This window comes from Juglans microcarpa x Juglans regia, chromosome 6D (assembly GCF_004785595.1).
Source record: "Juglans microcarpa x Juglans regia isolate MS1-56 chromosome 6D, Jm3101_v1.0, whole genome shotgun sequence".
Taxonomy (NCBI): Eukaryota; Viridiplantae; Streptophyta; class Magnoliopsida; order Fagales; family Juglandaceae; genus Juglans; species Juglans microcarpa x Juglans regia.
The window spans coordinates 27,250,126-27,394,304 of NC_054604.1; the positions used below are offsets into that span (position 1 = coordinate 27,250,126).

The 144,179-nt window shown below is 35.6% G+C and overlaps 9 protein-coding genes and 1 pseudogene across 18 annotated transcripts; 6 read left to right on the forward strand and 4 right to left on the reverse strand.

The window, feature by feature from the left end:
- Positions 1-8,747: 8,747 nt before the first annotated feature.
- LOC121234833 (transmembrane protein 120 homolog) lies at positions 8,748-18,892 on the reverse strand. Of its 2 annotated transcripts, none has more exons than XM_041130949.1 (10): positions 18,329-18,892; positions 18,097-18,175; positions 17,874-17,968; positions 17,395-17,499; positions 17,241-17,320; positions 10,808-10,898; positions 10,628-10,735; positions 10,361-10,447; positions 9,402-9,485; positions 8,748-9,339 (listed from the first exon to the last, which is right to left on the reverse strand). In XM_041130949.1, the coding sequence occupies exons 1-10, from the start codon at positions 18,569-18,571 to the stop codon at positions 9,193-9,195; spliced, it is 1,119 nt and encodes a 372-aa protein (XP_040986883.1). In that variant the 5' UTR covers positions 18,572-18,892; the 3' UTR covers positions 8,748-9,192. The 2 variants fall into 2 exon arrangements, with proteins under 2 accessions (XP_040986883.1, XP_040986884.1); XM_041130950.1 differs by having other exon boundaries at positions 8,748-9,281; positions 9,417-9,485; positions 18,329-18,891.
- A 3,159-nt stretch (positions 18,893-22,051) lies between these two features.
- LOC121234914 (probable methyltransferase PMT18) lies at positions 22,052-26,219 on the reverse strand. 2 transcript variants are annotated; one of them, XM_041131056.1, is made up of 7 exons: positions 25,781-26,219; positions 24,097-24,788; positions 23,669-23,879; positions 23,191-23,488; positions 22,619-23,083; positions 22,281-22,513; positions 22,052-22,240 (listed from the first exon to the last, which is right to left on the reverse strand). In XM_041131056.1, exons 2-6 carry the CDS (start codon positions 24,778-24,780, stop codon positions 22,285-22,287), a joined length of 1,887 nt encoding a protein of 628 aa, XP_040986990.1. In that variant the 5' UTR covers positions 24,781-24,788; positions 25,781-26,219; the 3' UTR covers positions 22,052-22,240; positions 22,281-22,284. The 2 variants fall into 2 exon arrangements, with proteins under 2 accessions (XP_040986990.1, XP_040986991.1); XM_041131057.1 differs by lacking the exon at positions 25,781-26,219 and adding an exon at positions 24,922-25,069.
- Positions 26,220-30,546: 4,327 nt separating this feature from the next.
- LOC121234472 (HEAT repeat-containing protein 6) lies at positions 30,547-53,606 on the reverse strand. 3 transcript variants are annotated; one of them, XM_041130411.1, is made up of 28 exons: positions 53,283-53,606; positions 53,042-53,137; positions 52,765-52,946; positions 52,195-52,468; positions 52,056-52,123; positions 51,889-51,958; positions 51,424-51,786; positions 50,645-50,724; positions 50,491-50,542; positions 43,800-43,953; positions 43,574-43,661; positions 42,889-42,991; positions 42,704-42,791; positions 40,570-40,667; positions 40,269-40,451; positions 39,171-39,416; positions 37,981-38,076; positions 37,775-37,869; positions 37,602-37,665; positions 37,435-37,522; positions 37,262-37,335; positions 36,314-36,580; positions 36,122-36,195; positions 33,742-33,848; positions 33,407-33,525; positions 32,172-32,249; positions 30,985-31,190; positions 30,547-30,852 (listed from the first exon to the last, which is right to left on the reverse strand). In XM_041130411.1, exons 1-28 carry the CDS (start codon positions 53,481-53,483, stop codon positions 30,771-30,773), a joined length of 3,696 nt encoding a protein of 1,231 aa, XP_040986345.1. In that variant the 5' UTR covers positions 53,484-53,606; the 3' UTR covers positions 30,547-30,770. The 3 variants fall into 3 exon arrangements, 2 of the variants coding, with proteins under 2 accessions (XP_040986345.1, XP_040986347.1); XM_041130413.1 differs by having other exon boundaries at positions 52,765-52,843; positions 53,283-53,328; XR_005934405.1 differs by lacking the exon at positions 30,547-30,852 and adding an exon at positions 32,381-32,427 and having other exon boundaries at positions 31,090-31,190.
- An 8,426-nt stretch (positions 53,607-62,032) lies between these two features.
- LOC121235688 (short-chain dehydrogenase TIC 32, chloroplastic-like) lies at positions 62,033-65,985 on the forward strand. Of its 2 annotated transcripts, none has more exons than XM_041132055.1 (9): positions 62,033-62,408; positions 62,494-62,560; positions 62,983-63,039; positions 63,128-63,336; positions 63,857-63,975; positions 64,461-64,556; positions 64,637-64,712; positions 65,248-65,401; positions 65,641-65,985. In XM_041132055.1, exons 2-9 carry the CDS (start codon positions 62,525-62,527, stop codon positions 65,791-65,793), a joined length of 900 nt encoding a protein of 299 aa, XP_040987989.1. In that variant the 5' UTR covers positions 62,033-62,408; positions 62,494-62,524; the 3' UTR covers positions 65,794-65,985. The 2 variants fall into 2 exon arrangements, with proteins under 2 accessions (XP_040987989.1, XP_040987988.1); XM_041132054.1 differs by having other exon boundaries at positions 63,011-63,039.
- Positions 65,986-70,347: 4,362 nt separating this feature from the next.
- Positions 70,348-72,236, forward strand: LOC121235961. The gene is made up of 2 exons (XM_041132424.1): positions 70,348-70,713; positions 71,695-72,236. Exons 1-2 carry the CDS (start codon positions 70,495-70,497, stop codon positions 71,920-71,922), a joined length of 447 nt encoding a protein of 148 aa, XP_040988358.1. The 5' UTR covers positions 70,348-70,494; the 3' UTR covers positions 71,923-72,236.
- A 3,772-nt stretch (positions 72,237-76,008) lies between these two features.
- Positions 76,009-79,410, forward strand: LOC121234341 (probable cinnamyl alcohol dehydrogenase 1). The gene is made up of 6 exons (XM_041130251.1): positions 76,009-76,146; positions 76,993-77,106; positions 77,191-77,421; positions 77,857-78,142; positions 78,258-78,408; positions 78,998-79,410. The coding sequence occupies exons 1-6, from the start codon at positions 76,019-76,021 to the stop codon at positions 79,192-79,194; spliced, it is 1,107 nt and encodes a 368-aa protein (XP_040986185.1). The 5' UTR covers positions 76,009-76,018; the 3' UTR covers positions 79,195-79,410.
- A 17,666-nt stretch (positions 79,411-97,076) lies between these two features.
- Positions 97,077-131,114, forward strand: LOC121234342 (probable cinnamyl alcohol dehydrogenase 1). 4 transcript variants are annotated; one of them, XM_041130254.1, is made up of 7 exons: positions 97,077-97,187; positions 127,280-127,380; positions 128,407-128,520; positions 128,594-128,824; positions 129,425-129,713; positions 129,811-129,961; positions 130,649-131,114. In XM_041130254.1, exons 2-7 carry the CDS (start codon positions 127,292-127,294, stop codon positions 130,843-130,845), a joined length of 1,071 nt encoding a protein of 356 aa, XP_040986188.1. In that variant the 5' UTR covers positions 97,077-97,187; positions 127,280-127,291; the 3' UTR covers positions 130,846-131,114. The 4 variants fall into 4 exon arrangements, with proteins under 4 accessions (XP_040986188.1, XP_040986189.1, XP_040986186.1 ...); XM_041130255.1 differs by having other exon boundaries at positions 97,144-97,187; positions 127,286-127,380; XM_041130252.1 differs by lacking the exon at positions 97,077-97,187 and adding an exon at positions 126,768-126,897.
- Positions 97,464-99,801, forward strand: LOC121234343 (annotated as a pseudogene).
- A 3,365-nt stretch (positions 131,115-134,479) lies between the features above and the next one.
- Positions 134,480-137,200, forward strand: LOC121234344 (probable cinnamyl alcohol dehydrogenase 1). Its single transcript, XM_041130256.1, has 6 exons — positions 134,480-134,632; positions 135,161-135,274; positions 135,360-135,586; positions 136,075-136,364; positions 136,509-136,659; positions 136,763-137,200. The coding sequence occupies exons 1-6, from the start codon at positions 134,541-134,543 to the stop codon at positions 136,957-136,959; spliced, it is 1,071 nt and encodes a 356-aa protein (XP_040986190.1). The 5' UTR covers positions 134,480-134,540; the 3' UTR covers positions 136,960-137,200.
- A 380-nt stretch (positions 137,201-137,580) lies between these two features.
- Positions 137,581-140,430, reverse strand: LOC121234340 (WAT1-related protein At1g43650-like). 2 transcript variants are annotated; one of them, XM_041130248.1, is made up of 7 exons: positions 140,208-140,424; positions 139,297-139,502; positions 138,978-139,157; positions 138,630-138,888; positions 138,364-138,522; positions 138,095-138,246; positions 137,581-137,883 (listed from the first exon to the last, which is right to left on the reverse strand). In XM_041130248.1, the coding sequence occupies exons 2-7, from the start codon at positions 139,500-139,502 to the stop codon at positions 137,709-137,711; spliced, it is 1,131 nt and encodes a 376-aa protein (XP_040986182.1). In that variant the 5' UTR covers positions 140,208-140,424; the 3' UTR covers positions 137,581-137,708. The 2 variants fall into 2 exon arrangements, with proteins under 2 accessions (XP_040986182.1, XP_040986183.1); XM_041130249.1 differs by lacking the exon at positions 139,297-139,502 and having other exon boundaries at positions 140,208-140,430.
- Positions 140,431-144,179: the final 3,749 nt, after the last annotated feature.

The window sequence follows — 144,179 nt, forward strand, 5'->3', positions numbered from 1 at the left end:
GTGACCGTATGAACAGTATACCAGAAGAACAGTAGAGGAAGACGTCGAAACTTGATTTTAAACTTGGAAAGTAAGAATAAAAAAATGTGTCATACAGATAATATAATCCCAAACTATCCAACACTGGACAATTCAGGAATTAGTGGACACATAAATGTACACTAATTTCCAAACGGGTCTAAGGTTATTTATGCAATGTCACACGTATCTATCAAAAAACACTACAAACAATATCTTCATGTTATGTATCTAGATTGTCATACAAATAGTATTGCATGTTATATTGTTAAACTAGAGAAAGATGAAAGAATATATTCACAAGTTTCGTATCATGAGTAGATACGAGGGAGAATGATCGTGAAGAAATGTCTATATTTTAGTCTAATTCCTTAATTGTCATAGACTCTCCAGTCTTAACAATTGTTATTATAATTGTTATATATAATTTTAAAGGTTATTATATAATTTTAATTATTATCATTCCTAAATTATCATTTTAATTGTTATACTTAATTGTTGTGAGTTATTTATTTATATAGAAAATAAGTATATAATTTTTATATAAGCATTTATTTGATCTTTATTTACTTACTCTCTAGTTTATTTTAAATAAATTTATTTATTTATTCCAACTCTACTTATTTGGTAAGTTCAAGACTTCTTTATTGAAGAGTATTTGACTTTCTTTCTTTTTATATATATATATATATATATATATATATATATATTTAATAATATAATGGTTTAGAACCTCATAATGGTAAGGATATTTAATGGACGGTTTATTAATAATAGTTATTATATGTATATTATACTTTATATATAGTTAAGTTATATACTTTTTTATATACTTTTTTAATTGTTATTTTTTTTAACTTAAGTTTTGTACTCATCTTATTCCTAAAGTATCATTAATTTTAATTGTTATAGTTAATAAATATAATTAATAATTACTAATTATTATTATTATTATTATTATTATTATTATTATTATTCCTAAAGTTGTATCATTAATTGTTATACTTAATTGAGTGAGTTATTTATATTTAATAAGTAATTATTAATTATAGTTATTGTATGTATATATTATACTTTATATATAGTTAAGTTATAGTAATTTTTTTTTATTTTTTAAAATTAAGTTTTATACTATAGTTATAACTTGAATAATAATGATTATTCTAACTAATCATATTCTAACTAAATGGTAAGAATATTAACATATTCCTAAACTTGAGTAAGCAATAAACATGTATTAACAAAACCTAAAGACAATATATTTCTAACCATATAAACATATTCAAACAAAATTCACAAACAATAATTACAATATTTCAAATCCATATCACAACATATTCACAATATTCTCACAAAAATATTTATACACATATTAATTCATCAATGAATACCATGCATAAACTCACAAACTATTCACAAACTATACAAACAATAATCACAATATTTATGCAATGTCACACCATATCTATCAAATTCACACTACAAACAATATGACCATGTTGTTTGAATTAACAATGTCACTTTCTAGTAGTGTTATATTGTTAAACTAGAGAGAGATGAAAGATTATGTGAAACAGTTTCCTATCAGTACACAACGAGAGAGAATGATCTTGGCCTCCTAGGTCAACCTTTATATAGGAGGCCAATGCAATAGAATAGTCATACTTAAGCAATGTGAGACTTATTATTAAGTTTTACATTGCTTAAGTATGACTATTGTATTGCATTGGCCTCCTATATAAAGGTTGACTTAAGTGGCCAATGTAATCCAAAATACAACTCTAATAAGTTTATATTCTTTTTTAATGTATAAATTTAAATTTATAATTTAAATTTTATTATAATTTGGATCTAAAAGAAAATTTAGATCCAATGGGTCATTGGGTTGAGCGAGAGGCGAGGTGGGGTATAGTTTCAATCCCACCCCCCAATACCAAGGCGGGGTTGGAAACCCTCCCCCTGCATGGTGAGGGGCAAGGTGCGGGGGTAGGTCCACCCCGCCCCGCACCATGTGTGTAGCACCCTTAGTATAAATGTTGATTCTTTACTGATTATTGGAAACAAATTTAATTTTATTGAGATTGATAAATATTGTAATGGGGAAGGACCCTTGAAAAAAGGAAGAAAGCATGTTATTGAAAGGGAAAATTCGATCACAATGTCAGTGGTGGTGGCTGCTAGTCAACCCTGCTAATCATCATGAAAACCTTAAACTGGAACTATCAGGAGGCTTAGAAACCCCAGGACAATTCAAGACCTTTGCCTTTTGGTAAAGGATAAGAAACCCAACTTAATTTTTCTTATTTAGACAAAATTAAAAGCTAGCAAATTTGATGGTTTAAAGAAGAGGATGGGCTTTGATGGATGTTTTGTAGTTGAACCAATGGGTAGAAGGGGTGGATTAGAGATGCTTTGGAGTATGGAAGTTGGAGTTTATATTTTGTATTATTCTTAACACCATATTCATGCTAGATTTATAGATGAAGAGAAAAGTGCTCAGTGGTTTCTCATGGGTAATTTCTCAATCTGACAAGGGATGAGGCAGGCAAAGATTAGAAAGCCAAATGGAAGAATTTAGACAAGCCTTGGAGATTAACAGTCTTTATGGTTTGGTATGGGAAGATGATAAATTCACATGGAGCAATAAGCATGAAGATGAGTCTTTTACAAATGATTGGCTTGATAAGGCTATTACTAATCCTCAGTGATTAGAGTTATATAGAAATGGTGGGGTAGAAGTGCTGATTGCATGAAGATTAGATCATAAGCCTATCCTGCTAGAGTTGAATGAGGACAAACCAGGACTAAGAAAAAGGAACAAGATTTTCATATTTGAAGCCAAATGGGCTATGGAGGAAGTAGGTGAGATGGTTGTCAAAGAGGCTTGGACAAGAGCTACTACAGACCAAGATCCTTTGAGAAGGGAGCAAGAAAAATTAAAGTCTTGTAATGGGGCTTTGATTAGATGGAGCTATAAGAAAGATTGAGATGCTGAGAAGGAAATTGTGCTAAAGACTGATAGACTAAAACAAGAGCAGGAGGATGGAGGCCCCCACAATGCTGCTACAATCAAAGATAATAGAGTTGCGACTGCTACTTGAGCAATAAAACATCAAATGGAAACAACGAGCTAAGAGGAACTGGTATAAGTTTGGGGACAAGAATACAAAATATTTTCATACTTGAGCTAGTTAGAGAAGAAAAAAGAATTGGATAAAACAAATCAAGGACTCCCAAGGAAGACTATTGACTGAACAAATTGAGATAAAATGGGCTTTTCAGTAGCACTTCCAAAATACTTTAACTTCCTCAAACCCATCTTTAGAGGTAATAGAGAATTGCTTAAAATCTGTAGAGCCAAAAGTCACCAATGTAACGAATGATGATCTTCAAAAGGACTTCACAATAGCTTTCATCATTAAAGTTTCCAGGCCCTGATGGCTATAGGGCATGCTTTTTTTAGTCATACTGGAGTACAGTGGGAGATGATGTATGTAATGCTACTTTAAGCTTTCTAAATGGGAAGGGGTTTGATTATTGTATTAATTATACCAATAGTGCCTTAATCCCAAAAGTAAAAAATCTTTATGTTGTTAGTGGGTTCTGAACCATCAGTTTATGTAATGTTTTGTATAAACTTGTTTTCAAAGTGTTAGCTAGCAGCTTAAAGAATGTGCACCCAACTATCATTTCCAGCAACCAAAGTGCTTTTTTTCCTGGTAGGTTCATCATTGACAATGTCATTGTGGCATATAAAGCATTACATACTATGAAGACCATACAAAAAGGAAAAATAGAAAGTATGACACTCAAGCTAGACATATCAAAAACCTATGATAGAATTGAATGGGTTTACTTGGAAGCAATGATGAGAAAGTTTGGCTTTGGAGATATATGGGTTTCTCTGATTATGGAGTGTGTTACCTCAGTAATATACTCAATGCATGTCAATGGCCAATCTGGAAATAAATTTAAGCCTATTAGAGGAATAAGGTAGGAAACCCTATCTCACTCTTCCTGTTCATTTTGTGTGTTCAAGGACTGAGTTCCTTGCTAGATTCATCAGATTGATGTGGTGATACAAGGGGGGTAGAAGTGTCAAGGGAAGGTACAAGGGTAAATCACCTACTTTTTGCATATGATTGTGTCCTATTTTGTAGGGAAAAAAACCACGGAATGGTCAAAGCTTCAAGGGCTCTTGGATGAGTATTAGAAAGCGTTGGGTCAATACTCCAACAAGTAGAAAACCTCAATTTTCTCAGCTCTAATACTGACTTATAAGATAGGACAGAGTTCGCAAGTAGCTGGAGTTTCAACTTGTGACAACTATGAAAGGTACTTGAGATTGGCATCTTTGGTGGGTAAATCAGAGTACAATACATTTAGAATTTTAAATGAGAAAATATGGGCTAAAACTAACAGCTGGAAGAACAACTTTTTGTATTAGGCAGGGAAGGAAATACTGATAAAGGCTGTTATACAAGCAATAACAACATTCTATATGACTGTATTCAAGTTGCCAAGAAGGTTGTGCAAAGGGATTATTACCTCAGTGATGCCAGATTTTGGTGGAGTCACAAGCGTAATAATAAGAGAATTTAATGGAGAAGTTGATCGAAGATGAGGGAATCAAATAAGAGAGGAGGCTTGGGCTTTAGAGATATTGAATACTTCAACAAAGCCATGTTAGCAAAGAAGTGTTGGAGGATTTTAAACAATCCTTTATCCTTGGTTACGAAAATTATGAAGGAAAAATATTTTAAGCATGAAAACTAGCTAGAAACAAAACTGGGCTTTGGCCCCTCATTGATATGGAGAAGTCTATGTTCCTCTTTAGACCTAATTAAAGAATGGATGATTTGGAGGGTAGGAAATAGTAACAAGATTCAAATTTGGAAGGACAAATGGATTCCAAGATCTACTTCATATGGAGTGCAATCCTCTATTAAAAACTTAGACATAATCAAAAGTGCAAGAGATAATTGATGCATATAAAGGTATATGGAAGGACAGATTTATAAATGGTACTTTTAGTAAAGAGGCTAAAGTTATTTGCAGTATTCCCCTTAGCAGATTAGGAGCTGAAGACAAGTTGATCTGGGGTCACACAAAAAAGGGACCTCTGTCAAAAGTGCCTATCATCTGGAGCATATAAGAATGAGACTTTTGAGTGGGGAGTCTTCAAAGTTATCTGAAGAAGAGGCAGGATGGAATCTGATTTGTGACCTAAAAGTCCAAGCTGGGATGGTGAAGCCTCTTTTATATGGAAGGCTGAAAATGATTTACTTCCAATTAGGCAAAACCTCTTCAAGAAACATATCACAGATACCCCCTGGTGTCCAATTTGTGAAAGAGAAGTGGAATCAACTGTCAATGCTCTTTGGAGTTGTCCTATAGCAAATGATGTATGGGTTGAAACTAATAGTTCGGTTCAAAAGTGGCCGAATTCAGAGGTAGACTGCTTGGAACTATGTAAGAAATTGAACTTAAAGTTGAAGTCTAAGGATGTAGAGTTGGTAGTATATATAACGAGAAGGATTTGGATTAGAAGAAATGCTCTAATTTTTTTAAAATAAGTTTAAATGATTCAAAAATGGTGGTTCAAGCAGCTAGTAAAGGACTAAAGGAATTTATTTCAGCTCTGAGTCAGCAAAAAGATCACCAACATTTAGGAAGGACCGAGAGACTTGATCAGATGAAAAAAAAATCAAAAAATATATGGAAGTGAAAGCAAATTGAGATGTAGCGGTTGATATTCAGTCAAGGAAAGTGAGAATTGGAATAATCACTAGAGATGCTGGAGAGGATATTTTGGCCTCTCTATGCACAACCATTAGTCACCTTATGAAACCTATCATAGCTGAAGCTCTTGCATTGAGAAGGGTAATGAAACTATGTTTTAGAGTTGGGTTTTTCAAATGTTGTGTTTGAAGGAGATTCTCAGATGGTGATCAAAGCAACCCACGGTCGAGAAGAACTTTGGACAGATTATGGACATTTGATTGATGATACTAGAAGATTGCTCGTTGGAAGACCAAATCGGGGTGTGTCATATTCAACTACAAAGAAGCCAATATGGTAGCTCACCAGTTGGCTAAGTTAGCTCTTTTCTTTTTTTAAAAGAGAAGGTGTGGATGGAAGAAGGTCCAATGCAAATTTTAAATTCTGTTTTGAAAGAAAAGTTTTGCAACGATTGATTTTGATAATTAATAATATTTATCTTGTGTAAAAAAATAACAAATAATTAATTGTCATGATCTGGCCATCCGTTGGATGTCTATTTTATTCCCATGATGCATATAACTCAATATGCATATATTCCTCACATTTTCTTGTAATTATTGTATAAAAGGGGGGAGAGAGAGAGAGAGAGAGAGAGAAGGCTCTATTGGCTGGCAGTTGGGGTTGTTTTACATGTTCTGCTCTTAAGAATAATTTAACACAGGTCAATCCATTTTTCCCAATATAATAGAGTCCAATAAAAAGGTGGCATGTACGCCAAATATGGATTGGCCTGTGGTATGCTTTTCAGAAGATTTTTCTTCTTCTTAGTCTGTGCCCCTTCTCTCTCTGTCTCATTTTCTTCCCCCCCCCCCCCCCCCAAAAAAAAAAAAGAATGCCACCTCCTGCATCCCCCCTCGAGCTTCATATCCATGGCATTTACAATAAACTAACCGATGAAAGGCTCCAAACTCGACATTTGCAATAAACTCCACAACTGGATGCCGAATGGCCTCAACCATGAAGAGGGAGAGCAATTGGAAGTATCATTTAGTTAAGGAGATTAATAAGAACAAATTTCCGAGTAGAATTAGGAGCCTATTAAGAACACATCAGGAGCATCCCGAATCCAGATAAGCCCAGAAAATAAAATCATTAAAAACAACAAATTTAGGAAGTTGAGAAAAATAGTTTGAAATTTGGGGTAGAAAATTTACAAGGGGCGATGTCAATGGATTATCCTGAAATATCCATAGAGGAGGTGAAAACTGCAAAAGATGGATCAATTGATCCCATTCTAGGACAAAGGTTTTTGGGAAGATGGAAAGAAGGAAATGAGAGAGAGAGAGAGAGAGGGGGGGGGGAGACCAGAAGCGTTTTTGTGTTTCTGAAATGGGTGCGAAGCATCGAAGGGAGAGGGAGGGTTGGGTGCAAGCAGGTGTAGAATTCATTTTTCTGAAATGTTGAAGTGGCAGTTTCTTATTGGTGTCTGTTAAACTTCATCTATAGGATGGACCTGCCCAAAGAGGAATTGTTTACTCTTCAGTACGATTGTTTGGAACCGAAACTTCATAATAGGGTTCGTTCAGCATGCATGGGTTGATGTTCCAGCGTTGTTCGGCGCGTGGCTTTCACGCACTACCGAGGAACCCTCTGCCAATACCACGTGCGGCGTTTCTGGAGTCTGTAAGTCCGGGATCTTCAAGATCGACTGTCGTTTCTCTTCCAAGAGTGGCGCGTGTACTGCACGCGCCACAACAGCCTTTGTGCACTACTTTTTCGTTTTTATGCAGTGTTTTATATTTGTAATTTCTTTTGTGTAATGTTGTTTCTAGGAAAATAAAAATCCAAAAAAAAAAAATAGTACTTTTGGACTTTGGTCCTAATGGAGTAGTGGTCCCCCCCTCTGCATTGACGGGTTTGGTGAACCCTACCCTGCTTAGTCGGGGTATGAGGCTTTGTAACCTCTATCGTAGACAGAAGTGGTATTTATATAAGACTTAGGTCTTTAGAGATTTACTATCTGGACTAAACCTTCTCAATCACGAAAGTATACTGGAAAGCTACTAACGTTTGTAATTAACTTATTTTTCAAGTCAACTTTATAAGTCCTCCCTTAATGAAGGGTTATGAACCGTTTTATCAAAAAAATAAAAAAAAAATCAAATGCTAAGAATATAACATAAACAATCGATAATCAATGACTTTTTAGTCATATATTAATTTGAATTCCGACGAAGTAATGTTCTCTTTTGTTAGGAATTGTATTATTTTTTATTATATCGGTTGATGCGTCAATATTTTATACGACGCATCAACCCCTATTACGTAAAATTTAAGATAAAGAATAACATTTTTTTTATTTGTAAATTCAGAACTGATGCAGGCAACAATGCCCATTTTTTTTCTTTTTTTTTTTTTCAGTCCTGGAAAAATGGAGAGCCCAAGTTGCATGCATCCGTGAGAGGTGTAAATCTCAACGTAACAATCTCATTCAAATGAAAAATATTTGAAATTCTCCCAAGCAAATATATCAATTAAGACGTTGACCAACATAATTTGCCGCAGCTGCAATTTCACACCGTAAGATTATGGATCATATTAGGGAAGTCAAGGCATCTCTACGTTTGATTATTTTCTCCATGTCTCAAAATTCTTAAAAGAACAAAAGCATGGACAAGTTATACAGATAGTGATGTTAGGCTGCCGCCCAGCAGTGATCGCTGGGCATGATGCCGCTTAAGTAAAATTTATCTTTTTTTATTTTTTTTTATATTTTTTAACATCTTTAAATATTTTTAAAAAATAAAAAAATATCAATACACTAATTATCACTTTCTTAATCAGTTAGTTAAAAACAAATAAATATCTGAGCAGGGGCATACTAGCATTATCCTTACGCAAAAGTTTCTTCTTCCCGACCAACAGCAACAGGTACACGACTGATAGATAATGCGTATACAGGAAATGAAAGAGACCCAAAAAAAAAAAAAAGTCTTCCAATGGTGTTTCATAAAACGTGCCAGCAACACTATATTAACGAGTGATCAAGTACAATCTGATTTCACATAAAAAGGATCTTGAACTTTGGCTCCCAACTTTATGCAAAGAGAAGAAGATATAATTACAGAGTGGGGCAGATCGTGTGGGCCGAATTTTATGTACTACATGAAAATCATTAAAAATTGCAACAAACTTTACACGCTTCTGTCAAACGCATTCATTCTCAACACTCTTTTGAGAGAGGTTCTCAATCCTACATCATACAAGTCAAAATGATGATTTATGGAGCAACTTCTAATGCCTTAGCTTCGAGAAAACACGTTTGAGACCCAGGAAAAAGGATCCAAAATCGAGTTTTGGTAAGAAAAGCTTTAGGAAAAAGAATAATCCTGCTAGTTAAGGATGATCTACCGCAGGTCCTGCTTGCTCTTGCTTCTTTTCATCTTTGCCTTAAACCTTGACTTGACAATGAGTGTCTGTACTGTATTTGCAAAGTTCACAACAGCCATTGTAACGAAAAGGATCCCACAAAAAAATACCTGCCAACAACAGATTTCCATCACTAAATACTACTTCGGCACATGCAACAGAGTAATTTTCTCAGTTTTTTTTTTTTTTTTTTTCAATTTAATTTGGCTATACTGTCGAGACGGGAAGATTTCGACACCAATTACCTGCCATTCAGAAACAACCCCATTCAATGCGGTCCTGAGCAACAGTAGCCCCACATACGCCTCAAATCCCTAAATAAAGTTAACACACACAAATGCGACAAATAAACACATGTTAGGATGCTAACTTATCAAATTTTGTACAACAAAGATGAAAATTTCTTCAGAATGTTATAATCACGCAGGAAACCATGTTCATTGTTCATCTTGACATCTTTTTTTAGCACAAATACGAATTGGTTCTTACCCCTCACCCCTCACCCCTACCAAAATCCCCAAAACACAGATGCAGACAAGCACATGGAAAGATGGAAAAAAAGGACTCAGTTGACCCAGCTTCAGCTGACAAGACTTTTAGGTCCCCAAAGGCCAAAACAAGCCTTCTCAGTGCAGCTGGGTACAATAGGTCATGCTCTATGTTTTTTTATATTTTTTGATAGGTGCGTATAGGTCATGCTGTATGTTAGATTTCCACTTAGCAAATATTACATAATGCCAAGAAAAAAAAAAAAAAAAAACATTTTTCATAAACACAAATGGTTGACTTGACTGTTCCAACAAACTATAGATTCCACTGATTGGTATGATTCAAAGTTCAACTAGCTCAATGGAAGACACCTGCAATCCACTTGAGATTTTAATCATCAATTCACAACAATGCATGTCATGCAAAACACATCAAGGTGTGAAAAATAAGTGGGTACATCAGGTTACGGGTTATATTCCTCTTCAAATGAATAATGCTAGAAACGTGCTTAGTTGCCTCAACACTTAATGGCACCTCATACTCTTGATCGATCTGGACTACCCTCTCTTAGGAAACGATCAATTGATTGTATTTCCTTTGCTTATTTCTTAATAATAGTTTGAACTTTTGTATAAGGTATTATTCTGCTGCAAGCGAGGGTAATTAAATAAAATTGGGCTTCAACCTTTGTGTAAATCACCTGTAAAATAAAAAGTATGGGACACAAGAGCAACAGCTGGCCATCCACGCCGGCCGTCTCTCCCCAGACAACATCCATCCTCTTAGCCTGAAAATAACATTAAAACAAAGATTGAAACCATATATGTTCACATATATATTGGATGCGAAGGCATTCCCAACATGCATAAATCACTCTTATCTTTGATCTGTAATTAAAATAAAGATAAAATGGAGAATGAGTAAGACAGGCATATGTTTTAGATGCAGAGACAATTTGGAATGGCACCTTTCCCAATGCAATACGAGTGTAAAGTCTTTGGCGTTGATATCTATTTTGTAAAAGCATCGCAACTCCTTGCATCATAGCCCATTGTAGGAAAAGTTGAACCCCTCTCTGAACAAAATTTTATTGATAATTATGTACAGAGCAAATGTTATAGTTAGCACTTAAGCAAACAAGAATAACCTGCTTTTGTGCACAATTTGGTTGTCCTTTAATCTCCCATGTGAGACTAACGAGGGCCATAACCATAGCACAGTAGTGATGGTATATCCACCTGTAAAATCAAACAGCAAGCTTATAAACATTCAGGGGCTTTGCAACACAGCCAAAACAAAAGGTGACGCATTAAGGATGACAATGCTGATAAGCTAGAACTCTATGCCATGCAATATAGAGTTGGTTTTTCTTTTCAGTTAAGGATAGCAAATATTATAAGAAGAAACAGGTGAAGCCCTAATCAGAGCAAGCACACAAGGAAACCCCCTAAATATGAAGAAACACCATGTGAGCACTAAAAGCTCCAGGTATTCACAACACCAAGAATAAAAGTCAGTGGAAATAAGCAAGACATCAAATTAAAAAAGATCTCAGGAAAAGAAACTTCAGGCTGTGCATGTTTAATTCTCTCAAAAAGTACAATGGAACAGCTTTCACGTCTGAACTCAACCAAGCTCAACCTCAAACAGAGTTCAACCATTATGTTTTGAGCCAAAAAAGGGGGCTTCAGACCAGTTAGTATCATTGACATCAGTACATAATAATACTTAACCTCAAACTTCTAATTCCTTGAAAGCCTTGAAATCATCTCATCCTCACTATATCTTCATGGCCATTCTCAAACACAGAAAAAATAAAAAAAGATACCCACCCTTTCCAACTCCCAATGTTTCACTGCTTTAGAAATCGTGGATTCCAACCAAAATATTTTGGCATAAGCCAAAACTTTGACATTATAAATTCGAACATTCTTTACAAAGAATAACTTGAGATAACCAACACATAACAAGGAAAACATGCATGTACCGAGTAATGTAGTAGGCCGATAGCCGCACACAAAGCTTCTTTATCCTAAACACTGAACATACACAAAACAAAGTGAAGTTTGTTTAGAAACCTCCTCAATTAACCCCTTTGATTGCTTATAAAAAAAAAATTAACCCCTTTGACTCAAGCCTTTGAGGTCCAGACTCAGTATGAGGGCCTCAAAACTTGTCAAATTTCTGAAAGTTGAATCAATTAATCCAAAATTAGAGCCATGCACGGGATGGCTAACTTTCTCAAAGGTACAATTTACCTTCTGCACCATTTACACCACAATGAACACAATTGAACAGAGAACAATTTACCTTCTGCACCATTCAAACATAGAGCTTAATCCATTAATCCTTGAGCCAAAAGTTCTGAGGAAGTATCTAAAACCCAAACATCATGCCAAAACCAAAATCAGACCATCCCAACATCGAATCTAACATACGGGGAAACACATCCAAACCTCTCCTCACCCCTTTTCGAATACTAAACCCCATGTGAACTTTCACTTTGTAAGATTTTTTTCACACCAAACCAGAGCGATGGCAATTGCTACTGGTGATCTTACTTCTAATGTCACCCCCGCCATCCTCCCTTCCAATGGAAGATCCACACACACATAATAGCATCCTGTATTGTAATTTGCGGTCACTTTATATCCATTTACATACTAGATGCAGCCTATCTACAGACATAGCACAGATTTTTCCTTCAACCTTGATCGTGGGGACCACACCTAGTTAAATCTCTTGGCATAAGCAAACATGCGAAAGATTTGAACAAGCTCCACAATGAATAGTTTGAAATAACCAAGACAGAAGAATATTTTTTTAATAAGTGAGTCAATTTTATTAAAAGCACAATTGAGCAACCATAGTACACGGTGTATACAAGAGAGGTGCTTGGCTAGGATATCAGATCCAGATGATTGGAAAAGGCCAGATATAAACCAACCCAACACCCAGACATAAAGACTTTTTAGCACCGTGAATCTAAGCTCATCCCCTGTCTTCTCACAATCTTCAAAGTTCCAAGCATTACACTCCTTCCACATGCAGCACATTACACAAAAAAGAATCATCCACCAATCTTCCAGCAATCATTGACCTACATTCTGACCTCTTCAGCAAGCTAATGACTCCTACTACCCTTTGGGGCATCACCCATTCACCAAAACAATGAAAAACCCAGAACCATACTATACTAGCCACCTCACAATGCAGCAAGAGATGATCAATTATTTCCCCGCTCCTCTTGTACATACAGCATCAATCCTTCATTAAGATTCTCCTCAAATTATTCGTAGTTAGAATTCTCCCTAATGCAGCTGGCCCAAGGAAAAAAGCCACCTGTGATGGGATTTTCTTCAGCCAAATACTTTTCCAAGCAAAATAGGTACCCACGGGTGACAGTGTAAGATCAAAAGTTTTACCTCAAAACTTCCATTTTTGGACGAAACCCAAGAGATCCTATCCTCATCAACACCTCTCATCCTAATAGATTACAAAAGGTTGATAAATTACTTGTCCTTTTGCTTCTGTAGATTGTAAGAGAATCCTTCACACCAGACAACTTACATTACTAAGCTAGATTCTAGATGCTTCATGGCTTGATGATTTTCTTGTGTGGATGTCTCCAAAGGCATTTGGATGCTGTTGAAAGTTTGCAAAATGGGTGTTACCCCTGATGATCAGGTCATGACCCATCATTCTTTTAGCTTATACTTTTTTTCTAGAATTATTATGAAATTTCGAGGCAATCTTTTTCTAAATAGATGCATTTTCCTAACAAATGACTGCTTTAGATCAGGCTTACTCACATCTATGACATTAGACTTTGATCCACAAATTTGTTTCTCAATGGTCTCTCTCTCTCTCTCTCTCTCTAATGGTCTTTTTAGTAATTCTCATGAAGTAAACACTAGCATTCTGTGTCGTTTCATGTTGCTGTTCATTGTTTAGGTGTTAGTGGTCTCAAATGGGTCTTCTCAACCAGGTCATGATTAGATGGAAGTTTTCTTGGCAGAGGGGAAACTCTCAGTAGCAAGCATCAATGAGAGGAGCAGGGGTGTTGTCCATTTAGTTTCTCGAGAAAAAACTAGCACGATTGGCTACTGTCATACATGGAAATCCTCTTTAAGGGGGAAGGAGTGGAATAGTTTTCAAAAGATACTTGGCTCTTGCAGATATGGAGGTGGTCAGAGGGGTTCCAATGGGGTGGCAATTCATGTTCGCGACTCGTGTTTGTATCATTTCAAGTCATGAGTATCATACTATATGAGTCAACCCGAACATAACCCGTTTAATTAAACGGGTCAGAACCTAAAATCCTAACACGACCCATATAAATAACTAGTGACAGGACATGATCCGCTTAACCAGTGTAATAATTAACTTTTATTGGGCTAACTAATGGGTTGAGCTGACCCATATATTTGTTTTTTAACCCAATTAATATAATTTCATATATGATACAAGGATTACAATATAAATTACTCACAATTAATTCACAAACCACATCTGGGCCCATATTCCAAAAGGACTAGTCAATAGTACAATTGGCCCCCATAAATTCATCATAAATCACACGAACTTGTCTTTCCCAAAAACATGGGATCTCATTCACCACCTATACTCACTACGGTGTAACACAATCTCCCCCTTAAATTCTCAATGTCCTCGTTGAGCCATTCTATCATAGGTGACACGACTCAAGTCCCACACTTCTGCTTGAAATTAACTCTAATGCCATTTGTAACAGCTAAATGAAGCCTCAAGCCACATCTAGGCCCATACTAAAGGACTAATCGATGGTACAATTGGAGCCCCATAGAATTATTATAAAGATTTAAGCACTTCTCCCTCCTATGCAACGTGGGATCTTGTTCACCACCTATACGGAGGATCACAGTCACGGTTGTGCAACAAACATCTGTGCCGAAAGGGTGTGACCTGTGTCCAAAACTCAAAAATCCGTGTAGTGGCAGAGTAGACAATCCCAATGCAAGCAGGTCTGAGGGATTAGGTGGAATACAAGATGAAGAAAAGAAGAGTATAGGATTTAAAAACACCATCTGATTATTTCACTAAAGTTGCTTCCAAGTATTATGCTGAGTGCATGCCATACCTAGAGACCTTGCAACATACAATGCTCTCTGCAAAGAATTAAGTGGAGAAGATAAGGGAGCAGGTTGAAAGTATTTTTAAAAATCTGGAAATGGGCCTGGTGCTACTCATGTCGAAATTGAAAGGCTAGTTGGCCTCATTGAGTAAATGAGTCATGTACCTGACCCCCACCAGCCCATCAATACAAAAGACCCGCTTGTTGGCTATGGTTAGCAATCCCAAGTGGGTTTTCTTTCGTTGGTGCCTGGTGGTGGGCTTAAGTAACTCAAAGGACAAATGGCTGCTGGTTTGCAAAGCCTGTCAGGCCATCATTTTAAAACGACCAGGCCCAACCTCAATTGGAGAATAAAGTCACACTATATATGCAATAGTAGGCCTGAAAACAGCATGTAAAACTTCAAACTCAAAACTAAAAATTCAAAAACCAAAGTGAGCAAATGAGGGACAATGATGGCTAGTTTGCTTCCAAACTATCTCATTCAACCACTTTGATTCATGCTTTGAGTTTCCGACTAAGCTTTTAAGCCTATATACTCGTCAGGTAGCTAAAAGCTAAGTATATCAATCAAAATCAACTTTGGGATTGGATGAACTCAAAACTGTCAGCCAGTTATGACAGTATCTAATAATTTAAGCCAAGCATCGACCATGAATCAATATGCACGAAACAAACAAAATCAGTGGCAACCCCTTCATAACACATTCAGGATGTAATGGAATGAAGAAAAAAATATTTGATGTCAGACTTGAGACAAGAGATCATAGTGGGACAAGAGGAGACAGAAAATTTGGAAAAGTGCATGAAGGAAGAGATTTGCTTGATACCCTCTAGTCCTCCAAACCACAAATACAAATAAGAAATAAAAACTTTTTAACAAGAGCAATTTTATTGTTAATGACAAGTGCATGGCTTTCAGTGGTGAATAAAGAAAAAATGAAAAAAAAAAAAAAAAAAAAAAAAGAGCAGCTTGTCAAGAGAATACAGCCTACTTCTGAAAAGTCTAGGTGGATCGATCAAGTATCTCAAGTATAACACATGCTGACAGCTCCCCCCAAGACATACAGACTGTCCAACAACCCTGAATCCTGACCCAAATGGAGGCCTTGCACTGAAAGAACAAAAGAAATTAGCAAATTGGGGGTCACCAAGACATAAATCAAAGACCTCACTACACAACAAGGCCCCTAATCATGTTTTGGTGGACCATTAGTCCCAAATGACCAACCATATATATCTATCATATCACATACTTACAACCCCCCCCCCCCCCCCTTCTCTTTACCAAAAAAAAAAATTGCAGACAACCAGCAAACCTGATTTAAATACAGGCCTCCACTTGCAAAAAGAAACTAATTATCCAAATGGTCCAAATGGGGTAAGAACCAAGACAAATCAAAGATCTCGCTCGTCAAGTAATAGTCTACATTCATGAAGTATGATTTCCAAAAGCTTAAATTTAAGGACCTGGGCTAACTACTTGTCAAGCCTACCACTTTTTGTATAGAGAAATGATAGTTGCAGTCGTGAGTGTGCAAGCGCCGTGCAATCACTTTAAAAAAAGTGAATAAATATGGGACCCATATGAAAAAAAATTAATTTTTTAATAGTGGATTCCACTCTTTTTCAAAGCGACTGCACGACACTTACACACTTCATGACTATATGTAGCATTACTCTTTTTTAAATTAAAAAAAAAAAAAAATTGGTAGGCTACTTAGCTAACAACTTAAGCTAAAACCAGAAATACATTCAATCACTTCAGTATAAATGTTCTTATCTCGATACATGATAACACATTGATTCTAACATATCTTTTCATAAGTCAACCCGAGTCAAGCATCATCAGTTCTACCAACAACATCACAAGATTGGCCTACAAAAACAAACATTTAGGCTGTGTTTGGGTTCAGATCACTCTACTATTATTCAATATTCTATCATTACTTTTCATCTATTTTTCACTACTTTTTACTACTATTCAATATATTATCACTACTTTTTCACTACTATTTACAGATCATCTGAGATCACCTCATTACCCAAACGTAGCCTTAGCTTGGTACCTACAACATTAGAGGTGTACCCAATCAATTTAATGGACTGCGTCTTAACAAAACAAACAGCACAGTTAAACCAGATTACATGTCTGTATCATAACTATAAATCTGTATAAAAACCCCTATGATGGGAAACTACCACAATAGGTTTGGCCCATCTGCCTTCCTTTGGTCACTAGAATTTGGATTCACAAGGTTCTACCATCACAACGTAGAATTCATAACACTTAGTTAATATTTAATTCCACTTAATGCATCACAAAAGTAACATGCATTATCTTTTGCTTACAGCTCAAAAGAACATAAAACACAAGAAACATGTTTCGAGAGCGGATGAATATGATAAAAGCAAGCCCATTTTTTAGGAAAATTTCAAGGGCAGGAAAATCTGTAGGCATATTTACCATGGACGAATATCACTTCCGTTCACTCTCAAAATGTTTTCTCGCAATGCCAAACCAGTGTAGAGGAACAAAAGCCAAGCCTGACAAAGTATGGTCCATGTTAAATCACAAACGAATATTCAAAACCAGAGGTGGACAATTTTTCAGGAGATACCTGGTACAGTTGAACAGGAAATGCTGGCAGGCACCCATCCCAAATCCAAGATCTTAGGATAAGTAGAATTGATGGGAAAAGGAGAAACAGAAGGGCGGTTCTATCCTGAACCAAAGAGAGAAAAAGAGAAATTTATGCGAGTTAAGCTTCTTCAAGAGACACACAAAAGTACAGTTACCATATGTTCAGGTTCGAGATACATCAAAAAGGCAGAACAAAGTTGATAGAAAAGTTTGATAGTACTCCAACAAGCAGTAGGAGAAGTTTTATCTGTATAAAGTTGAACTCAAGCTCTGCTGGAATAGATCAATCACATGATGATGGATGAAAAGAAAAGAAGATTGCATTCTTTTGAAATATCGTACTTTGAAAGAGGAGGAGGATATATCATGCAAACTTATTTTAAACATTAGAAAAACACATGATGCGTTTAAGGATTAAACAAGAAATGAGACTCGGGAGATAGATAGAAGCAATACTCTGTAACTGTTGTACTCCTCTTTAACCTTCAACTGAACGTCTTTACGAGAGGCACGCACATTAATTGGACCCAGAAACATCCTCAGAAACCCGCCTGCCCTCATACCATATCAGAACAAAGAATCAAATTGGGATAGAAATTAACAGACTTGAACCGAATTCATACTACTACTAACGAAAATATAATAAAGGGAGGGAAAGAGAACAAAATGGGTAAAGCACCCTGAGTTTGGCCAGAAAGGAAGGAAGCGGCGTCCCCGTCAACCAAGATACATCTCGCTCTCTCCAATTCTTCTTGGAGCTGTTCAGATAGGGTAATAAATAAATAAATAGTTTCAATTGAATCAAAGATTAAAAACCCAAACAATAAAATTTAAAACTAATCCAAGACGAATCCGATCCAATTGAACGGTGAGGACATGCAGAGGCGCAAGAAAAAGAGGAAAAGAATTGCCTTGTCGGCTAACTTAGGATCGATAAGGTTATGGGAGAGCAGAGAACGTAGCAACGAACGGAGGCGGCGGATGGAAGAGTCGAGGGAAAGTGCGCGGTGACGAAGAGATTGCTCATCGGAAGAGCTCTTGGAAATGAAAGACGCGGCCGAATCTTGGAGTTCCTTCGTCTGCTCCAACACTCTCTCGACTTCTTCCTCTACATTCTTCGCCGAATCCTCCAACGCAGCCTTCGAGTCCGCCATCTCTTTTTCTCTTCTCAGCCCAACCCAATTCTTTTTTTTCTCTTACGTATACGTATTCAACAATTCACAAAACCACACCACACGGCATCAAAAAAGGAAGGAAGCAAAGAAAATCCTCCTGGCTTTTTCAGCTTCTACGCACTTGCTTTTCTCCAGTTGTGCCTTCGTTTTCTTTTGAGGAACTGAAAGCTTGGACTGGAGGTGGAGAATCAGAATACAATACCCACCACCGCTTTGTTCAGTGTAATAGTAGATTTGTGTGTGTAGCCAAAGCCAAGCCAAACCAAACCAACCCCCCCTACGCCTTTCTTTTCTTTTAATTCTCCTCCTTAAATATGAACCATTTTTCATACTCCTTTTTTGAGGTAATATTACATTAAATTTTCATTCAAGTTTATATTATGAGTAATATCTATATTTCTCTAAATTTGGAAAGAGGATCGAAAATAGTTTCTATCCCATTGACGATATTTAATATTCTAATACATAACAGCAAAGAAAATAAATATATTAACACAGTTTTTTTAAGCAATGTAAAAAAAAAAAAAAAAAAATGTGATGGGACTCGACAAAAACACAATAGTGCAAGTAAAATAGAGAAAACTAGGAAGTGGTGCCAAAATGCGTTATTCCTTGGCTACTTCCATGCAAAGGAAAACACCATCATCACAAGAGCAGTTGATTCAGTTGATCGAACGAACATTTTTGGTTTGCTTGTTGCAATGAGGTACCGCGACATAAGAATTGTAGCTTTTTAGACTGTTGTTATCGAGAATTATTGCAAGATAGAAATGTAGATATAGAATAGCGCTTTAGCAACAGCCAAGTCTAGAGGGAAATTATGCTCATTACATTCATGAATAACTTTCATGGATAACATAGAGAACCCCTACTTCCTTTGCCGCTAGTAAAGGAGTAGCTCGACTCATGTCTCTAGGGAGGAATAAGATTAGATTGATATAAAGAACTAGACCAGTTAAAAATTATCTAACATATCGGACAAGAGAATTGTATCAATATGTACAATGGTGAGATATAATGATTCGAAAAAGGAGAAGGTGAGGAAATGAGAGGAAATCACCGTATTAACTCCTAAACTCATGTGTAGAGTTGTAATAAAATCGAGCTACAATTGAATATTTGGCTCAACTCAACTTGTTCATCATTTTTTATAAGAAATTATAAATTTTAAAAACCTAAAATAACAAATAAAAGAAAAATAAGATAATATTCTTATTCACAATATACAATTAGATAAAAATTTGTTCCTACAACAATAATCATTTATAACTATTCACAACTACAATTAAATGGTTACTTGGCTCTTATCTTACTATAATCAGTTTTTTTTTCTAAGCAAAAGGGGAGGCGGGGGCAACTCCCGTAGCAACCCTCCCTAGACGTGACTATAGGAGCTCATCCTCAATGTGGAATGTTTGGTTTGAGTCATAGCTGCTGCTTCAAAGGCAAGCCAGTCACCATAGCACCCCTAAAGTATACAATTGGTCCATAGCCCATCCACATGGCCCAAAGGTCAGGCTTTACTATCACAAGTAGTTTCAACTTATGCCCGAACTCCTGACTTTAAGCTATGAAATATCAATTCGTACTAACTGGGCTACCACCTTGGTAGTTTACTATAATGATTTATACTTGTATAAGATATTAGTATATTGATAATATTTATACAATTATACTTATAAATAGTGAACTATATGTATCATACATATATTACATGTGTATTCATCGTAATTGCTACATGTACCACATATATAGAGAGATAGTATATACATATTAATGAGATGTATTTTTCTAAAAGAATATATTTGTGTGTTAATATATGAGCGAACTAATAAGTCGGTATTTGGAAAGAAAGTTTAGAGAGAAAATTCGGTCCTAATGGCCTTATGCTACCCCCACTTTGCCCCGTGGAGGCTGGAGCTTAGAACTAACCATTACTCTCATATTAAATGTGTATTATATTAATTTTGAGTAATGTTAAATATATTCTTAAGATTTGTATTATATCAAAAGAAATGTGCGAACTTTTACACATTTTAAAAATACAAGTTTTGGGCAGAGTATGGAGCTTGTAAACTCTATCTTGGACAAAGTTATACTATCTTTCAAACAGTAGTTTGTAGAGATTTGCAATATAGACTAAATCATGTCAGTCACAGTTATGTACTGAGAAGCTATTAATGCTATAGTTAACTTGTTATGTATATTTTAGATTAAAATTGTAATATTCGTTATTAATAAATATAATATGTTTTATAAAAAAATTAAAAAAATACAAATACAAATATCATTTCTCATCAATCTTAATTCCCAAAATTCTTAATTAATGTTGCATCAATTTACTTTCATTCTTTATTAATATTGTATCAACCATGGTACACCTTACTTAAAAAATGGCGGCTATGGCTTTAAGTCCCTTATTAATATTCATGAGTATGGTAGGGAACCGAAACCGAATCATTTGATTCGTTCGCATATTCCCCTTTGAACAAGTCCAAAGACCATACCAACCTTCACGTCATTCTCTTTTTTGCCCAAAGGAAAGTCGATGATCATTAACTCCCAAAATCACAAGAACAAAAGAAAAACATAAACAAAAATTGTTACAGCGTCTTGACAGAAAGAGCCCTTGGAATCCAATGAAGAACTGCATAAAATGATTGAGATTTCCACTACCACTCACTTCTTGTGGATGAGATTCCTTTGTATGTCAAGTGGATCTTATGTTAATTAATAGATTTTTTTTTATAAAATATTTTTGAAGTAAAGCAGAAGCTATGATCGCTTGCTCAAATATGCTGTAAATAAAAATGAAAAAGTAACGAAAGAATATTGAATAGTAATAAATAATAATAAAAAATAAGTAAAAATAATAATAAAATAATAAATAATAATAAGATATTTTGAGAATATTTGTATTGAAAAAAAGGGAAAAGTATGCTAAATACATTTCCTTTCGAAAGTAATTGCTGATGTGATGTCTGTTTATTTACCTCGTTTCCAAGTCAGGCTTAACTATAGACTCTATTCAATTGCATTTTACCTCACACTACTAGTAACTCTAGACTCTACAATTCGGATAGAACTTTCTCAATCTATGGGGAGTAGTGGAGAATGGGAAATTGGGTGTTTCCGTGTGAGGTGAAATGGGAAATTTAATAGTAGTGTGAGGTGAAATGCAATTGAATTAATTATAAAACTAACCAAGCAAGACAAGCAGTGATTTGTGCAGGCTGAAGAGGAAGTGTGGGAACTCTAAAATGAGTCAAAGGTTCAATATCCTTTGCTCTAATATTGTAAGAGCAATACTATTTGTATTTGTAGTACAATTGCCGCCTCGTTCCTACCCGTTTCAACTTGTAATATACTGCTATCAGTTCCCAATATTGGAACCACAACGCCCATTCCACCATACTAAAGACCTGTGCATTCCCCACTAAGCCAGTAATAACATGGACCTGGAAGAAGATGACTACTATGATGACAATAATACAAAGGAAATACTTATCTCCAATTACATGATGGGTAAGCAAAACTAACCTTTCTCTTTTAATAGAACAGTATGCTCGCAAAATTCAAGTAAACCTAGTAATTCCCAAAGGAGAAAAGATGACACAGAAGAAAGAGAGAGAGGCAGGGGGGAGGGGAAGATGACACAGAAGAAAGAGAGAGAGGCAGGGGGAGGGGAGGGACTAGCTTTGTTTTTTAGTAGCTTCACCAGTCCAGTAGGTTTTGACAGCAACAAGAATTTTCTCTGGATTGAAGGGTCCGCTTTCGTGGTCCATTATCCGGCTCTTCCATCTCATCCCGTCAGTTATACTCTGAATCTTCACGAGAACCTCTACTGTATCCCGAAATATAACTGTCCCTTCCGGCCTCAGAATCCTATCCATTTCTATTAGAATGTCGGCAATGTTGCACCTTCCATACAGACATACAAATTCAACCACAATATTTTTAAATTACAAGACCGAAGACCATTGAGCATAGAGTGTGCAATTGTGCATCAGTATGTAAAAAATTTACCTGTCTTGATATATGCTGAACAAACCGCCTGCATGAATGAGATCGTATGTTCTTGGATACGTCGAAAATGCCTCACACCAATCCTGGTATGTCCCAATGAAACCACGCTCATATATCACACCTAGAGTATCCTGGTTCGAATTGGCAGGAATCACATTCATAACCCACACGGGGTACTTCATCAAGGCTGCAGCAAAACCACCAAGGTAGGCATTCATGTCCATTATGTTCCTGTATCGTCCCTTAGATAGGGGAATGATCCCATTGTAATGTGTCACCCTGTCTTTCCATAGTTCATTGTCCTCGCGAAATTTCTCAGTAGTAATGCCTGGTATTGAACCACTAATAATTCTAGGAGGGACGGCATATGCACGCTGCGGCCACTTCTCCACTGCTCCACCAGCAACTTCATCTGAGCTGCTTACCTCTGGTAGTGGGGTTATGCAAGTTTCCATGTTTCTGTACCTTTTCAGCACAAACAATGCAAATGGAAATGAAGTCAACCATTAACCACGATAGTTTTTGTGTTATCAAAGTAATGAATGATAGCATGAAAGATGCTGTGGGAGTACCAAGCGGTGTCTGGATTGTCTGACTGGCAAATATGTGGCGTTTTATAAACCTTCCTACTCTTAATGCATTCAATGTGGTTGATGGGCTTTTGCCAAATTGCAAGATCGTGATTTTCAATAACTTTCTTCCAGCACAGCCGCTTGGCCACATCCTCGATTGAATCTTGCTCTTGTTTCAAATCTTCTTGAGTTCTTTCCCATCCTCTCCAGTGTTTCTTCCAGTAGATAGGAGGGCCAGAAAGAATCCAGTAACCACCAGGCCTTAGAACTCTGTCCACCTCAATTAGATACATACCATCTGTAAAAATCGAAAGATCTCAGACAAATACGTATTATTCTTACCACAAGGGTAATGAGGATGTTTGATGAGTCATACTCCTTTTGCAATTTGTAATCGGTAGGCATGAAGGATAATTTGTTTTACTCATTGCCAGATTGTTTAAGTAGTAAATTGACAAGATGCATGAAGAACTCTTACCATATTTCTGCCAGGGAATCAAGCAACGGGAACAATGAGCCATATCAAATGCCCTCGCTGGGTAAGGAAGCCTCTGTGAAGCCATGATGCCAATCATAGCAGGAACTCCCCGCTCCAATGCAAACTGGACCTGAGCTTCGTGTGTGTCCCTTGGTGCAAAAGACATTGCCAGGATGTCCCTCGTCAGCAGGTAAGCACCCCAACTTGCTACCTTAATACCCACAGCCAAGACAAGGCACAGGGGAAAACATGTTAGCAAATTGCATGCCGTCTAATATACATTTGAAAGTCTCAATTTACAACAAAAGACAGGTAGCTTTATATATATGGCATAGTGTGGGAGTCGTTGGCCAATGTGGAGATGCCATCCTACATCATGGGCCGTCCCAAGAAGTAAAAATAGTTAAATTGAAATATCGAGTACTTACACCACAGCCAGTATCTATTGCAGTTCTGATACTTCCACTTCTGAGAGGAATGAGCTCGTTGATGTCATCAATATATGCATCAGCTCCACGGGGAAACATGGTACCTCCTCCGGGAAATCTGAAACGGTCACCGTCGACTTGAATCCAATTCTGAATAGCCTTCTCAATGCTGAGCTCTCTATGAGGTATATTGTCATACCAGGCATAGTCTCGGCTCTGAGGCCACTTGAAAGGAGTCTTATATCTTGGTGGAGCAGGTACAAGGCAACGGAGAAGTTCTTCCTTTTTGGGGCAATGCCGCTCTCTGTATTTCAACATGTTCCGATCGAATTTCCTTCCCCTCACTGGATCTTGGCAAGGAGTGTACTCACTAAAGGACATATCACAAGGTGGGAACTTCTGGGCTCCCACGGATTTGTTGATCTTAACTTGATGATGACTTTGAAAGTCCAATGCAGATGAAGACATCGATGACGGTAGGCTGTTGCCTGCTGGAGGCGACCCACCATCACAACTGCCTTTATCAAAGACCTCGGCTCGATTTGTTGGGGAAGAAGTATTCTGCCAAGCCCCAAAAATGTAGGACAAAATGCAGAGCGCACTAACCCCTAGGATCCAAGTGAGGCGCTTCCTCTTGGAATCCAGATGATGAAGCTTTGGGGATCCACTGTACTCCTTTGCCATTTTTACTTCTGCAAAAAAAAAAAAAAAAAAAAAAAAAGGAACAAAAATAGAACAAACAAAAAGAATCTCAAGAGAAATTCATTCACTTGTTCACTTTTCTTCAGAAAATAAGATTTGAAACAGAGGATGCTGCAATGCTACCATGAACTAAGGAAGTGTTGTAGGGTTAATAATTCTCTCGAAAATAGGCAACAGGCAGAATATTTCTTTCATAATAACACTCTCTTGTCACCTTGCAATTTTTCTTCTCTTTTGAAAAGCAAAACCAGAAATGAAGAAAGGAATCGATTAGTGAGTTAAATCACAAAAAGAACGAAAATCACAAGCTCATTTCACGTTCTACCACCTCCATAATAAAGGGAAAAAAGAGAAATCAAGAGAAAAGAAGAAGACGCTTCGCAGGAATATGAAGGTGACAAAGCAGAGGAAACGTCAACAGGTATAGTCAGTCAGGGAAGGACTAATAATGCAAGGCACTCCTAAAACCCACTAGCTAGATTTCACAGAGAAATGAAGTCGAAAACGCAAAAGCAGTGGGAAAAGAACGGTTCAAAACTTTAAAGACTAAAACTTTAAAGACAAAAATAACGTAAAATGTCAAGTAACATTAGATCCCACTACCAACTAAGCTGCTGAAGCGGGTAAGGAACTGAAAACATTACGAAGTATAAAAAAAAAAAAAAAAAAAAAAAAAAAAAAAAAAAAAAAAAAAAAAATCGACACTAATAACAAAGGAAAGCAAGAAAAAAAAAAAAAAAAACTCGAAATGTACCTCTTTCAAACGAAAGAAACCAAAACCCAAAAACCAGTTCTTCAAACTTTATAAAGCTCTAATCAGAAATGAACTTTGCAGAAACCCTTTTTCATTATTTTCCCATATTTTTCAATCGCTATAAACCCACAAAAAAACGCCTCCCTGGATTCGCAGGGAAAGCCACAGGAAAGATCCATCCAAGTTGTGGATCTTTAAAACATTAAGAAGATCAGAGAAGAAGCACACCTGATGCTGATTATCAGCTAAAGACTCCCAGATTCTGCAAGTGAAATGTTATTGTTACGATGCGAAGTACACATGTAACTCCTTGGTATTCGAGTTTTCTCCCTATTTTCCCTTTTGTTTTAAGAGTTATTAATTAGTAGCTACACATTATAAAACTTGAAGCGGAAAGGAAACATGAACGAAGCTTGGAAGGGGGGTACAAAAGGAGGCAGCCAGCTGCCAGATAGAGAGAAAGAGGGATAAAAGATCAGAGACTCAAGAGTAATGGGTAACACTAAAAGGAAGGTGGAAAGCCTCCGCCATTACAGGAAGTGTTGAGTGGCAAGCATGCATATTGCATACATACATACCTACATGTACTTAAAAGAAGTAAAAAACAGTAGGTCAGGGGCAATGTTTTCTATCTATCTACTCTTTTGTCTTTCGCTTAAAAAATAACGGGAGAGAGGAAATCATGGATTGTCTACGAGAAGATATGGCTAACGGCATTGTATTTGTAAGAGTATTTGAAGGAGACTGACCAGCCTCATTTCGCTCCCAACCCTCAATTTCTCTTTCTTCCATGCCATTTCCATCATTTTCTCAATCACACGTACTATTTCTCTCAGATGATTGTAGTCATATCTCTGATGTGCTTTATCTTATCTATTATTCCAAACACTTGATTCTGTTTATAACTTTTGCCGTATGATATCAGTAATAAGAAAAGAGAAAAAAACACGACTCCTCTTGAATGTCACCAGTACTACGCTGATATTACCTTCGAAATGTTAAAGAGTATAATTTTCTCAACCACTTAACAAAGAAAATTACAATTAGAATATGTTAGATCAATTAATATAATTAAAAATGAAAAAACAGACCATTTCTTATTTATCACTTGAAACACCTAGAAGAAATATTTTTCATTTGATATAAATGAAAAGTGAAAAGATATTTATAATTATGAATTATGCAATCGTTACGTAATTATTTTAAAAAAAGTGAATAAAATATAGAATTTATATAAAATTAATTAATTTTTTAATAGTAAACTTCACTATTTTTTAAAGCGATTACGCGATATTTACACAGTTCAGAATTGTACGTAGAATTACTCAAATAAAAATGACCTGAAATTTGTATTAAGAGTGGCTCTACAGTTACTGTTGGAAGCTCTCTTTAGAGGCTCCCACTAGTTCATTTTCTTTTAGATATATTTTTTTAACACTTTTAAATATTTTTAAAAAAAATTATAATATTATTAAAAAATACTTATTTAATCATTAAATAAAAATAAAAATTCAACGGTAAATCTAAGCAGAAGCTACCAGTGGGAAGAGTAGCTTTTTCCCTGCATTAAATTCTCCCAAATAGTTCGGTCAGTCCGCATTTGATATTGATAAAATCTGGGATCTTCAGTGTAAAAGCAGTGTCTAGTAATGCACATGAGGCGGCAATGACTACGGTGGACAACAGTCGCAACATGTCAGACAACTGAAATGAATATCTCAGATGAAGTTTGTGAGTTCCTGCACTCGGGTTGTAGAATTTCTTATGAAAATATATACTTCTGAGATTAATCGGCACTTTGTTTCGGATATCCAATTCCTATATAATATATATATATATATATATATATTCAATTTTTTAAATTTTCTGCTTCTGTACACAGCTTGGAGTTGAAGATTAGAATTCAGCTCCAGATTGAGTTACTTGTAAGTACTAACGTTTACTGTAATCATTAATAATATATATAGAGCAATGATATGCATTAGCCGCACTCTCCGCACACTTAATGTGATGTTTTTTTTTTTTCTTTCTCAACACAGTGTGCTGCAGCTACAGCGGCTGATGTAAATAATTTCTCATACATCTAATTTTAGATAAAAGTATAAGGATCTAGACTTGGTTTTAAATTTCCATTATCTCAAGTTCATGGGATAAGTAGTGAGTATATGGCAATATTGAATATTATATATAATCTTATCAATTCCATTCTAAATGAAAAATGCTAACTGTACTTAAGAAAATATAATAAAAATGTAATTCTCTATGTATTCGCTATTAATAAGCTGAAATTTATAAAATTTGAAACAACTCAAAATTTAAATTTAAAAAAAAAAATTGACAAAATGAGTTTTACATGTAAAATTATAAATAACTACTTCTTATAAATAGGTAAAATTCCTTATTATTTCAAATTTTTACTATTATTCACAAAATATTTTACTATTATTTACGAATTATTTTATTACTATTCACTTGTATGCTGAGATATTCTCCCAAACGAGTCCTGAGATTACATGAAACTTTGCTCTACAATATCACTGTTGTTGAAGTTGAGTTAGGGTCTAGATGCTAGATATTAGAGAAACCAAATTCGTATGAGCCTCGGTTGTTTTTCAACTTTCAAGAGAATTGGGCAAGACATTTTCCACCGAATGCTAAGCTTCCTCTTTCACAAAAGGTCGAAGCTTACCTCAAAGTCAATAACTAATCCAAATTTGCAGCAAACAGGAGGGAGATGTATGCCACTCAGAAATTTCATTGGATTAGTTATTGACTTTGAGGTAGATAGGGACGTATAAAAGGAGGAGGGGTGGTGTTTAAAGTCCCCAAAAGATATGAAAAACAAGGGTTTCTGTACCTTCCAACCTCCCAATATCTCTCTTTCAGCTCTCAAAAAATATATCCCCATATCCCATATTAGAAGTGTAATCCATTACTTAGTTTTAAACATATTTTAAAATCAAATCGGTATATATCAATTTTAAGATTTGAATAATAGATACCATATCAGTTATATCTTTAAACCGGTAATTTTGATTTTATTTATTCGATTTAATCATTTTTTGATATATTATATTACTATAGAATATATTATAATGATAATATATATTTATATTATAGTAGTTGGATCCAATTTTTTCCACCCCTACCCCTTTTTATGGGAAGAAGCCTGAAAGGAATCCTGCAGGATGACACACGTGACACTACTCCATTGACAGACTGATGATACAAGTAACAAGATTTCACGTGAAATATCTGAGTGGCATACATCTCCTCATGTTTGCTGCAAATTTGGACCCCGCGGCTGTCCTTTCAGTCCGAAAGGAGTGGGAACAAATAAATGCTAGGCCATGAACTTACCAAGAGATAATAAAAAAAAAGAGAGAAATAATTACCAAGAGAAAGATAGTATGCCCTAAGTCTAATTAATGAAGTAGTTCATCCTTACACTTTGTAAAACATTGCATTTTTATATCAATTTATTCGCTTAAAATAATGATTTAAAGAGCTCTCCCATCATCTGATATCCATAATGATAGAAAATCTTTTGCACTCAAAAGAGTATTTGAATCGACAGATTCTCTTTATCTTAAATTTGTCAGTTGCTATAACCCATATTTTTAAGCACATTTATATATTTATAGTTGGAGTAATGATGTAGACCACATATTATATAATATATTATATAATAATATTATAAAATAAGAATATTTTGATAAAATATTTTTCATTTAAAATATAATTATATAAAATATTATAAAAAATACTGTATATAAATATCTTTTATAATTAAGGATAAAAAAAATCAAAACTAACATGTAACATTCCTTTAAAATAGATTTAAATAATGAATTGAGATAAGAAGAATTAAGATAAAAATTAAAAATTTGAATAAAATATTATTAGAATATTATTTTTTTAATATTATTATTATTTTAAACTTTAAAAAAATTTAAATTATTTATTATATTTTAAATTAAAATTTAAAAAAAATTATAATAATTAAATAAGATAAAATATTTTTTTAATCAAAACTTGGCTTAAAAGGATGAGAGCGCCTTTTGAAGTGCATATATTTTTTTTAAGAAAAATAATTTATACAAACTACTCTAAATAGATAAACATCATATAAATTTTTAAAAAAAATAAATTATACTTATAAAAGAAAGTGTAAAAAAAAATTATTATTTATTAATAAAATCCAATTTTACTTTTTCAGATTGTGGATTTTGACAGTGAAGCAGCGTACCAAGCGGGGCACGGTGGGACAGTTACCCAGAAAGGACCATGCAAATTCGTCAAGAAAGACGGAAAAGCAAAGGGACATAGATTTGACGTTAATAATTTTAAGTGATGTGTTGGAAGTTGGTGGTCATGGGACTTTTCACATATTCAGCCAAAAGACGTTTTAATCGCATGTTTTGTCGTTTCTTGCCCCTCTCTCCATGAAATAGATATAATTTCAAAATTTTATATTATCTCTTCTTCTACTCAAACATAATTTAAATATAAATATTTTTAAATTAATCTTTCTAATTTTTTTAAACTTTTAAATAAAAAATAATTTAACCCTTTTAAGATTTTTAAATAAAAATAATATTATAAAAATTTATTCTAATAATATTTTAACTTTATAATAATTTTTATTCAACTTTTTTTCTTTCATTTTATAAAACTTAAAAAATACTAAATTTAAACTATCTTATTACTATTCATAAATTATCTTTTTACTATTTACAAAATTTTCAATCTCGTCTCCCTTCCCAAACGATTACAATATCTCGTAGGTACAGGAGACCAAGAGAGAGAATCCTATGACTCCCATCATCACACTTCCCACAAGTAGAATACATGTGCAGATATGGTTGTCTAGAGAGACGGTGACAGATTTTCATCTTGAAGTTGGAAGGCAGCTTACCCAGAACATTTCCCAGATGATTAACATTACTGAATGGTCATTAAGGAAATTATCAATTTTAATACTAATTATAGGATGATTTAAACGCAAGGAATTTACTTTGAATAATGACTACGAGTGAGGATGTGCTTTACAAATTGAAAATATAGGGAGGTTTTGTGTTTTATGGCCACACCATAAGAGGATCAAATTAGTTGTCTCGTGATAATTTAGAAACAGCAAGACCCCTACCATCTACTCAGATTCAATTCCCATCAAAATTAGTACCCGAGCTGCGTAAGCAAATCCGGCGCCAAAATTCTATCGACGTTGTCTTTGAGGCTGCTCGTGGCTGATAATACCTAACTGACGCCTGGACACAACCCCTCCTAACCCTTCAATGCTGCATTATCAGGATCTTCAATAAGAATCCGTGTTCTTCGTTTCATGCAGGGTTCTGTAAGGTACTAAAGCCATACGGCTGGGAACCGCAGACTGAAAGTAACCAATCAAGCAGGACAACCGAGAAATTTACCATATGCTTTTGTCCAATTCCTCTAGTTTCTGGACAGTTGAACGATGCTTCCTGTCTTTGTATACTTCAATAAGGGATCGTATTGCTTTAGATATCATCTCTTTCTTTTGGTCCCCAAGAGACTTGTCTTCAACGTCAGACTGGGTACTTGTCTCCCCTAATGATGAGCATAGTGTCTTCAACCACTCCTCAAGAAATGGAGCTTTCTACATGGAAAAAAGTTTAGAAGCCAAAAAGAGAGTTTTGTCACGCACAATGAGAAAAGACGGGTAAGTATAAATCAATGAAAAGCTAAGCGGCCAAGTTCTCCCAGTAAAGTTACAGACATACTGGTAAAGATTAGATTACTCAATGTCAGAGATACACCCCATAAGCAACCAAATGCAAGCGTGTGAACAAGGCAGATTTTGAAAAAAGCCAATGGATAGTGCAAGTTCAGAATTCCACAGGTATCATTTAGTGAACTCTTTAACAGGGCCTGAAGTTCTGATCATTTGATACAACTCTAACGAGATTCACGGTAGGCATTTCCATCTATTTGTATTGTTCAGTATAATTACATATCACTTCATTGAATCTTTACAAAGACACAAGTTCTTAAGGTTATCTTTGGTTGCATGAGTACAGAGGAAAGGAAACAACGAGGGGAAGAGAATGCTATCTTCCCTCTAGTTTTTTGTTTGTCTAGAGGGAATTGCAGAAAGGAGAGACTGTTTTGTGGCATACGTAGTCTCTCTCTTGTTCCTTAATTGCCTTTCAATTTGGGAGAAAACAAAATGGTGGGCCGGGAGGGAAAGGGAATCTCATTTCCCTTCCCTTCCCTCCCTTTTCACCCCACTATATGAATCAAACATCGGAAAACTGGCATCCCCCTCCCAATTCCCTCCACCCCTTTCCTTTCCCGCCCCTTTCCCCCACACTAGACAGTCAGAGAAAAACTTCCATTTACCACTCTATGCCTAAAATGAAAGAACAACCGTTCCCGAGCATAAGTTATATAAGTGTCCAAAATTATGATTGACGTTGAAATATTAAGGAATGACTCACGGGTGAGAAGCATAAACAAACGTCCAACAAGTAAAATAAAATAAAATAAAAGTCAGACGTAAAGAGAAGAATTAAGTGACATAATTCAATATAAATTTCAACAGCACATTGAGTACCATCCAATTATATGAAATACTTACTTTCACAAGAAAATCTTTCAGAGGTTCATGATCAGTGCTTGAAGCAAGGGTAAGAACATGCAACATGGTCGAGGTCAACTGTGCAAGGCAAACAAAAAAAAAAAAAAAATTAAATAATACACAGAGAGACAAATTGAAGGAAAAAGGCTTACCAAGAAACATAACAGTTTTCCACGATTCAATACATATCTTAGCCAAGCGTGGAATACCATATTTTGTACATGAAGGCTGACTCCATTTTTTTAATGTGCAATATCTGAAAGGAGCACAACGCTTGTAACTTTGAAGATTGTGAGAAAACGTTGCTAGAGTTATAAACCTCTATGCTTAAATTTTTGTATGAGTGGCCAACAACCCAACCGTACTCACTTTTCTTTAGATTTTCTGAATTCTTGTTCCTCTCCTCTTCCTTAACTAGGTGTGGGTAGCCTCAATATACTTAGGTTTTGCCCCTATCGCTATTTAATAAAATGCGGTATCTGTACTAATAAGAAATATTTCGATTCTTAGCTTTTTTTTATAGATAATATTTGGATTCCTAGTTTTTTATCAAACCTTTCAAAATGATTTTTTTTTTTTATCGGTAAATAAATTTTTATTGATCAAACCTTTCAAAATGAATGCAGGTGTTATTCATACTGTAGGACAGTATGACTCATCTTGTTTGCAGTTTATGATTGCAGATACCAATACAAATACTTGATGCAGCTTATCTGCAGATACATGCAGCACAATGTTTGACAGTAGATAACAGTCCTACTAATAGAGAAATTATAATTTCCCATGCAATTGAAATAATAAAATGTTCAAACTTCGAATAAAATAACTTCAGAATGTGTAGAAATACTAACTATTATATAATAAATTGTGGAACAATGTTTTTCTTATACCAACTAACAACACTTCAACCAATTTGAATTCTCAAATTGCTCAAATTTATATATGTATAATCTTATGAATGTATACCATGCACCATTTGTTATTTTGGAAACTTGTCTGAAACTTTTTACGCACTCTCAACTCAGCCGAGCTGCTATGGATTGGCTATATGAATTCATCTCAGCAATAGAGTGGTGATCAGCGGTTCAGCTCTATATGAGCCACATTGCCAGTTATCCAAATTATACGCTCTAAAATATGACTTCATTGTCAATCCACACTACAACCAAATAGGATGATCCATCATAATGTCAATATAAAAGATTTCTTGAATACAAAAGATTCAGGAGCTTGACCTGCTTCTCGAGCACAACCCTATATTTGAAACTTGATGGTGCTGAAATATGGTCTGAACCTAGATTCTCTATTATATGCTCCACACCTTGGATGACATCTGGGAAAGATTTCCCATAATCTGCATTAAACAAACAGGGAAAAGTTTAAGTAACCTTCCCATCCAAGTAGTTCAATTTAGAAGATGGTGGACAAGGTCAAATTGAACAAACAAGGTCTTTAAAAGCAGGAAGTAAAAGAATGCTATCAACCGTTGCAATTCTTGAGTTACTACTACTCAACCACAATCACATGTTTGACCACAAAAATGGAAACAGGGATCAAGCCTACTACTCACCATGTATCGATGCTGGCACAGCCAAAGCTGCAGCAGCTTGTATCCTGATCTTGAAGTTGGAAGAATCACGCAATAAGAGTAGAAGAATACTAAAAACAGATGGAGCCCTGCCAGTATGCAAAATTATATTATATTACAATTGTAATTCAATATTCAAAAGAAAATTAATGACAAGTTAAGTGGGTGAGCGAGATGTTAACTACAACTGATTTTACCATTAAAAACTTGCAACTTGCCACAGCATTCAGGAATAACAAAAACGTAATTGAATGTATCACTTCAAGGCAAAGGGGGGATGAGGGGGAGAACTATGAAAATAAGACATTATCAATCTGATTAAACTGTTGAATGGGAAGAGAAAAGGGAGGAGGGAATGCAGCAACAGAGACACGAAAATAGAGACAGGCAAACCATCTATCAAATTTTGGGACAACTAAAACCACAGATTAAGGGTCTGTTTGGCAACACAACTATTTTCAAGTATTTTCAGATATTCTTTGATATTTCCTTCCCAAACATCACTCAAACATAAAATACTTTCAATTTCAAATCTTCAACTTTTTCATCTAATCATATCACCTAATCATTACAACTTTTCCAAACTCCCAAAAAAAACACAAAAAAAATACTATTTCAAATTTCAAAACAAAGATAATATTAAAAAATACTATTCAAACAATATTTTAACTTTAAAATATTTTTATTCAACTTTTTCTCTCTGCTTTCCCAAAACCCAATAAAATATCTTAACTCAAACTATTTCACTACCATTCACAGGTAACTGAGATATTCTAAGTATCCAAACGGGCCCTAAGGCAGGTCTGCATCGCCACTTTTTTTCCCCAATTATTAGCGTCTATTGTCATTATAGCATACAACTATTGAGAGGAAAGATAATCAGGAGATATATATCAGTGACACTACCTCAAGAAATAACGTGCCAAACAAGTGAACATGATAAACTAATTTTCCGTAGCATGATTGGGACCCACAAGTTGCCACTTAAATGTACAAAAGGCTCATATGTTTCGTGTAATCTACTGCCGTTCACTTAGTGCACTAGCTTCTGCTCTCTTCATACAAACTAGTGTAGTCTACTTTGCATGGTGTTATCTATCCCACGTATTCTCAAGATAGAAAACCATTGAATACAACCATGACTTCAAGTGGCAAATGATGAAGAGATAAGATAATTTTGGTTACCAAAATATCTAAAATGACAATTATGGGAATGAAACCAATGGGACACTTGCACTACCTGGTCATGGATCCACCAACAAATATTTTCATACACAAATATAGCTAGCACTGAAACCATGCCCCAATTTGCACTTAAATTTACAGTCTCTCCATTGTTAAATCAGCAATCATCTCAAAAACTTAAACTTATGGGAAACAATGAACTTGATAATTTTCATCAAAACTCCCTTTACGTGTAAGCCCGGAGTCCCCTCAATAAGTGGGGCCCATCACTTGAGATATTTAACTCAAATGGGAGGAATAATATGAAGTTGGATTTCAAACTCAGGATTTCTACATTGATATCATGTTAAATAACTAATTTTCTCCAAAATCTCAATATAACGGGAAATAGTGACTTAAATCATTTAATTAACATCTCAACATATATACATACATAAACTGTGCAAGTTCCTATCCCCACATTCAACCATCATGTACAGGTGCATGTATCATAGTGGGATGTTCGGGTAGAGGATTAGTTTTATGGAAACAAGGGGCTGGGGTTGGGGAGGTGTGTTACATTCCAATTCGGGCTTGATGTATTTTGGGTAGGTTTCATGGGCTTTTTGGGTCATTGACTCATCAGGGACTCTCTTGTATGGGCTAGGTGTTTTCTTGTATACGTCCAGTGTACTTGGTTACTCCTATTGATATATATATATATATATATATATAATATTATTACTTATAAAAAAAATGTACAGGTGCATGTAAGTTTCTTACATGCTCAATCAAGAAGTTTTACAACTAGCATGAAACAGGAAATGAGAAACCATAATTCAGTTGCACACCTAGATGAGGTATTTATTTTTTTGACAGGTAATCAAGAACTTTTATTCATAATAATAGGCATAGCCAAATACACAAGACGTATACATGAGTAATACCTAACTAGGATTTGCAACCGAAAACACCTAGATGAAGTATATGACATCTGCCTGTATCAAGGTAAAGTTTCCAGTAGTAGACCGAGTCACCATCACTTTTTTCCTTTTTTTATAGGTAAATTCATCATCACAGTTTACTCAGCTTATAATTATTTTTAGCATCAGCATGTATGTATATTAGGTTAACATACAATATGGAGCATAGCTATGCAACAAACAGCATCTCAATCATGTAAGCATAATTAGCATACCAATCCATGTCTTGCAATCTTATTGTCTCATTTAGAAATAGGTTGCTCAATGCATGACAAACATTCCACTGAACCTGTAAGAGAAGCAGTCACTAAGATTTCCCAACGGAATTGATATTAAAAAAAAATGCATACTTCTCAAGTCCTACTAGAAAGGTGGTTCCGCAAACGTAACAACGAAGGATATGATACCTTAACATTCCCAGTTGTGACACAAGAGATAAAAGCTTGGACCATTCTATCAAGCCAGCATAAATCTCCCTTAGAACCTGGACGAAATGAATTTGATGCATTTCCATGGCTGCCTTTCATATCATTGCTTGATGTGGACTCCTCATTACTGTTAGTATTTATAGATAACCGCATATGGTCCATCGGCTTATCATGAGAACCAGATAAGCATGTATAGTTAACAAATCTTGAGAGATTCCCAAGAGCCCTCACAGCATTTGATTTTATCTGATGGGCAGGGAAAGGAAAGAGCTAATTAAGGAAATGAATGATTCTACAGATTATAGAACTATAAAAAATAAAAACAAAATAAAATAATCGATATAGTAGTTTTGGTAGCTACAATTAAATCCTTTTCAACTTAAAATTGTATCTGCTGAGGACAGAAAAGAATTAGGAAGAAAGAACAACAAACCTGAAAAGCAACCACCAGAGAACTCATATAATTTAAACATTGAAAGGCGAGACAAGCAGGTGGATGAGACAAATGTATAATGAAATCAAAGTGTTGACACTATATCCATCTTGTGGCATATGTAGCTTAGGACAGATGCTCTGCATCAATATGTTAGTACAAAGCAATTGTACTTGGCGACTTCCAAATCCCCCTCCCCTCCCAGGAAAAAAACTCATTTCTCTCCCCATATTGGCTTGAGTTACGCTATATACCATACCCTCATCTTACTTTCATCCCACTATGATGAAGTGACACCACCCATTAGCCCTTGAATCAACTCTTGTTTAAAAAAATAACTCAATGGCTACAACAGGCCAAGAAAGACCGAAAGGAATATAAATATTACTCATATCCATTCCCACAGAGAGAGAGAGAGAGAGAGAGAGAGAGATTAGATGCTACCTCAACGAGTACACATAATTGCAAAAGGTGTAAAAATCAACAACTTTTACCTTGTCTCCATCCTTTGTTAGACGCAAAGCACACTCAGTTAATGATGTAATTGATGGAGAGTCCACATTTGAGTCTATCATGATAATAACAATTAAAAAAAATAAGTGAATTGATACTCCCCAAAAAACCAAGAGCTTGACTCACAAAATCACTGTTGTAACCTCAAGCCCACCTTTAGACTGCTGTGATGGAAGATCATCAATAGATGAATGGATTGAATCACATATGTTGGCCAAAGCCCAAGAGGCTGTTATCCTTACCTGAAACAATTACTTTTTATCAGTAACAGATTTCAAATGTGTTTTCCAAAATATAAATTGAAAAGAAAAAAATATATACCGAGATTAAGGGATCACGAGTATTAATCTCAACAGCTCGGATAAACTTATCACGGATCTCTGCACTATATGGTTTAAACTTTTAGTAAAATAATTAGCCATGATTCTTGAACAAAAAAAGTTGGACAAAAAATCATAAGATTTTAATGCCATCTAACAATATTTCAGAATCACCTCTGGGAAACTTGAGGAAAACATGCGATGACACCAATGGCTCGACAGGCAGCAGACCTAACTGATGGCACCTCATCGCGTATAGAAGCATTAATCTACAAAGATTTTACAATTAAATCCATATCCTAATTAGAAAAGGCATTCTGTTCCATTCATTGTAAAACAAAAAGCAAATACAGTTAAGTACATGTCGCATCAAGACTTACTAACGAAGAGAGAATGAAATCTTGTTTTTCCTTCACAAGAGAGAAGAACACATGGGAAGTTATACCGGCAAAACATGTAACTGATGCACCTCTCACCTTCCAGAGAAAATAAACAGTTTAGTGATACATAACGGTAAATAGAAACACCCATATCAATAGCTGATGCCACCTTAGTACATTGTTAAAAAACTTCATTCTATGAAAATAACAAGCCCATTGTTTCATCGGGTCCAGAGACTTTTTCAGCAGTGTCAATTACACTGTCTCAACATTATAATAGTTGCGCCTTGCACAGGCTCTCATCCCTTGTTCAACATTAGTTGATGCCAGATCAAATTATCCATATGGATGTAGATTAGACAGAAGAAAACATAAATCCCATTTTTATAACATAAAATGAACGAGCATGTAAAAGAAGAGGCAGGTAGAATGATATTTGGAAGAGATCTTTGTCAAAAACATGCTCAATGGCCTTTGTCCATGCATCAAAACCATAAAAATAGTGTGGTGCCTGATCTTTCTCAGCATTATACTGCATCTCATAACCTTGCTGTCAATGTCCAACATGGATATAATGCATCAAACAAAACCAACTAGCCATGAAAAGCTAAAAAACGATGGAAGCAAAAGCATCAAGTTTCATCACTATTATATAATTTCTCCTCTGCAATGTTGAAGGATGCAAGAAATGCTCCAAATAGCTCATCATAAAAGGAAGATACGTTTCATTTGAGGTTTCACTTTGAAACATTAAAGTGAGAACATAACTACAAATCACATAGGGCACGCCCTTCAGGGCTTGAAAGAACTATCCTGTCTTGTGAAGAATAATCCTGTCTTATGTATTGTGGTGTCTTTGGAGTAGAAATGAATGTAGCTTCAAGGATTGTGAAAAGTCATTGACGAAACTTTTACCATCATTGTTAAAACGAGATTGCTTTTGAAAAAAGTTACAGCTGTATAAAAATTCACTGGTCTGTCTATGCGAAGCATAAATATCAACATCTAATCATAGAAATTTAAAGCAAGCAACCGTAACATTTAAACAATTTTTTTTTATCAGTAAATATGAGCTTTATTAAAAAATAGGCATAGCCAAATACAACATTCAAACAATTCATTAACCAAAAATATTAATGACACCAAATGTTGAAAAGATTAATGAGAGAACAAAAAAGAAACTAGTGTACCATTGCAGAAGTATGCCGCAAAATTAAAGGCATATGCTTCTCAATTGCCTCAGACCACTGCTCAATTCCCGAGTGACATGCTTTGGGTTCGTCGTTGTTAAGTTCTGTGCTATCTAGTTCGTAAGATGGGGCTGATGAAACCTTCTTCATCCTTATGCAGTCAGAAGTAAATGGGGTAAGTTTATCATCTGAGAGATCTTCAGTTCCTTTAAATCCAGATAATGCACGAAGACATTCATCCAAAAGCTGAAAATATCAACATAGAAAACCACGAAAATTAAAAACATATTTCAAGCACATCATCCAGAAGAGACGTTCCACCAAGAGGGAAAATATGACATCTGTATCTGTATCATATTTAAAATGAGAATCATTCGATGGAATTTGAGGTTCTACTCTATATGTCCAGATATCCTCGTAACTTCTAATACTGAGAAGTTTGCATTCAACCCAGCCAAAATTCATGCATTAAAGTCTCTTGGAAGGAGCTGTAATGGTGAAGACTTGATTACAAGCAGTGCAGAGAAGTGAGCTGTAAAAGAAAGCATATAGTAGGCAGTGTGCATACTTTTTTTTATAGGTAAAAATATTATTTTATTTTATTTTTGTAAGTAAGAAGATATTATATTGATATTGAAATAGGCATAGTCCAAGTATACATGAGATCACACCTAGTTGGGAACTACAAACGGATACAAGGAAAAATCATGAACGTTGAAGCGATTAAAGTCTATAACAATGGCCCACATATATAGTCTTCCAAAAAAAAACTCTTCCAAAGAGTGCTCTCGATCCTCAAAATTCCGGTCATTCCTAAAACTCTTCCTAGGTAAAAATATTATTAATACAAGAGAAGGCAAGCCAAAGTAGACTAGCATGCAGTGTACATATAATTGAAGGAGGACATGCTTGCTTTGAGCATTGGTAACAATACTGCACAATCTACCAATCATACGGGGGAAATATTGAAGCTGATTGAAACTGAATGATCCTTTCTGCCCTTTTTTCTTTACAAACACAGACTAAGGCTGTTCCTTCTATTTCCTTTGTGTGTGTGTTTGGGGTGGGCTGGGGGGAGACATGGCAAGTACATTCTACCTTGACAGCAGCTGTAATGACTTTTTCCCCAATAAACCCAATGGGGTCTCCAGTGTGTCCCCTCCATGGCCTTGAAGGAACTTCAGGAGCTGCTACTGTCAATATGCCATAAACAATGGTAGAAACTTCTTCCCAAAATGCAAACATAGTATTTGGGTAATTGTGTGATACAGCTTTAAGTGCCTGCAACCAGTAAGGAGAAAATGGCAAGAACAGAGGATGACTAGATGATAACTAGTAACCATAATTGTTAGAATTCAATCAACAGAAATTAAATATATTCGCTTTCTTAAGACATTACCTGGAGAGCTTCGAAGCATATATTTGGGCTGGTTAGTTGTTCTGAGTACTGTAATAATGTAAAAAGAATACTTGACTTCTTTTCAGTCTCAGGGAAACCTGAATAAAAGCATCAATTGAATTCGAAGGTAATTACAAAAAAAACATCAAAGGCCTGAATGAAATTCGTCAAATTCATAATGAAATCACAAAGCAAAAAAAAAAAAAAAAAAAAAAAAAAGAAACAGCCTATAGACAATAGGCAGTGGCCCTTCAGGAACAAGTATAAAGAAATTTTTTTATATAACTTTCTAATTTGTTAGACATAATTATTTAGATAATCTAATCTTTTCTTTTTTATTATTTTTTTTCTATTTCGCTTATATATATTTTATTTTTCTTATATATATTTAATTTATATATTAGATTTTTTATATTTTATATTCATTTTCTATTTCATATTAAGATAAAATAAGTTATAACTATAATATATAATTAACTATAAGTTTCTCTTATTCAAATCATTTAAAATACCTCGTAGAAATATAACAAACAAAATATATGGAAATAAATTGCGTCCAATAGGATTTGAACCTATACTAAAGGTTTAGATAAATGAGAGAGGTAATCTGTACTAGCCACATGTAATATTTCTTTCTTTTTGTTATTGACACCAGGTTTCCGGGAACTGCATCCCAACTAATCCCGGGGGTGCACAGGGCCTCGGCAAGGAGTTTTCCGCAAGTGTACCTCGGGTAATTCAAGGGGAAAATCCCCCAATCTGATGGCCCCTAGAGATTGTTTGCACTCAGTGGGATTCAAACCTTGAACCTTGGAAGGAGCATACCACCAAGATCAAGGCCTTTACCACTTGAGACAAGATCTCCCAGTTGAAAATAAATAGGTAAAAAAAGAAAAGAAAAGAATGAGACTGGCAAATTGGATTACATTCCGACAAAGCAGATGTTAGCATGCTTTAAGGTTCAATGCGTAGAAGGTTGAATAAAAAATCCAAGAGTGGGAAAATGCCTCGATAGGTTAGTTTTGGGAGCAAAACCATCTTATTTTTACAAGTAAACAAAACAAGATGGAAATTTTAATTGACATAAGTTTGCAAAGTTGTTTGAGAATCATGAAGGGCACAAAACAGGTGTTGAGCTATGCCTTTTACCATCGATAAAGTTTTACTTTTACTTGGGAAAAAAACGGGTGTTTTATAAAGGGCCACGGTCCTTTCCGACACGGACATGAGTTTTGTGTTTCTACATGGACATGACATGGTAACTCCCAAGTCTAGAAAGAGATACATGGTTATACATAGACAAATATATCTTTCATATGTGTTTAAGGAAATTATCACACCAAAAATATATAATTCCTTACATTTGAGCATTGGTTTGAATAACAAAATGATTAACATTCATATGAAAGCAAGAAGATGAGAATGCTTGAACTCAAGCTCGACAAATTGTTGATGAATAGTGATTCAAATTTCAAGGGAATGGTCCCCAAACCCAATGAAAACTATGGGGAGTGAAGAGGAAAGTGATGCCACTTGGAAGAATGTGATTTTTCTCAAACTTGGCTTAACAGTGAGTGATACTGTCAATCAGAATACAGTCACGAGAAAAGGCAGTGCACAATAATAGACAAAGCAAAAGCTCTGAAGGATGAAATGAGGAGAAATGAAAGGTGCACCGGGTTGATAGTTCTAACTAAATAAATAATTGATTGCTTGGCTAGCTGATTTAGAATTTTTAGGACTTGGTTGACATGGGCGAGGAGATGAATGCAGCAATCAGGATATCATAAAGCATATCAAAGCCAAGAAGGTAATTATATGGAAACAATGTTGGAGACACAGAATTCTCCTTGATAGCTACTCACGGAGATGGGTGGATTTTGGCTTTAAACGCAGTGTGCCAGGAATTTTGAGTTTTTCTTATTCATTGAAGCTCAGAAGTTCTGCTATAAAGTCTAAGTCTCTTAAAGATTTGCTTTGTTGAATGAGGAGAGACTGTGTTTAGGCAATTGTGTTACAGAGGTCCCCATCCCAAGGTTTTGGAGGCTCTTTTCGAAGAGTTTTGAAGGAGTCTACAATGTTGACCTTTCCATAAATTTTGATTTACCTACACAAAAATGGAAGTGAATCTAACCTGTGGATATCTCTTTTAAAAGCATTTCTCTGACATCTAAGGAAGGTGAAGTAGACAGAGCTGCTGTCAAGCAACTGATAGCAGCAGCCTGTTAAAGGATGCAGAAATTTGATTAGACATTACTGACAGAGAAAGGAGATGTGGGGTTCATCAAATACTTACACAACACACATGAGGAAACTAACCAGAAGACCAGTCTGATAATTTTTAAAAGAAAACCCTTCATTGATCCTTGCTTGTAGAGAAGTAATAACTGTTGGCAACAACTCTCCAGGCATTCTCGAATATCTGAAGAATAGTCACGAAGAAAAAAAAAATCATCTAAGTATGCACATTTTCTCAAAAGAAGAGACCAAGTACAATCACATTGGTAGTCTCAAACATGCGGCATCAGAGCCTGCAGGTGTCTGGAAATGCCGAATTCTATTCCTTACATGCTATCAACAAGAAATTTCAGCACCCACCAACACTAGTCCGCCACTCAAAAAAGAAAATTGATATCATATGCTTAATCTTGTCATTAGGCCCACTTATTGTACAAGGAACGAGCTAGGTAAAAGATCCTATTCCTTTTTGTAACTTATATTTCAAATGATGAATTGTAACAACAATCTAAATGCGAAGCAACATTTTCACTGGATTATTATAGGCAAATGAAACCCATGCTCCAAGAGGATATCCAAATCCAACAAGTAGGTGGCATTTTGAACCAGCCACATTTTGGTATGGATTAGCAATGACATGTTTTGCACGTATGAGGTTTTGCAAATAAGTTGAGCACCAAAATGGACCAGATGAGAAGCAGTGTATCGCGTGCAATAAAAGCAAATTTTAACAAATACGCGATCAAATGGAGGAGAAGAATCATACGGTGTGGATGCTACTAAAAGTGTGAGAATCTTGAATAAGGAGGCCAGCAATCTACTATGAGTTTCACGCTGGATTAAGTGCAGAATCCCTACACAGCATAGATTTGGAACATAAGTAATAATCAAGCATGCAAATAGAATAGAAACAACCATAAAACATTGAAATAAACACCAAAAAGAAGGTACAACTTTCACCAACTTAAATGAAGGGTGCAATATTTCAATACCTTTATGTAGTTGCATTAGTATCTGTCCAAGGGAACTTGAAAGTGCAGTAAAAGATCCAAACTTAGAAGATCCTTTGTATTCTGCTACCTGAAGAAAAATGGAAGATGGCCCATCCAAAATGACTGCCAGAGCTGAGGCAGAAGCAATCCGAGCCTAGCCAGCAAAACAGCATGCGTGAGCGTGTTAGCTAGGGGCACCACTTAAGTAGAATCATAATCTAATTCATATAAGACGTATTTTTGAGGTTAAGTCTTGTTTCAATGATCTCATCCCTTCAATTGGCTCTTCATTTCCAGCAAAACTATGCACCGTAGAAGGTTGCTTTTTTTGTTTGGTTGGCAGGCTTTGGAAATATCCCAATAATAATCTGAGAAAGAGGAACATTGTAGTTTTTGGCATACCATGTGTAAGAAAAATGGGAAAGCATCGATCATCTTTTGCTACATTGTGAGTTGGCTAGGGAGCTGGGGGTGGTGATCTTTAGCACTTTTGGGATTAAATGGGTTATGGCCCAAGTGGAGTTGTTGGCATGTTGGCAGAATCTCTATGGAGGCCATAGAATTCAGATGTTTGGAAGATGGTCTCCCCACACTTAATGTGGTGTATTTGGCAAGAATGCAATGCTCAAACTTTCAAAGGCCAAGAAAGGATGGTGTCAAAGTTAAAAGCCACAATCTTCAGCACCCTCTATGTTTGGATGGCTGTTCACCACAACTTTGTATCACTTAGTTTTCTAGACTTCAAAGAGTTTTGCTCTTTTTCATCGTGTTGTTAGTTGGGCGTTTCCTTTGTATACTGTGTACTTGGGTTGCCCCCTTTGCGATTTTAATAAGATGCATTAATTATAAAAAGAAATAATATAATTCCTAAAAGATCTACAAATCTGCAAATAATAGAAAAGGAAGCTTTACGCATCATATCACAATTTACAAAGAAATTCAGTCAATAATGGGGGCCTAGTTCTAATTAAATGACCAAAGAAAAAACAACGAGGTGTTTGCATATGAACAAAATAACAATACCTTTTTTTTTTGTAAGTAATCAAAGATGTATTAATAAAGATAGGCAAAGCCCAAGTACACAAGATGGTATACAAGAGATGAAACCTATCTAGGTCGAAGAAAGGGAAACTAGAAAATCATGAAAATTCAGGCCATTAAAATCTAAAGCAATGGCCCATAGAAATAAAGTACGAAAAAATAGCGTTCTAAGTTCCTCCGGGGACCGCTCTTTGTTTTCGAAGGTCCGATCGTTGCGCTCTTGCCATATACACCACATAATACAGATTGGGATCATATTCCACACCGCCTTGATTTGTTGCACTCCTCTCGGAAGTGTCCAGCTAGCCAATAGATCTACCACCGTTACAGGCATAACAAAGGCTAACTCTATCCGACTAAAGACTTCGACCCACAAGGCTCTAGTGGTCTCACAATGTAACAAAAGGTGTTCCACTGTCTCGCCAGATCTCTTGCACATGCAACACCAGTCTAGTATAACTAATCGGCACTTCCTCAGATTGTCGGTAGTCAAAATCTTCCCCAATGCTGCTATCCAAGTAAAGAAGATCGCTTTCGGAGGCGCCTTATTTCTCCAGATTCTCCTCCACGGGAACTGGGTAGTGGTAGTGGTAGTTTGGGAAAGGGACTTATAAAAGGATCGAACTGAGAAAATGCCCTTACCCACGGGAATCCACCACATCCTATCGACTTGCTGACTATTTGGCTTCACAGAATAAAGCAAGCTGAAAAAAGCCTCAAAGATGTCAATTTCCCAGTCTTGCGCCGCTCTACTAAATGTGATGTTCCACTGCACATGGTCCCCTGTTAGAAGCATAAGGTCCTCTATCGAAGCTTCCTGGTTGCATGCCAACTGAAAAATAGCTCGAAATGTATCCTTTAGGGCCTCATTCCCACACCATATGTCCCTCCAAAACTTAATGTGAGAACCCCTCGCCAACACCAATTTGGAATGGCTACTAAAGTCCCCCCACCCATTCCTAATGTGTTTCCAAACTCCCACACCTCTAGCCCCATACACCTCTTCAGTACACCAGCCCCCTCACATGCTTCCATATTTACAGTCAATCACCTGCTTCCATAACGCTTTTGTCTCGTTATTATACCTCCATAACCACTTCCCAAGCAGGGCCCGGTTGAAAGTTTTCAGATTTTTTATACCTAAGCCACCAGACGAGAGTGGTGTACACACCTTATCCCAGCTGACCAAGTGAAATTTGAATTCAACCCCTATCCCCCCCCCCCCAAAGGAAATCACGGTACAACTTGTCAATCCGAGCCGCTACCCTGGCAGGCAACTGAAACACAGATAAAAAGTAGGTAGGTAAGTTGGAAAGGGTACTCTTGATAAGAGTCAAGCGGCCACCTTTCGATAAATACAATCTTTTCCACCATGCCAATTTCCTTCCTATCTTCTCTATGACTGAATCCCATATGGATGAAGCCCTTGCTACTACCCCCAACGGCAATCCCAGATAAGTAATAGGAAGAGAGGCTACCTTGCACCCAAGAATACTAGCTAGCTGTCTAGTATTACTCACGTTCCCTACTGGCACTAGCTCTGACTTGTCAAAATTCACTTTCAAGCCTGACGCTGCTTCAAAGCATAGTAACAAAGCCTTCAAAGCTCTCAACTGGTTTTGATCTGCCTTACAAAATATGAGTGTATCATCTGCAAAAAGTAAATGAGACAAAGTAATAATGCCCCTATTGGGGTCGCCAATCGGAAATCCAGTCACAAACCCATGTGTAACTACCGCCGATGTCAACCTACTCAAAGCCTCCATAATGATAACAAAGAGAAGTGGGGATAAAGGATCTCCTTGCCGTAGACCTCAAGAGCTATTGAAGAAGCCGGTAGGACAACCATTAATCAACACTGAGAATCTGGCTGTAGAAATGCACCAACTAATCCAATTACGCCACCTAGGCCCAAAACCACATCTTCCCAACAGATACAATAGGAAATCCCAATTTATATGGTCGTATGCCTTCTCCATGTCTAACTTGCAAATAATACCTGTGGAGCCAGCCTTTAATCTGCTATCCAAACCCTTGTTCACTATAAGGACTGAATCCAAAATTTGGCGCCCCTTAACAAATGCATTTTGTGGTTTCGAAATGATCTTGCCCAAAACCGCCCCTAATCTGTTAGCAAGCACCTTGGATATAATTTTGTATACCCCATTCACAAGGCTAATGGATTGAAAATCCTTAACCTCCACCACACCAGTCTTCTTTGGGATCAACGCGATAAACGTAGCATTTAGGCTTTTCTCAAACTTTCCAACCAAGAATACTTCTTGAAACACCTTCATAATGTCCACTTTCACCACCTCCCAGCAAGATTGGAGGAAACCCATCGAGAAACCATCTGGGCCTGGAGCTTTATCTTTACTCATGCGTCTGACTACATCATACACTTCCTCCTCCTCAAAGGCCTCTCCAACCAAGAGGCTTCCTGAGTCGCAATAGTATCAAAAACAAGACCATCCACCTTTGGCCTCCATCCCGCACGTTCTGATGACAGTTGCTCATAGAAGTCTACCACATGGTCACGAATCAAATGGGCCTCCTTACATTCCATGCCATTAATGTTCATCATTTCAATGGTATTAGTTCTTCTATGAGAGTTAGCAACTCTATGGAAGAATTTAGTGCTCCGATCCCCTTCTTTTAGCCACAAAGCTCTCGACTTCTGACGCCATGAAATCTCTTCTAGGGATAGTATTCTTTCTAATTCTGCAACCTACTTTGACTTGAACAATAACTCATCCGGTAAAAGGGCTCTAGCCTCCAATATCAGTTCAAACTGTTATAACTCCTCCACCATGAATTTTTTTCGCTCCCCAATATCTCCAAAGGATTGTGAATTCCAAAACTTAATATCATTTTTCAAAGCTTTTAACTTACAAGCTAGGATGTATGAGGGGTTACCATGGAACTAATAAGAAGACCACCATTGCCTAACCTTATCTACAAAGTCTTCACTTTTCAACCACATGTTTTCAAACTTAAAGTATCGACGCCCGCTTCGAATGCCACCACAATCCAACATTATAGGAAAATGGTCCGAGCAAAGACGTGGCAGCCTCTTCTGGCACACTTCCAGATAGTGCACCTCCCACTCCGGTGAAATTAGAAATCTGTCTAGCCGTGATCATGTCTGATTGTTCGACCAAGTGAAAGAACCCCCTAGTAGAGAAATATCCAGCAGGTTTAGATCAAAGATACAATCTGAGAACTCTGACATTGCTGGGCGCAGCCTACTTTCTCTTGATCCTTCACTAGGAAATCTGATTACATTAAAATCTCCTCCTATACACAAAGGAAGCTCCCACCAGCTATGTAGCCCAGCAAGTTCCTCCCATAGGAAACGTCTATTGTTGTCTACATTTGGACCGTATAAACCTGCAAAAGGCCATTCAAAATTATCTGCCACGCTCTTAAAAGAGCAAGCCACTGTATACTCCCCCACAAACTCCTCCATTTTCTCAACAACTCTTTTATCCCACATCACTAGAATTCCACCTGAAGCCCCATTTGAAGCTAGATAAACCCAATCTGCGTAAGTGCAACTCCAAATGCTTCAAATTAATCTTCTAGAAACACTTTTCAGTTTAGTTTCTTGCAAACATACTATATCCACCCTCCATTCTCGCAACAAGTTTTTTTTGCGAAGCCGCTTATTCGCCTCATTTAACCCGCAGATGTTCCAGGACACAATTTTCGACTTCATAAAGAATAGGCGAGCCCCTTCCCTTTGGATTTTTTACGACTTGAGCTTCCTTCATACTTCAGTGACCAAGTTAGGCGGTTGAGCTCCTGCTTTCGACTCTGATTTCTTTGACTGTGTATGATCCGCTTCAATTGCAATAAGTAGAGCTAGAAACTGCTCTTCATAACCCCCACATTCCATTCCTATCCAGTGTTGCATTTCTTTCACCTTATGAAACAGCCAATCTGGAGCTTTCGATTCTCTTGGAAGCAAACAATTCAGTGGGATAGGGTCCCCATCATTAGAAGCCCATTGCAGATTTGGAATCGTCCCCCTTCCTTCCTCTTCGAAAAGATTCCTACCCTCCCATTCAACCACAACAGTACAAGTGGGAGATTGGGTCTCAGGGACCATCAACACCTCACAGCCAGATTGGGTCTCGGGAACCACCTCCTCCCCTGCCTCCTCAACCTCTAGTTGAGCTTCAGAGCTGAAGTTCCTCACCAAGATGGAGTCAAGATGGTCCTCGGGATGACACTGGACCTCCATCTGGGGAGAGGACCCTCCCATCATGGTTATCGGCAGTTTCTGGGTACCTGAAACAGCACCGGCGTCACACGGTGGCAGTAGCACCACCAACTCCACCTGACAACCATCCCGCGCCTTCTCTGTACACCCCCCCTTCTCAGGCATCTCCTCGTAAGAAGAAGCCTCAGCGCACCTCTCCACTACTGTCGGCAAAGGAGCCGCCATCGGTTCTGTGGTCGTCGAGCTACCGGCATCTATCGCACACACGGAAGGATCCCGATACAAATCACACACTCCATTTCTCGCCGGAGCAGATTCCGGCAACCTAGCCTCAGTCGGCGGCGTCGCCACCTTCGCCGGGGCCACCTGGCTCTTCACCGGCAACGGTGGCTGAGGCCCACCCGCCGATGGGCCTGGTGCAGACGCACCGCATCTCCTCCACATGGGCCTCGTTGGTTTCAGCTAACCATTTGACCACACGGGCCTAGGCCCATTCTGCTTGCCCATTGACCATTTGCCTAAGAGGCCTGCGTAAAACTCTTGTACCCATTCTGCTGGCCCATTGACCATGGCCCATTCTGAAAGCCTTTGCCCACACCCACTTCCACCCTTGCTACATCTTCAACGCATCGTTTCAATAAATTTAAATCAGCCTGCACGTCTTCTATTTTCCTCTGCATTTCCATCACAACCCGCAAAAGATTTTCCTTATTAACACTGACAAGTCCACTGCCAGCCCCTTCCCGCTTCTGCACCTCTACTGAAGAAGCGACGTCTCCAGCCTGCAACAGCACACCTCTCAGACTGACAGATTGATAGGGTGGGTAAACAGCCTTCGGTTTTTTTAGGGCCTCCAGATACGATGTCGAGGGCTGAGCTGACGTCGCCGCTACCACCAATGGAGGAGACGACTCCGCTACACAGCCACTGCCTGCCATCCTCAACACTTCCACCAGCTTACTCCACCCCCTCCCATCTGTCCCTTCAGGAATGAGAAGATTATTTCTCCGACTGCCCTATCTGAACTCCACCAACGCCATGAATGCCCCTTGGGAGTTAACACACCTCTAGGCTATGTAGCCCCTGTCCCCTTCTCTGTGAGCCGAATAAAACCCCCTTCCTCCCACCTTTAAGCAGTCCTCCAAAGCTTTTGTGAACCAACAAGCCGAGCTTAACTCCAAATGCAGACTTCTCACTAACTTCCAGCCCCTCTCTGTAATGTTCACCCATCGCCCAACTCTAACTACCTCAAATACCTTACGATCAATAGCAACAGCATTGAACATGCTCGTTTTCCTACTCATACTTGCAGTAAACAGTCACTCAACCTCCCATGAAGATCATCACCAACCAAACAAACAAAAAGTATACGGAGAGAAAATACAAACAAAAAGTGTACTGCAGTTATTATTCTCATAACAATACCTTTAAATAAGGATCATGTATTAAGCAAGTCATCAAAGTTGCTTCAAACTTCCTGTAAATAAGAAAGTAGCAATGAAGTGGAGGGTTGAGAACTTGAGGGTAGAAGAATAAAAGAAACAGGTCAACAAAGCAAGGAGTAGAACCAAGGCTTCACCTTGGTTGTAGTACATCGCTGGTTGGCAAAAGCAGTGTCCACTGGGTAGTAAATGATTTGGAATCAGCTTGACAGAGATCCTTCCCGTCAATGGTAAAAGTTTAAATTATTAATAGATTACAAAAATAGCTTTGACCAGAGGCAATGATAAAGAAACTATAAAAGAAGCTAAGCTAACCAGCACATCACAACTTTTCTGTTTTGTGATAGGTAGTAATAAAAATATATTTTTTTATTGAATAAGGAGAAAGAGAACCACTCCAGAAGGGTTGACATAAATACGTCCACATCTTAGCATTCTCATAAGAAGAGGATGCTCTAAGGAATTAATCCCGAATACGTGCATGGCAGCTAGAGACTCTTATCTTCACAACAGATAATTTCTTCATTTAAAATAGGTTTATAAGATACAGGAAAAACAAACCTATATTGAAACCACCACACGTGTCATTCCAGGTGCAATGAACACCTTAAGCAACCTTAACCAATTCCCATCATACTTACTCAATCTAAGAATTTAATAACACATTTAATACATCAACCAGTTTAGTGACACATATAGATATGGGATATTATACATTATTTTAAGCGTCACCTCTCCTCCAAAAGAGGTGTAGGGTTCAACCTAAAGGAGGGAGGGCTATTGATTTTGTAGGCTACTATTGCCATATGATCTTGAAAAAAAACCAATAACAAAAACGAAAAACAAGATGCCAAAGTGTATAGCACAAGCATCAGAAGAAGGATGGGAATAAGAAAAAATGATGTTGTGAGCTCACCTGAATGCAAACAATGGCAGCTACTCTGACCTTAGCTTTCCGAACAGTCTCAGTGTCTTGAACAAATCCGTCACTGTCACTGTAATCTGAATCCGATGACATGAAATCAACCAAAGAAGATTCACAATCTGATGAACTTTGAGCATTCCAAGATTTCTTCGGCTTCATATGTGAAATTTCCCTTTTGCGCAAGTGTGGAGGCCTATACGGACCAGGTTCTACTCTTTTAGGTTCTTCCAAACTTGTCTTATTCAATATATGGAGTTCCTTCTGCTGATGACCAACATCTGGATATGTAAGTTGTGTTCTACTATTAAGGCCATAGGTAAAGAACATTCTTAATGCTGCTACAAAACTTGCCACCTGGAAAAAAAAATCACAGAGCCAGAGTTTGTAAAACAGAATGGCAGCAGACATGTTCTTCACTTTGATCTAAAATCCCAAGACACAAAGATATTGACTTACATGGTCAGAAAGGGGACATTTAGGATCCATAAGAACCAAATGCAGACAATGCAGGAGAGATGCATAAAACCTGCAGAGCAAAAGTACCACCACTAAACACTTATGAATAACCTGAGGGATTTTTTTCTGTTTTTCCTTTCCTGGGACTAAATTATGGAGAGGAATACCTGGACATGACACTGTCTTCCACAAGCAAGCTCTTAGATGCCAAAAAATCCATCACTTTCCTAAGAATCTATCAATATAGATTACCCTTAGCATTTATACACGTATATATCACCAAATAGGCAAAGAAAGTATATCCACCTCAATCAATGATCTCCAGACATCAACTGGAATGGATGGCCCATATCTTGAGACAGTTTCACCAAGCATATCAAAAGCGAGAGTCTGGAGCTCCCATAAACTGCTGTATCTGGGTACTCTCCTTCCTATTTCAGCAGCAAATCTTTGGTTTGTGATTGAACGAGATGACTTAATGAACTCTGCATGAGAGCTCTCAATGACACGGAGAAGGAATTTCACCAGTTGGGTATCGTCAGATGGTGAACCTTTTTTATGATGAACAATGATAAGACGTCTGAGCCGGGAAAAAGGGAAGTTAGACCATCACTGTTACAGCACATTTTATGTGGTATGAATCGTATGATAGTGCAATTAGCAACCGTTGCAATCGCTACTTGCAACTGAGGTCATAAGTAAGTGAATCAGAGAAGGAAGTGAACAGGAGGTCATAGTAAAGAGAAGTTTGAAAAGAAAAGACGCCTGATTAACGGTGCAACTACCAATAGCAAATATCATTGCATAAAATCAATTGGGCTAAAAATGAGGAAGAACAACTCGCAGGACAACTTCAAAGACAAAGGGCAAACTAACCTTACGGTCTCCAAGCAGTCCATGATAGGTGTAATTGCAGCAGCATTAGCGGAAGAATCAGCGGTAGCTATAGGAGCAGCTTTGTCAAGAAGATAATCAAGCATCGTTGCAAAAGAGTCGAGCATGAGAGTCCAAGAAGATGAATTTATTTCAAAGTAAACACGATGACATAAATCACGAATCTGAAGCAAATGTAAAAGAACATATCGTGTAAAATAAGAATTAACAACCGAGAAGGAATAGAGAGTTCGAAAAGAAAAAAGTGCCGAGAAAATACCAATTGTGATGTATGAGACAACGTAGCGGTCATATCTTGCGGGCCGAGACAACTATTGGCAACCAATTCCAGCAGGAAAAAGACGTCGGATGCAACCTACACCAATCGTAGATCATATATTCATATTCATAGAGATAAAAATGGAAATCCTTGTTCAATGTGAATTTCCTTTGTTATTGCAATACGCAATCACGGAGATAAAATGAAATGGGGGAAATTGGAGTGGGGGAAAAAAGTGAACCTCGTGAGGAGGAAGTTCCGGGGCGGCAGAGACGAGAGAATGAGAATGGGAGAAGACAAGATGCTGAAGGAGTTGGGGAATGGAAGAGGAAGAGGTGGCGCCGGTGGCGGGACGAGGACTTGTTAGGGTTTCGTCCCTCAGTGTGAGAAACGCAGTCCTCCATGACCTGACCGCTGCCGACGACGAAGACGATGACGCCATTCATAACCGGAGCAAAGACAGAACTACTGATTAGTAAAGAACACCATTCGCGACCTCTACCTACGATCTCGGTTTCTTTGTTCCAATCCAAAAACCAGTTTTGAAACGCGTTACCAAACAAACGTGGCCTAAGCCTAAGGTTTAAAATAAAAAATAAAAAAGTTCATAACTCATAATAAAAAAAAATAATGCTATTATACCTTCTCAATTTGTTCCCTTATTTTTATAGCTCATATATTTATTTTTTTAAAATTTTTTTCTTAATAGTTAAAGAAGTGACGATTAATATATTTATACTTTATTTTTAAATATTTAAACATATTTAAAAAATTTGAAATAAAAAACAAAAAAAAAAAAGGTGCAATTTGCACTAGGAGCACACCAAACAGGCAAATTGAGGAGGCATAATAGCACTACTTTAATAAAAAATGCTTTAGCTAGATTTTACAAAAACTAACTTTTTTTGAAAAAAAAAAAAAAAACTTATATTATTCATCAAAACATCTTAGATCAATGACCGTATACATGAAAGATGATCCTCCCTATCCACAATTACATCTGAGATAAGTAAAGCATTTTGAGCTAAAGCATGAGCTGCTTTGTTAGTTGCTTGTCTCACATGATGGACTGACCACTTTGCATGGTTTTGCTTATTGATATCACTAACAATCATTCCTAATATAGCCCAGGATTCCTCTTTCTTTGTTATGTCTTTAACAATTTGTAGTGAGTCACCCTCCAGCATGATATGACTAAGGCCCAGATTTAAACCAAAATTGGTGGCTTCGAGAGCGCCAATAGCTTCTGCCAATAGAGGATCAAGAAATAACGATCGATTCATTCTCATAGATGCAGCTACTGATCCATGTTTATCTCGAACTAAGATTCTAATTCCAATTTTGCAATGAGTCTTATTGACAACTACATCTCAATTAATCTTGAAAGTGTTCATAGGAGGAAGGGCCCATCTTTGTTCCACAGATGTGGTAATGCTTGACTGACTAACTTTCATGGACTATAAGGCCTTCATCTCTTGCAAATCTTCTAGTGACTGCTTCACCACTACATTAGGATGCTTGAACTCTTTTTGAAAGACAAAAGTATTTCTTCTAGACACCACAACTAATTTCTCCATCACTTCTCTTTCTGAATTAGTCCACATGTCTTCTATCAATTCCATAAAAGTCTTCTTAGATAGAAAACTTGTTTGGATCTTTTTGGAACATTGACCCCAAATATCTTGTGCTACAAGATAACTCCATAAAGCATGAGCTACTGATTCCTGCCCTTATGAAAATGATAAGCACTTCTTACTGTGAATTTTTCATCTACTCCAAGTTAGTTTATCAGGGCTATTACTATAGCTTAGAGGATTTTTTTTATAATATCAGCTTCCTCTTTAAAAAAGATTTCATCAATTAAAGGTGATCTACATTACTTAGTATTAGGATCAATGAGTTCTTGCATTTTTGCATTTCCTTCCAACACCTTTACAGCACTATGGATTTCGAATGAGGATGGTTGTGGAAGCCACTTGTCTTTTCAGATATGAACATCTTTTCAATTCTCTATTTTCCAAAATTTACCTTGTTCTAGTAAGGGTCTAGCAGCAATGATACTTCTCCATATGAAATAGGGTTTGTTGCCAATTTTAGCTTGAAAAGTATATCATTTGGGAAATATTTCATCTTTAGAACTTGAGATGCTAGTGATTGAGGGTACTGTAATAAGCGTCAACCTTGCTTTGCAAGCATGGCCAGATTAAAGCTCTCTAGATCTCTAAATCCTAGACCTCCAGCTAATTTTGCTTTTCCCATTGTGCTTCATGAAATCTATTGAATTTTCCTCTCTTGATCTTGTTGACCCCACCAATAATTATGCATAATTCTATTAATGTTTCTGAGAAGGTTGCAAGGAAGTTTGAAGACTTCCATGTTATATGTAGGAAGAGTTTGCACTACTGACTTAAGAAGGATTTCTTTGACTGCCTGAGAGAGGGTCTTGACTTTGTTGCTACTAATCCTAAATCTAACTTTGTCTAGGATACTTTTGAAAGAATTGGCTCGAGATCTACCAACTAGAGTTGACAAACCAAGATATTTCTCATAAGGCACAGTTGATCTGACTCCTACTATGTTTAGAATGATTTCTTGAATTTCTCTTGGTGTATTTCTACTGAACTGGATGAAAGCTTTCTCCTTATTTAACCTTTGTCTAGATGCCTTTTCATACAAGCTTAACATATGAACCAATTTGCTCCATTCAAGAGAATTTGCTTTACAGAAAAAGCAAACTATCTGTAAAGAAAATGTGATCAATATGTACGTTGCCTTGAAAAATTGGAAAACCTATGATAGCTCCTATCCTTTTTGCATCATAAAACTCAGCACCTCAGCTCATAATATGAATAGATAAGGTGATAAGAGGTCACATTGCCTAATTCATCTTGAAGGTTTAAAGGCTTTTTGAGGGATACCATTGATCAGAATTGAGTATGAAACATACTCAATGCAATTCATTACCAGATCAACCCATCTCTGAGCAAAGTCCAACTTGATCATTACTGCTTTGAGAAACTTTCATTCAATCATATGCCATACTCATGTCCAGTTTTAAGGCCATATGTCTAGACTTACTTGCGAGCTTGCTATTCATAGTGTACATTGCCTCAAAAGCAACAATAACATTATCAGATATTAATATGCCAGGCACAAATGCAAATTCAGTATGGGAGATAATCTTTGGAAGAATTTTTTTCAGTCTATTGGCAAGAGTTTTTTAGGTGATTTTATAAAGGACATTACACAAACTTATAGGTCTAAAATCAGTCACTTTGGAAGGAAATTTTATCTTGGGAATTAAAACAATATGGGTTTCATTGATCTCAGCAACCAAACCATCTAAGTTCAACACATGCAGAGTGGCTTCACTAACCTCTTTGCCAATAGAGCTCCACTGATTTTGATAGAAGGCAGGTGTGAATCCATCTAGTCCAGGAGAGCTAAGAGAGTTCCTCTGAAATATAGCATCCTCGACTTCCTGAGTGGTGAATTTCTTTATAAGGTTGTTATTCATGTCAGAAATCACTCTAACATTCAAAGTCCCCAAGCAGTCAACAATGCCTTTTGGTTGAGATGTGAAAAATAGCTCCTGGAAATAGTTCTTGAATTGTTTAGAAATAGCCTATGGAGATACAACTTCTTTTCCTCTTTAATATTTTTTACAGTATTGGTCTTCCTTCTTTGGTTAGCACATTGATGAAAGAACTTTATATTTCTATCTCCTTCCCTTAACCACTTTTGCTTTGCCTTTTGTTTCCTGTTTATATCCTCCTCTTCAAGAAGCTTGTCAATCTCCTTTTGTAAAACATTGATGTTTCTCACCTGATCACCTTTGTTAGACTTCTGAAGATTTGAAACCTGGTAAAGACTTTCAGTAGTCATTAGGGGTGTAAATTTAAACCGAAAAATCAGACCGGACCGGTTGGTCCGGAACCGGTTCCTATATTATGAAAACCGGCCGAAACCGGTTTCTGAAACCGGACCGTTGAAAAAAAATATATATAAAAATTAATTTTATATATTATACAAAATGTGAGATCCCAGAATTTCATAAGTTTTAATTATTTAAATTATGTTATTTTATTTTAATTTATTTTGGTATATTTTTCCTTATATTTTTAAAATTTAGTGTATTATTTTAATTATGTTATTGTGTTATTTTAGTTTGAGCTTGTGAATTTTATTGTTTTTATTCTTGGGTTGTGTGTGTGTTTTGATTGGGTTGTGTGTGTGTGTTTTAATTAAACCCAGCCCGTGCAAAGAGTAAGCACAGCCCTTGTGTGGATCCAACCCGTTATGAGCCCGAACCCAGCCTTGTTATTGAAGCCCAGCCCGTGCGGCCCGTGAGAACCCAGCCCCCAATTATCAATACGGCGCCGTTTTGGGTCAAGGAAATTAGGGTTTTATTCTTTTCTCCTTAGGGTCGCGTTGCTTCTTCTTCTTCTTTCTTCCAGCGGGTTCCTCTTCCTCCACGCAGCAACTGTCGACGCCAACTGGACCGTAGTCACGCATTTCAGCCGTTTGTCGCCACCTTCATCTTGCCTCTTCCTCTCTGTGTCGTTCGATGGAGGCTCCGAAGCCTTGTTGTCAAGCCGTGGCTTCACACGGCCACCACCACCTTCCACCTCAAGCTTCCATGGTTTCTCCGTGTCCATCTTTCGTCTGCTGTCAACCCGCACTGCCACGCACGGCTTGAGCTGCCATTTTCTTTTCTCTACCCGTGTGACACGCAGTCCCTCCAACCGCCACACTTGGCCTATTTAAGGCCACGGATTTCTCAAGTTTTTGAAGGTTTTCTGAGTTCCTCAATTTATGTCTCTCTTAAACTTTTCATCCCTTTGTAATTGGAGTGTTTGGTCTGTGAATTTTTGGGTGAACCCGAGTGGTTGTGTGGTTTTGTCAAGTGTTTTTTATTCTGAAATTTGTGAGTTTTGGGTGTTAAATCCGAGAGCTTAAGATTTTGTTGTGCTTGGTTTTGTTCTAATTGAGGGAAAAATCGATCGGTGTTTGTTGTGGCTGTGTGATAAAACCCAATTTTTGGGCACTGTTCCGCTGAGTCGCCACCTTGAGCAAACGTTCGTTTGCTTGATCTTTCAGAAATACCCATATTCGTGTGTATGTAATTTTTCAGTTTTATTAATAAAGTTGCTATAATTGTATTTTGTAAACTATCATTTCTGATGTAACTGTTGATTGTAATGATTTGTTGGAATTGGGCCATAGGCCGGTTTGGAGGACGGGGTATGACGTGTATTGTGAAATGGTGAAATTGTAAATAAATGATTAATTTTATAAATGAATTATATATTCCTATCAAATGATTGAACTGTATATTTATAGTTTTATTAAAATGTGCTGTGATGTTACGTGTTATGTTGCATTGGTTACTGAATATGTAGGTGCGTGTGTATCACGACCCAAAGCCGAGATGAGGTATTATCTCGGTGGAGCTTCTCTGGTCACTCGGGAGCGTAACAGACTAACGTGACATCTCCTGAGTTGTCGCAGGGCGACGACGGGAACGGACGAGACGGTAACGCTCTGGTACCGATTCCTTGACCTTTTGGCTGGTGAGGTTAGGGGATGATTGGCCATGTACCCGCTGAACGCAGAACTGAGCATCGCTCGTTACGAAGTCTCATGCACGGACGTTACCCGTGATGTGACGAAGAGAGCTAGGGTGTGCAGACGGTCCATAGGGGAGACCGTGGTGCATGTGTAATTTCATAATAAATATGATTGAGACCAAAAATGAGATTTTTGGTGTAAGTATAAAAATGGTATTTTTGAAAAATTGAATGTGGGTTGTTATTCTGTCCGTATGGGGATGCGTGGTTATATAAATGTGTTTTAAATCTCTTGGATGTTGTTTTGGTTAATTACTTGCTGAGATGTCATAATCTCATTGTGGTGTTTTACCCTACGGTTCCGTTTTATGGTGCCGTAGAGTTTGACACAGAGCCCGAGTATGAATCTGAAGGACCGACTCCGTCAGAAGCTTAAGTTGCTGATATGTTGTTCAGCATTTTGGGATTTGTTTCCCTTATGTTATTTGTTTTCTTTAAATTATCTGTTGAAAAACTGTAAAATTCTTGTAAAGTTATTTTACTGTTTTTTGTACAATTTTGGTACTTAATAAAGAAAGACCTTTTATTTTCTCCGTTGCGAATATTATGTTGTACATTTATTGCATGTTTTACCCACTTTGAGCACTGGTCGTTGGGGTACGTGATCTGTGTGGTCATCATCCCGATGTTACGAACTCCACAAAAATAACACGTGGGGGTCGAGGGTGCCACACAAAACATTTATATATATATATAAGATTTATATATAATATATAATTATATATTAAATTTTTATATATAATATATAATTATATATCATATATGAAATAATTTCATATTATAATTTATAAATTATAGCATAAAATGTTAATTTTAAATATGAACATTTGTAATTTGTTTGATCATATGTTATTAATATATTTATATCTAAGATAATGTTATTATAATTTATAAAATAAAAGTTTAATCTTAAAGATGAAAATTTAATTGATCATATGCTTTAAACATAATATATATATTAAATTATTAATAATATTTTATCATAAAAAGTAACATTTTATTATATATTTTTTACATTTTAAAAAAAAAAGAAAAAAAATCCTAAACTATTAAAAAAGATTAAAAATTCTTACCAAGCAACAAATCGGTCCATTGGAGCGAGAGAGAGAAGAGGAGGAGAAGAAGAAGAAGAGACGCCGAGGAGTAGGAGAATAGGAGTATGACTCCATGGCAAGAGGAAGAGAGGCTCTGTTGCAGTGAGAGGGAAAGAGAGAGAGAGAGAGGGGGAAATGGGAAGGGAAAGCTAGGGAGGTTACGTTTAACTTAACCCCCCACCCAAAACGATGATGTTTCGTTGTCTTTTTTTTAAAAAAAAATTGAATTCCACCCAAAACAATGATGTTTTGTCGTCCGTGAGATGAGAAATCTGTGACTAGTAATGAGATAATTTGTGAATAGTAGTGAAATAGTTTGAGTTAAGATTTTTATGGAATTTTGGAAAATGAAAAAAAAAAGTTAAATAAAAAAATTATAAAGTTAAAATAGGGTTAGAATATAATTTTTATTTTGAAATTTGAAAAAGTTGAATTGTTTTTTGTGTTTTGTTTAAACGTTTAAGAAAATTGTAATGATTAGGTAATGATTAGATGAAAAAGTTGAAAAGTTAAAAATTTGAAATTAAAAAATGTTTGTTAATGAATAGTATTTGGATGTTGAGATGAGATGTAATGAAATAGTTTGAAAAGTTTGTGAAACCAAACTAGACCTTAGTATTCTTGGCAAGGATGGCAAGTTTCGTCCCTCTTTTTTCATTAAAGACAATAACACCAATCTACAAAGGTTGAAGCATTTGTAGGAACAATACTAGTAGGGGTGTCAAATAGTGTTAACGGATCGTGTTCATGTCGTGTTGTGTCAAGATATGTATATTATACTATATAGGTCAACACTAACCTGACCTTTTAAACTTATCGTGTCAAAATCTCAAACCCTAACACGACCCATTAACATAATGGGTCGTGTCATGTCAACCCGTTTTGACCCGTTTATGTAAATGGATTGAAACAAACCCAAAATTAACCCATTTAATCTAGTTAAGTTTAGCATAATTTTATATAAATGTTAAAATTACAATATCTATAAAAAATATAAAACTAACTACAAGTCCAAAATTATAATCCAAACAATAAAAATTTTGAAATTAAAATCCCAACAATTTTATTTTTTAGGTATAAGGGTATAATTGTAACTTTAACTTTTTTAACGGGTCATAACGGGGGGTCATAACGGGTTGACCCGTTATCAACCCGTTAAGCTATCGTGTTTTAACGGGTCAACCCATTTTGACCCGAACCCTTTAAGAGTAAACCCTAACCCACTTTTATCGTGTCGTGTTCGTGTTGGGTTAACGGGTCGTGTCACATATTACTACCCCTAAATACTAGTGGTCTTTGGGTACTAAAACTAGTCTTTTGTGTTATTGTTTTAATTTTTTTTCTGCCTTCTTTACTAGTGGTCAATTTGTTGATTTGGTTTTTGGATATGGTGGTCTGAATCTTACTTTCCACTAAAAATTCAAGAGAAAATGAGAGGGATAATGGAAGGGAAGCACCCAGAGCGAATGATAATGGAAGTGAATTGTTAAAGGCTCAGCCATTGATCTAAAAGGTCTAGGACTATTGGATACAGTTTAGTTAAACTTTTAACCCTCAGGATTATAACATTCCACCATACTTTCCAAATCTAACGTCCACGGCGACCCACTTTATCGACATTGACCCGGTGGTAGTCATTTCCCTTTTGGCTGCTTCACTCATCTATCACTATTCAATAACTTAACACTATGCTCATATATAGCACAAATGCATTTTAATTCAAGCCTATAGGTTGTCTCTTTCGTGACTTGAACCCGTGACGTAGTCCTTGTTCTGATACAAATCATTAAAGATCCAACTATTGATCCAAAAGTCTTAAAAATATTATATACTAATTTGATTAAATTTTTAACCCTCAGGATCATAGCAGGAAAGACCCTGATTCCAAATTCGAACAATATTCACCCTAATGATAACGGGATGATGAAAGGCTTCTTGACGTATTTGAAATTTTTTTTTAAGAAATGATATTTGTAGTCATAGAGTGCAAAAGTGCTGTGCATTTCTTTTGAAATAAGTAAATAAATACGAGACCCATATAAAAAAATAATTTTAATAGTAGACCTTATTTTTTTTTAAAATGATTGCACGGCGTACTCTACGACTATACGTAACATTACTCTTTTAATTTTAAACATTTATAGAAGTTTTAATCCTGTGGTTCTCGGTATACAAAGAAAACAACATAAGGCTGATGTGTCAGCCTTCCATCGTATGGTGTAAACATCCTATACGCACCACGTCCATTGTTAAGATTTTCTCTTATGATTGACTCTTCCTCTCGAGTCTTCATCGTCTCTGGCCAACAAACAGAACCATTCTGCGGAGACCACTGGAGAGACAGAGAAAGTGAGAGATAGACCCCGGGGCGGGGTTAAGCTCTGATTGAACTCTGAATCTGAAGTTGGTTTATCGAATATATGAGTAAGAGGGTTGATGATGGGTATAAGGATGGCGATTAAGGAATTGTGGAACGCTCTGCAATTCATTTGCTCCGTAGAATTCTGGAGAATGTCGGTGTTTTGGACGGTCTCTCTCCTCGTCTCCTATTGCCGCTTATTGCTTGCTCCCAAATCCAAGTCCTACCCACGTTGTCCCCCTCCAACTCCTATCAATAACAAGCCCGTCTGCATTATCACCGGCGTAATTCCATATTCGTATTTTTCTCCCGACCTGATGGATTTACTCGTTACTTTTTGTGTGATTGTTGTTTAGCTTTTTGCTGCAGGCTACATCTGGGCTGGGTAAGGCCGCTGCTTATGCTCTTTCAAAGGAAGGTTTCTGCGTTGTTCTGGGTACTTTGCCCTTCTCATTCTTTGACATTTTGGTTAGCTTAGCGTAGCTGCTCACACGAAGTATAATCGGATGACATGTTCAACCCAAAAAAACACGTGCCTATTTTGAGTTTCCTTATATTTAAACCATTCAAGCATGCTTCGTCTTTGATTTACAACCAAAGTTTTTACGAGAATTGCTCAATGCTTTCGTGTTCTGACACACAAGGTTTCGTTTTGTGTTGTAAACAAACTTGTTACGGGACACGACTTCTTGTCTGTTGATAGTTTGACACTGTGAGATCTCTGAACATATAATTTATTTTGATGTTTTGAGTAATGTAAATGGATATCCAAATCACAATTGTTTTCTTTGGATCATGAGAGAAACATTTTGCTCTATTTTTAAGCAAGGAGCGAGTTTTATTTGACAAGTTTAACAGCGTGTAGCTGAATTAATTCTGTCTGCAGTTGGACGGTCCTCTGATTTGTTATTGAAGGTATAACTTCTATATTAAGTTTATTGTTTAACATGCCTCCTCCATCTCAAGCCTTTTCTTACATTTTCTCTTACTGGTTGTGTGACAGACTGTTCTTGAGATAACAAGTTCGAATAAAGATGCCCAGCTCAAAGCTTTTCAGGTTGACATATCATCTTTCCAGTCAATATTGAACTTCAACCGCTCCCTTCAGCAGTGGCTTTCAGATACAAAAATGCATTCTTCAGTCCAATTATTGATTAACAATGCTGGGATACTAGCAACATCGTATAGACTTACAGCTGAAGGCTATGATCAGTAAATATCTACACCTGCTATTTATTTTTAATGGACTTTGGCTGCTCTCCTGAAACAAGAATTGTTTATGATAAGCCCATGCTAATTTGATTGGACTAGTGGACCATATGCTCCGCCAAGTTGGATGAGTTTCTTGCTGTTGATTTGTCTAATTTGATCTAATTTGCATAAGTTGCTTGGTGAGCTCGGCCCCCCTTTTTTATGAGATAAAAAAGCAACATTACCGTGCTCAATTAAACTTGACTTTCATGGAATTGAGATCCAAAAGATTTCGTGGAAGTCTTTTTTGTTCTTTATTTTGTATTTTAATCTTCAGTATCATATCCTTTTCTGTTTCAGAAAATGTGTGTTTTCTTTGTGCTATTTTTTCAGCATATTCTGGTTTTATATGCATCTTATCTCATCAGTAATTGTTGAAGAAAATATCTTATTCATTTTAGTGCCTGGTGCTACATCCCGGTTCTCAGTCTGGATGCAGAATCCTGGGTTGTTCAATGATAAGTTTACCTGTGATTTCCAGGATGATGGCTACAAACTACATTGGTGCATTCTGTCTGGCCAAACTTCTACTTCCACTCCTCATAAACAGTCCTGTTCCTTCCCGGATTGTGAATGTTACATCCTTTACGCATCGAAGTGGTAATATTGATTGCTGTTCGCGTATGCAAAACATTTTCCAGCGAACAATTAGTGGCAATTTTTAGTCTTTAACAGAACTATCTTTATTAGGAAAAAATCTTTGTAATTGCTGTCTGTTACTACTTGCTTAACTTTGTAGAAGAATGTTAGTGCCCAAAATTTTCTGACTTGTTGATGTGTCAAAGAGGCCACTAAGCTTAGGTTGTAAAGTTCCATCAATGTGGCAAACCAATGTTATGTGTTAATTCACTAACAAATGATTGTTTTCCTGCCCCTAAAGTAGAAAAAGAAGAGTGCATATTGATGGTCCATCAAGATAAGATACTCTGTGATGACAGTGCTTGAGTGCATAATGATCATCCATCAAAGTAGGATATGTTGTGATGAGAGTGCTTGCGGTATTATATTTTCCACACAATGCTTGATACATTTGGAATGCTAACAGATTATATGATAAAACATTTTGTTAATTTGTTCTTCTTCAGTTTTTAACATGCAGGTTGACAAGGAAACTGTCACTGGCAAGAGCTTCTTGAGACGAAAACAATACCCATGTGCTCGTATTTATGAGTACTCCAAATGTAAGTTATAAGGCCCCATCAGATATGCCGTATCACTTTTTATCTGAATCCTAACATGCTCACTTGATTGTCTGTTGTAGTATGCCTACTGCTGTTCTCTTATGAACTTCACCGACAACTTGGTTTGATGGAAAAACCTCATCAGGTCTCTGTCATGTATGTGATTACTAACTTCTTCTGTTATTTTTCATTTTTTTGGGGCTTTGTATATATTTGAAAACATAATATATTGAATTAATAGTTATGGGAAAATTTATCTGATTTTAATTTTTGGAATACATCTTTGATATTTTCTGGTCTTCATGCATTGAAACTAGCATTTTTTTCCTATCTACATCTGTCTTCTGACTATCTGCAGATAGAATTTTTTTTTCTTTTTTTTATTTTTTATTTTTTTTATATAAGAAGATATTTTATTGATATCGAAATAGGCATAACCCAAGTACACAGGAAGTATACAAGAGATTACACCTACTTAGGAACTAGAAACGGATACAAGGAACTGTAGATAGAACTTATTGTTTGTCATTCTCTTACAACTCACATTTTTTTCTTTTGTTATGCTAATGCAACCTATTCTCATCAGCCATATTTAAGAATTTCTAGCTTTATGCTGTCATCCATCATACTAATCAAGATCCTTTTATTAATGATAGTTTCCGCTTCATTTCTGTTTCTTATCTGTTTGAAGTGCTACGGATCCTGGAGCAGTGGAAACCAATATTATGCGTGAAGTTCCTTCATGTCTTTCCCATGTAGCTTTTATGGTCTTGAAACTTCTGGGCCTTTTGCAATCACCTGAAAAAGGCATCAGCTCTATCATTGATGCAGCCCTTGCCCCACCAGTGAGTTTTACACACACCAATTTTTGTTTCTTCTTTAAATGAATGTTGAGATTCTTCAATAGAAAAAATATGTTGTCATTAATTATTTATATCTTTATAAATTAATTAAACCTTAATGTGCGTATTTTCGCATGCATCAGTCCAATGCCGGTATTTGTGTAAGCTATATAATTGTGCTGCCGATAAAAAAAATTTAATTTGATTACTGGGCTAACTAGTTTACTTTTTTTTTTTTTCAGGACAAATCCGGAGTATACTTTTTTGGTGGAAAGGGTAGAACTCTCAACTCTTCGGTGCTGTCGCACAACGCAGAACTTGCACAAGAGCTTTGGACTACTTCATGTGATCTGTTTTTGCAGTCTCAGCTTGTTGTCGAGCCAATTTCCACTTGAGCATTGGATTGCAATAGGGAGCAATCTCTTCATCAACCAAAATAAAAGAGAATGGGTGTTCCATCAGTGTCAGTGAATTGGTACCAAGTGAAGTGGGTTGATGGCCTGTTCCTCGAGATGTGTTCTCAATTATTTTGCTTCATGGATGTTTTGTTAAATGCAATGCGAACTTGTTACCATGAAATCTTTGTCAAAGCCTTGAGAAATTTTCAGGAGTCATGTTCTCTAAAACCAAGGCTAAAGAGACATGAAAAAAGTCTGAACAGTCAGGGAAATGGTCATTGGTTTCTGCCCCAAAAGAGTATTGAGTGTCAAAACGAATTTATATTTTTTAGTAATTCATATTTACATGATGCCATCTCTGATGTGAATTCACATATTAGCAACTGAATGAAGTTCTGTTTTGTTTTTCCCCTTCTTGTTTTGATTTTGTAATTTCTTTCTATTTCCATACCAGTGGTTGTTTTGAATATATCATACTCTATTATAATAAGTGGCTATCTAATTGCGAATAATAACTTTTTGTTATTTTTTCGTTAACTTTTCTTATTTTTTCATTAAGTCCGTTAAATCCTATTTTACCAAAAAGCCCTTAAAATTCTTGACCATTTGATGTGTAACTCCTTTGTAGAATTTAATAAAGGATTTTGTTTTACCAAAATGCCCTTAATAGTCCTGCGACGCACATGAATTGACATATCTTTTTCATATCCTTTTTGTTCTAACAGTGTACTCATTTTCATTTCTTTTTGTTTCAATTTTTTAAATAAAAAATTAATAATATTTTATTATTATATAGAAAGTAAATAGATAATCTAATATGGATGTAGACCAATCAATGCTCATACTTTGCTGAAGTCTAGATTTTTTTTAATCTTGATTTTGTCTTTCTTTAATCTTGTATTTGTTTTTTCCAGAAAAATAAGCAATTGACTTTTTTACTTTTTTTATTTATTTAAATTATTATGTTAGGTGCACCTTGGGACTAACATACCCGTGGCCGTTCCCTAGTATGTATATATATACAAGGGGTTGGCCCAAGTGATGAAAGCTTTAGTTTTGAGGTATCACTTCCTTTAAAGTTCAAAATTCAATATCTCATTGGTACAAACAATCATTAGAGATCATACTCCTAGTTGAAAAGTCAGTAATTAAATCAGTTCCGTGTGGGAAAATTTTCAAAGGTACGGTGTACCAAACCGGGGTTTATTTTGTAGAGGTGGATCTGAAAGGCCCTACCTTAGAGAGATTCACTGACATAAAAAAAAAAAATGAATTATCGAACAGATTCCTTGACATAAAAAAAAAAAAAAAAAAAAAAAGAATTATAAAGCTAATTCATTTGCAAACGCTAACTTATGTGAGCGGATCAAGATTTTTAAGTCTTTATCCGAATGCTAAGGTCAGACTAGAATAGATATAGACACATACAAAGGTTTACGACACTTGGTGAGATTATTCATTGAGTAAAGATATTAGAAAGTCCACCATATAGATTTTACAAACAATTAAAGCTATATTTATTAGAAAAATAATTGGGTCTACAAAGCACAATTTAGATGAAATTCCGTTTATTGTAAGATAAAGTTACATAAATTTATAATTCCTCACTTGGCAAGACATGATTGCCACCAGCTAATCAAGTTATAATTGCCGCATGGCATTTTATTATTCATCCACATGATTTTTATTTTATTAATGGCGATGGGCGTTAAAACAGATACAAGATCTTATTTCTAACAAATACGTAGCTCAGACGATTATTAATTAAAAAAAATACACAAGATGCTATAAGAAAATAGGCCTAAGCAAAGAAAGTTTTCATTAAAATGTCCTAGAATTTATTGTAACACCCTGCATTTTAGTGTATTTTTACTAAAGGATTATTTTTATTTATTTAAATTTTATTCTCGTATTTTAAAATTGGTTAGATTTTTAATGAGTTTATTTCTATGATTTTAATTGGTGAAAATTAATTTTTATATGCTTTCTTAATATTTATTTATTGTTGTGCATTTAAATTATTTTTCATATTTAATTAATTACTGTGGGATTTAATTATTTCAATTTGACTTTACCATTACGTTTAAATTATTTTATTTAACTTGAGGTTTTGAAATCGTTTCCGTTGGATTATTTTTGTGACCCAAGTTATAAGGATTGGACCTCATTTCTTTTCCCTCTATTTTTCTTTCCTCTCCTTTTCTTTTCTTTTTTTTCTTTTTATTCCTTTTTCTTTTCTTTCCTCCTTATTTCTCCTCCCCGCGCGCGCAACTCCCTCTCCCTCCCTCTCTCTCTCCGTCCGTTCTTCCTCTCCCCCAGCCCGCCGCCGTGCGCCGGCGGTGGTCGACACCGCCCGGCTCCCCAGCTCCCCCAGCCACCGGCGACGCCACACCTCCGTTTCCAGCTCCATTCGCGCCGCCGTTAGCCACCACGAGCCCATTGAAGCCGCGGCACTCTTTTCGCCGCTGCGCCGCCGTCGCACCACCATTGGCCACCATCTTCTTACCACATTATCCTCGACCTCTTGGCAACCCATTGGACCCAACCCCACCTCCGATCTGTCACCGGTGAAGCACATCCAACTCTATTTCCGTTTTGGGCTTTTTGGTCTTCTACCGCCCATTTCGCCACCACCCACTACAAACCACCACCACCATTGGCTTCACCGACCTCCCTAGGCCCTATCCTATCAATCTTGGGTCTTCGTTTGTCTCCGTTTGAAAGTTGGTATTTGTGACCCACGGCCACAGTGTATTTTACACTGTGGTGTTGCTCAAACGTCGCATTTTTCAACTTCGTGATCCTTCGAAAATTGTTATATTGCACTGTAAGTATTTTCCTTAAAGAACTTTCGTGATTTAAATATATTTTTGCACTAACACATATTATCTGTGAATTGGTTTGTTTTGCCGGACTGAGTCCGAGGAGTTTCGGGGGTCGGATGGATTGTGGACGGAGTTGTGTTTGTTTGCATTGTGAATTGTGGTTGTTGGTTGTTGGTTATGACTTGTTCATGTACATCGCATACTGCATGCATGATCATGTTTGTAAAGAAAACTGAGTTTTCGCATGATTGCATACATGTTCATGTGTTTATTGAAAATTGGATTTTCATGTGAGTAAAAGTAAAGGAACTGTAGGGATGGTGGTAAGCAGGGATGGTGGTAGAGTCCCGCCTGCAATTCCCGCCTACGGTGCACGCGATAGGGATGGTGGTAAGCAGGGATGGTGGTTGTGTCCCGCCTGTGATTCCCGCCTACGGTGCACGCGGTAGGGATGGTGGTAAGCAGGGACGGTGGTAGAGTCCCGCCTGTGATTCCCGCCTACAGTGCTCTGTTAAGTATTCATTGTGTGTAAAGGAACTGTAGGGATGGTGGTAAGCAGGGATGGTGGTAGAGTCCCGCCTGCGATTCCCGCCTACGGTGCATGCGATAGGGATGGTGGTAAGCAGAGATGGTGGTTGTGTCCCGCCTACGGTGCACGCGATAGGGATTGTGGTAAGCAGGGACGGTGGTAGAGTCCCACCTGTGATTCCTGCCTACAGTGTCCGATAAATGGGTTGTTTGTGTGAATCATTTTATGGGAAAAAATGGTATTTTATGGCTAAATGTATTTTGCTATATTGTTGGTTGCATTAATGTATTTTTATCCCGAGAGTTGTTTGGTTTATACTTACCTGTGGTACCATTTTATGGTATCGCAGATTTTGATGCAGATAATGATGACGAGCCTTAGCTTGGCTCCGTTGGAGGAGTGATCTGGGATTGCTCCTGTTTAGTGAGTTATGTTTTTATCAATTACTGTATTTACCTTTTGTATTATATTTGGGATGATTGTATATTTTTAAAGATAAATTGTGTTGAATATTTGTATTTAAATTTCTGGTACTTAGTTGACTTATTTATATTATCCGCTGCGACTTTTATTGTGCACCTTTGCATGTTGCACACACACTTGAGCACATTTCGTTGGGATGAGTGACCGTGTTGTCACCATCCTGGTGTCTCAATCCCTGTGTATTTATATAAGGGGGATTGGGGGCGCCACATTTATAATGTATTTTACATGAGTAACGCTACATATAGTCGTTGAGTGTATAAGTGTTATATAATCATCTTGAAAAAGAGTAAGATTTATTATTAAAAATTAATTTTTTTATGTAAATTTCGTATTTATTCATTTTTTTAAATGGATTGCATGACGCTTATGCACGAACTAAAAAATGAGAATAGCTGTCCATCGATAATGGAATGAAAATTGTATAATGATAGAATTTTTTTTTATAAAATAAATTTATAATGAATATAATTAATAATTCTATTTACCGTCCTAAGTGAGAATTACATGTATAGTTTTATTGATAAATGAGAGACTGTATGAATTTATATGAATAATTTCTATTTGGAAACTATAGATTAACTAAATTTAATATAATATATTAGATTGTATTGACTTGATTCTACTTTCGTAAAATTATGGATAAAGTGGAATTAGTAATTACCACGTAAAGATTGTGGCGAATTCCGCGTGATGATCACGTGCTCCTCCCTACGAAGGGTTTTTCTCTCTTTTGTTGTATCCTCTGCTGTGAGAGTGCGAGTCCCGGTGGCGGTGCAGTGCCAAAGCCCTAAACCCTAAGTAGAAGAAATAGTGAGTAGTGAGCGGATCGGGAGGGAAGGAGTTGGTCTTGGAGCAGAGATGTGGTTCAGAGGCGGTGGAGCTTCTTGGACCAGTGGTGCTGGTATGCTTACTGCTACAACGTTCGTGCGGCATTTCTCGCGAAAACGCGCGGAGAATCTGAGGAAAATCAACCCCAAGGTGACTCGTCAAGAGGCCTCTTCCATTGCTCAAGACATATACCATCTCATCAAGCAGAACGGTCCTCTCACTGTCTCCAATGCTTGGATTCACGTTCAGGTCCTCTTCTTTCCATTTCCATTCCTTTAAAAAATATTTTATATTTATATATTAGTGCTGATATCATCTGTCTATTTGGGTAACGGAGGTCGTTTGCGATTAAAAAAGTGTTGAAATACTTATCCAACCATAACATGTTAGCTACGTTGAATTGTCTTCTGTATCATTTGAAATATTTGTGGAATATACTTGGAGATGCAGAGATGTGTCCCACCTGCAAAACACCCTATACCAAAATCCATCCTCTCTGTCTCTTGAGTTATAGTTGAGATGCTGTTAGTTAGGCAGACTAATTTCTAAAAATGAAAGAATTCATACAAATATCAATTTTGTATTTTCTTGGGTTTTATAATCAGAAAATATCAATTAAATTCACTACAACCACAAAAATTGCATGCCTTTGTAATCCCATCTACTAGCATAGACAATCCAATCTCAAGCTATACTTTTATCACAAGCTTGTTCGTGAAACATTTATTTTAGACTTATTAACTTATTTAAGCTTGGTTTCATTCTTTACTGTCAATCATAAACATTTTTTTATTCCTTCTGAAGCTGAACCCAAGCTGTTCATGAATAATGATTCACCCTTTGTGCTAACTTTGTCTTTTACCACTGAACTTCACTTGTTTGAGTTCTCTTTCAATTGTCACATTCCTCCAATGTTAATCTAACATCAGTATGTATGTTTAATACTTTTGGATCTTATCTTACCATCAAGATTGATGTTTTCTTCCTTCTAGAGTAATGCTGATTGCTTTCTTTGGTCATTGTTATTTCTCTTCAAATTCCAAAGCCAAATCAAGACTTGCTCTTTTAATGAAATACAAGTTAATATAGATTGGAAGGGTAACATATATTGATGATTATGGCACGTCTAAATGCAGTTAACTTTCTAATGAGATTTCTTATGAAAATTATATGCCTGTGCATTTGTAGACATGCCTTTCAATTAGTTCACCCCGCTTATGTTCATTGCAGGAATCTGGTATTAGTGGATTGAACAGCAAGACACACATGAAACTAATGCTCAAATGGATGAGGGGGAGGAAGATGCTGAAGCTATTCTGCAACCAAGTTGGTTCTAGCAAGAAATTTCTGCTATCCACTTTGCCTGAAGAACCACAAACTGAACAGTTGAAACATCCCTCAGATCTGAAACTTCAGACTGAGAAGCCTTCCGTAAAGGGTAGGAAGAAAACTAGATAAAAATGTACGTTCCAAGGCCTTTCCTTTGGATTCCGCACACAAACGGGGAGCATACCCTTGTGATCCTTCATGACACAAATGGACATCTTTGATCTCCCGTGGTAGTTGTCTAAAACCATTTTGGCTAATAATATCTTATGCTTTTAAGTGCCGTCCAATTTGTCCCTTCCCTTCACTATGCATTTCAATCTAGTAAGGACTACCAAGATCCAGTCTGTTGATTATCATACTGTTGTAGGATTTAGAATCAAGAAATTGGATTATTGAATAATACTTGTGTGCGTATGTTATGAAATGCAGCATGATTAAATGTACATTTTGTATCTCTTCACTCAGGGTTTATCCTACTTCTTTTCTAAGTTATTATTTATTTTTCACTTACCAAAAATGGGCAATGGAGGGAAGAATATACCTTTTCTATGTATTGCTAGGTTTCGAAGACTTGAGATTTGCTTCGATTACTTACCTGAATTAGATGATTCAATTCGGATAGAGAGAACTGCATCATGTCGAGCTTACATCATATAATACTTTGTTGCAAACTTTATACCAATATTTGGGTTTTGCCAGGGCATTCTTCAAATGAAGCAGTCAAGGAGGCAACAATCCCATTCCCGTTGGAATTAGCCTTAAATTCTTTCACTTTAGATTTATTTTCCTCACACACACACACACACACATGAACACACTTCCATCCATTTCATCTTGCGAACAGAACCCTTATTGTAACTGTTGTAGGTCAGATTGAAAAGTTGAACAAATAATATAGAGATTGGATTTGTATTCTTTACCCTCCAAGAATTGGGCCACTCTTGGCGTTCCATCTTTTTCCTACCTATGGTCAGGGGAGCTGCCCTGATGGAATGAGGAATTTTCTCTCTTCCATTTTTTGCATTTTCATATGATCTTTTTAAAATTTTTAAATAAAATTCTATTGGGTTATACATCATTGTGTAAATATAATATTTATTTTTGGCTTACCTTGGAACCACTATAATTAAAAAAAAAAAAAAACCAAAATATAAACTTTTATGCTAATTGAATGTCAGACTTCCACATCAAATGTGTATTAATATGTTAAACAAGCTCAGAACTAAAAATTTTCAAGCGAAAGATGAAAGAGAAATGATTTGTACATATTTCAAATAAACAAGTTTCATACAAGTTTTTGTAAAAAAATGAATCTCGCCTTAAAAAAATTATTATTTATTAATGAGATTTACTTTTTTACAAAAGACTTGTATGAAACTTATCTATTTGGAGATTCTACATAGCATTACTAAAGATGAAATTTTCGTCCAAATTTATAATTTTTTTATGTTATAACATTTCGCTTTCAAATAAAAATAAGATCTCGATTGCGCTGGACATAGAGTATAATGAATATAATAAATGTTACATTGACTGTGTCTTAACTGGATCCTTAATATATATATATATATATATTTTAATTTTATGTATTTTTTACTACCTCAATTATAGAATAACTTTATATAAATTTTTCTTTTCCTTGAAACCCCACTTATTGCGTTCCCTTTTTAAATGAAGTGGAAAATGCTGCGTTTGGATGTTAAAGTGAGTTGAGTTGAGTTGAATTGAGTTGAGTTGAGATGATAAAATATTATTAGAATATTATTTTTTAATATTATTATTATTTTAAGATTTGAAAAAGTTAAATTGTTTATTATATTTTGTGTTGAAATTTGAAAAAATTATAATGATGAGTTGAGATGAACTGATGATCCAAACGAAACTAATTCTATTCTCAAGGACGTCATTGCATGCCTCAGGGGTTGGCCTTCCCTTAAATTTAAAACCCAATCACTGTCTTTAATGAAACAAACTTCATTTTGGCTTGCCCAAATACAAATAATAAGAAAAATAATATTTACAGTTGTGAAATGTGTAAACATAATAGTATAATACTACCTTAATCTTAACATTTACCTAAACCTCAAGGACGTCATAGCCTATGTAGACCGAGTGCCCTTATTTTTTTTTAAATAAAAGAATTTATATTCTACTCCTAAGATTTCTATTTAAATGCGGTCTCCAAAGTCCAAACTTCAAACTATGAAAATTATTTTACTGTTGCATTATCATAATTTTGATGATCTGGTCATCCTATTAAAATAGAGTATTGCTACTAAATTATTTGAAACTTATCGCTTAGATGACATTCTTAACATGACACCACCACGTAGTGCTATGTGATTTATTAAAAACTATATTCAAACCAAAAGAGTGTTTGAAAAATTAAAATACAAAAAGAAGAAGAATAGAATTCTAAGTTTAATTTATATTTTTTGTATTTTTGTTTTTAACTTTTTAATAAATCACATAATATCACGTGATGCTACGTCAAGAGGGCTATCTGAATAGTAAATTTTAGATAATAAAAAAAATTGTAACAAGGGAATAAAGTCTAATTTTTATTCAAAGCAATTCATAGTAAATCAATAACACTAAACTAAAATTACGTCGAAATCTTAGAAATTATTAGAGTATAAGAGCTTATACACTGCTTGGGAAGAAGTGGATTTCATTGACGTCTTCCATATGATCTCTCAACTCAAACAGATCCAGTTTTGTAGGAAAAAATAATTCGCTGTAATGAATATCATTCAACATGATGTAATTGATTTATGCTATCTGGAAGTTGATGCGGACGATAAACATTTTATATTATTGACAGTATTATGGTTTAATTTGTCAAAAACAAAAAAAAACTCAATTTGAAACTTTCGTTATCAAGTAAATTATTAAGAATTGCAATCATGCTTTTCAGTCATATAACTTACTTTGTCTCGTAATATTACTATGTGGTGCTATATAAATTATCTGTTTTATATTTTTATTTTTTAATAAATTACGTGAGAACGTGTTAAATAAAATAAAGTTAGTGGTATAAAAAGATCACATATTATCATTTCTCTAGGCTTCGTTTGGTTACGCAGTTCAGATGAGATGAGATGTTTTATTGAAAGTTAAATAAAATATTGTTAGAATATAATTTTTTTAATATTATTTTTATTTTGAGATTTGAAAAAATTAAATTGTTTATTATATTTTGTGTGAGAGTTTAAAAAAATTGTGATAATGAAATGAGATGAGATGATTTTGTGTATCCAAATTGGACATTGTTTCGTGCTAGGTGACTTGTAAAATTAATTAATTTAGTTTGGTAGACATCTTATTTTTATACAATTATTATAATTTTTTTAATTTTTTACACAAATTAAATATAATAAGTAATTTATTTTTTTAAATTTTAAAATAAATATAATATTAAAAAATTATATTTTAATAATATTTTATTTAATTTTAAACTTTTATATGATTGTAACAAAGGATCCTAAATGCTTAAAAAGTCAACGGATCCGAGTCGAATCTCTACCAATAAATAAAGATGATAAGAAAAGAGATTCATCCTAGTACAGATCATCAGTTCTGCTGACTCTTTGTCTTGCAGCTGGGGGTTGTGCTTTTGGAGTACCATCTTTGAGAGTCTCTCACTTTTCGTTTTCTTCCCTCCATCAACGCCGGCAAGCCAACAGAATCTCTTCGCTGCTCGTGTCCACGTACATCTCTGTTGCATTTTTTTCCTTTTTCTTTTTTTTGCGTTTATCAGCTCTTGACAACATGAGTGATAATCGAGAGTTTAAGATTTGAGTCGTTATAATATATTTGCCCAAAGATGTCTCATTTTTTTCTAAGCTGATATTGAAAGTCGATTTCTTGTTTGATCAATGGTAGGAACCTCAGTTTCTGCTGTTTGAGCTATTATTTGCAATTTTAAATGAGACCAAATTCTAATTTGATGATCTAAGAAATATCTATTAAAAATTATTGACAATTCTCAAGGCATCTCTTAAGAGTACTGGTCATTTAAAAGCATTAGCCAGTGCCAGTTATAAATAAATTGTGGACAAGAACAAGAACAAGCGTATAAAAAATGAAGGGAAATATACAAATTAGACTAGATTATTATGTGATATATATATATATATATGCGCATTATTTTTATTTTGGGTCAGAGCCTTGGCTTTATAACCTTGATGGGTTTCTTTCTTCAATTATTTATTCCTTGGACAAAATGATGAATATTGATCGTTTTGTGCTAAACCAGTCAACAATGAGCTCCTCAAGTGCAAGTGCTGACTGCCTTGGATGGGCAGCAAGAGATGAGTCTGGAGTTCTATCACCATACAACTTCAGCCGCAGGTATGTTTATTTAATCCGATGAGAGGATTGGTCTTGATCTCAGGGAATGAAAACAAGAAAAATCCTGCATGTAACATGCATCATAATTTTATATAAAGGGTGGTTAACCATGAATTTGAATACTGAAATTCATAATCAATCATCTTCAATGGGGACATAGATCAAAACCATGCATTACGTTAATGGAAAGGATAGGCCATTAATTTCTACTTTTATGAAATGATCTCGGTACTTGAAATTTCTTTTCATGGTAGTTGGATTATTCAAAATCCGGAATATTAGTGGCCCCGAGTGTTTGTTCTAATCTCATTACCATTGTCAACATGTCTAATTCTATACTCTACGCTTTGCTGATCAAATACAAATATCGGGTTTCATTTTTTGAGAAAGAATGTCTAATTCCGGTATGAGAGATTATAACTATGCAGCGTGCGCCAGATGTGACGATTCCTTTCTTGAAATATAGGCTGCATATACATGCAAGAAATAAAAGAAAAAAAAAAAAAACTAATTGTGTCTGAAAGAACATGCGTAACGTTCTATATACACACGGATTTTGTTGAGGTTTCTTTTATTGTCTTAGATGTTCATGATGGATGAAGTAATTTGCTTAAATTCATATAAATTATTTGAAAAAATAAGCTGGAAGTTATGAATCTTAGATATGGATTTCTCATATCAGTTATTGATAATAATCATCCCATGCACGTATGCCTTTCTATAAATTTTTTGAACTATGAGAGAAAATTAATTGAAATTTGCATCATGAATACATTTTGCATGTTTTTCTCCTGTTTAATTAACATGATATTCTTATCGATAATCAATGTTGGAAATCTTTCTCAGGACCCTTGGAGTTGACGATGTTTCAATAAGAATTACACACTGTGGAATTTGTTATTCTGATTTAGTTTGGTCAAGGAATGGACATGGGGATTCGAAGTATCCTTTGGTGCCTGGGTAAGTGGACTAATTCATGTATACCATGAGTACGTAGTCTTAGGTTTCCTTGAACTAATGTATCTGTAATTGCATGCACACCAGACATGAGATTGTTGGAATTGTGAAAGAGGTCGGTTCCAATGTTCACCGCTTCAAAGTTGGTGACCATATTGGAGTGGGAACCTATGTCAACTCATGCAGGGATTGTGAGTATTGCAATGATGATGAAGAAGTTTATTGTGCAAAAGGAATGACACTCACTTTTAACAGTGTGGATGCGGATGGTACTATTACAAAAGGAGGATATTCAAGTTATATTGTTGTGCATGAAAGGTAAGCTGTGTTCTCTGAGGCTATTTCTCATATTTCATCTACTTGGGAAAAATAAGTTCAGACAAACTAGAGTTGACATGATAATGTGGAAGTTACTTGCCAATTTATATGACATTTGTTTCATGGGGATGTTGCATGGAAGTTCATGTTAATTTTGGTGACATAAGGCCATGGGATCTACGCCTTCTCAGAATTAATTGCCAACGACTGGACATAAGTTATGGAGGGTTATGAACATTTTCTTTATCAAGTAGGTCTGGCTGCTCAGCATTAATATATAGATCTGCTTGCTTGTGATTGTGTTTTTAGAGCTTGCATGCTTCTGGGAAGTGTATACAATTTGTAATCGTGATTTGACTTATTAGATTGGCACTCAAGGAATTTGGCAAGGTTTTAACGCAAATTACGGATATCAATTTTGGTGTTGGAATACAGGTACTGCTTCAGCATACCTGACGACTATCCATTGGCTTCAGCAGCTCCTTTGCTTTGTGCTGGAATTACTGTGTATGCTCCCATGGTGCGCCACAAGATGAACCAACCTGGTAAATCTTTAGGAGTGATTGGGCTTGGAGGTCTTGGTCACATGGCAGTGAAGTTTGGGAAGGCTTTTGGGTTGAATGTGACAGTTTTCAGCACTAGCTTATCCAAAAAAGAGGAAGCCCTGAGTTTACTTGGTGCAGACAGATTTGTGATCTCATCTGACCAAAAGCAAATGAAGGTAGAATTAGATAACCTTGTTGTAAAGCATCTGTTGCGTTGTTCACATTAGCAATATCGAAATCGATGACATATCCTGAGTGTTGTTGGATTGATGGTTGTCGTGATGTTTTCAGGCCCTGGCTAAGTCCCTTGACTTTATAGTTGACACGGCATCTGGTGATCACCCATTTGATCCATACATGTCGCTGTTGAAGATTGGTGGTGTTCTTGCTCTCGTGGGGTTCCCAAGTGAAGTCAAATTCAGCCCTGCAAGCCTAAATATTGGTACTTAAATAAGCTTTATGAAATTCATGTACTCTTTTATTTAGGTCTCGTTTGGTTTCACATATGGTCTCAATCCATCTTATCTCAACATCTAAATACCATTTAAATACAAACACTTCATTAATTACCCAACTTTCCAAACAAAACATAAAAAATAATTCAACTTTTTAAAATCTCAAAACAAAAATAATATTAAAAATTATATTCTAGCAATATTTTAATTTATAATATTTTTATTCAATTTTTTCTCTCATTTCTCAAATCTTCATAAAACATCTTAATTCAAACAATCTCACTATTATTTACAAATTATCTCATTATTATTCACATATTTTTCATCTCATCTCATCAGTGCAGACCAAACGAGGCTAGTATATATTGTTATTATCATTCTAAATTTATGAAGTCAATCGTATTACCCGCATAACACCATTGAAACGACAGTCATCGATATTGTTCTTCCATCAGCCATAAAAGATTATTAGTTTCACTGCCTGCCATGTCACATGTATTATACTTGAGTCTTGCAAGTAGGAATTTAGGAGTTTTTAACATGTGTAATGAGCTGCATGAATTGAACTTTTGGCAGGAATGAGAACTGTTTCTGGTAGCATAACCGCTGGAACAAAAGTTACACAAGAAATGATAGACTTCTGTGCTGCTCGTAAAATTTACCCAATGATAGAAGTAATTCCAATTGAGTATGCAAATGAAGCTATCGAGAGGCTACTGAAGAGAGATGTGAAGTACCGGTTCGTAATTGATATTGAGAAATCCCTTAAATGAACTGCTGAAGAAATGAGAAATGCGCACATTCCGAATGCCTTAAAAGCCCACAATGGCTAACTTTGATTAGGTTTTTGGGAATTTATTTGTGTATTAAAAGGCATCTAGGTTTGATCTTCTGTATTGTGCAAGTGGGTAGCTAGCCTAAAATAAGTGAATTGGGCGTAGGGTGGTGTTTTGTGACATGGATGATTCATTAAAAATTAGAAGTTTGGATTACTAAATTCTTAGTCATTTTGTGGTGTTGTCATGTATGCTTGCAGGGCAAATATATTTTACAATAGATTTGCTTTATTTTGTCTTGTTCACCGAAAAAAAAAAAAAAAAAAAAACCTTCCTTGACCAAAACAAGGAACCAACCTCAAACATTGTTTTTAGGAAATTTATAATGACACTTCCCCATATTTGTCGATATTTTGGCACCCATTATATATAGGTATATAAAAGTTTATACACTAATACTTATTCATCATTATCAAATTCACTTTTAAGGTGTTGGGTGCGCAAAACAATAGGGTTATAAATAGACTTATTCCTTAAATATGAAATAAACATTAAATATTACATTAAAAAGTGTCCTAACTTCATCCTTAATATTTATTATTTGTCTAATTTTATGCATAACATTAAATCATTTTGAGAAATTCTATTTATAAACCAGTGTAGAGAACACATTTAATAAAGTGTTTACAATAACGATTAACAATGCATTCACTACAACAAATTTGAGATTTTGGGACGAAATTATTTAGGGACGAAATTTTTTTCATCCCTAAAAGTCATTTTTTGAGACAAAATTTAAATTTCATCCCAAAAAATCGATGAATTTAGAAAATCGTTCGAACGTCAAAATAACCGTTCGAACAGTATTTTCTGTGACGAATTAAATCGTCTCAAAAAAATTTTTCCGTTCGAAAGTGAAAAAATACGTTCGAACAGTAAAATTTGGCGGATAATTACTTTATTATGGCGGGGAAAGTTCAAAAACGTTCGAACGAGAATTTGTTGTGTTCGAACGGAAAATATTTGGTGGTAAATCCTGGCGGGAACGTTTCTAAACCGTTCGAACGGAATATATTTAGTTAGAACATATTCAAGCACCACATTTATACATTCGAAGGTATAATATTAATCTCGGTACGAAACTCAAAATATAAAAAATATATATCATATATACAAATTCATTAATTAATTTTATGTAATTAATTTTAAAATATTTTAATAATTTCTTTTACGTTAAATAAGATTTTTAGTTAAATAAATATTATCAACCACATATATATTAATCAACCAAATAAAGCAAATTATCAAAATGTCATATATATTGTTCATAATTACAACAAAAGAAAATATATATAAAAGATAAAAACTATTGTGATGCGAGGTCTCTACACACATCCTCGACTGCAGCTAATTGTGTCTCTACCTGTGTCAGTCGAGTACTAACTGTGACCTGAGTTGCATTATTGGCATTAATCACTGTACGTAACTCATTAACCTCTGTACGTAACCCAGAGACGGTAGCCATAATCTCTGTACGCAACTCAGACATGGCAGTATGCACTGCAGTATGCACTGCATCAATCACTGCTGATGTGTGTACGCTGATCTCAGCACGCAATATGTCAGCCATCTTCTCGCGAATATATGTGCGTGATGTCTCAGCCTGTGTAGATGTCTCACCAGCCGATACTCCAGTATCTCCCGGCTGCGCATCTCTCTGAATCTCAGCCCTGTCAGGAACAGCCCCACGAAAACGAAATCTAGAGTGTCCCGTGCTCCGTGATAGGGTGGTGCTGTTGATCGGTGCCATCGAAAATCGGGAACGCTCGGCAGGTTCGGACACAACCCCGGCATGTAGCAAAAATCGAGTGATGAGGATCCCAAACGAAAGTATATCTGTCGTAATGAACCGTGCCTCTGATCGGATTCTCTCAAATATATAACCAACGAGGTCGATCGGGATGCCACGAGCGATCCGTATCATAAATCTCGCTCGATCCATGCCGACCTCCGTCTTGTGCTGCCGTGGGTCAATATTATTGGCAATGATCAAATTCATAATCTTGAAGAATGAAGATAAATCTGCCTGCCTAATACTCTTGGAGCCATCGTACACTGGAGCATCTGGACCAACAATCAAGTCTCTGATCTCGTGATCAACAAGTGTATCGATCTCATCTGTGTAATCTAGTCCCTCGTCCTGAGACATAGCTGCATCACCTGAAGGACCAGACTCTCTAGGCGGCAGGTTTGGATAGGCATCAAGAAGCCTAGGAATACCCAGATATACAGCGAGTCCGTCTGTTGAAAATATAACAGGAGCTCCTCGGACACAGATCCTATATGCCCCTCCATCGTCTGGGCTAGCAGCACCGAGCTCTTTATAGAACTCAGTAACGATCTCAATGAAGGAAACGAGCTCCATTCCTTCTTCTCGCTGATCTAAGATTGGTGCCCAATCACGATCATTGAATACTGATGGGAGGGAATGACCCTCCCATATAAGAGCGACAAAATCAGACAGTTTTACCTGTCGCTCAAGTAAAACGGTCCGCTCTCGAACTGTTTGGATGGAAGGTTCTCCTGATCTACCACGTTTACGGCCCCGATAAGACATTATTATGATCCTGAAATTTTAAAAATAAAATATACATTCAAGATTAGTGATAAAATCTAATTACGACTAAAAGATTTACAAAATTATATACTAATAGCAATTTAATAAATTAATTGATAGAACATATAATCAATTAAACGATGAAAACAATTTAATAAGCTAATAAAATGTTAATGGAATGAATTTAATAATTAGCGTTCGAACGTCTAAATATATGGTCGAACGGACAATTAATAACGTTCGAACGTGTCGATCAAGTTCGAACGTACAGGTTTACCGTTCGAACGGACTGGTTAATACCTTTCGAACGTAAAACAGATCTAACTCGGCCATGGCTGAGTCAACTCAGTGGCCATGAAAATACTCAAAAATTAATCGATTCCGTGGTTTCTTCGACTAAAAACAAAGTACTCTTCATTTCTAAACATCCTACGATAGATTTATGATGTTCTACGGTAATTATTGATGAAAAAATGCAATTTAAAAAAAAAACAAATAAAACCATAAAATTATAAAATAAACGGTAAAACGAGTTTGAAAATACATACCTTTACTTGGGAGGAAAAGTGATTGACGTATGTGCTGATCACGACGGCAGACGGCGGTGAATGTAGTGCGTTCAAACGTTTTCTCGCTTTTTCAAACGGTGGGGACGGCGGCGTGAGAGAAGGAGCTGCCTGCGATAACTTATACGTGCATAACCGTTCGAACGTTAATATTTAACGTTCGAACGTTAATATAAAACCGTTCGACCGTTACTATTTCACTTTCGAACAGAAGTTTTGTAAGTTTATTAAAAAATATATTAAATGTATACTATATTTATATTCCTATAAATTGTTATAATATATATACTATTATAGTAGATTATATATACTGTAATATATATGTAATATTATAATATATATTATGATAGTAGAATACTTTAAATGAAAGCATAATAACTTATAAAATATTTTTTTTATAGTATAATAGTAATATATCATAATACTTTACTATCAAAGTGTTATATATGAGATATTAATATGTATATAGTACCACATAATAGCATGTAGTGCTATATGGTATGAGTTTATACTTAACTAATATATGTCATATTATATATTCCATTATACTTTACCTACTAAAGTTATATATGACATTATACAACATATATATATAGAGTATAGCTTACTAATATACTATCATCTTATAAATTTCTCTACACTTTATTATGTGACCTTAGTATATTTGAGGCTATATATATGTGAGTATATATTACTAATACATATGATCTTAATAATATATATGATAGTATAGGTCACTACATATATCATAATATATATTACTATATATATATATACTATATATTTAGTATAGATTACTATATATATGATAGTATATATTACATTATATATAATAGTATATATAACTAATACATATGATGTTATAGTACTTTTCATTTAATGATGAAAAAAGTTATATTTAAACATAAATGATATGTGTTCGAACGGTACTCGTAAACCGTTTGAACACATATGTTAACGTTTGAACGTAAAAAAACATTCGAACGGACAAGGCAAATGGCGGGAAAACATCCTGCCAAAAACAAGACAGCTGGATTACCGTTCGAACGTAATTTGTTATAGTTCGAACGGATTATTGCAGTGGTGGGAAAATATCCCGCCAATTAAACTATAGTATCATCTAATATGTCTATATATATTAATGTTGTTCTTTTATTCAAAAGGTGTAATGAAAAAAAAAATATAAATAAACATTTACAATACCGTTTGAACAGTTAGAAATTAAAGTTCGAACGGTTAATTTTCGAGCGGTAATAAATCAATAACGTTCGAACACATATGTTAACGTTCGAACGTGAAAATTAGGAGGGAATTTTCTCCCGCTTAATATTTTCACGTTCGAACGGTTAGTAAATAACCGTTCGAACATGAAATGTTCTTCAAAAACACGACAGAACCTCACAATTCTGTTTCTCTCCTCCTGCTGTCGCTCCGTGTGGTCGCCCGAAGATTACCCCTTCGCATATCAGAGGTATTCTTTCTCAAACTAGCCCTTAAGCTCAAAAAAATTGTTCATCTCACTCCATTATTCTCGGATTATTACTTGTAGGATAGTTTGTGATTATTCTCGGATTATTTCCTTTTCATCTTCAAAAATTCAGGTATTTCTTTTAAAATATAAATGTATGGTTTGAACTTTATATTTTGCAATGTTAGAAAGTTGTATGCTTTGAGATTGTTGTTTGTGTTTGTTAGAGTTTGGGATTAATGGAGTTTTCGGCGTTGTTGAAGACGACTGGAATCTGGAATGAATACGTTCGAACGGGTTCGGATTACCGTTCGAACGTATTCATTTTGTTCGAACATAGGTTCTCATAGTTCGAACGGATAATGACATTACATCAATAACGTATACAGAATACGTTAGGTTTGGTATGGTTATAAATTATATGTACTACTAAATCACAAATAATTAGGACCAACTACCATTTAATATTGTTAATTCTAAATAAATAAAATTAATATTCAAATTAAAATACTACTAAATCTTTAAATTAAAATAGAAATAGTTAAGATTTAATAATACTTAAATACTTAAAGATAAATTAATAAAATTAATATTCAAATTAAAATACTATTAAATCTTTAAATTAAAATATAAATAATTAAGATTTAATAATACTTAAATACTTAAATATAAATTAATAAAATTAATATTCAAATTAAAATACTTCTAAATCTTTAAATTAAAATATAAATAGTTAAGATTTAATAATACCTACTAATTAAGTTTTTGTTGTATTGTTGTATAAATAATATGTTGTTATTGTTTGACATATATTAGCATATTTTGCATTGTTTGTTCATCAAAATAAACCTTAGACCCGTTCGAGAATTATCAATCCGGATGAATGCTTGATTGATAACTCTTGAATTGCCCAGAGTGGACAGTTTGAGATTGTAAGATCATTCTCGCAAACTATAGAATTATATCTGTTGTCGTCCAACATTATGATTTTGGTAGATTCATCCATTGTTCTCTGGATATGCAGTTTCGGTGATGGTGCAACGACGTGTTAATCATCAGTGCACACAACCAAACGAGCATATTTGGAGAACTATGGGGAGATGCTGCCGAAATTTTGTTGGATGTGACAGATAATAGATCATAGGTTGGCGACTATGATCTTACAATACCGAACGGGATAGGACCAACTACCCGGTGAAAGGTGGCATACTCATTAATTGGTACATGATATATAGTTGTTTGCTGATGCATTACAATATTGTTTGTAATGAATATAGTTAGGCATGGATAAGAGTTGGATGAGAGTTAGCGATCGATTGGGTCAGAATTACAATGTATATGCTGAAGGTGTTAAAAAATTCTTGGAGTTTGCATTGGGTATATGTGATAGTGATGGGCGTATCAGATGCCCATGCAGAGAATGCAGGAATTTGCGTTCTCATAAGATAGACTTGGTGAGAGAGCATCTGTTTGTCAAAGGTATTGATAAGGGTTATACTGATTGGGTCTTACACGGTGAACCATATCCAACTTCATTTGAAGCTCCACATGAAGAAGAAGAGATCGATGAAGATGTACAACCAGAGATTGTTGGAGATGATTACGATGAGGATATGGAGGAAATGTTAGGTGACATCGGTGCGGGAATGTTTATGAATGAAGGTGACACGGACACATCAAGCTCAAATGATGGGGGCCATAACACTTTTGCATGCTTGTGGAATGATTCACAGCGTGAGCTATATCCAGGATGCAGAAGACATAGTAAGTTGTCGTTTACCGTAAGATTGCTTCACATAAAATCAATGTGTCGATTATCTATTAAGGCAGTCAATATGTTACTTGAGCTGTTTAAAGAGGCACTGCCGACAGACAATACTTTACCTCGTAACTTCTATGAAGCAAAAAAGTTGAAACGAGGACTCGGATTTGATTACAACGTAATACATGCATGTAAGAATAACTGCATATTATTTTGGCAAGAGAATGAGCAGTTGAACGAGTGTCCTATATGCCACGAGTCAAGATGGACATCGGACAAGGCAAATGTTCCGCAAAAGGTCATACGCCACTTTCCATTGATACCTAGATTACAACGATTATTTATGTCACGCGCAACGGCTGTAGATATGACATGGCACTCATTAGACAGAGTAAGGAACGATAATATTTTGTCACATCCTGCTGACTCCCAGGTGTGGAAGGAATTTGATCAAGAACACCCATGGTTTGCTGAAGAACCGCGTAACGTAAGACTTGCGTTGGCAACAGATGGATGTAATCCTTTTGGGAACATGAGCACTAGTCATAGTACTTGGCCAGTTGTACTTATGCCGTATAATCTACCACCGTGGAAGTGTATGAAAGATCCATATTTCATGATGAGTTTGCTCATCCCAGGTCCGAGGTCACTGGGAAATGATATAGACATACACTTACAGCCATTGATTGCAGAATTGAAAGATTTGTGGGAGATTGGGGTTGTCACATTTGATTCGTCAACAGGCAAGTCGTTCAAGATGCATGCTGCGGTGTTGTGGACAATAAATGATTTTCCAGCTTATGAGAATTTGTCAGGTTGGAGTACTAAGGGGAAAATGGCATGTCCAACTTGTAACAAATATACCAAATCTGAATGGCTTACGTACGGGAGGAAATTATGTTTCATGGGTCATTGTCGATTTTTACCTGGTGACCATAGATGGCGTGGAAATTCTAGAATGTTTGATGGAACTGTTGAATGGGGCCAACCTCCACCATATTTGTCTGGCGAAGATGTACTTGCACAATTTATAAATGTTGGTTGTAATGAATTTGGTAAAAAACAACGAAAGAGAAAACGAGCTACGAATGAGTTGAATTGGACAAAGAAGAGTATATTTTTCGAACTCCCGTACTGGTCGAAGTTAAAATTGCGACATAACCTTGATGTTATGCATATTGAAAAAAATATTTGCGAATCCGTATTGGGAACATTGATGTCAATTGAAGGAAAAACAAAGGATACAATAAACTCAAGGAAGGATTTGAAGCGGTTGGGAATAAGACGGGAAATGCAGTTGCAAGAAAATGGTTCGTCTGTCTACATGCCGATTGTGTGGTATACATTGTCAAGGAATGAAAGGGTTACATTTTGTGAGTGGCTAATGAAGATCAAATTACCGGACAGTTATGCCTCGAATCTAACAAGGTGTGTGAGAACAAATGATTGGAAAATAACTGGATTAAAAAGTCATGATTGTCATGTTTTCTTACAGCATATCTTGCCTATTGGTATCCGTGGGTACTTGACCAGAGATGTGCGTGTGGCTTTGACTGAGTTGGGTGCATTTTTTAAAGACTTATGTGCTAGGACGTTGAATGTAGAAGCTTTGGATCGAATGGAACGAGAAATTGTCATAATATTGTGTAAGCTAGAAAATATTTATCTACCGTCATTCTTCGATGTCATGGTTCACCTAGCCGTTCATTTGCCACGTGAGGCTCGACTTGCAGGACCAGTTCAATATAGATGGATGTATCCCATTGAACGATTTCTTGGAAAGTTGAAACGTACAGTGGGTAACAAGGCCCGTCCAGAAGGATCAATTGCAGAAGCATATATTGACGATGAGTGGCATACCTTCTGTTCCAAATATTTACATGGAGTTGACACTCGGTTTGATCGGCCAGAAAGAAACTTTGACGTTGACCGAGCAAGACAACATAATATATTTTCTGTGTTTTCCCAACAAGTTCGTCCAATTGGTGCAGTGCGTGGTTATGACTTGTGTGGAAGAGAGTTCGAGAAAGCTCAGTGGTACGTGCTGAACAATTGCCCTGAGATAGAGAACTACTTGAAGTAAGTTATAACTTTTTCTTAATTTAAATTGCCTCATTAATTTTAAAAAAATACAAAATATAAAATATTTGTGGTAATCATCAATTTCAGTGATCATATTAACGTGCTCAAGGAACTAGGAGTAAATGATATAAACCAAAAACATGAAGAGGAGTTCCCAAGATGGTTTGAAGAACGGGTAATGAAATTACATATGCGTTACTCAATAACAAATGAAAAATTATTAATTTCAACTTTGATATAGTATACGCTTTACTCAATATGTAGGTTGTACAATTGCATGCGAATAATCCAAATGATATATCTGATGAACTGTATGCATTGGCGCGTGGCCCATCGAGACGCGCTGCTCGATTTTTTGCATGTATTTCTCGGAGAAGTAGGTATCACACACTGGATCGAGATTGTTATAGGAAAACCCAAAATAGTGGTGTCCTAGTCGAAGGAAGTCATGATGGAGAAAATATTGATTTCTATGGGGTTATTGTCGATATAATTGGAATGAAATATTTGGGAGAGCTTGCGGTGTATCTGTTTAAGTGTGATTGGTGGGATTTAAGCAATCCTCGTACTGGAGTCCGTGATGATGAATATTTTTTGAGTGTTAATACATCAAAAAAATGGTATGAAGATGATCATTTTATTTTGGCTTCTCAAGCATCTCAAGTATTCTACTTAGATGACCCGAAGTTAGGAAATCAATGGCGAGTAGTTCAAAAATATTCTCCAAGAAATATATATGATGTTATCCCTCAGGCGGAAGGATAAGATGAAGAAGAAGATGACTCTTCTACTCAAGAAGCATACCAAGAGAGTCAACCCGCCTTAAATTTGTTTGTAGATTTGAGCCAGTATAAGATGATTCCATTAAATAGAGAAGATATTGAGGCTGAAATTGTTGATGCGACAGTTGAGGAAAATGTTGAATCATCTGAAGTATCTACAGATGATGAGAGCGAATTGTCAAATGAAACTGATACAGATTCTGATTGACCAATTATGTGTTAACATTACACTTGATGACAAATATTTTACTTATTGAATGTATCAGTAGTTTGAAATTATGCCGCCAAAGAGGAAGGAAGTTCGCAACCCATCTCCACCTGTTCCTAGCTCTCCTTCATTGTCACCATTAGAGATTGATTTTACAGAATAAGGTAAAAATCTAATACTCATAAAAGTTATTAATTAAGGTCCTATAATAGAGATATAAATGAAATTGATTACAATGTTATATTTTATAGAATCTACAGTACAATCTCGTCAAGGTCGAGGCACCACTAGAGGGGTGACGTTGGAAAAATATCGGAATGTGGGTAAGATCAAGGTTAACATTCCTGACGAACATACTGGGGGGGAAGGACAACCAGCAGCTTGGCTTGCATCACATGTGGGTGCTCTTACACGAACTTACGCACCTTTGGCAACGACTTCATGGAAGAAAGTCCCCCAAGATGTTAAAGAGCTTATCAAGAAGCGTTGTTTGGTAATGTTTAAAACATTGATTTAGTAGAATAAATTTCTATATTTTACTTAAATTTAGAATATTATAAATGATAATGTGTTTGTGACTATTTTTTTAAGGATGATTTCGAATTAAATTTTGGTCGGAGAGAGGAGCGTAAGACTGTGGAAGAGCTTATGGGTAATGCATTCCGTAAATATAAGGCGAGGTGTCATGAGTATTATAATAAGTTTGAGAAGAAGGAAGATGCACGCCAACATCCTTTCTAGGATGTCCGACCTTCTGAGTGGGAAAAACTTTGTGACATGTTTGAGGATCCATCATATCAGGTATAATGAAATTTAATTATTTTACTTGTCCTATCTGGCATTTCGCTTCATCATATTTTCAATTTCTTTGCAGGAGCGAAGTTCTATAAACAAAACAAATAGATCAAAATTGAAGATTAATCATCATGCAGGCTCAAGATCTTTCCATCGCCTTTCTAAGAAATTGGTATTGCTATTTTTTTTATTGGATATAGTTAATTATTTGGATGAATCATAATGACTTTATATCTTAACACATTTATTGTAGCAAGATTCAGATACTAATTATGATCTGACAAAATTATATGCTGCATCGCACACTGATCGTAATGGAGAGTGGACTCATCCTGATGCCCATGAAAATTATGTAAGTTTTATAACCTGTTTTAATTAAATGTATTAGAATATTTATGACGATATTAATTCTTTATTTTATATATGGCTAGGATAAAATGATTGCCCTACGTGCTGAATCTGCGTTAGATCAAAATTCTTCAACAAGTGATATTGAGATTTTTACACAAGTCCTGGGTCAACGTTCAGGATATTTGAGGGGTTTGGGTCGTTGTGTAAAGCCTGGTCCCTCTTCCTCTTCTTCTGGGAATGCATCTATGACTTCTATAGCGCTAGAGAATGCGAATTCCAGAATCGAAGAATTGACTGCAAGACAGCATGAGTTAGAGGCTCAATTGGCAAAACAAGCAGATATGGAGATGCGCCTCAAACAACATGAAGAACAACAAGAAGAGTTCAGAAGACAGATGCAACTCCAAATGCAGCAGCTTATGCAACAGTACAGGCCTCTAAGCAACTGATGGATTTTGGGATTATCTATTTATGTACAAACAATGCCCGTCTCGACTGTTATTTATTTAATTTGTGCTTATTTTAACACTTTTGTGAGTGCAGAACTAGGTGGGTTTGCACTTGCAGAAAGACAAGAGCTTGGTAAATAAAAAGCTACTACAAACGCGTCGAGTGCGAGGCAGGAGAGAGGGCGTCAACTCTCAGTCATGGCATGAACAGTTGTTGAAAACAGTGGAACTCTACGCTCCATTTCTTCCTTCTTTCTCTACTCATCGATCAAATAATCACTACTTATCGAGTCACGGCATGAACAGGGAGAGGGAGAGAACGATCTGGCGTTGTCGGGTGCAAGAGGCTGGAGTTTGAGATGCTTACATGTCGTGATTTGATTGGCTAGTGTGAAAATGGTTTTTACACCCATCCGGCTGGAAGCTTTCCTCTTTTGGGATATGTTACTTCTAGTACATAGTATTGTTCAAAGAAAAAAATTATCTGCTACGAATATTGCATATTATTATATAGATGTTAGGTGCATTGCATCTTTATTTTTAATGAAGAATGACAGATAACCAACGCTTTAGAATCTACCAAATCTCAAGCGGAACTCGGGGGAAGAGGGGTCACAGAGAGTCCATCTCAATCTACGTCGATAGTTGATAGTTGGACTTTGATATACTATTGGTTTGTTAATTAATTATCTTTGTAGTTTGTACTTATGTTATTATTTTTCCTAACTGGCATTATTTTCTTTTTGAGACAATGAGACATCATATTATTTATATCCTCATTTCTTTTGTCTTTCTTTTTCTAAGTTTTATGATGTCACTTGGAGTTGGTAATTGATTTTTATGTTGTTACCTTTATTGTATTTTTCTAAAGTATTTCAATTGTTGTAACATTATTATTCATTTAATCTATTTGACATTTTTAATATTTTTAGATTCATTTGTAAAATTTTTATATTAATGTAGAATAGTTTATACTACTTTGTAATAGGTTAGAGTTATTAATTTAAGTTGTATAACTGCCTGCTATGTCATAGGTATTATACTTAAGAGTGATGCAAGAAGGATCTTTTGAGTTTTTAACACTTTAATGAGCTGCATGAATTGAACTTTTGGTCGGAATGAAAATTGTTTTGCTAAGGTCTTTTGGATCAGATGGTATAAAGCATGGTCTCCAAATGGGAGAACTAGGTTTAAACCCTACCCGCACTCCTATATATATTAAAAAAAAAGGAATGAAAACTGCTTTTGGTAGGATAACTGCCGATACAAAAGTGACACAAGAAATGATAGAGTTATGTGCTGCTCATAAAGTTTACCGAATAATAGAAGTAATTCTAATTGAGTATGCAAACAAAAGTCTCTCTCTCTCTCTCTCTCTCTCTCTCTCTCTCTCTCTGAGCAAAAGTCTCCGAAGCACAAATCTGTTATTTTTTTTGCTAGAGAGGAGGGGGAAGCAATGTTTTAAATTTTGTTCCGGTGATTATTCCAGTTTAAGTACAGAAATAGAATATTTCGATACCGTTGCGTTCTGGTGTATCGTTTCGAGAATCACTATATATTAACTATATATATATATTTATATGTATATATAAACTAACAACTAATAGAGTAAATACATGTATATGTAAGTATATATCATGTATGTGTATATATATATAGTAATTAACTACTAATAAAATGAATATACGTTGAAAAAAAACACAAACTTGAGTTGAGACACACAAAACAAAGGAAAAAAAAAAGGATAGATAAATTATTAAGAATAACGATATTTAAAAAAAATGAGGGGACATGTTTAAAGTAACAAAAAAATTAAAATTATGTAAGTACCTTTAATATTCAAGAATTAATTAAATACCTTTTAAATTTAAAATTTACGAAAATGTCATCCAAGCAAAAGAAAATCACAAAGCTGCCATTAAAACAATTTGAAATGAAATTTGACCACAAGGCTCCAAACGGGCCAGAACTTGGAGCGAAACGGAACTAGGAGGTAAGTGTACCAAATACCAAACTGGAACGGAAAATTTTGACTGTTCCAACTAGAATGAGACAAAATTTAAAGGTTAGTTCCTCCTCCTCCTTTCTCCCATCTACCTACTTTGTCTATAAAGTTAGTTCCAATTTCTTAATTGTTTTGTTTCCTCCAAGGTAAAAAAAGATAGATATGCAGTTTTCCATCAACATCCGAGAGACACACGCCATATAAGAAGGCTCTTAGGCCACCAATCTTTTGGAGAGAAGCGGCGGTTTCGTGATAAACACCATGCGTGTGCTTCATGCACCGACAACATCGGTGTGGGCCTCACGCGCTACACCTTTCAGAAGCTTTTCCCATCACAAACTCCGAACCAACGTCATGTTAATGCTTGTTTATGCCCCACTTTTTTTACTTTTACCTTCGATGCGAGAATCACATGTACTTGGTTGAGAGAGTGTGGAGTTCTGCGACGACCTATAACGCAATGAAATTATAATTTTTTATCTAGCTTTTTATTATAATAGTTGTCCTATTTGGATAGAAGATTGTGAAGAAGAGGCAGTGGACCTCCCTAACAACCACTTAAGATAAAATGCAGTCACTACAATCACCATGACATACGGTCATGGTAATACAATCACACTTTCGAATTATATAAAAATCGCCACTTTGTGCGACTCTCTCTTAGCAAGAAAGACTAGGAAACATTAAGGTGTCGTTTGGATTCGAAGATGAGTTGTGAATAGTAATGAGATAGGTTGTGAATAGTAGTGAGATTTGTGAGTTGATGAATAGTAATGAATAGTAGTGAGATGAGTTGAGATGGGTTGCGAATACAAACTGGGCTATTTGTTTCCAGTGTCCATTTATTTTTCTTTTTCTATTTCTATAGTGTTGCACTAGTTAAGAAAGAGTGTTTGTTAGGGGTCTCCCTATCCCTTATTCATATATTTCTGTATTTCTTAATTATAATGTATCAAATTTGCTTAGAAAAAAAATAAAGGCTAATAAAGAGAGATGTGAAGTATCGATTTGTTGATTGATATTGAGAAATCCCTCACTCATAGGCTCACTAGGCGCTCGACCGAGAGTAATGGGCTTCGCCTCGATGCCTGACCCCAGGGCCCAAACTTGCCAAAGAAGCAACTCACTTGCAAGGAAAAGTAAACAATGATGGCTGATGGAAAGGATAAGCTTGACGTCGATCGGCTGCACCCTGCTCATGGAGACTTATACAGGGCAGAATGGAAACAACAAAAAACCTTTGATCTTTTGACATGGAAACATCGATGGACCACCGAAGACACTAGTAGAATAAAGCAAATCGAGGAACAATGCCGCATTAATAGCACTACAACCCGAGCAACATGCTACATTAATGGCACCGTCACATAGGCACGCTGCATTTAAAGGACTTTGACAAAAGGAGCAGTGAAAAGGACATGAGCTCCATAAGGGTAGGTACGATCTGTCCCCCCGTAAACTCCTAATATAAATAGCAAATTTCAAATACGAAAACATCTCTCTGGTCTTTAGACTCTCTCATTATTTACAAACTTTCAAAATACTCTACTGATTTTGACATCAAAAACTCTCCAGTCCTAAGGTCACCCTCTCCCAGCTGCTTTCTTTTTCGTTTTCACAAATCTAGCTTGAAAAACCTGAGTTGTTGGAACTTAATCCTAAATTGTACGAAACAGAACGTTAGCACCTTTAAATGAAATGTTAAATAAATAAGAAATGCTTCTTCTGAAAATGTGCACGTTGAAATTTGAATGCATTCATCACATATTTAAACTCAAAAGCTCACAATGGTTGGCTTTGATTAGGTTTTAGGAATGAATAATGCTGCTACACAACCTCTCCAACCTCTACACATTATATTTTTATAAATTTTTAATATTTTTTTAAAATTTATTTTTTGATTTTATTCTTTTAAACTAATTCAATTATTCTATTCATTATTCATATATTAAATATTTGATAAAAGAAAAAAAAATAATAATTAAAAAAATATAATATGTGGAAGTTATGTAAATAGTAAGAAGTTTATAGATTTAAAAAAAAAAATTATTTATGTATTAAAAGGCATCAACATCTATGTTGTGCATGTGGACAGCTACCTTGAAATAAGTTAATGGGAGTATAGTGGTTGTGACACAGTGCGTGAGGACTATAAACATTTTGGTGACATATTTTTAATTTTTCAAAAAATCTGGGGGGGGGGGCGCCGGTGCCAACCACCCTTCTTAGAGTTCCAGCTGGTGCAGGTGACACCTAACCCTTCTTAGACGCGCATTGATAATAAATTGAAATGAGATAAAAATTAAAAATTAAATAAAATATTATTATTATTTTAAAATTTAAAAAATTAAATTATTTATTATATTTTATATTATAATTTAAAAAAATTAATAAAATTTAGTAAATAGAAGTATCTATGTGAGTTAAATACAACATATAAAAGTGCAAACTTTCTCATAAAGGACGTCAGCGCGTTCGTCAGCATTGGCCTTTCAAATTTTAAACTAATTACTATCATTATTAAATAAAGAAATTATGCTTCACTCTTTAAATATTATTTTCAATTTACGTGGCTTCATATCATTTAGATTTGTTTTATAATAATAATAATTTTATAATTTAATATTAAATCATATCAATTTATGGATAAAAAATGTTACAAAAAAGTTTTTATGCCACACACGTTTATTAATATGTGATTTGTTATTTTTTATTTTTATTTAAATACACGCGTATTTAAATATTAAGATAGAAGGAAAAATAATAAATTACATGTTGACTAGGTGGAAATATATAGTATAAGGCTTTCATCTAGAATTTTTCTTTATAAAATATATTTTTGAGTAAAATAATTTTTTATTTTACATATAATTAAATTTATAAATGAGAAATATTTAATTTATGTATAAATTTTATATATAATTTAGAAAAATTCTACATGGAAGCCTTACATCACATACATATACTTAATCAATATATGATCTATCATTTTTATCCTTCTGTCTTAATGTTTAAATATGTATATGTTTAAATAGAATTAACAAAAAGTCAAATCATATATTGATTAAATAAATATGTGCAATGTAAGATGTATTCGTAACATTTTTCTATAATATAATACCATCTATTTTATAATTTTTTAATTTTAAAATAAATTTGATATATTATGTTAAATCCGGTCAAATTACCATTTGCAGGACAGTGCATTTGAATTACCATGAGGTTTAAATTGTACCCCCATCAATTAAATATCAATTATCTAAAACAATCAGAAATTTGAAAAGCCATCAATTATCCAAAAAAATGAAAGTAATGGTTGATTTTTTTTTTTTGAAAAATGATAATTGAATCGAGAAAATGGACAGATTGTTTTTTTTTAATTTTTTAATAATTTAAAAAGTAATTATTAGTAAATTAATTTTTTTAAAAAATATTTAAGAATATTTAAAAAAATGTGAAAAGAAAAAGAAAAAGAAAAAGTGCATCTGTATTTGTTATGTTGGTAACAGCATTCTCGATCTGTTATTTTTATCTGAGTAATTCTACATACAATTAAGAAGTGTGTAAACATCGCGTAATCGTTTTGAAAAAGAGTAGAGTCCACAATTAAAAAATTAATTTTTTTCATGTGAGTCTAATATTTTATTCATTTTTTTTAAAATAATTACTCGACAATTATACAATTCAAAATTGTAAATATATTTTCTCGTAGTGATACACACAACATATTTTTACAATACATTTTACAATAATATTATAAGATGAGAATATTTTTATAAAATAATATTATTTTTATAAGATATTTTATAAAAATATTATTTATTTAAAATATAATTGTATAAAATATTATAAAAAATATTGTGTGTAAATGATTTTCCTTTCTCTTTTATTTATTTTTTCATTGAAAAATGGATGTCTGTATCAGGCTATTTTTGTTGCTGCATGATGATTTTGGCAATTGATTGGGGCCTACGAAGAAATGGTACTAAAAACGGAAAAGATTAAAAAATGATACAGACTATTATTGTCCTCCATGAGCTGCTCTTGATTTTGACATTGATATTTGATTGGGGCCTACAATTGTGGGGTTGTCCTACAATGGCGAGGAAATGGTATTAGTTTATTAAAAGCTGCACGTCAAAAGAAATGGTACGAATCTTTCAAATCATTTTATTATATTGATTATTTAAATATAAATATTTTTAAATTTTAATTTTTTTTATCTAATCATTATTTAATTTTTACAAATTTTTTTAATTTTTAAACAAAACACAAAAAAATAATTCTATTTTTTAAATTTTAAAATAAAAATTATATTAAAGAATTATATTTTAATACTCTTTTAATTTTATAATTCTTTTATTTAATTTTTTTTAAATTTTAATTCAAACAATCTCATTATTATTTATAAATTATCTTATTTTTATTTATAATTTTTTTTTATCTCATTTCATTGTATAATCATACGCGTAAAAAATTCAATGCAGCACCACCAACATCCAACTCAGTGCTCAAAAGGTGATTTTACCTGATTTTAAAGAATTTTATTATTTACAAGTAAGTTTGCATACTAATCTGTGTATTAATATTGTTGCCTTCATATTTTAAATTTAAATGAATATTATTTTTAATAAAATTTACTTTCTGACTAATCATATTGAATAGATATACGTATTAATACGTAAAATCGTTTAAAATTAAATTTTTTCCATTTTAAAAGACAACTGAAATGAAAAGGCCACCAAACCGATTAATAAATCCAGGTCCACGCACTATTACTATCCATCTATAAAAGGAGGAGATTGGGAAGTGAGATTCACCGCGTTGCCTTGCTTATCGGAGAGTTGGGAGTGCACGTATCTCTAAACTCACCAGTCTCAAAGTGTTTTTCCTCCATCAATCCCAGTAAGCCTGTATTTTCTCATGTACGTACTACATATTTATTAAGAATATATATATATATATATATATATATATATATATATATATATATATATATAGTGTAGGATATAGTAGTGATGATTAAAATTTTTTTTTGAAAGTTATCAAATATTTTATATTATTTTATTATTATTCACAAAAATTAACTGTACAGCTTAGAAGTGGGCTTTCCCCAGTTATTTTTTCTTTGGACAAAACTACATGATGATGATTGATTGTTTTGTGCAGAAACAGTCAACAATGAGCTCCTCGTGTGAAAATGCTGACTGCCTTGCATGGGCAGCAAGAGATGAATGGATTTTTATCACCATACAAGTTCAGCCGCAGGTATATTTAGGGCTTGTTTGGGGTAGAAGTCTTAAAAAATGTACCTAAATAAAAAATAGTTTAAAAAGTTCTTTAATAAAAAAAATAAATTATTTAATTATTACATATTAAATTAATTAGTAATTAATACGTTTTTCTTGATTTTGTGCTGTTTTGGATGATGATATTCCAACTCAGGGCTCTTGGAAGTGACGATGTTTCGATAAGAATTACACACTGTGGAGTTTGTTATGCTGATGTAATTTGGACAAGGAATGGACATGGGGATTCGAAGTATCCTTTAGTGCCTGGGTAAGTACTGGACTAATTCATGTATACCATGAGTACGTAGTCTTAGGTTTCCTTGAACTAATGTATCTGTAATTGCATGCACACCAGACATGAGATTGTTGGAATTGTGAAAGAGGTCGGTTCCAATGTTCACCGCTTCAAAGTTGGTGACCATATTGGAGTAGGAACCTATGTCAACTCATGCAGGGATTGTGAGTATTGTAATGATGGAGACGAAATTTATTGTGCAAAAGGAATGGCATTCACTTTTAACGGTGTGGATGCGGATGGTACTATTACAAAAGGAGGATTTTCAAGTTATATTGTTGTGCATGAAAGGTAAGCTGCGTCTCTGATGCTATTTATAACTTGCCAATGTATATGACATTTGTTTCATGGTGATGTTGCTTGGAGCAGCTTGTTAATGTTGGTGACATAAGGCTTAAGCTGGCTTCCCATGGATCTATGCCATTGTCAGAATCGCCAATGGCTGGACATAAGTTATATATAGAGGGTTATGAACATTTTCTTTATCAAGTAGCTAGGTCTGTCTGCTCAACATCAATATATATAGATCTGCTTGCTTGTGATTGTGTTTTTAGAGCTCGCATGCTTCTGGGAAGTGGATGCAATTTTCATTGCTGACTTTCTTTTGACAAGTTACCGTGATTTTGACCTATTAGCTAGATTAGCACTCGAGGAATTTGTCAAGGTTTTACCACAATTAATTACGGATATCAATTAATTTTGGTGTTGGAATACAGGTACTGCTTCAGCATACCTGACGAATATCCATTGGCTTCAGCAGCTCCTTTGCTTTGTGCTGGAATTACTGTGTATGCTCCCATGGTGCGCCACAAGATGAACCTGCAACCTGGTAAATCGTTAGGAGTGATTGGGCTTGGAGGTCTTGGTCACATGGCCGTGGAGTTTGGTAAGGCTTTTGGGTTGAATGTGACAGTTTTCAGCACTAGCTTATCCAAAAAGGAGGAATCCCTGAGTTTGCTTGGTGCCGACGGATTTGTGCTCTCATCTGACCAAGAGCAGATGAAGGTCTAATTAGATAACTTTGTTGTAAAGCTAGCTTATGTTGTGCTGTTCACATTAGCGATTTCGAAATCGATGACATATCCTGATTGTTGCTGGATTGATGTTTGCAGGCCCTGGATAAGTCCTTTGACTTTATAATTGACACAGCATCTGGTGATCACCCATTTGACCCATACATGGCGCTTCTGAAGACTGCTGGTGTTCTCGTTCTCGTGGGGTTCCCAAGTGAAGTCAAATTCAATCCTGGAAACCTAAATATGGGTATTTGTAGAAGTTTTATGAAATTTAAGTAACCCTTTTACTTTGTTTGGACATTTAGAGTATATCTCATAATTGTTTGTGAATAACAGTGAAATTGTTTGAGTTAAAATATTTTATTAGATTTTAGAAAAGGATAATAAAAGTTGAATAAAAATTATATTATAAAGTTAAAAAAATGTGTTTGAATATTATTCTTATTTTGAATTTTTAAAAAATTGTATTAATTTTTTAAAAAAATTTTATAAAAATTGTAATGATTAGATAAAAAATTAAAGATTTGAAATTAAAAAATATTTTATATTTGAGTTATAAGGTCGCATCAGCCATAAAAAAAATGATTGGTTTGACTGCCTGTCGTGTTAGGGGATTTCATGCAGGGTGTTATACTTAAAAAGTGCTGCAAGTAGGACTTTTGGAGTTCTTAACATGTGTAAGGTACTGCCTGAATTGAACGTACGTTTGGCAGGAATGAAAACTGTTTCTGGTAGCATAGCAGGCGGTACAAAAGTGACGCAGGAAATGCTAGACTTCTGTGCTGCTCATAAAGTTTACTCAAAGATAGAAGTTATTCCAATTGAGTATGCAAATGAAGCTCTCGAGAGGCTAATAAAGAGAGATGTGAAGTACCGGTTTGTGATTGATATCGAGAAATCTCTGAAATGAACTGCTGCGCGCAGATCAAGAAATGGGGAGTTCCTGTTCTTTCTTCTCAATGCATGCGTGTATTCGTGGTTTTGTGCATGTTGAATAATGTATTTGATCACTTGTTGCAACTCAAAAGCGCACAGTGGTTGGGTTTGATTAGGTTTCTAGGAATTTAGTACTCGTATTAAAAGGCATCTGGTTTTGGCCTTCAAGTAGGTATCATTCTGTTAAATTGCGCGGTAGTACTCCACCTTCATGAATGCATGCTCTGATCAATAAAATGCACGCCATCTATCTATAATTTAAAAAACTACTGTCACTTAATTTTTAATCTAATTCGATTTGTTGCAGTAAATAGATAATTATGTTTGCAAGTCACATTAGTAAAGATTCAGGGTGCGTTTAGATGTTGAAGTGAGTTGAGTTGAGTTGAGTTGATAAAATATTATTAGAATATTATTTATTATTATTATTATTGTTTTGAGATTTGAAAAAATTGAATTGTTTATTATATTTTGTGTTGAGATTTAAAAAAATTATAATGATGAATTGATATGAGTTGATATGAGTTATGTTTCCAAACCAAGCCTCACTCTCGAGATTACTAGCCATTTTGCAATATGACAACTAAACTATTGATTTTTTTGTCTTCTTAATTCAAAAATTAAGTTTCAATGTGCACTGTACAACTTCTGTATTTAAGGTATAAAATGGTCAAGTTATACTCAATTACTTATTTTTAGTTAGTATGAAATGATAGCTAGAAATCCATACGCAAATGAAGCTCTAGCTCGTGAGGCTGATGAAGAGAGATGTGAAGTACTGATTAGTGATTGATCTTGGGTTATCATTATATTGTTGCAATACGAGGCTGGTATTCCGATAAATTTCAAATCCCTTATCATGATGTATACCCCTATGAATCGAGACAAGCTGTAATTAGATTTCTACTCGGTCAAAAGACTTATACCAAATCATGAGTCTTGTTACTTGTAATATCTCAAGTGTAATTATCCAAGTAATATCATTAATATAGCATGCCAATGACGTTATACGAAAAAAACATTTCTTAAGATACAAATAACGCGGGTGAAGGTTTTTTTGGACTAGATGGCATAGGGCCTGGTTTCTAAATTGGAGAACTAGGTTAAACTCCAACCTTCTATGTCAAAAGAATAACACGGCATATATATATATATATATAAATATATATATTCTATGATAAAAAGCGTCTATCGGGTATAAACAGTGATGAACAATATTAATTTTGTTCTCTTCCATTTTATGCATTTTCATATGATCTTTTTTAAATTTTTAAATAAAATTCTATTGGGTTATAAATCATTGTGTAAATATAATATTTATTTTTGGCTTACCTTGGAACCACTATATATAATTCAAAAAAAAAAAAACATAAAATTTTATGCTAATTGAATATCAGACTTCCACATCAAACGTGTATTAATATGTTAATAAACAAGCTTATAACTAAAAATAGCGAAAGATGAAATTTTCGCCGAAATTTATAATTTTTTATCTTGCGCGCAACAATATTTCGCTTTCAAATAAAAATAAGATCTTGATTGCTTTGGACATAGAGTATAATGCATATAATAAATGATATTTTTTATAGGATGTAAGAGTGTTTTTCATAGAATATACGGTATAGAGTAGTGAATGATGACTAATGAGAAGAATTTTTCCACGATGAGAGAATTGGTCTTGATCTTAGGGAATGAAAACAAGAAAAATCCGGTATGTAACCTGCATCATAATCTATAAAGGGTGGTTATCCATGAATTTGAATACTGCCATTCATAATCAATCATCTTCAATGGGGCCATAGATCAAAACCATGCATTACGTTAATGGAAAGGATAAGCCATTAATTATTTCTACTTTTAGAAATGATCTCACTTAAAATTTCTTTTCATGGTAGTTCACTACAACAGAATGTGTGTTTTGTGACAGATGAAACTGTCACAAAAAAATGGCAAACCGTCACTAAACATATTTGGTGACGGTTTGAAACCGTCACCATGACCGTCACCTAAAGTGCGTCACAAAAAATATTTTTAGTGACAGTTGGAAGTGTTCCGTTCAGTACAACGTTCGAACGTTCCTTTTTTGTGACTGTTATAAACTGTCACAGAAAATCACGTTCGGACGTAAAATCAAACGTTAGGACGTTATACCCGACCGATTGGCGTTCGAATGAGAGAATTTGACATTCGTTGGATATCGTTCGAACGTATCATATTTACGTTCGAATGTTAATGCGTCCGAACGTTAATTACAATAAACGTTTGAATATTTGTTCGAACGTAAACGTAAATGTTCAAACGTAGCGCGTTTAATGTTCGGACGTTATTTCGAATGTAAACGAAGGAGCGTCCGAATGCAAGTTCTTTGTTCGAACGTTAGTTGCTTTACCGTTCGAATGGTTTGTTCGTTTTAGCGTGAGTACGTTCCAACGTATAGTTTAACGTTCGAACGATTCAATTGTATTTACGTTCGAACGTTTGTTACAGTGTGAACCAACGTTCGAACGATTTTTATTTACATTCGAACGTACAGATCAGAAATACTAATTTCATAAAATTTAAAAACATAATATCAATTGTATCATATTACATACCCAATTAACAAGTAACAATGTCTTATAAAAGCACAAAATTAGATATTAAAACTAGTCAGAAATATTGATAAAATTTATTTCTTCTTTTTCCCTCGCCCACGGGGATTCTGTTGCGACGACATAACACGCTCCATTTGCACCATCATCTCCTGTTGCACTTGCTCTTGCACTTCACTGCGTATTCTTTCCTCCTGGTCTCTCTGTTGGTCCTGCAAACGCGTCTCTAAATAAGACTGTCGTTTTAAGAGAGACTCTAACTCTTGCTGTCTCGACCTCATATACTCATTCTCACGCCGTACAACTTCTAAATCTACCGTAAGATTATTAATTTGTGAAGCTGATGAGGTTGAGGAGGATGAACATTTATGCTTGATAGATCGTCCCAAACCTCTTGCCATACTAGACTGTGGCCCGAGCACTTGCGTGAATATGTCTATGTCACTAGGAGAGGATTCCTCAAAAGCCAACTGCATTTCCAACATTTTGCTCTGCAATTTAAAAGGTAATGATCGTAAATAATTAGTAACGTATTAAAAGAAATAGAAATAAGAAATAAACTATTAAAATGTTATATAAATAATTTATTTAACAAAATTAACACTGCTTACATAATTATCTGCAGCGACAGGATCCATCCACTCACTATGCTCATTAGTGTGAGCAGCAGCATAGACATGAATGAGGGAAAAGTTTTCAGGATCATCACGTTTCTAACAAAGCGACAATATTAGAAATTTTAAAAAGATAATGTTAGTACTTATCAGAAAGAATATCAGGAAAATAAATGAATTCTATAATTTTTTAATTACCATTTTTTCAGCAAGACGGTGGAATGACCTTGAACCGGCATGATGGTGGACAGTCAGAATGGATCTATTCTATGCATTTGTAGAACTCAAGTGCTACAAAATATATTAAACATATTAATTGTAATATGTATACATATAATATATAAAACGAATATGAATGTAAATAATTAAAAGATATAAATGTAAAATACCTGATAATCTGGAGATGCGAAAAGATCACAACACTTTCTCCAATCATCTAACTTCATTTGCTGAAAAGGAGACTGCGCAGCCTCTTCCAACGTCTCAAACTTCTTGAAGTGGTCATGACATCGTCCTTTGTGACGTCGGAATAGTGTAGCCATCAACTCATTCACGGTTCTCAAATCCTCGCTACGGCCAAAGTCGAGGTCGAATTCATCCTAACAAGGGAATCAGGTCAAAAATATAATATATTAATCTAGGTGAAAAAAATGTACTGAAAAGTAAACTCACCAGCACACGACTTCGAATGTGCTCTTTAATCTTATTCGAAACATCTCGCCATGAGCGCAAATAAAATGGAGCATAAGCTCGAACTACTGTGCCAATAGAGGAGGAAAGCGCTGCTGCACTATCATCCAATCCTCCAGTGGAATTATCAGGAATTGTGATCTTCAGTTTACCGTGTCTTGCCTCTATATTTTCTACGCCTTCCGTCCTAAGTTTGTCCATGTGGTCACTGTTATAACATGTTGCAAAAGAAGTATATTTTGAGCACAACAATTCTAATTAATTTAAAGAAAACTATAATTATTCAAAGAAATGAAATGACATACCTAAGATAATCATCAATCTCTCGGCAGTTATTTAGCACATACCACCGAACTTTACCCAACTCTCCATCAATTAAATCGTAACCTGTTTGTGCACCCAAGGGTCGTACATTCTAGGAAAACACTGATAGCTCACAAGAAGGCGGAGTAGCAAGATCAGCATTTCGCTCTTGACGATTAAATCGTGTCTCAACACCACGAAGATATAGAGAGCAAAATGTTAACCATTCATCGTGTATATAGGCCTCTGCTATTGAACCCTCAGCTTTGGCTTTATTCCCAACAGTGCGCTTCAATCGACCCAAATATCTTTCAACTGGATACATCCAACGAAACTGCACCGGTCCACCCAGAAGTATCTCTTGCGGTAAATGTATTGCTAAATGGACCATGACATCAAAAAATGATGGTGGAAAGATCTGCTCGAATTTACATAGTATAGTAGCAATGTCTTCTTCCAATTTCGACAACACATCTCGATTTACTACCCGAGCGCACAAATCCTTGAAAAACATACATAGTTCAGATATGGCGACACGTACATTAGATGTCAGCTTCTCACGAATTCCCACAAGTAATAACTTCTGCAAAAATACGTGACAATCATGACTTTTCAATCCACTGATTTTCCAATCATCAGGACTCACGCATCTACCAATATTTGAAGCATAACTATCTAGCAACTTCACACCTTGCAACCATTTGCAGAAATCCATCCTCTCCTCCCTCGTCATCGTAAAACATGCATGCGGCATGACCACCCTGTTGCCTTCCACCCGCAAATGCAGATTATGTTTAATTCTCATTCTCTCAAGATCTTTTCTCGTCTTGATCGTGTCTTTCATCTTTTTGTTAATACTCATCAATGTACCTAATATATTATCACAAATATTCTTCTCTATGTGCATTACATCCAAACTATGTCGCAACTTGTATGACGACCAATACGACAAGTAAAAAAAAATACTACGCTTTGTTCAATTTAATTCTGGTACGGCTCGTTTTCTCTTGTTCTTTTCCCGACCTTTGCCAAAATTGTTCGCTCTAACATGTTGCAGCTGTTCCACTATCTCTTCTCCAGACAACTCTTTTGGTGCAATCTTATCCTCTACTCTCCCATCAAACTTGGCACATTCTCTTCTCCATGCATGATTTGCTGGTAAATAACGTCGATGACCCATGAAACACAACTTCTGAGAAAATTTTAGCCACTCACTAGCAGTTTCTTTATTACACGTCGGACACGCTAACTTCCCTTTCGTACTCCAGCCGGAAAGATTCCCATACGCCGAAAAATCATTTATGGTCCACATTACCGCAGCATGCATCTGAAAATATGTCGACTTAGATGCATCATAAGTTCTAACCCCTGTTTCCCATAACTCTTTCAGCTCTTCAATCAACGGCTGCATGAATACGTCAATATCATTCCCAGGTGATCTAGGGCCAGGGATGAGTAAAGTTAACAAAAAGTTTGGCGCCTTCATGCACCTCCATGGTGGAAGATTGTACGGAATCAATACCACGGGCCAAGTGCTATAACTTGTACTCATATTCCCAAAAGGGTTGAATCCATCGGTTGTGAGTCATAGGCGCACATTCCGAGCTTCTAACCTGAACTCTGGATACTGATTATCGAAAGACTGCCACGCAAGTGAATCAGTTGGATGCCTCATATACCCGTCATTCTTAACTCTTTTCTCCTCGTGCCACCTTATATCATGAGCTGTTTTCTTACACATATATAGTCTTTGCAACCTAGGTTTCAAGGAAAAATACCGCAACACCTTAACCGGCACGTTTTTCTTACCTTTCCACCTCGACTCTCCACATACAGGACATGCTTGTTTCTCCTCGTTCTCCTTCCAGAACAATATACAATCATTCTTGCATGCATGTATGGACTTGTACTCAAATCCTAATCCCTTTCTCAACTGTTTCGCTTCATAAAAGTTCTTGGGCAATGCAGACCCTTCGAGAAGCACCTCGTTAAATAAGTCTAATACCATGTTTATTGCTTTCGTCAACATCCCACACAATGATTTAATGTGAAGCAACCACACAATAAACGACATTTTGGAATGTTTTGTACAACCTGGGTAAAGCTCGCGCTTTGCATCTTCCCACAGTGAAGGAAAATTTTCACAATCAATCCCTGATCCACCACTTGAGGCATTGTCGTTAACCTCATCGATAAACATCCCAGCTCCAATGTCACCCAACATCTCCTCTATCTCATCATGCTCATAATCATCATGCATGTGCCGCAAATAATTGTGATGATCGACCAATATATCTGCTGACCCTTCATACGGCTCACCATGCATTACCCATCGCGTATACCCCAGATCCATACCGTTCACAAATATATGACGCTCTACTTCATCCAATCCTATTGCACACAAATTTTTACACCCTCGACATGGACACTTAATGTAACCACGACTATCAGCAGAGGCCCGTGCAAAATCAATGAAAGTTCTTACTCCACATGCATAGGGTACGTAATCCTTTCCAAGTCTATCGTCCAGACGCATCCAATTTTTGTCCATTTCTAAAAATATCTATATATTAATAACACGTACATTGAAAATTCACATACATCTCATGCTCCAATTCTCATTACTTTTTTGATAAGGTAGTTGGTCCTATCCCATTCGAGATTATATTCTCTATATTGCACAAATCTCGTCACTATACTAATTTCCACGTTAGTAGAAATTTCGGCAGCACCTCCCCATAATTCTCCAAGTATACATGTTCAAATATCGGGATTGTGACCCTACGAACAGTAGAAGAAGACACTGAAACTTCATATTAAACGTGGAAAGTAGCGAGTAACAAAAATGTGCAATATAGATAATATAATCTCAAACTGTCCACACTGGACAATTCAGGAATCAACGGACACATAAATGTACACTGATTCCCAAACGGGTCTAAGGGTGTTTATGCAATGTCACACGCATCTAGCAAAAAATCATACAACAATATCTCCATGTTGTTTAAATTAACAATGTCACCTTCAAGTAGTGTTATACTGTTAAACTAAAGAAGGATGGAAGATTATGTGACCCTACGTTTCGTGTCTTGTACACAACGAGGGAGAATGATCTTGAAGAAATGTTTAAATTTTAGTCTAATTACTTAACCGTTACAAACTGTTCGACCTTGGCAACTCTCAAGGCCGAAGAGACTATGACAGTCAAGCAATTAGACTAAAATTTAGAGATTATAATTGTTATATATAAGTTTAAAGGTTATTATATAATTTTAAATATTATCATTCCACAATTATAATCTTAATTGTTATACTTAATTGAGTGAGTTATTTACTTATATAGACAATAAGTATATAACTTTTATATAAGAATCTATTTGATCCTTATTTTCTTTCTCTTATGTTTATAATAAATAAGTATATTTACATATTCAAACTCTACTTATTTAGTAGGTTCAAGACTTTTTTATTGAAGAGTATTTTAAAGGTTATATTATAATTTTAATTATTATCATTCTTAAAATATAATTTTAATTGTTATACTTAAATTGTAAAAGAAGTATAATATAATTTTAAATATTATAATTCTTAAAGAGTTACTTTTATTTGTTATTACTTAATTTCAAATATTATTATAAATATTTAATTATCATACTTAAATTTCAATGGTTATACAATAATTTTAATTATTATAATTCTTAAAGAGTTACTTTTATTTGTTATTACTTAATTTGAAATATTATTATCACAATTTTTCAAATCCATATCACAACATATTCACAATAACTCACAAACTATTTACAAACTATACAAATAAAAATAACAATATTTCAATTGTAAGCATAAAATAACATGCCACATGTATTAACAAAGCTTAAGGACAATATATTTGTAACAATGTAAACATATTCAAACGTCATTCACAAATAATAATTTAAATATTTAAAATCCATATCACAATATATTCACAATAACTCACAATATATTCACAAAATAACATGCCACATGTATTAACATATTTCTAAACTTGAGTAAGCAATAAACATGTATTAACAAAGCCTAATGACAATATATTTCTAATAATAAACACAATATTTCAAATTCATATCACAACATATTTACAATAACTCACAAACTATTTACAAACTATACAAACAATAATCACAATATTTCAAGAGTAAGCATAAAATCACAACAACATATTGATAAAGTTTAGAAATATACCTAACACTCACAATATCCTCTTACAAATCAAAATCTTCCAACTTTCCAAAACAAGCAATCATTCAAAAAAATACAACACTAACTTATTAGAAATATTCTATAACAAAAACACATTCTATAAATATCATAAAATTCAAATAAAAACAAGAAATAAAAATTTTTTCTTACCAAAACTCAACTCTCTCTCACTCTCTAACTCAACTCTCTCTCACTCTAACCCTCTCTCTCTCTCTCTCTCTCTCCTGCAGGACCCTCTCTCTCTGTTGCGTGCACGGGAGAAGAAGAAATGATCTGCTTCCTCCCGTGCGCGTATTGATTAAGTTCTAAAATTATTAGTTTAAACGTTTGAACGTTTAAGTTGTACATCCAAACGTTATATTCTAAAATTATTCCCACCCAGAACGTTCGGACGTTTACAGTACACGTTCGAATGTACCCTTCTTATGATATAACATAAAATCTAGCGGGAAAATTCCCGCACTTTCCTCATATATGTTCGAATGTATCACAATTTTTCGTTCGAACGTTCGTAGATTTACAGATGAACGTTCAAACATTTAACTTAAACGTCCGAACGTACATTTCATCAAAGTGTTACCATATTTGAGCGGAAAATTTCCCGCACTAATTTAACTAACGTTCGAACGTTAACAGATTTGGTGTTCAGATGTACATAATTTTCTGGTGATTTTCATCAAATAATGTTCGAACGTATAGTATAAACGTCCGAACGTCTGAAAAATCACACAGATACCTTAATCGAGCGGTAAATTTCCCGCCTCTTAGTTTAACGTTCGAACGTTAACTTGAAACGTTCGAACGTACGATTCCTACTATACTAACTTATAATATAATATATATACTACATTTTATATATCTATAATTATATACTACATTGTATCGTATGATAGCATAATACTTTAAATGAGAACATAAATGTAACTAATATATAAACTATACCATATATATAAATCAATAATATATATTAAATTGTTACTTATTAAATTCTTTATTATATACTAACTTATACTATAATATATATACTACATTTTATATATTTATAACTATATACTACATTGTATAGTATGATAGCATAATATTTTAAATGAGAACATAAATGTATATAATATATAAACTATACCATATATATAAATCAATAATATATATTAAATTGTTACTTATTAAATTCTTTATTATATACTAACTTATACTATAATATATATACTACATTTTATATATCTATAACTATATACTACATTTAATAGTATGATAGCATAATACTTTAAATGAGAACATAAATGTAACTAATATATAAACTATACCATATATATAAATCAATAATATATATTAAATTGTTACTTATTAAATTCTTTATTATATACTAACTTATACTATAATATATATACTACATTTTATATATCTATAAACTATATACTACATTGTATAGTATGATAGCATAATACTTTAAATGAGAATATTAATGTATATAATATATAAATTATACCATATATATAAATCAATAATATATATTAAATTGTTACTTATTAAATTCTTTATTATATACTAACTTATACTATAATATATATACTACATTTTATATATCTATAACTATATACTATATTGTATAGTATGATAGAATAATACTTTAAATGAGAACATAAATGTAACTAATATATAAACTATACCATATATATAAATCAATAATATATATTAAATTGTTACTTATTAAATTCTTTATTATATACTAACTTATACTATAATATATATACTACATTTTATATATCTATAACTATATACTATATTGTATAGTATGATAGAATAATACTTTAAATGAGAACATAAATGTATATAATATATAAACTATACCATATATATAAATCAATAATATATATTAAATTGTTACTTATTAATTCATCAATAAACACTATAAACTCATAAACTATTCACAAAATTCACAAACAATAATCACAATTATTTCAAGAGTAAGCATAAAATCACAACATGTATAAACATATTGCTAAACTTTAGAAATATAACAAGCACTCACAAAAAAACCAATAATCTAATTGTCAATAATATTATATAACATCCTAATATATAACATAAACATTTATAATATAATATATTATAGATAAAATTTTGGAAATTAAATTGAAAAACGTTCGAACGTAATAATAAGTACGTTTGAACGTTCTGTGTATATAAGGCCAAAACCGAACGTCGAAACGACATTTCCAAAACGTATCCATCGTCTACTCCGTTGCACGCCGCCACGCCTCCGTCACCGCTGCCGTCAACTCCGCCACAACCGTCACTAAAAGTTAGGCATTCATCTTTTATTCAAATAACATGTATTTTATTGAGATTTGGATTGAGATTTGGATTGAGTTTTGTTTAAAACAGGATAAATGGTTACCGGATTTTCAACTTCATTTTCCGGCCACCACGACCAGTCATTGACCGAATAGTCACCGTAGAAATGTTTCTTGAAGTGTATACTTCATTTCCACGGTGACATTTCGGAATTTAGAACCTTGTAGAGAAATTTTTGAGATTTCAATAATGGCTGAGTCGACTCAGCCATTCTGCGTCAAAACATTCGAACGTTTCACCAAGACATTCGAACGTACGACGTTTAAATTACAGAGCCGTTACGGCTTCCACGTTCGAACGTTAATTGTCTTACATTCGGACGTCATATTCATCAATTTTTGGTCTAAACGTTTAATGTCTACTTTAGGACGTACTACTTTTTAAATATTATTAAACGACATACGTTCGAACGTGAATATTTTACTTTCGCACGTAAATCACATACGGTCGGACGTTTAATTATAACATCCGAACGTAGTGATTTTCTACATTATTCATACTTCGACGTTCGGACGTTCATATTTACGTTCACACGTAAAACAAATACGTTCGAATGTATTTGTTTTAACGTCCGGACGTACGTCAGCCAATATTTATTTATTGCTTATGTTCGAACGTACATTTTTACATTTGAACGTATTTGTTTTACGTTCGAACGTAAATTTATTTACATTATTTTACGTACGAACGTATAAATAAACGTCCGAACGTTACTGCAGAGCAGCTTAAAATTAATACAAAAAAATGTATTATTGTAAATAATTTTGTTTCCTTTTCTATTTTCAGGATATGGCTCTTCCACTGCATACTAGGAAACGAGGGAGGGAAGGAGCCACGTCGGACACTGCCCTTATCGGAGCTCGTACTGTTATGGTAGAGCGAGAGGTCTTAATTAATGAGTTCGACGAACTCTGTTGGCAGCAGACGAACCTGAGAGATGTTTTCCTTAGTAGAGGTTGGGAAAATATCTGCACATTGAGGGGGAATGTATACCCCTCAATGGTTCAAGAATTCTATATGGGATGTGTGACATGCCTCAGGATGCATCCTCTCACACCGTGACTGTACGCGGTGTTTCCATTGAGGTATCAGCAGAAGTCATCGGCGAGCACCTCGGGATTCGTCGAGGAGTTGAGACATTTGCACACTCGACACCCCGTGAGGATGTAGGCACTTCTACATCATCTACTGGTCACCTATTTGAGCCAGCATCAGCCAGAGATGCAGGCCAGTCAGAGGCTGAGGATACTGGCGTCGAGGCTCGGGATGATGACCGAGACGAGGATTTCTACATCCTCACCGGGAGGGACCGCATGCAGATCGAGCGGAAGAACGCCTTCAACCAGAACCATCTGCTGTATTTCTTCCGTATGTTGCACCTTATTGTTGCAACAAATGTCGATCCTGTGGCTCATAAAACTACATTTAGTCGGCTTCGGGCACAATTTTTGATACGAGTGGCACGTGGAGATCCTATAGATTTGCCATTGCACATCTTTGAGAGGATTCGTTACGAGGCGAGCATCGTCTCCACAGATAATCTCCCATATGGTGTCCTAATCAGCCGACTATTACTTGCACGGGGAGTGCCGACCCAGCCAGAGGAGCGGGTCAAAGATCAAATGAGCTCCCTCGACATGACCACGCATCGACGTAGCATTAGACAGGCGAGGGGACGTCAGCCACCCCTGTAGAGGATCTAGTTCCTCCGATGCAGCCTGAGCTAGGTCATGTCGGGAGTAGTAGTCAGCATACGCCGAGTACATCTGCAGGAGATGTGCGGCCTGCTTGGGTTGATGTGGTCATCTCACAGCTGACTGCGCATATCGATCATAAGATCGATCGATCGCTCGAGGCTATATCGGCGTCTGTTGCCGAACTCACCCATCGTGTAACTATCCTCAACGACAAGGTTGATACCTTGACTGAGGAGGTACGGAGTTCGACTTTTGCGGATAACGTTATCATCTGACTGTTGTTTACTACATTCTATCAAATTTTGTATTTTATTTTTAATATTTGTAACGAAAAATATTATTGAATATTTCTATCGTTTTTTAATTTTAATTTTTAATCTTCTTTGATGTTATATTTGTAACGCCCCGTATTTCAGTGTATTTTTACTGAAGGATTATTTTTGATTGTTCAAAAATTTATCCTCTTATTTTAAAATTTGTTGAATTTTTAGTAAGTTTATTTCTATGATTTTAATTTGGTGAAAATTAATTTTATGTGCTTTCTAAATATTTATTTATTGTTATGCATTTAAATTGCTTTTAATATTTAAATTAATTACTGTGGGATTTAATTATTTCAATTTGACTTTACCATTACGTTTAAATTATTTTATTTAACTTGTGGTTTTAAAATCGTCTCCGTTGGATCTTTTTTGTGACCCAAGTTATGAGGATTGGACCTCATTTCTTTTCCTCCATTTTTTCTTTCCTTCCTTTTTCTTTTCTTTCTTTTCTTTTCTTCCTTATTTTCCTCTCCTTCCCGCGCGAGCTCTCTCTCTCCTCTCCTCCGCCCGTTTCCTTCGTCTCCTCCCAGCGCCGCCGTCGCGCCGCCGTGCGCGACACCGCCCAGCCGACCAGCTCCCCCTCCCTCCGGCGACCTCACCTCCCAAACCTCAGCCCCTACCTCGCCGCCGGTAGCCCACACGCCCCCCACGAAGCCGCGGGCCACCTTCACGCCAGCGCCGCCGTGAGCCGGCGGTGGCCCTCACCGCCCAGCCCATTAGCTTCCCCAGCCGCCGGCGACCTCACCCCACCAATCTCACCTCCATCCGTGCCGCCGTTAACCACCAGTAGCTCTTCGAAGCCGCGGCACTCCTTCCGCCGTTGCGCCGCCGTCGCACCACCATTGGCCACCATCTTCCTACCACTTCATCCCCGACCTCTTGGCAACCCATTGGACCCAACCCCACCTCCGATCCGTCACCGGTGAAGCTCCACCAACTACATTTCCGATTTGGGCATTTTGGTCTTCTACCGCCCATTCCGCCGCCACCCACGGCAAACCACCACCACCATTGGCTTCACCGACCTTCCTAGGCCCTACCCTATCAATCTTGGGTCTTCGTTTGTCCTCGTTGAAAGGTTGGTAAATGTGACCCACGGCCACAGTGTATTTTACACTGTGGTGTTGCTCAGAAATCACCGCTTGCAACTTCGAGATCCTCCGGAAATTATTATATTGCACTGTAAGTATTTTCCTTAAAGAACTTTCGTGATTTAAATATATTTTTGCACTAACGCATATTATCTGTGAATTGGGTTGTTTTGCCGGACTGAGTCCGAGGAGTTTCGGGGGTCGGATGGATTGTGGACGGAGTTGTGTTTGTTTGCATTGTGAATTGTGGTTGTTGGTTATGATTTGTTCACGTACATCGCATATTGCATGCATGATCATGTTTGTAAAGAAAACTGGGTTTTCGTGTATTGCATACATGTTTATGTATTTATTGGATTTGGATTTTCATGTGAGTAAAAGGAAAAGAGACTGTAGGGATGGTGGTAAGCAGGGATGGTGGTTGTGTCCCGCCTGTGATTCCCGCCTACAGTGCTCTGTTAAGTATTTATTGTGTGTAAAGGAACTGTAGGGATGGTGGTAAGCAGGGATGGTGGTAGAGTCCCGCCTGTGATTCCCGCCTACGGTGCACGCGTTAGGGATGGTGGTAAGCAGGGATGGTGGTTGTGTCCCGCCTGTGATTCCCGCCTACGGTGCACGCGGTAGGGATGGTGGTAAGCAGGGACGGTGGTAGAGTCCCGCCTGCGATTCCCGCCTACAGTGTCCGATAATTGGATTGTTTGTGTGAATCATTTTATGGGAAAATGTTTTACGGTTATTTTGGGCCAAATTGGGATTTTTGGCGTGTGTTGGAAATAATCATTTTTCTGGGAAAAAAAATGATATTTTATGGCTAAATGTATTTTGCTATATTGTTGGTCGCATTAATGTATTTTTATCCCGAGAGTTGTTTGGTTTATACTTACCTGTGGTACCATTTTATGGTATCGCAGATTTTGATGCAGATGGTGATGATGAGCCTTAGCTTGGCTCCGTTGGAGGAGTGATCTGGGATTGCTCCTGTTTAGTGAGTTATGTGTTTTTATCAGTTTATGTATTCACCTTTTGTATTATATTTGGGATGACTGTATAATTTTTTAAAGATAAATTGTTTTAAATATTTGTATTTAAATTCTGGTACTTAGTTGACTATCCGCTGCGTTATTATATTTGTACACTGTTGCATGTACACACACTGGCACTTCGTTGGGATGTGTGACCGTGTTGTCACCATCCTGGCGTCTCATTCCCTGTGTATTTATATAAGGGGGATTGGGGGCGCCACAGGTGGTATCAGAGCAGTTCGGCTCTGGGTAAAACCACATGTCCCATAGGTGTAGTACCAGAAAATTTTAAAATTTGATTTGAAATTGTTTTGTTGGGAGTACATTATTTTAATTTAATTTATTTATTTTAATTGTACGTTAATTGTTTGTTATTTATCTTATTTTTGTTATTTTAGTTTATTTAGTTATTTTATTATATGGCAGGCAATTTTTCTTGTTTTAATTATTTTCTTGTGTACTATTTCATTTGTTTTATTCCTTTTATCTTATGATATTTTATTTTGTTGGTTTTATTTTATTTTGTTTTATGTGATATGGTTGTATTTTAATTTATTTTACTATAATTATATTTTTTTAGTTTGTTTTAAGCTGATAGTGGGGTTAAGGGTTACGCTATGGCAGGAAAATGGTACGACCAAGAAGGCAAGCTAATGAGCCCGAGGATGAATTACCGAGGGGTGATGGAAATTATGCCATGGCGAGGGCGTTGAATAGGATGACGGAGTTTCTTCAGCAGAATTTTCGTCCACAGCAAGGAGAGCAGTTCAGGGCGATGCAGGCCGGGTGCACCTATGAGCGCTTCTTAGCGCATAGGACCCCTGCTTTTTCTGGTGAAGAGGATCCATTACGGGCTAGAAGGTGGATTCAAGATCTGGAAAGAACGTTTGAAGTCTGTGGATGCACTGAGGCCCAGAGGGTATTATATGGGAGTTATATGCTGCAAGGTGAAGCGGCGAATTGGTGGGAGACCAAGCGGTCACTTTTAGAGATGGAGTTGGGATCCTTGGCTGCTGTGTCTTGGCAGCGTTTTAAGAAAGAATTTGATGATCGATTCTTTCCTGTTTCGGTGAGACGGCAATTGGCTCGGGATTTCAATAATTTGGTTCAAGGAGACATGACTGTCGAGCAGTATGCAAGGAAATTTATGGAGCTTGGGCGATTTGCTCCTCACCTCATTGCTACGGAAGAGATGCGGGCTGAACGTTTCCAAGAAGGGTTGCGCCCTCAAATCCGCAGGCAGGTCGCATGCTTGGAAATCCAGAACTTTCAGAGGTTGGTCAATGTGGCCTCAATTGCTGAGCGAGAGCGAGGTGCTGTGGTAGATTCCCCTCCGGGTAAGAAGCGACTGAATGTTGATGGTGAAGGGAGCAGCTCCGGGTCGCCACAGAAGTTTGTGCAAAGGATCGGGGCCAGAGCGCAGGCAGCTTCCGGTATACGTATTGGGGGCCGAGCTCCAGTTTGTGGTAGATGTAATAGAGCCCACGAGGGCGAGTGTCGTCAGGGTTGGAACCAGTGCTTTGAGTGTGGTCAGACAGGACACTTTGCTCGTGAGTGCCCTAATTGGACCCAAGGAAATCAGGGTGGTCATCGCGGTGGTAGGACTAATCAGAGGCAACTAGTTCAGGCTCGGGTGTATGCAGTGACTCCTGGTAGTGCTAGCGACGAGATTCCAGGGACTCAGGACGCTGGAGTTACGGCAGGTATGAGTCTAATCTTACCTTTCGTAATGGATGCCATGTGTGGTTTATTCTTGGGTTTTGGAAAGTTATGCAAGTTGTATCCATGCCCGTTGGGTGTTGGAGGTTGTGTGATTTTCTTAAGAGTGTTCTGGTCGTATTTGGTATCCTGCTTTAGAGTGATGATTGGCCCTACAAATTTCGAGGACGAAATTTTATTTTAAGGGGGGGAGGATGTAACGCCCCGTATTTCAGTGTATTTTTACTGAAGGATTATTTTTGATTGTTCAAAAATTTATCCTCTTATTTTAAAATTTGTTGAATTTTTAGTAAGTTTATTTCTATGATTTTAATTTGGTGAAAATTAATTTTATGTGCTTTCTAAATATTTATTTATTGTTATGCATTTAAATTGCTTTTAATATTTAAATTAATTACTGTGGGATTTAATTATTTCAATTTGACTTTACCATTACGTTTAAATTATTTTATTTAACTTGTGGTTTTAAAATCGTCTCCGTTGGATCTTTTTTGTGACCCAAGTTATGAGGATTGGACCTCATTTCTTTTCCTCCATTTTTTCTTTCCTTCCTTTTTCTTTTCTTTCTTTTCTTTTCTTCCTTATTTTCCTCTCCTTCCCGCGCGAGCTCTCTCTCTCCTCTCCTCCGCCCGTTTCCTTCGTCTCCTCCCAGCGCCGCCGTCGCGCCGCCGTGCGCGACACCGCCCAGCCGACCAGCTCCCCCTCCCTCCGGCGACCTCACCTCCCAAACCTCAGCCCCTACCTCGCCGCCGGTAGCCCACACGCCCCCCACGAAGCCGCGGGCCACCTTCACGCCAGCGCCGCCGTGAGCCGGCGGTGGCCCTCACCGCCCAGCCCATTAGCTTCCCCAGCCGCCGGCGACCTCACCCCACCAATCTCACCTCCATCCGTGCCGCCGTTAACCACCAGTAGCTCTTCGAAGCCGCGGCACTCCTTCCGCCGTTGCGCCGCCGTCGCACCACCATTGGCCACCATCTTCCTACCACTTCATCCCCGACCTCTTGGCAACCCATTGGACCCAACCCCACCTCCGATCCGTCACCGGTGAAGCTCCACCAACTACATTTCCGATTTGGGCATTTTGGTCTTCTACCGCCCATTCCGCCGCCACCCACGGCAAACCACCACCACCATTGGCTTCACCGACCTCCCTAGGCCCTACCCTATCAATCTTGGGTCTTCGTTTGTCCTCGTTGAAAGGTTGGTAAATGTGACCCACGGCCACAGTGTATTTTACACTGTGGTGTTGCTCAGAAATCACCGCTTGCAACTTCGAGATCCTCCGGAAATTATTATATTGCACTGTAAGTATTTTCCTTAAAGAACTTTCGTGATTTAAATATATTTTTGCACTAACGCATATTATCTGTGAATTGGGTTGTTTTGCCGGACTGAGTCCGAGGAGTTTCGGGGGTCGGATGGATTGTGGACGGAGTTGTGTTTGTTTGCATTGTGAATTGTGGTTGTTGGTTATGATTTGTTCACGTACATCGCATATTGCATGCATGATCATGTTTGTAAAGAAAACTGGGTTTTCGTGTATTGCATACATGTTTATGTATTTATTGGATTTGGATTTTCATGTGAGTAAAAGGAAAAGAGACTGTAGGGATGGTGGTAAGCAGGGATGGTGGTTGTGTCCCGCCTGTGATTCCCGCCTACAGTGCTCTGTTAAGTATTTATTGTGTGTAAAGGAACTGTAGGGATGGTGGTAAGCAGGGATGGTGGTAGAGTCCCGCCTGTGATTCCCGCCTACGGTGCACGCGTTAGGGATGGTGGTAAGCAGGGATGGTGGTTGTGTCCCGCCTGTGATTCCCGCCTACGGTGCACGCGGTAGGGATGGTGGTAAGCAGGGACGGTGGTAGAGTCCCGCCTGCGATTCCCGCCTACAGTGTCCGATAATTGGATTGTTTGTGTGAATCATTTTATGGGAAAATGTTTTACGGTTATTTTGGGCCAAATTGGGATTTTTGGCGTGTGTTGGAAATAATCATTTTTCTGGGAAAAAAAATAATATTTTATGGCTAAATGTATTTTGCTATATTGTTGGTCGCATTAATGTATTTTTATCCCGAGAGTTGTTTGGTTTATACTTACCTGTGGTACCATTTTATGGTATCGCAGATTTTGATGCAGATGGTGATGATGAGCCTTAGCTTGGCTCCGTTGGAGGAGTGATCTGGGATTGCTCCTGTTTAGTGAGTTATGTGTTTTTATCAGTTTATGTATTCACCTTTTGTATTATATTTGGGATGACTGTATAATTTTTTAAAGATAAATTGTTTTAAATATTTGTATTTAAATTCTGGTACTTAGTTGACTATCCGCTGCGTTATTATATTTGTACACTGTTGCATGTACACACACTGGCACTTCGTTGGGATGTGTGACCGTGTTGTCACCATCCTGGCGTCTCATTCCCTGTGTATTTATATAAGGGGGATTGGGGGCGCCACAATATTTTCCAACTTTAATACTAAATCACTGCATTTCAAATATATATAAATCAATAATATATATTTATATATTACAAAGTGTGTATATATAAATATATACAATTCAATTTTTTAGACTTGTTCACAAATTATGCATAATAAAAACTACATAATTTTTAAATTAAAGTCATTTAATTTAAATTTACAATGAACGTTCGAATGTTATTACTTAACGTTCGAATATTGGTGCAAACATTTTACGTTCGAACGTAAAATTAATAATATTCGAACGGTTGCGCCAAAACATTTTACGTTCAAACGTAAATAGACATAACGTTCAAACGTATATGTGACGTTCGAACGCATATTTCCCATACGTTGGAACATAAAAAAATCTCATTCTATCTTTAGTGACGGTTTTCAAAAACTGTCACAGAAAATGCCTTTTAGTGACGGTCTAGGGACTGTCACAATTTCCCAACCGTCACTAAAAAGCAATTGTGTTGTAGTGGTTGGATTATTCAAAATCGAAAAGTATAGGAAGTCATGTGAGCGAGTGGCCCCGAGTGTTTGATCTAATCTCAACTTTGTCAACATGTCTAATTCTATACTCTATGCTTTGCTCAAATGCAAATATCCGGTTTCATTTTTTTTAGAAAGAATGTCTAATTCTGGTATGAGAGCTTATAACTAAGCAGCGTGCGCTAGATGCCACCAAATTAAGTTTTTGATAAATGATTTGTACAAGTCTCAATAAACAAGCCTCGTGTAAGAAAGTAGATCCCACCATGAAAAAGTGTAAAAAAAAAAAAAAAAAAAAGTTCTTTTTTAGTGGGATCCAAATTTTTACAAAAGAACTATACGGAATTTGTCTATTTGAGACTTGTATCTAACACACACTCTGAGATCTCTGAACATATAATTTATTTTGATGTTTTGAGTAATGTAAGTGGAAATCCAGATCACAATTGTTTTCTTTGGATCATGAAAGAAACTCTATTTTTAAGCAAGGTGCGAGTTTTATTTGACAAGTTTAACAGCGTGTAGCTGAAATTCAATATTCTATCTGCAGTTGGACGGTTCTCTGATTAATTTGTTATTGAAGGTATAACTTGTATATGAAGTTTATTGTTTAACATGCCTCCTTCATCTCAAGCCTTTTTCTTACATTTTCTCTTACTGATTGTGTGACAGACTGTTTTTTAGATAACTTAAGTTGGAGTAAAGAAAATGACACATGAAGAAAATGACAAAAATACAATTTTATAATCTTTTGACAACTCTATTATGAATAAATAGTATCTTTACAATATTATAAAAATATTGTCTGTCTAAAACAAAAATTGTAAAAGGAATAGAAGCTCATTGACAAGTGAGCAGTCAACTTTACTACCATGTAACACGTGTATATAAAATAAAAATAGATAAATATTAATCTTAATTTCAGAATAAATCATAAAAACATAACTATATATAAAATTAAATTTTAATAATTGGTACATATAGAAATATAATTCTAAAAATATAACTTAATATCTATTTTAGATTTATGACGACAATGTTTCAATATGGAATAATATTCATTCATTATTATTTATGTAATGAAATATTTAGAATTTATTTTCTTTATAGAAACTATCAAGTGATCTTTCAGAAAATAATTTGTCATTTCAGCATTTAAGCTAATTTGTAAAGTTTTATGTAAAATCTAGATGTTTTCATGTCACATTACGTATGTAATGCTACAATTGAGACCTTAAATAATTTTTTTCTTCTTCAATGATGTTTGAAAGATACAACCTCTCAACTTTTTTTTTTTTTTTTTTTTTTTCCATATAGATTATAAATCTTAAATGATTTTTCTTGTGTTTTCACTTTAGATTTCATATTACAAGGCCTAATATTGTATAATAAAAAATGTTGGGATCCATGTTAATAATTTAATTATTTCTCTTAAATTTATTTTTAATTTAATTTTGGTGGCCCACATCCTTGAAAATAAATAATATATAGAAATTATACAAAATTTTGATACTATAGGAAAAAAAATTGAAGAAATACATTTTTATGTATATTAAAAATTTAGAGATTACATGGGAATTATAAACTTTTTTTTGGGGGGGGGGGGTGGTTATGTTTGGCTTGATCTGTTTGAAAACACAATTCTTATCATATATTCTCAAACTATATTATTATTATTTTTATTATTATTTACAGATCATATAAAACATATTGTTAGTATCGAAACGGAGCAGCAGGCGTCTATCTATCTCAGCACGCTCCCTTACTCCAAAAGGACCTGCAGAAGGTGTAAGACACCGTAAAGACTAGAAAGAATATTAATCTCACTTCTACGGTGAGAACCTCCAAGAAGAAGAAGAAGAAGAAGAAGAAATTCAACTAGATTTTGCATCCTTACAAGTGCGTACTCCACACTACAAATACTGACCCCCTCTGAACGTCTATAATGGGCCAGAGGCCGACTTAACCAAATAATAAAATGAGACAGTTCAAGCAACTCTAATAAATCGTAAATGGGTCTTGGCCCGACTCCAGAATAACATTCACATAAAAGAAATGGCCTCATGATCACATACAACGAAGGGACTGAGCCCAACGACTAAACCTTTATTACTCAAACCCAAGCCCACAATGCCTTGGTCCACTAGTGTGATATATTGAACTATGACGAACCCTCTCCCTTCAAAACTGGGCAAGGTGGGGTAAATTGAACTATGAAAAGAATTGCTGCAACATCATCCACCGAACCCACAACTGCATCTATTCTAAAAATGCCTGTGTTCACATCTGGCTTCTTGTACTTGAATTCCGTAAGAATGCTTTCCAGTATGGCCATTAAGCCTCGGCACCAGCATTCTTTGCCATTGCTTGATTGGCACTTAAGGATTTCTCGGTAAAATGTAGCTACACATTTTTCATATTGCACAATTTCTTGTACTGTTTACCAAGAATATCTTTTAGTTCAGTGAAGACCTGAACAAGTTGGTTCTCAGTTAAAGCTGAAAAACTAACTAAAATAGGAAAACGTCCAATACATTCTGGTATGAGAACCACAAGAGCAGAGCATAACCTTGCCCAGGTTCCATCCTTGAGGTTGTTCTTAATTTATCCTTATAAAAAAGCCATAGGAGAGGCACATCCAATAGAAGAACAATTGACACCCATACAATAGACTTTGAAGAATAGAGGTAAGTCAGTCGTTAACTTCAGGGCCCTATGAGATTAGTCGAAGTGCGCGCAAGCTGGTCCAGACACCACGGTTATCAAAAAAAAGAAAAGAAAGAAAGAATAGAGGCAAGTCAAGATCCAAACTACCTTTTGTCCAATTTGATGATCCCCAGGCAGTCCTCTCATTAGAGCCAAACCCACAAAAGTTGTTACAACCATATAGCTTGGATACATCATCCCATCCTCACTCCCATAATGGTAAATGCTGGAGTAATGGTAAAATTGATTTTCAATGTGACATAGCAGCAATGCATGGCTGATTAAACCAATCCTAGTCAAAAAGCATAGTTTTGAGGGCAAAATAACCAAACCAAGAACAACCATGTCCAGGACAACATTTGCTATTATGAGTTTATACGAGTATATTAAGGACAAGCCCACCAAACAAATATTAAGATCCCAATAATTGTGTCCCACAAACTAGGTAACCATCAAGCTCCCAAGCACAACAATGGCAAAATATGATGGCAGGCTGTTCTTTGTGAAAAATCGAGCCAAATAAAAACCAGCAATGGAGGGCAGTGGCAAGAACACAATAGGAAATCCCACAACAATTGTATAAACTTGTCCTACAAGCCCACTTGCTCAGTTCAATAGAATCTTGGGTATTCCATTTTTTTTTTTTTTTTTAACAAAGAGCTAGTAGCCATATGATAGTGGCCCTATCCCAAGTTTATTAATAAACTCTCACTTATGATAGAGGAATATCGTGTTACAAGCCAAGTATAGGAGAGTTTACAGATAAGAAAATAAAAAACCTCCCAAATACAAACCAACCAAAACCGAAACAAAAGAAACAAAAAGACAAACAATCTAAACAAGCCTTAAAAAAAAAAAACCACGAATAAATCTAACAGGCCTAAACCAAGTCATGAAAAAAAAATCTAAACAAGCCTAGAAAAACCAAGAACGAAAACAAGCTGAACAAGCCTAGAACACAAATTAACGACGAAAATACGAAAGACTTAAAAAATCCAGCCGCACAATACCTTTTAAAAACCGGGGAAGATCTTGGTTACCATTATACGTGACATTCGTCCCCATTTCCCCATCTCTAGCAAGAAAATCCGCCGTACTGTTACCTTCCCGAAATTGATGAGCCACCACAAAATTGATCCCCTCAAGCTACTTTTGCAAAACCTCCCAAAAATCCCAAAGATGCCATAAAGTACATTTGCTGTTGCGAAGCCAATCAACAATAATTTGAGAATCACTTTCAATAATCACATTGACCATATGGAGTTGTTTGCATAGTCTAATACCATCCAGAATTGCTTTCACTTCGGTGCCATTATTCATACCAACCCCATAATAAGCAGAAAAAGCCCCTTTAATCATACCATTCCAATCTCTAATAATGCTGCACCCTCCCGAGTTACTAGGATTGCCTCTGCAACTCCTGTCGCAATTAATCTTCACCCAACCCGTACGAGGCCTAAACCATTTAACAATTTTATTAGGTCTCATAGAAGTACGAGGCCTCTCCAAATTAAATTCTTCCAAAATCTTCAAATCGTGTATGGATAAGTTACTAAACGAATTAATGTTATTAGCCAATGACTTAATCCACACCCGAACACTTCTCCAAACAGTCACAACCAAATCATACTTACCATCCATTATAGCCTTACATCTTCTCTTCCAAAGGCACTAAGTGATAATATAAGGAATTAAACCAACGAGAGTACTTTAAAAATATGATTTTTTAACATAAGAAAACCAAGCAGCTACTCTATTTTTCCATGGTAAATTGCGCCTACAAGGAATACCCATGGGTATTCCATGCTTGAATACTATTTGGTATCCTAGCAAAGACCCAAGGACCTTCACTGGACATACAGCCTACTTCACCCCCATATTTTTCTTGAAGACACTACCCTGTATTTAGAAGGCTAATGCCATTGGCTATTTCTATTATCATATTTTGTTGGCTCTTACAATTCATTCACACATGACTTATTTCTATTCCTCTATCAAAGGGCCAATGAGGTGTAAATACACTCATAATTGAATAGCACAATTCTTAGCTACCAAAACTTTATCCCTCTTCTGTAGTGTTAGGTGCATTATATCATCCTCAATGGTCTAGAAAAAAGAGTCTGTCTCGACTGGATCCCAATCTAAGTCATGCTCTTTAGCTATTTCTTTCAGAAGCTTTAGTTTCTTTTCAGGTGAAGGAGCACGAACAACACCACAGTCTAGCATGAGCTCTATTGCCAAATCTTTAACTTTCTTTCCTTGGACCTGAACGAGAAGGTTGTGTTGCATCGACTGAGGCAAAGTAGCTAATACAGCCGGTTCAATTTCACCAGCTAATACTATTGGTATAGTACTATTATTATATGTTAGTGATAATATAGTAAGTAATTAATATACTAATGTATATTAGTGTTACTAATATATTTATCAAAAGGAATATATCGAAAGTTTATTAAACTATAAAATGTAATTAATATATATTTTATATTTAAAACATATGATCAAATAAATGTTCATGTTTAAGATTAAAATTTTATGTTATAAATTATAATATAACATTATTTCATATATAATTATAATTTATAAAAATTATATATAATATAAAAAATATTATATATAATATTAAAAATTAATTAAAAATATATAAATATGCAAACCGGTATGGTCCTAGAAAACATAAAATCGAGACTGGACCGGTTATGACCGGTTTTTAAAATGGAGGAACGGGTCCCAAGCCAAACTGGTCCAAAACCAGATCGAACCAATGGGTCCGGGCCGATTTTCCAGTTCTTCGATTTATCCTTCAAGCCAATACAATTGTATATCAATTCTTGTTGCTCCAATGGATAAATCTCTCTTCCATAAGCATATTCAATATTTAACTTCATATTAAAGATTGTGTAAGAGGGTTGAATCAAGATTTGTAACTCTTTATCTTCCAATAAAGATTTCACAACGAGTATTTTTTCTCCTGGAACACTAAGAAATTTGTTCTTGATAGCAGCATAATAATTTTCAAAATAACAATGCAATTCGGTTTTACTTAGATCGGTCATTTTGGGATCAATAATACATCACAAAGACTTGAAAAAATAAATCCCACTTCGAAGGTGAGGCGTCCGTTGCATTCTTACAAATGCGTACTCCACATTATGAGTACTGAACTCCCTATAGGCCTATACTAATTAATAGGCCAGAGGCCAACTTAACTAGATAATAAAAAAGACAGATCAAGCAACTCTAATAAAAAACAAATAGGCCTGGGCCGACTCGAGAATAACATTCACATAAAAAAATAACCACAGGCCCGCACTGGCTCATCTTTGTTTCTTGCGGTGCCACCAACCCAGGCTACCCTTCTAAGAGTTCCGGCTGGAGCGGGGGCCACCTACCCAGCCTACCCTTCTGAGTTACCCTTCTTGGAGTTCCGCTACAGCAAGTTAGATACGACGGGTAAGTGGAAACTTTATCATAAAGGATGTCAGTGCGTTCGTCAGCATTGGCCTTTCTTTTTAAAATTTCAAAAACTAATTCACTTCACTCTTTAGATATTATTTTAAACCTTAAATTTTATTTATTTTTCAAGATCTCTTGTATCTCACTTCTTATTTATTTTCTATTCTATTAAGATATTCTTTTTTTAATATTTTTTTTTTTTACTTTCCTTTACAATCTTAACTATTCATTTTTTTTTATATTTTGAATTATTACTCTCTATCTAATATTTTTTAAAAAAATTTAAATTATTTCTTTATGGGTACGAAAATATTTTCAAAATATTTTTTTTTGTCAAAATTCATCTTTTCTAATGATAATATTTTATAACAGTTAAATTTTAAAAATTAGTAGAGAGTTGAAATATATAATTAAATCTAGAATAAAAAAAATCTAGAAATAGATAATTATTAGGGAATTGAAATCATACATAGCACTTTGAAAATGTGTGTTTGTTAATAAAAATTAGTTAAATGTTTAGTAAAAATGACTTTATTTAATATTATTAAAAGATATAAAATTTTTATCTGTCTTATATTAACAAAAATAAGAAATTTAATTTTTTGATATTATTTTTAATTTGGAAGAAAATATAAGAATAAAAAATATATCTAAATATATATAAATTCAAAAAAAAAAAGAAGAAGAAGAATGATTTAGGATTGTTATCAACTCCAAATTTAGGGAGTAACAGTAACAATTTTAAAATTAAAAGTTAATAGTTTAATTTGTTTTTATAAATTATTCATTACTATATTTTTATTTAATTTTAAAATAAAATACAAAAATATTAAATTTTAAAATAAATAATATTAACAACTTATATTTTAATAATATTTTATTTGACTTTAATACCATCTCTTCGAATATTCAATTCGCTCACTTTTCTTCACTCTCCATATTTTTTTTCCTAAAATTTGGCTAAGGAATTACAGGGAGGCGGATGGGATGGCTCTAAAGAAAAGAAATATGTATTCATCAGTCTACAGCACATTTAATGTGCTGCGATAAAATACAAAAAAAAAAAAAAAAAAAAAAAAAAAAAAAAAAAATAATAATAATAATAATAATAATAATGTGAGGTGCGTCGCGGGCGGATTGTAGGCTGATGTATAACAAGTCTCATCAAATGCCACCAAACCAATTAATAAATTACGAATTTCTACCTATAATAAAATGAGGAGATTGGGAAGTGGGATTCACTCGTCTTGCCTGGGTTTTTGGAGAGTTGGGAGTGTATAGTCTCGAAGTGTTCTTCCTCAATCAATCCCGGTAAGCTTACATTTTCTCATCGCTTCTGACTGTTCTTCTTTGAGTTGTCGAGTGAACCCACGTCTCTGTTTCTTCTTTTTGTGTTTTGTATGAGCTCACAACATGAGTGATTGCCGAAAGTATAAGATTTGAGTCTTTACTGTCTACCCAAAAATGTCCCAGTTTTTGCGTGCTTAGCGGCTATGCACTAAACATCTGTCTCATATTTCCTCTCTTGAGAAATATTGAGCATCAATGATCACACCGTCACCCCTCTTATGATAGAACATCATTTTCTTTGTTTTGTTATTATTAGAAGTGGGAATGCTTTATAACCTTCAAGGGTTTCTGTCCGCAGTTATTTTTCCTTTGGACAAACCTGATGATTGATTGTTTTGTGCAGAAACAGTCAACAATGAGCTCCTCGTGTGACAATGCTGACTGCCTTGCATGGGCAGCAAGAGATGAATCTGGATTTTTATCACCATACAAGTTCAGCCGCAGGTATAATTAGTGAATCCTCTTTTATCAAAAGAGAGAATGAAAGTACTTGTGTTCTCAGGAAATGGAAACAAGAAAGATCCTGTATGGGGCCATTAAAAAATATTAAAGCCATCACTGTAATAGATGGGATTTTTATGAAATGACTTCACTTAAAAATTTATTTTCATGGTAGTTGAGATTCTTGAATTGTCCATTCAAGATTCCAGATTAGTTCAATGATAAGTATAGAAATGTGAGTGGTTCTGAGTGTTCATTTTCATTTCAACTTTTGTTGACAGGTCTAATTCAATTCATTAATATGTTGAATCTTTCTTTTACCGATCAAAAGAAACACTCTAGACTTTGAGTGTTGTTCAAATAAAACAATATGTTTTCACTTTTTGAGAAGGAGTGACTTTCAATGTTCGTGTTCGCCTGTTGATATGAATAATGCAGTAGAATATATCACACTTACAGAATTGTTTATGACAGATTATAGCTGTGCAGTTTGCACTAGTTGGGACGATTCCTTTCTTGAAATACAGCCATAAAAGAAATAAAAAGGGGAAAAAAAACTAATTGTGCCTGAAAGAACATGGGCAATATTCTATTTACATAGATGTTGACGTGTCTTTTACTGTTTTGGATGTTCATAACGGAAACAATTTGCATAATTTAAATATAAATTATTCAAAAAAGTGAAATCCTAGATCTATGAGGACATCTTACAAAAGTAAACTTACAAAATGACATGGTTTAATGGAATAAGTCAAATCTACTTAGAATAAAAAGAACTTCACAATCCAACATACCACATTAAGTCAAACCAATTTCTAGACCCATTTCACTTAGAGAAACTGAGCTAAAGTGATACAATATCTCATATCTGTTGTTGATAATTATGATCCCATGTATGATTTTTCTATACAGTTTTGGGAACTGTGATGAAAACTTAGTGCAGATTTACATCATGAATACGTTTTACTTGATTTTGTGCTGTTTTGGATGATATTCTGATAGATAATCAATGTTGGAAATCTTATTCAGGGCTCTGGGAAGTGATGACGTCTCGATAAGAATTACACACTGTGGAGTTTGTTATGCTGATTTAATTTGGGCAAGGAATGGACATGGGGATTCAAAGTATCCTTTAGTGCCTGGGTAAGTGGGCTAATTGTATACCATGAGTAGTCTTAGGTTTCCTTGAACTAATGCATCTGTAATTGCACACCAGACATGAGATTGTTGGAATTGTGAAAGATGTCGGTTCAAATGTTCGCCGTTTCAAAGTTGGTGACCATATTGGAGTAGGAACCTATGTCAACTCATGCAGGGATTGTGAGTATTGTAATGATGGAGATGAAGTTTATTGTGATAAAGGAATAGCATTCACTTTTAATGCTGTGGATGCGGATGGTACTATTACAAAAGGAGGATATTCAAGTTATATTGTTGTGCATGACAGGTAAGTGTTCTCTGATGCTATTTTCTTCTTATTTTCCTTCAAATATAAAGTTCACGATTATAGACTAAAATATCAACCCCTTCCTGTTACTGCTGAATGCATGATGCTATTTCTCATATTGCATATAAGTAATTACATCTAAAACTTTCAGCCTCATCTACTTGGGAAAAAGGAAATATTCGAAGTTCAGACTAACTGGAGTTGACACAATAATGTGGAAGTTACTTGCCAATGTATATGACATTTGTTTCATGGTGATGTTGCATGGAACTTGTTAATGTTGGTGACATAAGGCTTAAGGCTTCCCATGGATCAACGCCATTGTCAGAATTGCAAATGGCTGGACATAAGTTATAGAGGGATATGAACATTTTCTTTATCAAGTAGCTCTATCTGTCTGCTCAACATCAATATATACATCTGCTTGCTTGTGATTGTGTTTTTAGAGCTTGCATGCTTCTGGGAAGTGGATACAATTTTCATTGCTGAGTTTCTTTTGACAAGAAACTGTGATTTTGACCTACTAGATTGGCACTCGAGGAATTTTTGAAGGTTTTACCACAATTAATTACGGATATCAGTTTTGGTGTTGGAATACAGGTACTGCTTCAGCATACCTGACGAATATCCATTGGCTTCAGCAGCTCCTTTGCTTTGTGCTGGAATTACTGTGTATGCTCCCATGGTGCGCCACAAGATGAACCTGCATCCTGGTAAATCGTTAGGAGTGATTGGGCTTGGAGGTCTTGGTCACATGGCCGTGAAGTTTGGTAAGGCTTTTGGGTTGAATGTGACAGTTTTCAGCACTAGCTTATCCAAAAAGGAGGAATCCCTGAGTTTACTTGGTGCCGACAGATTTGTGCTCTCATCTGACCAAGAGCAGATGAAGGTCAAATTAGATAACCTTAAGCTTATGTTGTGCTGTTCACATTAGCGATTTCGAAATCGATGACATATCCTAATTGTTGTTGGATTGATGTTTGCAGGCCCTGGATAAGTCCTTTGACTTTATAATCGACACAGCATCTGGTGATCACCCATTTGATCCGTACATGGCGCTGCTGAAGACTGCTGGTGTTCTCGTTCTTGTGGGGTTCCCTAGTGAAGTCAAATTCAATCCTGCAAGCCTAAATCTTGGTACTTGAAATAAATTTTATGAAATTTAAGTACTTTTTTACTTGGGGCTCATTTGCACACTTGGAGTATCTTAGAATTTTGTGAGTATTAGTGAAATGGTCTGTGAATAGTAGTGAAATGGTTTGAGTTAAGGTGTTTTATTGAATTTTGAAAAATAAGAGAGAAAAAGTTGAATAAAAATATTATAATGTTAAAAAATTGTTTGAATATAATTTTTTAATATTATTTTTGTTTCGAACTTTAAAAAAGTTGTATTAATTTTGTGTTTTGTTTTGAAATTTGTAAAAACTGTAATAACTAGGTAATGATTAGATGAAAAAGTTGAAGATTTGAAATTAAAAAGTGTTTTATGTTTGAGTGATTTTTGGGAAGGAAATTGTATGATGTTTTGAAAATTTCTCATCTCATCTCATTACCCAAATGTACCTATAGTTACTATTGTAAGTTTTTAAAGTTCTGCTAGTTGTAACATCCTAAGTGAAATACCTGTGTAACACCGTAGACAGTCATGGATGTTTAGTGTTGCATAAGCCATAAAAAATGATTGGTCTGACTGCTTGTCATGTCAGCAGGTTTCACGGGTGTTATACTTAAAAGAGTGTTGCAAGTAGGACTTTTGGAGTTTTTAACATGCGTTTTGGAGTTTTTAACATGTGTAATGAACTGCCTGAATTGAACTTTTGGCAGGAATGAAAACTGTTTCTGGTAGCATAGCAGGCGGTACAAAAGTGACGCAAGAAATGCTAGACTTCTGTGCTGCTCATAAAGTTTACCCAAAGATAGAAGTTATTCCAATTGAGTATGCAAATGAAGCTCTCGAGAGGCTAATAAAGAGAGATGTGAAGTACCGGTTTGTGATTGATATTGAGAAATCTCTGAAATGAACTGCTGAAGAAATGGGGAGTTCTTCTCAATGCACATATCATGGTTTTGTGCACGTTGAATGTATTGATCGCTTGTCGCAACTCAAAAGCGCATAGGGGTTGACTTTGATTAGGTTTCTAGGAATTTAGTCGTAATAAAAGGCATCTGGGTTTGATCTTCTGTATCATGCAAGTAGGTAGCTAGACTGAAATAAGTGAATGGGTGGTAGGGTGGTGTTTTCTGACGTGTATTTGAATAAAAAATAGAAGTACGGACTTCTTGATTCTCATTCCTTTCGTATTGTTGTCTTGTATGCTTGCCAGGACAAATCTATTTGGCAATGGATTTGCTTTATTTTGTTTTGTTTCCTGGACTAAAAGAATTCCTCCACCAGAGCAGGGAGCCAACCTTAGGCACTGGGTTGAAAACTGATACCAAGTTTTGCAACATTTGAAATTCAAAATTTCGAAGATCTCAGAGTGTTGACTTGGCCCTATACTTCAGCTTGTTCTACGAAAGAAACGAAAGGGCCAGGCCACTTCCATCATAGCACGAGAGAGATGGAGGCAAAGCTCCCTTCTGAATGGCTCACAGCTTTGCACCATGCTGCGTATGAGAAGCTGTAGCTGCTATGGATTGCTGTGAAAATTGATCAAAAGCTTGTGAAAAAACAGGTTGCAGATCAGTAATTTTCTTTTTTTGTTTCAAAAGCTAAAGAAAGAACCACTGAAGAATCTCTGGAAAGCTTCACCAAGTCAGTACTTTAGTGTTTGATTAATAAGTACGACTTTTTTTTTCCTTTTTTTATAAGCAAGCAATCATTTTATAGATAAATTAAACAGTTACAAGATACAAAATTTAATAAGGTGAGAGCTTCCAACAATCATTCTGAAACCAACACATACAATACAAGAGAAATAAAATAGAGGGATTTGGAGCCGAAGGGCTTGAAAGTCAAATTTAAGAGATCCGAAGCCGCAGACTCCGATGGTGCCGCATGTGGCGAGCGACGGTAGACTCCTCATAGTGCGGCGGCGCACGAGACTCACGTGCAGTGTGAATTGCCCGTGAGACGTATGCACCGTTCTTTTGGTCGGTTTTCTTTTGCTGTCCGACAGATCGACAGTTGAAGAATTTGGTGGTGGGGCACGTGATTGTCCTAGGAGGCTGATAGGCAGTAGTTAGACACATCTCGGTGCTATGGACAGAAAATAAAAGAAAAATTGAGAAGAGAACCGATGGACAGGTCCGACATTGGCCGGACGGGGGGAGGGGAGCCTCTGGCAAGAGATGGGAGGGTTATACCGATATGTAGGAAGAGAGAAAAAAAATTGCCAGAAAGAGAGATAAAGTATTAAACGCTTGATTAATAAGTATGACTTATTCACATTCTGCCACTATCATGGTTTTTTTTTGTTTTTGTTTTTTTTTTACATTAATCCAAAAAGTTGTTTTCTACATTTCCGATAATTTTACAACATGAAACGATCATGGTTCGTTAATATTCTATCCAAATCGGATGATCTATTTCAAAAAAAGAAAAGAAAAGAAAAGATTAAATGTATATATATGAGATAAATTAGATTCACATTAAATATTGTCTGATTTATATATTATGTAGACCTTGAAAATTTGGTGGTATCCACCTTCATCAATACTTCATCAGGAATGCATGCTGATTAATTGATGGAAAGTAGAACATTTAATACAAGATAAATGTTTTAGTCACAAAAGGATTATACAAAAGAAAATTTATACAGTGATGTGACTTGATGTGGTATATTAGATCAAAACAAAACAAAACTCAAAGGATGTCACTGCCTATGTCCGGGTCAGGATGTCCTTAATTTATTTTTTAAGAATTATACAAATAAAATTAAATAGACACTGGCATTACCTCCAAATGTCAAATTTATTTTAATAACTAGGATCAATTGCTTCAGTTTTAATTTAATGCAATTTGATGCAACAAATAGATAACTTCGGCTTATAACTGTGGCTGAAGGGATTACATAAATCTCCGGAAAAGAATTATATTTACAAGTCGGTAAGATGGAGTAAAGACACATCTTCCATATTATTTACATAATATGATGGGATTTACAAAAATTAAACTTCTCTTACAAATTAGATTCTACTATGTCAACGGTATGTTATTAATTTACGCGGATTTACAAATATAAGGATATGTCGATTATTAAGGTATGTTTGGATCATCAACTCATCTCAACTTATCATTACAATTTTTTCAAATTTTAACATAAAATATAATAAATAATTCAACTTTTTCAAATCCCAAAATAATAATAATATTAAAAAAATAATATTCTAACAATATTTTATCATCTCAATTCAACTCAACTCAACTCAGTTCAACATCCAAACGCAGCCTAAATGTCACGCTATTGAAATAAGTACTTAGGAAGCACTAAATTTTAATGATATAACACAAAAGAATCACACAAAAACAATCCCACAAGTTGATGTGGTTTCACCTGATCCATTAGACCTATTTTACAATAAAAGTAACTTTACAATCTGATGAACTACATTAAACTACGTCAGTTTGTGAGATTATTTTTGTGGCTAGAATATTTTCTTTATTTTATAACAATCTAATAATTATTTTTTATTGGAATATTATGTACCCTTGAGAGATGTTACTTGTAAAATATTATAGTCAAATAAAGAAGGAAAAAGGAGAAGCGAAATTTCGGGTAGCCAATTTGATATACATGCAGTGAAAGCATAACAAAGGGCTAGATCATGGGATCAAAACGGAAGTCATATTTTATGGGCTACTTCCAACGGTATTATCGGATGTATTCCTATGATCATGTTTGTCTCTCTCTGACTCAGTTTTATGGATTGATGGTGGCTGTGATCACTTCTTTTAACGACCTTTTCTTTTAATTTGGTAAGAAAAAGTAAGACAGAATAAAAGAAAAGAAAAATATAATTCATGATATTGAGGAAACATTGGAACTCTTCGAATGGAGAATTTTCAATGCATGCTATTGGGTGTGGGCAAATTCCTGTGAATTTTCAATCTAGCTACAGCGCTGTAGTCCCGGGTGAGCCACCCTTTTGATAATGCAATCTCTCTCTCTCTTTTCCCTTTCTTTTCTATCTGGTCATGAAAGTTAGTGAATCTCTCATTCATGATATATATATATATATACACACACACACGCACAGATATATATCAAAATCTCACTTTTGCGTATTTCTTACGCACTTCACTAATGTGATTGATTGTATCACTTTTTTTTAATATAAAATAATTGGTTTGGTCAATCATATTAGTAGAATGTGCAAGGAGTACATAAAAATGTCTGTAGCAAAACTCATATATAATGCACTAATGTTATCTTCGATCCACAAAAGAGATTGTTTTCTGCATTTTGAAGATTTTATGTATAAGGTGACAAGTGATGTTGAAATGGAACTTCTAGTTTTCAAACACATATTGCACAATGCTGACCATATGTTAAGCTGTCATCTTTGTACACAAATGTTTTTTGTTTTCACCATACGTGGTTCCGAGTATTTGTTGACATATTACATGTCGTATGGTACAATGTGCAATTATATGTTCAATATTTTTGAAGTGGATGCAGGTGCTTACAGCGTTGATGGATTTCTTTTTCTTGGCTCCCATTATTGAAAGAAAACTGATGTTTGCTATCTTATATGTGGTGGATTATAGGGAACAATGAGCTCTGCAAGTGAAAATGAATTAGACTGCCTTGGATGGGCGGCAAGGGATGCATCTGGAGTTCTCTCGCCGTACAAGTTCAGCCGTAGGTATGTTGAGTTAAAGAAGAGCTTGTTTCCTATAGCATTTCTCTTTGTTTATTGCCAATTTATATAATCCAAAGCATGAAAATGCTACTTGCATTTTAATGGCCTCTATTCAAATGGTAATTTCACCTTGTACAGAGGGAAAAGAAACTCAAGAGTGTGTTTGGTCTATGTTTAGCATGCCTTTGTGTATCTTATACGATTGTTCACACTTCTGTAACTCTGTTTTGCTTCAAGATATCTAGTAACCACTCAAGTCATTAGTTGCATTTGGTAATGACAAGTTCACTTATGTTATTAGAGATGGAGTGGAACATAACATGCTTACAGACTTTCTATACATTCAAACTGGTGATTTTTGTAGATAATTTGTTAAACACTGATGACCCATTCCGTGTGATTTGCCTTGTGATTTCAGCAACTATGATTAAGAAAAACTTTGAAATTTGCATGCTGAACTGTTCTGCTTGATAGTATGTTGCATATATTCCAATCAAAGGATTAATTAACTAGGTTGGGAATTTTATTCAGGGCTGTTGGAAGAGATGACGTTTCAATAAAAATCACGCACTGCGGAGTCTGTTATGCTGATTTAGTTTGGACCAGAAACAAAACGGGAGACTCAAAGTATCCTCTAGTGCCTGGGTATGTGCAGTGATTTACTGATACGAGTAGTTCTTACAGTTCAGCAAATTGATGTATCATTGATTATTGATTATTTGCACGCCAGGCATGAGATTGTTGGAATTGTGAAAGAGGTTGGTTCTGATGTCCACCGTTTCAAAGCTGGCGATCATGTTGGGGTTGGAACTTTTATTAACTCATGCAGAGAATGTGAATATTGTAATGATGAGATAGAAGTTCATTGTAAAAGGGGAGTAGTTTCCACTTTTAATGGCATCGATGTGGATGGTACAATAACAAAAGGAGGATACTCCAATTACATTGTTGTCCATGGAAGGCAAGTATTTTATGATGTTGTTCCTTTAGGTATGAAATGCAACAATATTACAGAGTATGATCTGGGATATTGTTGCAAGTTTTCTGTCTCCTGTTAACCTCACTCACTTGAAAAACTTTTGATGCTTATGGTGGTTTCTAGAACCTGCATCTGTGTTCCCTACACCATTAGGAGGAGAAAAGTATCATTGCCTTGCTAAAATTCGAGGGCATTCAGCAAGAACTCATTGTATCTTTGATGTCCAGAACATGACAAGGAAATTGATTATTAGGTTTTGTGCAATACTCTTTGCCATCTCATTGCTAGGAAATCTGTGGTTTTAGTGCAAGTTGTAGTAATGTGGGGGCTTTCAGTGGGTCAGTGACAGAGATTGGGCCAATGGCTGATGAATTGTTGATGTCATAAACATCGCCTATTCACCTTATATAGGTCAGGGAATTTTGGCAAATACAACAAATGAAGATACTAATTAGGCCTTGAACATACAGGTACTGCTTCACAATTCCTGACAGCTATCCATTGGCTTCAGCAGCACCTTTACTCTGTGCTGGAATTACAGTTTACGCTCCCATGATGCGCCATAAGATGAATCAGCCTGGTAAATCTCTAGGAGTGATTGGCCTTGGTGGTCTTGGTCACATGGCAGTGAAGTTTGGGAAGGCTTTGGGGCTGAACGTGACAGTTTTCAGCACAAGCGTATCCAAGAGAGAGGTAGCCCTGAGTGTGCTTGGTGCAGACAGATTTGTGGTTTCATCCAACCAAGAGCAGATGGCGGTAAAATGCATCAGGCTTTTTGAGAGCACGTTTTTCCCTGATGGCATATGCAATATTAAAGTTGATAACTTATCCGTTTCGTTTCGTTTTGTTGGGTTGATGATTGTTACTATGTTCTTTCTCTTCTTTTTCCTTTTTTTTCAGGCCTTGGCTAAGTCATTGGACTTTATAATTGACACTGCATCTGGTGATCATCCTTTTGATCCATACATGTCACTCTTAAAGGTTGCTGGTACTCTGGTCCTGGTGGGTCTCCCTAGTGAGGTCAAATTCAGTCCACTAAGCCTTTTACGAGGTAATTTGGCAATTTCATACTTGAGAGCCTCTTGATATTCACAATTTAATGTGTTAGTACTGTATCTCGGTTGGTTAAACTCTATGCATTGGCCTCTTGGCAGATAGGATTACTGTTTCTGGTAATGCAACTGGAGGTACAAAAGAGACACAAGAAATGTTAAACTTCTGTGCTGCTCACAAAATTTATCCCGAGACTGATGTAATTCCTATTCAGTATGTAAATGAAGCTCTTGAAAGGCTGATAAAGAGAAATGTCAAGTACCGGTTTGTGATTGATGTGGAAAACTCCCTGGAATGACACCATGTAGAAAAAGAGGGACCTCTCTCTTTCAATTTATACACTAATAAGTTAAAAGTGGATTTTAGAAGCTAGACCAGATACCAGATTGAAACTCAAAGAATAAGGTCATTGGTGATATTTCATTGCTGAGTGGCATAATATTCGCTTTTATGTAACCATATGTAGGTCTGAATCTTCTTCATAATTCAAGTAGTTGAAATAATTTGAAGTTACTGGGTTATATTTGCTTTTCCCATTAGTAATGAGTGTATTTTCATCCGAAACTAAATTAATAAATAGCATGGAATTTCGATAGTTAATGTCCTCAATTGTGTCTGTATTGTGCTTAAGTTTATATGTTAGCTTGCTTAGGTTGCTTTCTTTTACTTAGTTCTAGGAAACAATGGTTTCAAATGGTTCATAGTACAAAATGACAACAAACCATTAGGGGATAGGCATGTCTTATGTTTGTGCAATTTGTTAACAAATGAGAGATATATTTGAATGGAAAAGATTGGAGGAAAATCTGATGGGAAAGCTTGATCATTTACAGTACAATTGCAACAGGGTCAGATGGGAAAGATTGATCATAATTCATAGGCTTATACAATATATTGTGCACACAGGTCAGATGGGAAGAAAGTTCCAATTCACTGCAAATTTCTGAAGTTCTTTAATATGAGGTTACAATATGCATCGTTCACTTGCTGCCAAATGTGAATAAAACTAAAGCATCTACCGGTTTTTTTCCAACGAATGCACTTATTTCATTTCGTTTCATTCGTGACGGAATTCCTCAGTGTCTCATTGATGGAAATCTCCAGCATTTTGTTGTCATTCAAGCCTTTACCATTCTCTGTCACTCTAGTGACAACATTGTCTGCATATTTGGCCCAAAGTACAATGTAAAGACCCAAGATGATGAGAAACGCTCCTGCCAAGCTGGGCAAGACAAAATATACAAAAACAGATTAAAATCTATGATGTTTAATTTGTGATATTTATACCAAAAGAATGACAGCTAGACATTTGTGAGACAGCCAGCATTGATCAAGTTGTAATGTTAAAAGGAAATTGGTTAAGATAAGAAAAACCAGCAAGTTGCCTGAGGAATAAAGAATCTTTTGTGTTCTATATAGATAGGATAGCCCACCTTCCCAACCGTAGTCGCTCTGCAAAAAAAATGGCCGAGAATATTCCCACGATAATTAGGAGTAGTGGACTAAACATTGCTGCAAAAACTGGTCCCTTATTACTGATACACCACGTTTGCAGGTAGTAGACTAATGCTGAGATCACCACTCCCTATGATAAAAGTAATCACGAAGAGATGAAGAGATAGATAGATCTTGCTAGTGTTTCAGCTTCAAACACATCATATGCACTAAAAGGCATGCATTTGTGAAAGTAATCCACACTCACACTATAAATGATGGTTAATAGCTGCATGTTCCATTCCAGCTTCCATAAGGTTGGATTCCTTGCAAAAAACAGGGCAAGGAAAGAAGATTGCAATGATGCAAAGAAGCAAATCAACACGTTCAGCGATAACCGTGCTGGGTAGACTTTCGAGACCACAGCCTGAGAATGAGCACAGGCAAAAAATGAACAAAAATTTAAAAAGAAGGAACTTTTCAGACATTATATGCGGTTCTATACATATTGTTTGGAGATATATAGCTTGTCACCTGGAGAATCAGCCATGCACTCCATGCTACGTGACTGATCAGAATAAGTGCTGAACCCTTGATCCAGTTATCCTTGCCATGGCTCAACCCACAAACAGATATATTGGTGCTACAGATGTTTATCAGAGGCCTGTGCACAAAGCCTTTTAATAGGTATCTTCCTTTCCAGAAGGTAAAAGTCAGTGCCCCACCTATGCAAACGAGTGTACCCAACACCTTAGCTTGACCTCTAGTACTTGTTATCTTCACTGTCTCCATCCTTGGCAAGAGATGTAAAAAATCAGTAAAAACGGCATCTGGGGAACTAGTGCTGAAGTTGAAGGGATGAGGGAAGAAGTACTAAAGTACCTGAGTATAACTGCTATGAGAAAGGTCAAACAAGGGACAACATTACTCAAGGCACTTGCAACAGTAGGAGAAGTGTATGCTAAACCAGCATAGTAAACATTAAGGTGGATGGTAGTCCCAAATGATGCAAGCAAAAAAATCTTTGTGATCACTGAGAAGGAAAGTGGAGGGCGATGTTTCCTGACTTGTGAGAACAAAATAAAGTAAGCTTTCTATAATCCTGCTTGCTACTATGGATCAAAGTCGAAGAACAGAAGCACAAACAGATGCACATTACTCAAGCTAGGCTGACAATGACAATGACACAAGGATAGCTAACCTTTCAAGTACATAAGCAAAGGGGCCTAACAAAAGCATGGCAATTATATGCCGGTAAACCACAAAAACTAGTTGATTGAGTCCTTTCTCAAGGGCGATTTTCGTTAGTATATTTGCTCCACCATAAGCGAACTGAATTAGTATCATTGCTCCATAAGAAGCATAGGCTTCCATAGTTATGCAGTAGTATTGCCTCTTGAGGTTCATCTGGTTTAAGTAGTCATGGAAAATCGACCTCAGCCACTTGTTCAAAGAATCATTTTTTAATATGTTGGTGGTGGTAAGAATGACATCTGTGCACATGCTAGTGGGATACATTATCAGCCTATCAATAATATGCTAGCAAAGCATGATAACTAGCTTTCATGAATCAGAAGTGCCAATTGATAAGATGCTGCTGCTTTTACCAATTGACATGCATACTCATGAGCTTCCCATATAATTTTATGGGCAAATACGTGAATACAATTAAGATATATGAGAGGAACCGCATTCACCATCAATCCATGAGAGAAAAACTGGAAGGGAATAGGGGGAAATGCTCACTTTCAGAACTGATGTGGCTGGAAATGGTCTATTTCGCAAGATTTTGCTACCAATTAAAGTGATGCTTATTTACATTTTATTCGCGGTCCATGATGCAGCTTTCCTAAAGCATCAAGTGTTACATGTATTTAATTACTGAAAGGGTTTGCCTATTTATTAACAAAGAAATAAAGCCCTATAAAAAATATTATTCAAGAGATTTCCGATCAGCTTGGATTTTGAATGGCTTAAAAAAAAAAAAAAAAGCCTATAACAAAGCATTCTTCAAAAGATTTTTGAATAATTTTCTGAGAGATGGATTTTGAAGGATGAGGAGGATTGTTCAAGAATCCCTTCCAATGATTTAACTTATCTACTACAAATTACATTTTTGCAAGCTCCTCTTTATCCACGGCTTCTCAATCTTCTCCATGATGTCTGATAACCATCTACCTTCTCGAAGTTTTCAAGTTTTTTCGAGGCAAGTCTTTTGGTTAATCTCTCAACTCATTTTTATTATTTTTCAATTTTGAAAGCGTTAGCATTTAGAGAGTTTTGCTCCTGTTTTATGTCCACACCATGCATTTTCTTCCCCATGATGTTGGATAGCCATCCACCTTCTCAAATGCTCCTAGAGTTTTCTTAATTTCTCTAATACTGTCTTTCGGTTTTCTCAACTCAATATTTTTTAATTATGTAAAATGATTATTGAATTTAGAGGAAGTTAAAAGAGATTATTAAGTTACAACTCTGGATAAATAGTTAACTTGACATTGAATACAAAGGGCTCTTGGTCTCTCTCCATTTAAGCAAAACTTGTGAGAGATTTGACATCACTAATTGGCTATTCTAGGGGAGTTTTTGTAGTGCACGTATGAATGATGTTACGTACTGTTGAAAGTTAATTCGTAATTTATTTTATCTCGTTTATTTTCATAACTGCTCTCATCTCATCATTATAATTTTTCTAAATTCTCATACAAAATAAAATAAACAATTCAACTTTTTCAAATCTCAAAATAAAAATAATATTAAAAAAATATATTCTAGTAATATTTTATTTAACTTTTAATCTCAACTCATGTCATCCGTGAAAACAAACTAGGCGTAATTTCAAGATATGTGCGTTGGTATTCCCAAATATCATATTTGCTGACAACAAATGTATCATATTTTAAATAATTTCATATATCAACTGCTCAAATAAAAATTACTTAAAATATGTCATATAATAAGTGTGATTAAATATGATAAATTTTAAGACGAATAACGACATTTCTCATAAGGTAGTAGATATAATTGGACACAAAAGAGCACTGAGTTGGGAGGAAAGAACTATATATATAGATGTAAATAATGAACTCTATGGATGCGCTGCTAATGACGCGTGGAGTGGGCTTACTTTACAATATCTTAATCAAAACAGCAGGTTCCGTTCTACGACATTGTAACAGAGCAAATGGCTCGTGTTTTTTTGTCTTTTCAACCTTCACATACCATGTCTAGTGGAATACAGTCGATGGCGGCCATTTCTGCTATTTGTGCATCCTGAAACGACCTTTTTTTAATATATATATATATATATATATATATATATATATATATATTAATTTTTGCTTTATAAATAGTGGGCATTTCATGTCCTCCAAGGAAAGTAGTCAATTATCTACAAACAAGTTGCACTAAAACATTGGTCGTAAGCAATTTTCTTTTATTGACATACTAATCTCAAAGATCCATCAGGATTGTTTATTTGTAGCATGAAAAGATCTCCTCAAGTTTTAGTAATCTTAATCGGGAGAGAAATAAACACATCAATAGGATAACAATGAGCAATGCTACATACAGTTCTTATTTGGAGATTGTAATACAAGTTTAGGCAATTTAATTTTTAAAATTTTTTAAAATTACAAAAGTATCATTATTAAAATGATATTTTTTCTCATTTAATAAAGGGCTTGTACATACAGTCTCCAAGTGAGGACTGTAAATAGAATTTCTCGACAACAATACATATTCATCTTTCTTCCACTAAGGGCTTTTGAGGACCTCAAGTTCGGATAACTTGAGAAGACTTTGATCCGTTAATATTATAGAAGTGATGCCATTTAATTTGGTGCTAAGCACTCAGCGCGCTTAGGGCTTAGAGACTAGCCATGCAGCTATATATTACAGATGAAGGATGAAATGAGAGGTGGGTTACCAAGGAGGCAAAAGACAACAATGTGAAGCTTAGTCCTTGCGTATGCTAATTTAAAGTTTAAATTATGCCCTTTAGAAATTTAGATGTATCCATTCATTATTTGATAAGCTACTCAGAGTTGTATTTAATTTAAATGGTACTAGACATTTAATATAAAAATATTTAAAAGAAAAATATTTTCTATCATCCAACTGAAATATATTATTTATCGTCCTTTCAATTATCATTCTTTTATCAGAAGCACTTCTAAGCGGTCGGGCTATTAATCGACCAAGAGCAGCCCTCCTTTCACCTGTTGTCACGTAAGGAAATACACAATAATCTCAACAGGCTCTACCACATAGAATATGTCTCAACGTTGCTGCTTCCTGCAAACAAACTGGGGCAAGGTTTAGACAATCATGAAGTCGGCACATTTGAGCCCTTGGATTTGTTTTCTTCAGAAGATGGCCGGTTCTTTGAGTTTGATAGTCGAATTTCTTCAATCATTCTAACAACTTCATCCATACTGGGTCGCAAGTCAGGCACGTTTGCCACAGGCCATGGCAATCTTCAACATCTGCACCATTTCTTCTTCGATGTTTTGAAACCTCATCAACTCAACATCAAAGACCTCCGCTATCCATTCCTCCCTAACAATAGACTAGACCCACCTCAGAAGATCAACCAAGTCGTCATGCCCTGGCGATTGGAGTGGAGCTTTTCTAGTCAGCAACTCAAGGAGGAGAACACCGAAGTCATACACGTTTGATTTATGGGTGTGCTTTCAAGATTCGATCACCTCTGGCGCATGATAGCGGGTACCTCGAGAAGGAGTGGCAAGAACATTCATAAGAGGGGTTAAACCGTAATTGGAAATGCGTCCTTTGAAATCTTGGTTGATATTCCATGAGAGAACTTTGGACTACCTGCAGAATGGAGGTGGGCAATTCCCCTTGCAATTCTATGATTTCATAGATGCCATATTAAAAATCATTAATCAGAATGGGGTCAAAGGGGGTTGAGTTTCTGGGGGGGTGCGAAGAGGTTGCGTGAAGCTGAGGTCACGAGGGGGGGGGGGGCGCTTGTGGTGGAAAGCCTATGTGTCATTTAACTATTAGCAGGCTGTTATTTGGATAACATTAGCCCGACCAGTCCTAAGGATTTCTCTTCTTTTATCATCATCAAATAATTGGTAGATGAGTTAATAAATAATAAAAGATTTTCAGTCATTTCATTCCACATTAAGTAATTATAAAAGATCGATGACTTACATTTATTTTCTAAAATTATGAAAAATGAAATCACTTGACTACCAAAAATTGACAAATCATTTCCTCATTCAACTTTTGATGTTAAGATGAATGTTGAATCTGGTACAAGAATGTCGAGTATACAAAATTTTGTTTTCAATATGATAGTTCAAAGAATTCACACCACCCTGCCATTAACACCAATTGCAATCCCGTTTAGGATGTTTGGTAGGATAACAAAGCACATCTGGGGGTGGCAAATCGTGTTTTCAGATCGTGTCGTGTCAAGTCATGAACACTCGACTATATAGGTCAACTTGAACTCAACCCATTAATCTAAATGTGTGAAACTTCTAAGCCCTAATCCAACACGTTTAAATAACGGGTTGTGTCGTGTCACCGGTTTTGACTTGTTTCACAATTAATTAGAAATATGTTAACATAACACGACTCATTTAAACCTGTTTGTTTCATGTAAATGGATTGAACTAAAACGCATAACTCATTTGACCTGATTAACATAATTTTATATAAAAGTTAAAATCTATATTTATTAATAACCACAATATCATAAAAAATATATATATAAATATTTTTCAAATTTTAACATGTAATAAAACCAATATTACAAACTATACACTAACAAATATGAGCATAGGTCTAAAATCTTTAGATAAGAAACATGTCAATGTCAAGAAAGTATGGGTCTAAAATTACAATCTCAACAATAAAAACAATAAAAACATAAGCATAATGATAAATACTAATATAACAACGTAACAATAATAAAATTTTAATTTTAAAAGAAATTATAAACGGGTCAAAATGAGTTGATTTCGTGTAAGCAGGTTGACCCGTTTATAAATCCTATCTTAACGGGTCAACCCGTTTTGACCCGAACCCGTTAACATCAAACCCAAATCC

Excerpts from the sequence above, each read along its gene's own strand:
- LOC121234833 (XM_041130949.1), bottom strand. The coding sequence starts at position 18,571 with ATGGCGGACTCGAAGGCTGCGTTGGAGGATTCGGCGAAGAATGTAGAG. Across the intron at positions 10,899-17,240 it reads GGAAGTGATATTCGTCCATG|GTGGATATACCATCACTACT; the intron begins GTAAATATGCCT and ends TTGATTTTACAG. Across the intron at positions 10,736-10,807 it reads CAAATTGTGCACAAAAGCAG|AGAGGGGTTCAACTTTTCCT; the intron begins GTTATTCTTGTT and ends AATTTTGTTCAG.
- LOC121234914 (XM_041131056.1), bottom strand. The coding sequence starts at position 24,780 with ATGGCAAAGGAGTACAGTGGATCCCCAAAGCTTCATCATCTGGATTCC. Across the intron at positions 23,489-23,668 it reads GATTCCCTGGCAGAAATATG|ATGGTATGTATCTAATTGAG; the intron begins GTAAGAGTTCTT and ends CGATTTTTACAG. Across the intron at positions 22,514-22,618 it reads TTCAGCATATATCAAGACAG|GTGCAACATTGCCGACATTC; the intron begins GTAAATTTTTTA and ends TCTGTATGGAAG.
- LOC121234472 (XM_041130411.1), bottom strand. The coding sequence starts at position 53,483 with ATGGCGTCATCGTCTTCGTCGTCGGCAGCGGTCAGGTCATGGAGGACT. Across the intron at positions 36,196-36,313 it reads TCACAACTGGGAATGTTAAG|GTTCAGTGGAATGTTTGTCA; the intron begins GTATCATATCCT and ends CTTCTCTTACAG. Across the intron at positions 33,526-33,741 it reads TGTGCCAGCATCGATACATG|ATTATGGGAAATCTTTCCCA; the intron begins GTGAGTAGTAGG and ends TGTTTAATGCAG.
- LOC121235688 (XM_041132054.1), top strand. The coding sequence starts at position 62,202 with ATGATGGGTATAAGGATGGCGATTAAGGAATTGTGGAACGCTCTGCAA. Across the intron at positions 64,557-64,636 it reads TATTTATGAGTACTCCAAAT|TATGCCTACTGCTGTTCTCT; the intron begins GTAAGTTATAAG and ends TGTCTGTTGTAG. Across the intron at positions 64,713-65,247 it reads CCTCATCAGGTCTCTGTCAT|TGCTACGGATCCTGGAGCAG; the intron begins GTATGTGATTAC and ends ATCTGTTTGAAG.
- LOC121235961 (XM_041132424.1), top strand. The coding sequence starts at position 70,495 with ATGTGGTTCAGAGGCGGTGGAGCTTCTTGGACCAGTGGTGCTGGTATG. Across the intron at positions 70,714-71,694 it reads ATGCTTGGATTCACGTTCAG|GAATCTGGTATTAGTGGATT; the intron begins GTCCTCTTCTTT and ends TGTTCATTGCAG.
- LOC121234341 (XM_041130251.1), top strand. The coding sequence starts at position 76,019 with ATGATGAATATTGATCGTTTTGTGCTAAACCAGTCAACAATGAGCTCC. Across the intron at positions 76,147-76,992 it reads CCATACAACTTCAGCCGCAG|GACCCTTGGAGTTGACGATG; the intron begins GTATGTTTATTT and ends AATCTTTCTCAG. Across the intron at positions 78,143-78,257 it reads CTGACCAAAAGCAAATGAAG|GCCCTGGCTAAGTCCCTTGA; the intron begins GTAGAATTAGAT and ends TGATGTTTTCAG.
- LOC121234342 (XM_041130254.1), top strand. The coding sequence starts at position 127,292 with ATGAGCTCCTCGTGTGACAATGCTGACTGCCTTGCATGGGCAGCAAGA. Across the intron at positions 128,825-129,424 it reads TATATTGTTGTGCATGACAG|GTACTGCTTCAGCATACCTG; the intron begins GTAAGTGTTCTC and ends GTTGGAATACAG. Across the intron at positions 129,714-129,810 it reads CTGACCAAGAGCAGATGAAG|GCCCTGGATAAGTCCTTTGA; the intron begins GTCAAATTAGAT and ends TGATGTTTGCAG.
- LOC121234344 (XM_041130256.1), top strand. The coding sequence starts at position 134,541 with ATGAGCTCTGCAAGTGAAAATGAATTAGACTGCCTTGGATGGGCGGCA. Across the intron at positions 135,275-135,359 it reads AAGTATCCTCTAGTGCCTGG|GCATGAGATTGTTGGAATTG; the intron begins GTATGTGCAGTG and ends TTTGCACGCCAG. Across the intron at positions 135,587-136,074 it reads CAATTACATTGTTGTCCATG|ACAGGTACTGCTTCACAATT; the intron begins GAAGGCAAGTAT and ends GGCCTTGAACAT.
- LOC121234340 (XM_041130248.1), bottom strand. The coding sequence starts at position 139,502 with ATGAACCTCAAGAGGCAATACTACTGCATAACTATGGAAGCCTATGCT. Across the intron at positions 139,158-139,296 it reads TTTGCTTATGTACTTGAAAG|GAAACATCGCCCTCCACTTT; the intron begins GTTAGCTATCCT and ends CTCACAAGTCAG. Across the intron at positions 137,884-138,094 it reads GAGCGACTACGGTTGGGAAG|CTTGGCAGGAGCGTTTCTCA; the intron begins GTGGGCTATCCT and ends TGTCTTGCCCAG.